The sequence below is a fragment of the Salminus brasiliensis genome, chromosome 2 (genome assembly GCF_030463535.1).
Source record: "Salminus brasiliensis chromosome 2, fSalBra1.hap2, whole genome shotgun sequence".
In the NCBI taxonomy this organism is placed as follows: Eukaryota; Metazoa; Chordata; class Actinopteri; order Characiformes; family Bryconidae; genus Salminus; species Salminus brasiliensis.
Genome location: NC_132879.1, coordinates 15,719,035 through 15,847,041, shown reverse-complemented (window position 1 = coordinate 15,847,041; position 128,007 = coordinate 15,719,035). Strand labels below are relative to the sequence as shown.

The 128,007-nt window shown below is 40.5% G+C and overlaps 4 protein-coding genes across 6 annotated transcripts in view; 1 reads left to right on the top strand and 3 right to left on the bottom strand.

Annotated features, from left to right (window-relative positions):
• Positions 1-14,083: 14,083 nt before the first annotated feature.
• fgf18a (fibroblast growth factor 18a) lies at positions 14,084-32,208 on the top strand. The gene is made up of 5 exons (XM_072673588.1): positions 14,084-14,140; positions 23,816-23,855; positions 24,039-24,216; positions 30,181-30,287; positions 30,462-32,208. Exons 2-5 carry the CDS (start codon positions 23,826-23,828, stop codon positions 30,729-30,731), a joined length of 585 nt encoding a protein of 194 aa, XP_072529689.1. The 5' UTR covers positions 14,084-14,140; positions 23,816-23,825; the 3' UTR covers positions 30,732-32,208.
• Positions 32,209-37,352: 5,144 nt separating this feature from the next.
• fbxw11a (F-box and WD repeat domain containing 11a) lies at positions 37,353-58,247 on the bottom strand. 3 transcript variants are annotated; one of them, XM_072668289.1, is made up of 14 exons: positions 58,150-58,247; positions 55,188-55,292; positions 49,945-50,013; positions 49,093-49,306; positions 47,252-47,438; positions 45,720-45,810; positions 45,423-45,560; positions 44,238-44,356; positions 43,085-43,334; positions 41,077-41,195; positions 40,811-40,921; positions 39,764-39,842; positions 39,246-39,410; positions 37,353-38,884 (listed from the first exon to the last, which is right to left on the bottom strand). In XM_072668289.1, the coding sequence occupies exons 1-13, from the start codon at positions 58,186-58,188 to the stop codon at positions 39,249-39,251; spliced, it is 1,683 nt and encodes a 560-aa protein (XP_072524390.1). In that variant the 5' UTR covers positions 58,189-58,247; the 3' UTR covers positions 37,353-38,884; positions 39,246-39,248. The 3 variants fall into 3 exon arrangements, with proteins under 3 accessions (XP_072524390.1, XP_072524391.1, XP_072524392.1); XM_072668290.1 differs by lacking the exon at positions 55,188-55,292; XM_072668291.1 differs by lacking the exons at positions 55,188-55,292; positions 58,150-58,247 and adding an exon at positions 55,072-55,175.
• A 1,447-nt stretch (positions 58,248-59,694) lies between these two features.
• On the bottom strand, positions 59,695-72,382 carry etf1a (eukaryotic translation termination factor 1a). The gene is made up of 11 exons (XM_072668288.1): positions 72,296-72,382; positions 71,677-71,793; positions 68,698-68,873; positions 68,070-68,209; positions 66,870-67,008; positions 66,089-66,279; positions 64,621-64,750; positions 64,305-64,478; positions 63,620-63,684; positions 63,237-63,384; positions 59,695-62,736 (listed from the first exon to the last, which is right to left on the bottom strand). Exons 2-11 carry the CDS (start codon positions 71,760-71,762, stop codon positions 62,654-62,656), a joined length of 1,332 nt encoding a protein of 443 aa, XP_072524389.1. The 5' UTR covers positions 71,763-71,793; positions 72,296-72,382; the 3' UTR covers positions 59,695-62,653.
• Positions 72,383-97,594: 25,212 nt separating this feature from the next.
• Positions 97,595-128,007, bottom strand: part of spock1 (SPARC (osteonectin), cwcv and kazal like domains proteoglycan 1) — a 303,961-nt gene continuing 273,548 nt past the window's right edge. The window contains exons 8-12 of the mRNA XM_072668287.1: positions 107,841-107,957; positions 107,497-107,718; positions 106,896-106,958; positions 103,456-103,593; positions 97,595-102,107 (exon numbers count right to left, since the gene is read on the bottom strand). Of these exons, the coding sequence (XP_072524388.1) occupies positions 101,902-102,107; positions 103,456-103,593; positions 106,896-106,958; positions 107,497-107,718; positions 107,841-107,957 (746 nt within the window). The 3' untranslated portion in view covers positions 97,595-101,901. The remainder of the gene's footprint in view (positions 102,108-103,455; positions 103,594-106,895; positions 106,959-107,496; positions 107,719-107,840; positions 107,958-128,007) is intronic.

Here is a 128,007-nt window from a genome sequence, read left to right as displayed (position 1 = left end):
AAACTTTGGACTTGGCAAGTTAAAATACATTTTGGAACCACTCAGAACCACTGTATTAAAAAGAGTATGTGTATATGTTTGACCATATATGTATTATCTTGACCCTGTGTCGATTTCAGAAGATGTTCTATTACATATGTATGTTGTACACTCATTCTGCCCCAAAAAATAACAGTTCAAAGAAATTACGGAAAGCCCATTTTTGCATGATATTTATATAATTGTTTGTATGTAACCATAACTGTGGTGGCTGTTTTGTTTTTAAGGACCTTATATCTATCTTATATCTTATATCTACCAAATATCTATTAAATATAATGATGTGATATGAATGTAATAAACCCTAAACTTTCATCTTAACTTCAACTCAAAACTCCATCTTAAAACTAACCCTAATCCAAATGTTGTAGATAATCAAATACATTTCACCAGATAGTTTTTGCATCAACAATTTGAGCATCTTTAGACACTCAGTAAGACACTCACAAGATAAAATGTATGAATGTTCTACTTTAAAGACTCTGTGTACTTTTTATAAAGCACTAAAGTACTGGTGATCTAATGCAGTGATGAGAAAAACAACACCGGTTTTGTTAAGAGTCATTCTCACAAACAGTGATGTGCTTAAACCATCTACTAGAAGCAATGCTACAGCCAAACCAACATATTCCAATACCATGGAGAACACTCAAAACTAACACCGCTGACTGTGGAGTGTGTGTATGTGTGTGAGCCTGTGTGTTGGGTGTGAATGGATTTTCACACTATTTCAGTCATCCGAGCAGGAAAATTATGGTCATAAACGACAAACGCCTTTGAAAAAACAGACAACTTCAGAGCAAGCCAAGGAACACTGGTAAAGTACTAAACACACAGACAACACACATACACACTGCTACTGAAGACAGCATAAGATGACAAAACAAACACATACACAGGGCACTTTTTCCACATAACGCTTAGCTAGATAGTTTGTGGAGAGTTTTAAAGAAATAACAAAAGTTCTGAATTGGTTTGTGCACCTGCTGCTGTTGCTTCATGGCCGAGATATTCGGTCTGACTGGTCAGTAGTGGTAGTTTGATCGTAGGTATAATGTAATGCAAAGATTTGGGCACCCCTGGAAATGACATGTTTTCATGATTGTCTAGGTAAAAAAAGCAAACAAATGTGGCATTATAGCATTATATTTGTATATAACTATATTTGTATTTTGTTTTTTCAAATATGTTATATTCCGCAAATAAACAGTAACTGTGTATTGAAATGCCTGCCTCCTGCCAATACCTTAAGTCCCTTCACATTCATCCCCATCCTCAGAAAGACAAACATGGTGAAATCCAGTGGTAAGAACCCAGCATCATTAGACATATCTGTAGTGGGCAAAAGCTCTTAAAAAAATGTGATGACAAAGGTCATTCTTGGAAACAAGAGTACATCTTGGGTAGATAGGGTAAAACATCTTGGTGTGTCATAGGCCTTGGAGTGCTAAGGGGTTATAAGCTACAATATACTGTCAAAAGTATGTAGATACATTGTGTTCAGGTGTTTCAGTCACACCCATTGGTAACTCATGCATGAAATCATGCACATAGGCAGCAGACATTGGCAGCAGAATGGATCACATTGAGGAGCTCAGAGACTTTAAACATGGTGCTGTCACAGGATGCCACTTTTGCCACAAGTCAATTGTGCCCTGCTAGATCCGCCCAAGACAACTGTAAGTAATATTATTGTGAAGTGAAAGCATTTAGGAGCAGAACTACAGTGACCTTACTAATAATTAAGAAGCAAACAACAGCAGCTGTGATGCATCTGCATAGAGGGTTATCTTGTCCCCATATGCAGTGAGGAGGATCACAGAGAGACAGAAATGTCAGAATAGTAGTAATTAACTGCTTCTGATGGCCATCTGAGCTCTGTTTCTTTCATGGATGCAGACTTAAATTTTATGAAATACTTAATCCAGACTTTGCTCTGTATCCACCCACCAAGTCTGCAGTTTTGTACATGATCATGTCATGTGTAAATGTTTGCAAACCTCCAAGGGGTGCAGAAGCACTTTAGGGATGGCACCACAAAATGATGTATAGTACAGTCTTCTGCTTGCAGAATAGCAGCCACCATAGACACAATCCATTGTTGCAATCTTCTCATCAAGTTTCTTCATGTCCAGGGAGTTCACAGTGGGCTGTAAACTTTTTGGCGTTGAACACAGTGGACACAGGAACTATCTGGAGTTAGCCTTGGGATTGTCCACAACTTTGGTTCCCACATCCTCCTAGATAATTCTATGCTCTTCTTTCTTTTCTTCATTCTCAGTGTGGTACACAGACACCTATAAATCTATTTCTGGAGTTCTATTTCTGTGTGGTATTATATTAGATTTGCCTTTTTTCTTATCTTTTTTGTGTTCCAATGCAAACAAAAGCAATAAACATGTGAATACCAAACATTTGTAACTGTAACAAATCGGTTGTTGCATCCTGCTAGCAAAGGTAGTGCATATTCTGAAAGCAGGGGGTCCAGGGGTGCCAATATTTTGGCCAAGACTGTATGCTAGCATGCTCTTTTGGGAGCTTCTGTTATGCTGCAGTTGCTGATTTCTTTCTCCAGGTCCAAGAGACTAAATTTCACCCATATATCCAGAGCCTGAAGCATTTGGCCTTTGCCTAACCCATTCTTTTAGAGTACAGTGCCTTTCTTCTGCTGCTGATGGGACTACGGTTGCTAGAGAGAGAAAGAGAGGGAGAGACTCCAAATTCACTAGCGATGAGGGACACCTCCCAGCAATACATTCCAATTCACACACATACAATGTACTACAGCATATGTTTGCTAACCCCTCACATACATTCTAACACACACACACACACACTCATTAGGAACTATCATCACCTCACTTATCAATGCTGTCAAGTCCACCAGCTGATAGAGAACTTCCACCCTCTTTCTCTAATTCTTTTCCTCTCTCCCTCTCTTTCTTTCTACAACATTCCAGAAGGCTGTCACTGCAGATTTTCCTCACATCCCATATCTTGGTGCAGTTCTGTGATTGTGTAGAATTCCGATGCCCCGTGGTACTCCAGAACTCTGTCACATTCCATATTTTTGTCACTTTCTAAAATTGCATCCTGTTCCAAAGGCTGTCGGCTTCCATATTTCTGTCACGTTCTATATTTCCGTGGCTTCTAATAACCAGGTCTGATGGCAGCTCGGTGCGTCTAAGCAGAAAAACACGCAGTGGCAGTGAAGAGGAGAGAGTGATGGAGGAGGTGTCATCGGATTCTCTTACTCTTTCTCTCATTTTTTCCTCATGCTTTCCCCCCACTTTTGTCCAGCTTTAAAAAAAAAAAAAAAAAAAAAGAAAAGAAAAAAAAGCTACAGTATGTGGCAGGTGGGGGGAGGGTAAGAAAAGCAGCCGTTGACAGAGGGGTCGTCGAGGAAAAAAGAGAGACAGAAAGAATTTGTAAGTAAAAATCACCTCTTTCGTTCTCTTGCTCTAGCTCTACTACAGGACAAAAGGTTGGGGCCTGGCAGTGTGGGTGTCAGGTGATGTGTGACGAGGTTAAATTAAAGATGACATAATGAAGGGGCCGCTGGTGGGGGTCCAAAGGAGTAGGGGGCCAGGCAGACTGGGCGACCGAGGCTGGGCCACAGCATGGTGGGCAGCAGGGAGCTCGCCCGCAGCCCCTCCAGATGGTACACGTTAGCGAGCCATGCTAATGAAACACAGACTGACGTCAGGCCCCACACCCTCCCATTGTTATGCTGCTTAATTTGTTATAATATTTGCCTTACAAACGAGGACTGTAGTGCCGAGAAGAAGGGAAAGGGGGCAGGGATGAGAGAGAGGAAGAGAGGAAGGTTTAGGTGTTTAGCTCCAGTGAACTCTACAGATCGTGAAGTGTGGAGTAAGCATTAGCAGTAAAGCTGGAGGCTGAGGAAAGGATTGAGGTGCTTCTACGTCCGTGAGTTTAATATACAGTGCAGGATCAGCAGACCGGAGTCCTGCTCCACACAGCCAAGCCCAACTAATCGAGAGCTCAGTCTAAATCCTGTCCAAGAATGCTGCTGCAAGCCTGGGGAGTCATAGATCGTGCAGTGTGAAAAGGGGTTTAGGAGAGTGCGAGGAAAGGATGGAAGGAAAATGCAATGCAAGGATGGAGCTGGAAGTAAAAGTTGGAGTGAAAGAAGAATGTCAGGGTTGACCAGTTTTGCATGTATGCGCACAGAGAGAGAGAGACACACACACACACACACACATAATTGTCTGTTCTTCAATGGCCCTGCCTATTCACCCCTAAACACATGCTCTCTCATTCTCTCTTCCTCTCAGCAACGGCTCCATTCATCCTCTTCCCTCCACACTCTCTCCTCTCCGAACCAAGCCAAAGAATGCACTTTTGTTTTTCCAAAGACAAATGTACTGTAGAATTTAGTACCACCTGCAAAGCTGGCAAGAGAAAAGGGGGGGGGCAGACAGGAAGAGAGAGCGGAAGAGGGAGGGTGGGGGCAAGGTGCTGTACACTAGGGAGGACAGTGAAGAAGAAAGGAAATAATGGCCCAAAAAGATGAGCAAACAAAGATCAGAGCAAGAATGTTGGAGAGAGCAGAGTTTGAATGAGAGATGGAAAATTGGAGAGCCTTTCTAACTCTCTCTCTCTCTGTTGGAGTGATTGTAAGGTGCTTTATTGGTGTGAGTAATGAGAGGAGGTGTTGCCAGAGTAATTACATAGCACATTAAAGGCTTTCATAAACATTAGCGTTCCTCCTCTACCCAGTGGGATGGCGTGCTCGCAAATGACTAAAAGAAGAAGGGAAATAAAAACACGCAGCAAGATGGATGGATGAGCAGAAAGAGAGACGTGTAAAAAGACAAAGAGTTAGGGAGGAAAGACAGCAGTTGGAGGAGGTAGAAGGGAGCTGTTGACTACTAGTCACAGTTTGATCATGAAGCAAAAAAGGTTAAGAAGATGAAGTTCAAGAAGAAGAAGAAGAAGAGGAGGAGGAGGAGAGGGAGGAAAAAAAACGACATCTAAGATTCGGAATCCAACACAAACCACATCTGGTTTCTTCATCAAGACTGATCCAGTCCATGGAATGCAGGACGCACGGCCCTGACCTCATATTCTAAATATACATAGTCATACCATACATCTTACAGCGACACATGCCCCGAGCCTCCCAGCCCACGCCAATCTACCACCTACTGCATGCATATATGCATTCAATTCACACACTCGCACACCCTCAGCACACTGAGAAAACACAGGCAAGCACCCACAGTGGAACTCCCAGTACACGGGATAGGAGATAACAGTAAGGAAGCGGGTCTATCACATCCGTAGTATCTGAGTAGATATGGGGTATTGTAGGTATGGGAAGGGAACAGAGAGCAGGAGAGCAGGGAGAGGAAATGAAGAAAAGGATAAGTCTTCTGGCTTCTGTCTCTGTCCAACCCCTGTGTGGTGCAGCCTGCACAGATGGGTATTACTGAGCAAAACAAGTTTGCTTTATTTTTCGTTACCCAGGTGCTGCAAAGGGCAAATTCCCCAGTGTTAAGCTGCTGCAGTGCAATGCAATGATGTCAGTTTGGTATTTCTCTCCATAACCCCTTTTTCTGAGCCAGACAGCTGTTCAAAAACAATACCTACTGCTAATTATGTCATTAGACATCCATTCTCCCAAACTAGTACAACTGTTTAGTCGCTGGACAGCGTACACTGGCTCAACCTTTGCCGCTCTAGCCTCTTCCACATCGACCTAAACCTTCCCAACAAATCCAAACGTTTTTTGGTTGGTGTGCCATACCTGTTAGTAATTCCTGGCAAGGTTCAACAATGTTCTCCTCCATTTAGACAAGTTCATTTGGCTTGTCAGTGTTTTTTTCTGAACATTTTTTGAAGCCAGCTGCAAACATTAGAGCTCTTTTTGCCGTGTGAGGAGCGAGGAACTACAGGTCAGCATGCCAGGGAGCTTTAGGGGTAAATTTACTCCCGCTTGAGCATATCTTAAGCATATGTTCAACTTGTTAGGACATACAAACCATCGGTCACATGGATGGTGCATCAAAAACAAGCTGGCCAGTTGGTGTCCCTTGCAGTAAAACATTTTGGCAGACAATTGGCTAAATGTAATTGGGCTGGGAAAACGCAGGCATGGTTGTGATTAAAACACTGAAATGAAACTCACATTTTCAGTGCAGTCACACTTGTCAAGAGACACAGTTCATTTAACGGATAACGAAGCAGCACTTCGGAACATGGCTTTCTCAGCAGCCGATTGGATGGAAGATGGCCTAACAGACTCAGTTTCAGTCAGTGAACTACAAGAAAGCAGACGTTACTGGCATTTCTTCTGCATCTGGGACTGAGCTGTTACCAGTGGCTTCTACTACAGGCCCAGGCTGTCATGCCTCAAGAATAGGCAGTTCCACACTAAACGTGGGGTTGGACATAGTTCCATTTTATAGCAGCCAGGTGGAGGGCCCACATCAACAAAAGCTAATTGAAAGACCAACACCAAATGGTACTGCTTAGTTTGAGTGCAGGCACATCACAGAAGAGAGAATACAAGCTGTTGCATGTTACTATTGGCTTTGCCAAATGCGCATGCTGGAGTTATCGCTTGAAACATTTCTGTTTCTTTTCTTTTTTTTTTTTTTTACAAAAACCGCACGGCACAACTGAGAAGAGTAAAGTTATCCCTCATCCTCTGCGTCCCTCGAGTCCTGGAGACAGCTGTGACGGATTCCAAACACGAAGCAGCGCTCGCTTGCTTTCCCGAGATTAATCTCAGAGCACGAGGGCCGGCACCCCGCCACCAACATCGTCGCTAATAAAAACAATATTTCATCTCTTTTTCTCTCTTTCTCTCCCTCTCTCTCTCTTTTTCCCCCTCTATCTACGAACTCCTTCATCTCTGCATGGCAAACACACACACACACCAGAACACGACAGTCGCTAATTAATTCCTGCCCCATTCACTGCACAGCTGTCCATGGTCTCGGTACAAGTGGCTAACAGGTTCTCATTTCAAAGAGCGGCGTTGAACGCATTCCGCTCGCCTCTTTCGCCAGGGCCCGTCATCAAAGACACTTAATAATGTGTCTCATACATTTACACATTGGGGAACGGTTTAAATTTGGGGCTTACTGATAAAAGGGATTTCATTGCAGATAACGACTTTATGATGAGATGTGACGCGCTTCAACAGCCATTCTATCAAGTGCCTTTCCTAATAAGAACCATAAGACTTTTGTTCAGAACTGTAATCACCAGAACTTCGGCCAACCAGGTCCACTTACACACATGTACAGGCGCACACACACGTACACATAGAGGTTACTACTGCATGCACAAAGTCTGCTGTGGCCCATATGTCCATCTAATGTCCATGTCGCCTTGTCTTACACTGTTGTTTCAAACAACATGTCCCTGTAGTGATAAATCAAGTAAACTACAGCAAATGTAACAATTCAAACACTACATGTCCTAAAGTTTGCAGACACCTGTTCACCCCTGAAATCTTCTGAAACCAAGGTTACAGCCTTTTCTCTTTTGGGAAATGCTTAAACACTGTTGTTAGGATTTGACTGTATTCAGAGCATTAGTGTAGTCAGGTACTGATGTTAACTATGTCGTTCAGAATAAAAATAAATAAATATTCCAGCTCATGCCACAGGTAATAGTGGAGCTTCACCACTCCGGAGAACACTGCTCCACAGGGAGCCTTATACCTGTCATGCCCATGCTTGGCACCAAGTCACAGTTTTTTGGAGGCCTTGCAAGGGGTCTCTGGACACATTTAGACAATTCAGTGTATGTCTTGTTTAGACTGGAAGCGAGTTCACAGCTTCAGGTGCCAGTTGTAGGTGCACTCAAGATGTTCTTGACCCTGTGCACAATAGTAAGCAAAGGTTTGGGCACTCTGTATGATCAGTGCTTAAACACCCTCTTTGGAATGTATCTCAGCTTGTAAACTCTTTTTGTGGCCAGCCAAGAGCCTCTCAATTCTTGTTTAGAGGATTTTCACCAATTATTTTGCTAAGTGCTTCTAGATCATTAACTGCTCCTTTGACGTCTATTCACAAATGTTTAATGATGTTTAGGTTTAGGGAGACTCTGAGGGTCATGACAAACCCTTAGCAGGAATTAGGAATTAGGTATTAGCAGGAATTTCATGTAGACATTGTGAAATAAGGCAAACATATCATACAGTCTGACTGGTTCCATCACAGATGTTATGCAGGGGCAACTGGAATATTACTATTACTTAACTACAACTGAGATAATGTGTAAGTGGTGCAGTTGATATGGAGATTATGAGTCATTACATATGGGCTCTTAGTGTTTAAGGGGTTAAAGGAAATCATAAATATTTTCTCTTTTGTCTTCTCAGCCTCTTCTTCAGTGAGCGCTGACAGCATGGCCTGGTAGTGGTGTGGAATAACACTTACTGCATGCACACGCCACCCACACGCACACAGGGCCAGTGCAGCACGTCTGCAGCTGCCGGCCTGCAGCCAGACTAAGGTCCTGTTAACACTGTGACCTTCTAAGCCTACAGCAGGCCTGACGTAACCACCGGCGTGGAAGCACAGCAGGGCTAGGCGGTGTGTGTGTGTGTATCTGTTTGTGTATGTGCATCGTATAGGTCCTGTCTGTGAAAAAGACAGCTTTGGAGCCTTGGACCTTGTTCACAGGCACACTTACACACACACACATCAGCCACCGAGGCAACTCTTGGGTCTTTGTCTGGCTGGACCCGTATTGACATGGGCTGATGGATGTTAATTGCGGGACAGAATGGCAGTATTGAACAGGCTTCAGAAAACGCCTGCAGAGCTGGACCTGGAGAAGGAGAGAGTGAGTGAGAGAGAGAGAGAGAGAGAGAGAGGGAGCAGGAGAAGAGAGATGGCCAAACACACTGCCAAGACAGACTCAACAACTGACACCTTTCACACCACTGCCCGTTGCAGAGCAAGCCATCTCAAACAAAGACAATACTGGCTGGAGTCATGATGGTGTGTGTGTGTGTGTGTGTGTATGTGATGAAGGGGATGGTGGGGGTGAAAGTGAAAGAAGGAGAAAGAGAGTAAGGGAAATGGGAGTGTGTGTATGTGTGTGTGTGTGTGTATAAAACGTCTCAGCCAAAGATCAATAGCCCGAAGCTGCAAAAGCAAAGACATGGGCAATCAATACTCTGGCCACAAGCAGTGTGAAAAGGCCAAAGGAGTGAGAGGGAAAAAAGACAGGAGGAGGAATTAAAGAGACAGAGCAGAAAGAAGGAAAGGAAGAATGAATGAGAAACAGAATGGGGTCAAATGAAACCGTTTGACTAAAACGTCTATTGGGAAGGCACAAGAAGTGCACCAGATGTGGGCTTGAACTTCTGAACTGAGTTATTCAATTTAGGCTCAAATAGGTTGTGAATTAGTTGGTGTCATGTTTTAATGCATTCATAAAGACCCTTCAGAGCTTACTAGTGGAAATGGGAGCATCATTTGACAGGTGCTTAAAGTCCTCAATGAAGTCCCTTTTAAAAGTCTAGGTCAGCCTCTCCAGAGGGCTCTAGAAGTATGTCTAGATTTAGACATTGTGGTCATAAAACAAGCTAGAATGGTTATAAATGCTAATCATTACTGTCACACAAAAAAACATAGATCTGTCAGTGTCTGTTAGCAGGTTATTTTGTTTACGGTTGAACCAAAAACAAGTGGCACAGTCCAGCTTTAAGGCCTTTGCTCTGTTTCTCTGTGCCACAACTGAACTAAACAAAGACAGCCATACCTAGGCTTTCATAAATTTCCATCCAAACATGCACTAAGATCTAAATGGATCCTGGCAAACTGAAGGGTATGTTCTTTTGAGTTGTGGTATGAGTTGTTGAGTTGTGTGATCCCACAATTTGTAATGTTTTTGTGTGTTTTTCATGATAATTCTGTTTTATCTATAATACAATCTTAGCTTACTGTTTGTATTAGCTTGAATGTTACAAAAGTGTACACAGCGAATACTATCACCTGAATTAACTTATTCCTTAAGTACTCTCTGATACAGTGTCTTAGGCTGCCTATACCTCTGCTGAGAGCATTTTCTCCTAAGCTGCTACTAAAATAGCTAACCTGCTGATTTATACACTATGGCAGCACGACCAGCGTTCACGTCTGCAGCCGCCACTTGCCGGAGAGCGACGTCTATAAGACTCCTTTGGGTCCATTCATGCTCAGAGGTGGTGCTGTACACTGCCATTTCTCTTGGAATAACTTTCAAAAGCCCAAGATTAGAGAATCTGTTTATACAAGAGCACCCACACGGCTTGGAACAGATGTTGACAGCCGGGATAAAGAGGATAACGTCTGTGAGGAAGTGAGCGTATCCCAGGCATCTGTCTCCGCCACCCCCTGGTAAGTTAATCCGTTCATAGTATTTCAACATAGCACTGAATAATATTAGTTTGTTTTATATTGGTGTTGGTATTGAAAGAGTTAGAATCGAGCCATCCTAACTGTATCTAAAGCAGAGCATTTTAAATGCAATGTTATGTTTTTAAAGAGACAGACTAACCGGGTGTGACTTTACCTCCTTAGTTGCTATTTTCTCTTAACACACATAGGTGTGTGAAAAGAGTCCATTTGGAGATACAAGTTTTTGTGTGACAGTGACATGATATAATGTTAAATCTATTAGTATTACATCACAAATCCTCACAGTAATAGCTATTCACACTTAAAGCTTTATTACTGTGCAGATCAGAAGTCACTGGCCATCTAATATGGCTCTGTGGATATAGAGCATGGTCAACCGTTTCTCCCATAGTGGTGCCCCCTAGTGGTGCCTTTAGGGCAGTAACGGAGCATAGTGGACACCTGGAGCTTGTGCTTGACGGATGCTGAAAGGATGGAGAGGCTCTGGTCTCTGAATGTCAGGTGGATTTATACTGGACCTTATTTGCCTCCTTTCTTTCTCTCTCTCTCTCTCTCTACTGTCCCTCCCTTCCTCTCTCTCTCTTGCTCTAATAAACAACTTTCCTTCCAACAGCACATTCTTCATAAGGTGGGGAGAGGTCAGACAAGGAGCAGCCAGGTCACAACGAGGAGAGCTAAACACCGACATATCGGAGAACAGCCCAGATCGTGTTAGTGTGTGTGTGTGTGTGGGTGGGTGGGAATACCAGAGAACTGACCTGTGAGTCCAATTCACAGACTAACTACTGTCCCTGATGGACCACTAATAATAACTCTCTTTCCGACACACACAAACACAGTAATCTCCCTGAGGCACACACACACACACACACACACACACGCGCGCGCGCGCAGTGACATTTTTCGGAAGACAGCTCCACTCTCTGAGATACACACAAACACAACCATCGTTCGTCTCTACGAGACAGACACACTGAAACGGAGTCGTGTGTGTGTGTGTGTGTGTGTGTGTGTGAGTGCATGTGAGTGTGAGAAAGACAGAAGGAAAGGGGGGTTTGGGGGAGAGAGAGGGAAAGAGGGAGAGTGTTGGCTTGGCTGACCGTCTGCGGTTCTGTCGCGGTAAGGGGGTGTGTGTCGGGGGGTGGGGGTTAAAGCGGGCGTAGCTGCCGAATTCCCTGAGAAATGTTCCTTTTGGATCAGACCCTATACTTACATACCTCCCTCTCTCACTTTCAAACGAGCCGTCTCCACTCTCCCTCCTAAACTTCTAACACTCGTGAACCGGCGAGCCCAAGCAGGGTCACTTCAGCAGTCCTGCAGTCCTCACATAGGAGGAAGACCTGCACCCAGAACGGGGGCTTTAGGGACAGTGGTGTGTGAGTGTGTGTGTGTGTGTGTGTGTGTGTGTGTGTGCCACCTTAAGAAAAGGCAAGGCTCCACCTGAGCCGTACAATGTCGCCCTGGTGCTGACTGCAGGGAGAGAAACAGAGGGGGTCCAGTGGGACAGAGAGAGGGAGAGAGAGAGAGAGAGAGAGAGAGAGAGACACACACACAGAGAGAGAGAGAGAGAGAGAGAGAGAGAGAGAGAGAGACACACACACAGAGAGAGAGAGAGAGAGAGAGAGAGAGACACACAGAGAGAGAGAGAGAGAGAGAGAGAGAGGACAGAGAGAGAGAGAGAGGGAGAGAGAGAGATAGACACAGAGAGAGAGACACACACAGAGAGAGAGAGAGAGAGAGAAGAGAGAGAGAGAGAGAGACACAGAGAGAGAGAGAGAGAGAGAGAGACAGAGAGAGAGAGGGGAGAGAGAGAGAGAGAGAGAGAAGAGACACAGAGAGAGAGAGAGAGAGAGAGAGACACACAGGAGAGAGAGAGAGAGAGAGAGAGAGACGTCCATGTCCAACTTGCTGAGTGATCGCGCTTGGATCCAATAAACGCGAGTGTGTTTAAGGTAGAGAGAGAGAGAGGGGGGGGGGGGGGGGGGGGGGGGGGGGGGGGGAGAGGGGTGGGTGGGTGGGTGAAGAAGGAGAGTGAATTGATCTGCTGCTGTTCTGTGTGTGTGTGTGTGTGTGTGTGTTTTCCTGAAGTAAGATTTGTGCTTTCGCCTCCTCATCAGCGCGCGCGCAGAGAGGCAGGGCTGCGGGGGAAGGCTCCATTCACAGTGCGCGCGGCGAGCGGAGGACGGTCTGATCTGCTCTCCTCTCCCATTTTCGTTCCCCGTCGTTTTGGCTTCTGCGCGTGCATGAAGGAGGAAGAACTAGGGGAAGCGGCTCGTCGTGGCGCTCAGGACGCACGGACGGGCACCTAAAGGCGTGCGCGCAACAGAACAAAAATAGAGTAAAGAGGAGAGAGAGAGAGAGAGAGAGAGAGAGAGAGAGAGAGAGGTTCCCTCTTTCGATCTGAAGCCCTGACGTTCTGCAGCTGCTCTCCACTTTAGCTCGGTGCTCGAGGAAGGAGGAAGTTGTAAACTTTCTCCATTAAAAAGCATAATAAGAATAAATCAAAAGCTCGGATTGCGTCTCCCCCTCCAAACGTTTTCGCGCTGATGTCATCGCGCTGGCGTTTTGACTGCAGGATAAGCGCAGTGAACGCCGGGAAATCAGGTGCAGGGAGCCGCGAGGTGGCCGGTGAATCGCCACTGCGTGTCACAGCTGCTCTCCTCCTCCTTCTCCTGTTTTTACCCCCCTCCCCTCATCAACTACAGCGCTTTCTGCCCTCCAAAGGACTCTTCCCTTTCTCACCCGCAGCCATGCGCGCCACCTCCGTCCTCTTCTTCTCCCTGGGGAACACGGGGAAAAGACAGCAACAGCAGCAGCCCTAACCTGGACCCCGGGTAACCTGGTTCCCATGGGGCAGCACTTGGAGGACGCACGGCTGTGAGCGCACAGCTCCAAGGCTGACATATATCTGTATCTGAACCAAACGCACAGAACTTGGAGTATACGTGGTTTTGTCCACCCTTTCCTCTCTGAGGAGCCTCAAACAGGGCCAGCAAACTTAACACGGGACATGAACAACAGTTGGAAGACGCACGGCTGGAACGCGCAGCTCGAAGCAGAGACTGACCACACCGTGCTCGGAGTTGGCTCGAAAGGAGTCGTTTTCTGGTCCGCAAAACTTCTGGCCAAACCTCTCACCAACTTGGCCGGAGGTGCGCGGAGCTGCTGGGTCTAATCGAGGCTCGAACTCCGCTTCACCTGTTCCCCACTCCCTGGAGAGCACAGCTGTTATGCCCTAAAGCCACCCCCCTTCACACCGCAACGACCCCCCCCCCCCCTCCCTCCCACTACCCCCCTCCTCTCCTCTTCCCACCCCTCCTCCTCTTCTTCCTCGCGCTCCTTCCCGCTGCCCCGCCCCCTACCCCGTTTACCGAGCGCAGCCGCCGTCCCCGTCGCTACCGGTGGCACACTGTGCCGCGCGCTCCTCGATTCCTCAACTCACCGGCATACAACACACACACCCTCCTCTTGCTTCAGAGGAGGCTATGCACGCCGCCGGCCGCTGGCGGGAGCCCTCCGCTGACCTCGTGACCTCGTGGCCGTCCATCCCATCCCATTCCATCTCGTCTAGCCGTCGGATCGGCACGTGAAGCCGTAATCTGGGGAAGCTGCGCTAAACCCTCCTTTTCCCCAAAAAAAAGGCGCACGGAGCGACCGGGACGCAGAGGCAGGGAGCGATGTGGTCCCTTTCTCTCCACGCTGGCTGTCTTGTAAGTCATTAACGCTGCGAGTCATTACCTAATGCTGAATGGCTGTAAATGCGTGTTAAACACGAATCGTTTCCTAAGCTGTAATAGTTTAAATATTTACTCTGTATGAGAGAGAGAGAGAGAGGGGAGAGAGAGAGAGAGAGAGGGAGAGAGAGAGAGGGGGGGAAAGAGGCAGCAGTTATGTGGAGTTGCCCGCTTGCTACACGCTTCACTTGACGTGACTAACTGTAACTCTTGCATACATAATGATGAGGTGACATCACCCCCTCTGGGTTACCATGGTCACACATGTCAATCAGACCCGTGGCTCAGGTAAGAAGTGCCCTCCAACCCAAACAAACTCCAGCAATATGTGCCCTGCCGTCCATTCCAGCAGTGCACTCGCCAGGTCTCTTTTTTTTTCCTTTCCTTTTTTGTCAAACCCCTTTCCTTCTGCATCCTGAGGTGCTCATCGTTCCTTCCTCTAACCTGTAGATGAGACAGAGGAGAAGGTGCTGTCAACCTGCTCCACCCATGACTTTTCATTACAGCCTTGGGTAGACAGGGAACAGCTGTCCAACCTTCTCTTGCTTCTCTCTCTCTCTCTCTGGAGCCCCCAATTATCTAATAGCGTTCAAGGATGTCTGAGCTAACAGGCATGGAACTGGCACCTTATCTGCTGTCTGGGTAAAAAGAGAGCCAGCGAGACACTGGCGAGAGCAGCAGACGTCTAGTGGAGCTCTCCAGCAGGAACGGCTGCCACATACAACACATCTCAGCTCAAACTGGCTTCTAGGATTTCAGGCAGTTGTACCGAATTAGCTGAGGGGTCAATCTTGCTAGATTAAAAGGGTTATGTTGGACAGGTTTTTTTTTTTTGCTCGTTCTTTTTTGCTTCAGCTCTTGCACAAAGTGCAGCGTTTGTGTTTCTTATTTAAACCAGTGTTCAAATCTTGGACCAGGAGGTATTCTACAAACAGGGGTTTGATAAGAAGATCCAGTAAGCTGAATAACTTTAGCCCAATGTGAAAACTGAGTTCTCCTCTTACTAGGCAGTGTTGTTTCGATTACGTTATCTGGCTAATTGCGAAATCATGCTTGTGATAATGTGATACACATTTGGTTCAGTTGTGGATTACCTGATGAATTGCATCAGGTGCTAAAGAGCATGGAAGAACCGACTCTAAACACACGCTTTTACAAAACAGGTTCTTCACACACGCTTTTACAAAACAATTCTTTGTGGAACCCAAAATGATTCTTCTGTGGCTTCACTCGAAGAACCCCTTTGTAGCACCTTTGTTTTTTGGAGATTGTTTAGGGCAGAGGACTTGGGATTGAAAATCACTGAGGCCTTGCCACATGTGTACCACCCAAACCCTACTATACACAGACTGAGAGAGGTGCAATAGGATCCATCTATTTCAATTTAACTCTTGTATTTCATCACTCGCAACTCGTGTGTGTGCAATCCAGAACTAGCTCCTTCCTTCAGGCCCTTGGCCTAGGCCTGCCTCGCAGATGTGAAAGGTGTTCTGTGTAATGTGGCAGTAACACTACATTGCAAGCTGATTAGCTGGCTTGCGGGGCTGCCATAGCGCTTCAACCGAGACAGTCAGTTGAAATTTGTGTGAGGAGGGGTGGAAGAGAATGAACTGTGCTTGAAGGGTGCACAGGGAAGAGCGTTAGGGGTGATTTGGGATAGAACTCCACCTCATTGAGCTTGACTCCACACACACAAACGCCTTTAGGACAAATCCTGTCTCAGGTCTGATGATGTCACACCGCCTTGCTTGTCTTGGCTCCTGACCACAGAACACTGTAGAGTAAGAGCTCCAAGCTACTCTTTCTCTCTCTTCTCTTCTCTTCTCTTCCCCCTTCTCTCCTCTTTTCCCTTTTCCCTCTCTCTCTCTTTGGCTGGCTACAGGCTCAATGTGGTTTGGGAGGAATAGGGAGAATCCGAAGTTGCAGCTGAAAGGGTTTTTTTCCCCCTTCTTCTTTTTCTTTTTCAGTGTTCTCCCTCTTTCAGCGTAACAGCGTTGTTTGAACAGCTGAGAATTCTTACCGAGCTTAAAGCCGTTTTCACCTGCACTGCCAGTGCTGGCAGGTACATGAAGCATATATACAACACAGCAGGCAGCCAGCGCTCATACTTCTGCAAGTAGTGTGCATAAATGTGGAGATAGAGCACGTGAATGCACAGACGATATGGATAACCCCCCCCCCCCCCCCCCCCCCCCCCCTTCATAGCGGCTAGCTTTTATTCAGTAGAAACACAGCATGTGCAAATAAATTTGTTTGTGGCGTATACCCTGTGCATTAATGCAGAGGTACCCTTTGAGTGTGCATGCACGAGAATGAAATGTACAGCCACATACGGAAGCGTCAGCAGATTTATGTATATGGATCCGTACAGGGATACAAGAGGTGAGCTTGTTAGTGAACACTGACGCATATAGAATCTGTACAGGAACAACAGCTAAACTCGCATGAAGGCAGTATTCCTGGACACCTGAAGGGTGCCTTTACACTTTGAGTCACATGCGGCCAACATGCTGTAGTTTAGCAGACAGTGTGCACATTTTGTACAACAAAATTCTTTTCTTGTGTAATGCATGCCAGCAGTAAGTAATAGCTGCCCAGACAGCATGAATCAATGCACAAGCAGTATGCAGACATGAGTAGGCAGCATCAATTGATTCATGACCTGTATGCACTGTACTGTTATTCCCCACAGGTGTAGAAATGGTCAGCACATGCAGGCTTGTGTCTTTAAGCACCTGGCCGACACACTTCACTAGCCGTGTTAGTCTGCACCTACAGGTGTAGAACGGGCACGCGCAGGTGTGCGCAAACTGCAGACACACAAGCAGTCTGTCAGCAAATGCAGCTGCTCGCTCCATATGCACTGAGCCCAAGCAAGCACATTCCCAGCATGCACACACATTGAACCAGTCTGCCCATATATAAACGATCTGTGCTCAGCTATATGGCCAGAAGGTGTTCTCTCTAGGCCAGTTTCCTGAGGGAAGACAGCCAGTGGGGAGCTACAGAGAAGACCACCCTCTAGCCAGGAAGATTTACAGACACATACAGCCAGTGTTGTTCAACTCCATTGGCAGCTTACAGATACACATGGCCAGTGAAGGTATTCCCAGAGGCATAGTCAGAGAGCAAACACACATTGAAGCAGTATGGGACTGTGTGAGGACAGGATGAATCAGCTAGGTTTGTTATGGAAAGAGACGAGGTCAGTTCATTCAGATGATTTTCCAGCAGCACCATTCAAACATCTGAAGCATCTGTCTCCTTCTCTCCCGCTCCCCCACTTTGATTTCCTTTTCCCTAATGTAGCTCTGCATCCAGATAGCTTTTAACAGTGAGAGAATGAAGGTGGGTAAGCAAGCAATAGAGAAAGCAAAACTAACTAGACAGAAATCAGTGTTCGTTTCAGTGAAGAAGTTTTAACGTTTGTTGAAAGGTCTGGCTATGGAGAGACTGACACACCACACACACATATGTATATGTGTTGTATATGAGTTAAAATGTGTGGTTTAAGTTGCCTATTTTGACAGTTGACTATGATTCAATAAGTAAATTCACACAACCACATTAATGGGTTGATACATTAGAGGTGTCATTAAGTCGACACCTCTAATGTGTCAGTAAAGTGCACCATTGACAAGACAGCAAAAGGTCAAATATAGGTCTAGTGGAAACCTGTGGAGATAAGCTGAAGTTGCTCAGAATTTGTCAAGGCACTACAGACAAAAAGAAAACTGCTGCAGAATAATAAGTGCTCCAAAACCAGGTAATGATGTAAAAAGAAGTTCCATATGGAATCATCTTCATTTTAGAAGTATTTATACAATTGTTCCAAAACCGTTTAGACCAATTAAGATTATGTTCTTTGTCAGATGGAACCATTTAAAGCTAAATTGAATAAATGGTCCATTTTTAAAATTACAGTGTATTAAAAGTGCTGCAGTTGCTACAGAAATGCTGAATATTCAAACTGGTTTACTCAGTAAGGAATATAATAAGGACGTTTGTACTGGTACATATATTCAGCTCAGTATGTGTTTAAGGATGAAGGACAGCCTCAGGCTAATGTGCTGGAAGAGTTGGGTGTCTTGTCTGTTAAAGTGTGATTGTATGTACTGTATTTGTGTGATGTAATTTATTTGCAATCAAAGCAAGTGTTCTTACAGAATATACACATTCACACCTGTTCTTTTAGAATTACTGGAAATTTCCTGCAGATTAATGTAAAGGACTATGGGTAGTCTATTGCTGCTGTCACACAAAAACTTGATACCTGCCATCAGCAGCTGAAGTCTGTGAGAGCACACCTTATTATGATGCTGGCCAACACATGCATAACCAGCCATCGCCTATTACTGCCAATGCAATGTCACCAGGCAATCAATGCGCTTAGAGGAAATGACTGGGTACTCAGATCTGATGCATCATCAGTTTGATAAGAGGCGGTGGTTGGTTACGCATGTTTGCATGTTATGCAGATTCATATTGTGTCTAAGTAAAAAATGACAAACTGAAGATGCAAGGTTTTTGTGTGACATCAATGGTATCTTGTATACTGTATTGGTTTATGTGCATAGAAACTGTGTGTGTTAGCATGTTGTGTTGCTTTATTAGGAAAGAGAGTGTCTGTGTTATCTGATGAAGCTGATATACCGTATATAAAAGGGTGTGTGTTGTATGTGTGAAAAGAAATGTTTGATGTGAAAATAAGTGATTAGTGTGTGTTTCTCATTGCAGATGTATAGAGGGGAGTACAAGTGTGTGCTGAGTATCTGTGTGTATGCTTTGCTTTGCTGACAGCTGCTGAGACACTTTCTCTCTCTCCCTTATTTTCCTTCTTGCTATGTTTCTCTCTCTCTCCCTCCATGTTTCTCTTTCTCTCTCATATCTCTGTGTGGCTGGGACAGTGTGGGGGAGTCTTCCCTTCCTCCAAACACCAGACAGGGAAACCAGAGAGAGGAAGGGAGAGAAAGAGAGAGGGATTAAAAAACGACAAGATGAGAAACACTCGTTCAATTCCTTTCATATCTCTTCTATTCTACTGTTTCCTGGAACGACTCCCTGTGTTTTCAAGTGCTCTCTGCGTCTCCATTGACCCTGTGGAAGTGATGTAATAATGAGGTGTGAATTTTTAGGATGTAAACAAGTAACTGGGTCCAGTTGAATCACTCCGAATAAATCACAGACTACCGGCTTATCGCAATCACAAAAATATCATTAATATTGCTCTGAAGCCACAGCCCAGCCACAATTCAAAGCAAATTACATCGTCATTCAGAGCGTAACAGACTAGGAATCTCCCAGTACTAGCTGTCTGGTGCCCTATTACGTCAGCGATCAGTGACTGAATGCCTGGATAGGAGTGTGAGAGAATGACTGGAGTTCCACTGATGCAGCACTGCTGGAATTGCAGGGCTTCTTAAGGACACCCAGCATGGACCTCTCTCTCTCACACACATACTCATAGATGCTCAGTCATAGAATGGTCAGGAGGTCGCTGGTAGGGAAGAAAAACGGAAATGACGAGAGTTCAGGGTTCCTTGCTTGTTTCTCTGTATCTTTATTTTTTCTTTACTGGTCCTGTCAGCTCACTCCCACTCCTACTGCTCTCTGTATCAGCGCTGACATCACCCTGACCACACCACCCAGAGAGACGGAGACACAAACAGAGACAGGAAGAGTAAGTGAGAGATGAAGCGAGACAATCAAATTCTATAATGTTCTCATTCTCTCATTTGCCAAATACTGGGAGTAGAAGGAGATAAAGAAAAGGGAAAAGAACGTATGACAAAGACCAGGGAAGAAACGGACAGGGGGGTGGAGGAGAGGGGGCTCTGATGACTTGTTTGTGTGTAGTCAGTTGCCAGGCGCAGGGCGATGGGATTATGGGATCAGACTCAGGTTTTCCTCTCTTAGAGGGTAGATCAGCCACTTCAACAAGGCAACACCCTGCAATACACTCACACACGTCTCACTACAGAACACGTGTATAATCACACATACACCCGCTCACTGTGTATGTAACGCACATCCCTAGAATGCCTCACACACACACACCACTGGCATTCACACTCTGATACACTTCATTAGAGAGCAAAACACACCTTTCTCATGTCTAACTGGAAAAGATATCTGCAGGATTGAGGTTTGAAAGCTGATCTGAGATCAGTTTATTCCTGATTTGGTCAGACAGACTGTGCCAAGAAAAACTATACTGCAAACATAGTCCATTAACTGAGGCCTGTTTTGTGTCCATTTGTTTCTTTAGTTTTAAGATTCAAACTTCAAGAGTTTTGCTTTTTTAATGCACTGTAAACAGGCAATTCCACTGTACAATGAATTTCTTACTTTGATAATCCTACACTAACATGCATGCTATTAAGACTTAAGTAAAGACTATACACATAATTAAAATGAAGACATAATTAAACTATTTTGCACTTTGGACATATTTTGCACTGGAGCTACCAGACTGTATCTACCCAGAATGTAGCTATCCAGTAATATAAGCACAAAACCCACCAATTAGCATCACACACTTGCTTCAGCATCATTGCTAACATCACACAGTTGCTTCAAACTGCGCAGAGTTGTGTTTCAGTTCTTTTCTTATTGCATGTGTAGTTTCCAATCTCATTTGACATAGTAGCAGGTTTGCCACACATTTATATGCATATTTTGGCATATTGAATGTCCAATAGAATTGTCGGTACAACATGCAATGTATTGCAAAGTACATATTCTGAATAGATACTAAATGCAAATATAAAAGTCTGATTGATCAACTGTTTCCATTTGTCGCTATAAAACATGACAGAAAGCAGCGAGTATCAATGGATTAAGAAAACATATTCATATTGTACTTCTTAAAGAAACATAAAAGTAAAAAACATGATATTCCTGCAATATATTTGCTGATGTGCTTTGCGTCTGAAGTCTATAAAATACGAATACAGCCATAAATTTAAACAAAGAAGCAAAGAGAAACTGCTCATTTAAGATTCTTTTCTAAACTAGTGTTGTTATGAAGGGAATTTGATACATAAAACTGATTTTTTCAGTTATTTGACACCTGGATGGAAATCTGATCACTGCTATCCTTGGGGGAAACAATAATCAAATACTGACAATGTAGCTAAGCAGTTTAAAGCCATCACTTTAGAAGTGTGCAAGCCACTGTCATGCTAATTATCATGCACATACCTCAGATTACAGGTTGTTTAAGTAAGTACGCATTTTACCTTAAAAAAACTTCAGAACCATCTCAATGGTGCATTGACATGTAATAGGGAGATTGGGGTTTCCACCATTGCCACTCCAGGTCAGAACGCTGCACTATGGGACTTTCTTGGGGAACCCTTGCGAGAACTGCGTAACCCTGCAATATTAGTCAACATGTTAATTTTACTTCTGATGTTGTCTTTGCTGGTTCTGTATCTCTGCATGCATACTCCACAAAAAAAGCTTCCCCGAACCCTCACACTACCACCATCATGCTTCACAGTTGGTATGAGGTTCTCGCTTGGAAAAGCAGTGTTAAGTTTTTTGCCATCTATAATAGGTCAACCAAAAACACTTTGTTGCAGATCTCAGGAGGAACATCAAGATATTTATTGGCAATTAGAAATGGTATCCACTGTGCATTTCTGTCAAAGATCCCATTCTTGCCCAGTGTATTTCTGACAGTTACACCTAAATTACACAATAGCACCTACATTATATTATCCCCTTGTATTCAGTGACTTTACTAATTAGTAGCTATAAGCAATATAACAGTGGGGAAAACAAGCCAGGAACTACCTGTAGTTCTGAGTAGCTTACAATATTGTGGTCGCTCAAAGGCCTGCAAATGTCTCTGAGCACTTTTGCAAGGAGTGGGCCAACTTTTTTTAACATTAACTTCAACCATGCGGTTGATCAGTCAAGTATACAAATATTGCTTCTTTAGTTTTGTAATGGAGCTAAAGGCTAACAAGTAAGCAAAACATATAGCCACCAATTACATTTATGCAACAGTGTATGATAAACTGCTATCTGTGCAGATAAAAATCTGGCTTCATAATGATTAAAACAACTTCTTCCCTGATTTTTCCATTTGTCGCTGTTCCTTTAAGGGATTGTTTGGGAAATGTTTCTGTTGTCAGGGATTTTAAAATACCAGACACTTTACTTACTTTACTTCTGGTCTGGTTTAACAGTATCTGCAAAATGCCTTCAACTTGCCTGCTTTCAGCTACGTATCTGAATCCACTTTAGAGAGCTGTTGGACTTAGGCCAAGGTTTCCTTCATAAGGCTTGTCACAACGTCTGACAATTCCAACAAAATCTACTCTGATCATACACCCTTAGGGCAACCTAAAAACACTGCTTGAGCATCACTGGGCCAGGCTGAAGGGCTCTTGGCTCCTCACTTCACCTTCACAGGCCTGCGCTGGTCTGCTGCCGTTCACTCTTAATAGCACAAACGGTTCTTGCACAAGCCACTCTCCAAGTTTCCATGCAAATGCAAGCTATGCTTCAAATGTCAGCTTTTTCCTCTCCCAAAGTGAGGAGATTAAAGATGGCAGACATAGAAGGAAAGAGAACAGGGCTCTGTCCAAAATCAGGGCACACTCCCTTCCCTCCCACCCCCTTCTGCTTAGTGGAGATGAATAGGGAGATTATCACACATTCAACATTCTGACAGAATCAACATCCTGCTCTCTGGGAGGTGGAAAAGCAGTCGTAAGCTTATTGTTTATAACTTTACAGCCCTCTTAAGATCCTGCCAAATTGTCTTGAGGGAATATGACTACGAGGGGTTTAGAGGCTGAAGATAATTCACAAACATCCCAAAAGCATTATTGTGCAAAGAACATAAATAAAGTAATTTTAGGAGTCATTGGGGTGTTCCCCTCAAAACATCCTAGCCATTGACCTCCATGGTAAACTATGATCATTACTCTGTTTGGGGAACAGGGTTCAGAGTGCCTGGGGATTGAAGAAAAAGAACATAAACTGGTAGCAAGGTGTGGTGCAAAAGGGAAAACATACAGTGATGCATTGTACAGTGATGCAGTTTTGGGATGGAGTACAGCGACTTAAGAAGTAGGTGAGGGAGAGCATCCTTGGTGCCTGTACTTGGGTTGTCATGATTACTTGATGACAATCAAGATTACTCCAAAATACTACCAAAACCAAGTCAAAAAACAATTACAATGTAGGTTCTTGATGTGATTTGATTTTAAATGAATTGATTATCAGGTATCAGCATTATTGGTTATTCTATTGGTATTTTTCAAATATAGCTAAAAATTTGTGAATTACTTTATTTGTTTAATTGATAGTACCAACCCTTGAATAAATGTTGTTTCCTTAGTCTTCCACTGGAGCTACAGTATCAATGTTGCTAACAAATGATGTGACTGCTGAGAGCGCTGAGTTATTGAGTTATTGAGGGTTTTGGGTTTGATAGCCGGGTAGGCTTAACCCTCTCTGCTTCATGGGAGCACTCCCTCTGCACTCCCTCTGACCCTGTCTTTCTAAGCTGGGATATGTGAAAAGAAGGCTAAAGGCACATTAATAGTATAAAATGGACTAATTATTCTGCCTTCAGAAGGAAGAAAATAAACTCTGCAGATCTTTATCATTCTATCTCATCTCTCCTCATAGGTGTATCCAGATGATGCTGGTGATGTGCAATCCTCTGCAGGTGAGTTTGTGTGTCTGTGCTCTTAATTATATTACTGCATCTCACTGTGAGCAACATGTACAGGAATTTACCTTGGTGAGAACAGAGTGTTAGAGATTTAGAGAAGGCTAGAAAAAGAGAGAAGAAAGATAATGGTGGGGTAGAGAGAGATAACACACCTGTGTGTATGATTCTTTCCTGCAGGTGTTCGGAGCTGACGGTGTAAACTTCAGCATGCATGTGGAGAATCAGACTCGCGCACGAGATGCCATGAGCCGAAGACAGCCCCGAGTCTACCAGCTCTACAGCCGTACCAGCTGCAAACATGTCCAGGTGCTGGGCCGCAGGATAAGCGCCCGCGGAGAAGACGGGGACAGATTCGGTAACAACACACACTCAAACACCCTTTGTCATCTCTGCCCTTCTTTTAGTCTCTTCACCTCTTCTCTCTGATCCAATGTCTGTCTCTCACTCTCATTCAAACGGTACAGAAAAGGGCAGAAAAATAATGAAATGGAGAGAAGAATGTATCTACCGGCAATATGTAGGCAATCAGACTAGAAGACAAATCCAAGTGTGCTTATTCTGTGGTACAAAAACATACACACACACACACTGAGAGGAAAGAGGTAGTGAGGAACTTGTGTGTGGAAAACAAAGACCTCAATGACTGCTGACACTGTGATTCACTGAGCGAGAGGGGAGGGAGAGTGAAAGAGAGAGGAAAAGGGAGTGAGAGATGAATAGAGCACAGTCAGCGCTGGGTGTTAGATAGACTGTTAGAAACTCACCTCCAAATCGATCTTTCCATTGATCCCGTATTTTGCCTGTGGTCTTTCCCTCGACGCTTTTAACCAACATGCTGACCATCTCCTCCCCCTCTCCTTCTCTTCCACCTTCAACTCATCCTTTCTGTCTTTCTCTTTATTCTTCTATCCATCTATTCATCCTCCCCCACTCTCTCTCGCTTTCTGATGCACTGCAAAGCCACACAATCAATGGCAGGGGAAATTGAAAGCAGATCCATAACCTTTGTGAGTTACAATAATACCAACAGCATTTACATCTAAATTATTTTAAAGTTGTGGCTTTGCACATCTGTGGCAGAATTACAAGTTTACAATCATAGCCCGTTAAGTCATGGCAGCAAATAAAGAGATGAGAAAGCCCAGAAGAGATGGGGAGAGTAAAAAAGGAAAGAACCAAGGGGAGGGGTTAAAGAGAGATCAGTGGAAGAGAAGAAGGGAGTAAGAGAATAAGCTTATTGATTTGTGATGACCCCTGCGCTCTTAAAGGTCATCTAGGAACCATTTTAGGGCTTTATCGTAAAACCCTGTGAAACACATGCTGCAGGAAAAAAACATGCACACCCGCTGACATAAAGACCTACTGAGCACTTGCTAAATGAAAGAAAATTAAATGCATTAAACAAATATCTCTTGGGAGGAAAAACTGTTACAGATCAAACCTAATACACCTATACAGGTCAAAAAAATCAAACGGTCACTGCAGGTCAACTGTGAAGTTGAATTGGAGTGACACAGGCAAACACGATTGTAATCAGTAACTGAGCAATCACAGTCATACTGGGGTTTAATCTGCTTAAAAGCACCAGGTTATCTCATCTCCTTTACCTAACAACTGCTCCTGACAGTGCTAATGCCAGTAGTGGAAATCAATCATTGGATTTATCACAGCCATCATTAAAAGGCAGTTGTTTGGTTTCTGTGTGACTCAGCCGGCCTCAAATGGCCTTGATCATACTAAGCTCCTTGTGCGATCCTGACAATTCCACATGAAATGAATGCAAAATGATAATTAATAACAATATATATTTGTTTTATCTTTTTCCTCATTTTAGCATGTAAACACATCTGGATTTTAATCTTAAAACAAATCACAGATTTACCATTATCACAAATCACAAGTTTACCATTAGGTTAAAGTCACTTTAAAGCACATGGTTCTTGGAGCACATACATGTTTGGGCTATTTGGGCTACATATTTGCTCCTGTACTGTAGTGTAAATAAATGAATCACTGCTGTCCAATAAAAATCATGTATCTCTGAGTATCTCTCAGATGATCTGTACACTGTGTAAATATTTTTTTTTAAATAAGACAATATGATTATGTGCATTTTAAGGTCTTGAGTTTGAACATCTGTACATCCTGCTTCAACCATGTTATGCCTGTCAACACTCGAAACATCTAGCACTGCTCCTGCAAAACCTAGTGTCACCCTTGTCCACACCCGCTTGCATCTGCCAGATCTAAAACACAGGCTGGTCCTTGTGCAGACTCGCCCACATCTTCACCCACCTTCTTTGATGTTCTCTTTCTCATGGGTATATCAGCCCTGCCCAGAACACTGAAGTAAAATAATTTATTTCAGCCTGACATGAAGTTTGTGCCACACATGATTGTGAGCATCCACTTTTCACTATTCTACAGATGTTCTAGACTGAAATAATTCTATGGCTGAACACTGCTGTTCTCCTTAACAGTAGGTAGTGCTATGGATCCACTTACAGGACCCATGACTACCTAAAAGAAGAGTGTCGATATAGCTGCATGTGAAATCACTATAACTGTGATGAAGAGCAGTGGAGAGCACTTTACTGTGAAAATGAGTAGCCAACAGGTGTTTGTGTTTATATAACCGGTCAGTCCAGTATTGGAAATGTTAGGTTGGCTTAAGTTAACATACTAAATTTTAGTAAACAGAATGCAGTAACCCACAGACTTCCTAGCCCCATGCACCCTTGAGATGATACTCTACTATTTATAAGAGCATGATGGAAAACATCTATTAAAAGTCACATGATTCGCAATTGAGACACTGTGCAACATAGTCACAAAAATCATGTTTAGCATTTGTAGATCTGGTTGTATCTGACTATGAAAAACAAAACAGGCCTACCTGCTAGCATGTGTCTGTATTTGTAAGACAAGCTGCATTTGCTTGTTAAGTGTGTTATATTAGAAAACAGCTCTGTGTTTGTTTGAAAGTCAAGTTTGAAAGTATTTGCAAAACACTAGGATATTGAATTTCGTTCATGGTTTCTATTTGTAAAGCACACCGTAGCCATGTCTCAAAGCCAAGGATGGAGCTGAGGAAAGCTGCATTTTTTAGCCCTTATGTCACTGAAGGCCTGTTTGTGGGATTTATCGAATGCATCTGAGAAATCTAGGCTTTGTCACTTTGAGAAATCAAAGAACTCAACTGGCTTTTGTAACAAACTTTTGTAATGAAACTTTTTTTAAAACATACATTTTGTGTTGCTTTATGCCAGTAAGCTGTGACATGTTGGTACAGTTTGCACAGGTCATCTAAAATGTGCATGACTAAGCACCAAAGTGAAGCCTTCATATTTCAGTGCCACAAAGATCTCTCCTACCTTGGCTGCTGCCTTTACTTTGACACACATCTCTGATATGTTTGACAGTTGCATTTTTGTATTTGTAAACCATGCAGAGTACGTTTGTAAATAGTATGGCATTTACAAAACACATTCTCTTTATTTGCAGTTTTTGCACTAAATCGCCTCCATATTGTGCACATAGCACAAACAACAGACTACAGGGAGAACATTTCACTGTTATAAGTTGAAAAGATAAAGAGGATGGATATCACTACTACAGAGCAAGCAGAAGCCTTCTTGGCGAACTCAGGCTAAACATTGTACAATACATTATAGAAATATAATTTATTATTATTGATAATGAATCAATAATCGAGAAAGCAGATACAAGGATGAAGATACAGATACAGTAAAAACAGAGCTGCGGGAAACAAACTGGTTTGCAAATCGGCAAACTAACAAGGATATCTTATATACTAGCTAGTTATTTTGAAAGTCTATGGTCAGAAGTTCTTTCAATGTAGTGATCATATATGTAATTTGCTCCAAAACTGTCATTGCTGTCATGACAGGCAACTTGTAGCAAAAGACCCCCCACTGTACTGAAATACCAGTACATGGATGTGCATTCACACAGACAATCAGAAAGCAACAGAAAAAAATCCTAATAATTGTGCCCACAGATATAAGCTACTTATATAAATGCTTTATGCGAAACAGTCAATACCTCATCAATGTGCAATTAAAGTGCAGTGGTTTTAAAGAAAGGTGCAACTGGTGTTTGTTAGATTTGTGTCTAAAGCAGAAAGCACCCAGAAGTGTTATTTTTATTACATTATTCATTGGCTTTGTTTTATTCTGTAATAAAGTTTTGCGTTATGCAGAGTATCCTCATTTTCAGCTAAATATTTAAATAAATATTTAGCTACAAATTTTTAAATAATTAAATTAATAATTTTAAAAATATTTAGCGATTTAGCTAAATATTAAAACTCTCTCGGCTCTTGACCGTTTTAAAATGAAGGACGCGCAGACGCTCTGTCCCGCCTCAAAACTCCTGCCAATGCAGCATCTATAGCTAACATCTACGGTTGAGTGTCTGTGGCTTTGTCCGTCTCCCTCTGTGGACACAGCCATCATGTCAACATCTCCGTCGTGGAGAAGCGTGTAAGACTGAGAGTAGCGCCAAGCCAGAGAGAGGCCTTAGCAGTTAAGATAGAGATTAAATACGGACGTTTGCCGCAGTCCTACACTTTCCCCTACAACGGAAAACCTCCATGTAGACCGCTAGTGCTAGCTAGCTAGCTAACGCTAAGTGACCCAGGACTAAGTTTAAAACGCGGTATGCTGGGGTTTCGCAAATTCGGTGATTTAGAAAAGGTAGCTAGCTAGTGCTACTAAAACTTGTCTGAATATTGTCTGAGGAGCTAGCGCTAGCATGTATAGCTAAGTTCCTTAATGAGTCTGAACTACTCTGACTGAAGAAACGGTCATGGACTTCGCTTGAATGAGTGTAGCGTTAATGCCACACTAATTAAATACACTTGTTTAAAATATATATTGTAATAAGTCTGTGATACTAATATGTCTTTTTATCGATAGTGATTTTTAAAACAACAAGATAGAGAGCTAACAGCTAGTTTTCCTCACCTGTAGAAGTTGAACAACCGTTGGTCTGAGGTTGCACTGATCCGTTAGATTTCCGTTGAAATTTGAATTTTAAATTAGAACGTTTGTGCGCGCGGGCTGCAGGAGCGTCCCCGCTATTACTACACTGGATAAAACACTATGGTGGATCCGTATGAACTCTGAATCTCAGGTTGAGCCAAACATCTTATTTTCATAAAGGTATAATGATGAATGAACATCTGGACGGATTTTTTTGTCTGCGTGGATAAGAAGCATTTCACTCAGTGCAGCTTCTGAAGATGATTGCAGAATTAATTCCTATGTGGCAGTTGCTATGCTGTTGCTAAGCAGTTCCGATGGTATTCCAGGTGATTGCTATGGTGTTTCTGGGCGGTAGCTTTGTTATCTCATGTGGTTGCTCTACAGTTGCTGTGTTGTTGCTAAGCAGTTACTCGGTTAGTTATGGTAACTCAGGTTGTTACTATGAACTTGTTGTTCTATTGTAAAGCAGTTCCTATGGTATAGGCATGTTCATGGTACTCGAGGTGGTTGCTTTACAGGTGCTATATGCCTGATATACTGTTGCTATGCAGTTGCTATGGGGTCCTAGTTAGTTGCTGTGCTGTTACAAAGAAGTTGTAATAGTGTACCAGTCGGTTCATATGTGATTGCTTTGCCCTTTTTCTGTTGTGTCCCAGGATGTTGATAGGCGGTTGTGATTCCCATTGTTGTGGGTGGCGTTGGGGTGCGCATCCATTTGACTGTAAATACATAACATCCAGGCTATACAAGATAGTGACTTTATAATGTTTTCACTGTCATGTAAAAACCTTGTATCTCAAAAAGGGCAAAGAAAAACACCTTAACATTCAGCGGACTTCCATGTAAAAAGCTTAAATTCCAAGTAATTTGTAGCACAATTTGGATCATTTGATCCATTTCATGTGATCCAAGGTGTTTGCATGACAACCACAATGTGCAACTTTATTTTTTAAGCTTTTTAGAGTAATTTACCTAAAGTAATAAACCTAAAAAGCAGAAGGGTTGCTTCAAGACGAACTTAATTCACTCAGCCTCTGCCTTCATCCCACAAGTAGGTTGTTAAACTGTTAAAAAAGATCTATTGTAATATAATAATAATAATAAATATTTCCGTTTCGTTAACAGTATTCCTGTTAGTAATAATATTTGTGTAGTGTCTTTTAAATTTGTCTAAATACTTGTCACTGTAAAGTGCCACTGTAGGATTTTCTTTTTATTTAAAGAAAGACGTGTGTTTCTAACCTTGTTTTATTTGGCATAATTATTTTGTAATGTCTGTCTGTCTTTGTATATGTTTGTCCCTTCACAAGCCCAGCTTGTAGTGGAGGCAGACACCTTTGGCAGCCAGGTGCGAATCAGGGGGAAGGAAACCAACCACTACTTGTGCATGAACCGCAGAGGGAAACTCGTAGGCAAGGTGACACATCTCTGTGTTAGCTTGAATGCTTTAATTTCATGCTTTGTATGGCCAATGCATGACCAATTAAGTTTGTGGCAAACTGACCGGTGTTTATTTTTTTTCTCCCTGTCTCTCCATTGTGTGTGTCTGTGTGTGTATGTGTTTTGTTTGTTGTTTTTTGATTGTTCCCAGAAGGCCAGCAATCGTAGTCAAGACTGCGTCTTCGTGGAGATGGTGCTAGAGAACAACTACACAGCACTAATGTCAGCACGCTACAACGGTTGGTATGTGGGCTTTACCAAAAGAGGACGCCCGCGTCGTGGCCCGCATACTCTTCTTAACCAGCAGGACGTTCACTTTATGAAGCGTTCCCCTCCGGGAGAGCAGCCAGACCACACACCCTTCCGCTTCACCACTGTCAGCAAGAGGAGCAAAAGAGTCCGTGCTGCGCGGCCACGTTAGCATACACTTAATTTCCACTGTCCCTCTGGGGGGACTCTGCAAAATATTGAAATCAGGGCCTACTAACAAAAGACACTCCTAGACTACAGCCCTGTGAATGGGACCGTGCTAATGCTAACTACAGGACCTGGTGTGGATGGAAAGTTGGAAAGTCAATCTACATTTGACTGACTAAAGGACAATGCTAAATGTGGATGGCTTTCTGTTTTGAAGGGTCAACTATGTTGTACTGTAGCATCCTCCAGTAAACAGGATCTAAACTGGACCTGCTAGCATACCAAAAATACTTGCTACTCCTCACCAGAGCCTTGACGTGGCCTGGTGTTGCCATACTAGACCAAGCCCAAACCGAGAAGATTGGTAGAACTTAATGCAATGACAAGCTCTAGCCATTTTTTATGGTGTAAAGAAGCAAAAACAGACAATGGTAAACTAACAGCCCCCAATGCAGCATGGGGGGACACTGACCCAGTAGCCTACTAACCCAGCTATCGCTTTCAGACGCTTCATGAAAGGGGTACTCTTTTCCACAGCGTAGGCTTTACTCAGGATTCCCAGAGCAAGAACTGGACTGGCATGGCTGGGAGAGAATAATGGATCTTCTGGATTCCTGTAGAGGGTTGTAAGAAAAGGGTTCTGGACTGAGTCATGGTATAGGACTCAGATGTGATAAAGAGGAGAGGCTACAACAGAAATCTCTCTTTTTCCTTCTGCCTGCAAGCTAGTGTGAATGTGTGTGTGAGTGTGTGTGCGCGCATGTGTGTATGTGTTTGAAAGAGTAGTGTTTCAAGTTGCACCAAAGACCACATTGGATGCTACCACAGATGACTTTGAAGAGTGTGTCTGTGTAGGTGGAAAACAAAGCCTACCTATGGCTGGAAGAACCTACTAAAACTGGAATGTAATGTTAAAAAAGAAGAAGAGGAAGAAACACAGAGAAACTCCTTTGAAAGCTGCACCAAAAATGACCTAACAACCAAAGACAACTGGAGACCAATGATGAACATGACAACCCCCACATCATAGATCCTCTGAAGCCGCCAGCCTGTCAGAGTAGAGTGCTCAACAGTGTGACCGAAGGGGCAGAGTTGCTATTGGAACGACACAAGGAGCAACATTCCCGTTTGGGTTCCAATCGGAATGCTGCTAGTGGAAAATTCAGTGGAGTACCAAAGTTACATTTTTATTAAAAGGGAAAACAAACATTACAATAAATAAAACTATATATATATAAATATATATATATATATATATATATATGAAAAGAGCAAAGCTAAATAAGCGATATTACTATGACTGCTACTATAATTGTTGTTACTATAAAGTTTATTTCACTTATTTATTTCATCTGTGTATGGCAATCTTTCTAAAGCCAGTAAACTCTACAGAAATTGTCTGTTTTAAAACATACCCACAGTGCCTGTCCGTCTCTCTATTGTCACTTTTGCTGTTTCCATCACCAAACTGTCAGACTTTCTTTGTCCAGGTTGTCCCTTAGAGTTTAACCTTTTAGAAGGGAATGAGGGGTCATCTAAGACCATGGTAGAATAATAATAATAATAATAATAATAATAATAAACAATTTTGAAAGAAAATCCACTACACTTTTAAGAGTATGTATATATTAGTTGCTGTCTGAGGGAAAAAATATTTTTTTTTAAATTGGCTCTTTAAAAAGTGTAGTGATGAATTATTGAATGGACCAATTCAAACAGTAATTAAAGTGAATTAATTAAGGTGAAAATAATAATCTTTTCACCTTGGCTTCTAATGACTTCTTCTTGTCATTTTGGGCACTCTTGGCCAAATAAAATTCTGTAACATTCTGTATTTTGTTATAAATGTAGTAAATATAGTATCTGTGGCTAATCAAAAATTAAAATGTTTAGTAACTTAGTAACACCTACTTTAGTTTGCAGTCACAGCTTGTAAACACTTTTTGTTGCCATTTTTACACACACCTATTTGCTTGTTTAAGGTCTTTTCATAATTCATGTGGTCTATGGTGGTTTTGAGGTATGTTTTGAATCACTGTCCTGTTGTAGAAGCTGTTCTGTTTTAGCTTCAGCTTTTTATAACAGATGGTTTGACATTTGCAGCCAGGATTTATCAGTATTTTGTGGAATTCCTTCCTACTTCCACTTGTGCAGTACTTCTAATGCCACTGACAGCAACAGATACCTAAAACATAATCGATATATCTCCATGCTTCACATTTGGTGTTCTTTTCATGAACATTTTATTTTTTCTTCTTTTCAAACAAATTATTGCTGATTGTGGCCTGAGGGTTTTATTTTGACCTTATCCAAAACTTATCTGGCTTTGCTAGATACTTGATACATTGAGTTTTGTAACCAGGTCACAGCTAAGGTTTTCTTCTTATGTCCTATGACTTTTCTGTTTGTGCAAGTAATGCTGCACAGTGGAATAGTGTAGCTCCCTCTTGATTTAGCTAATCATTCTTGCAGGTTCTTGGTAGTCATATTTTGAAATGCCGGTCTTACAGTTTGTGTGTAAATACACTCACTGAGCACTTTATTAGAAAGACTACCCCAATGCTGAGGGATTCCTTTTACTCGCTAAACAACCTCAGTTCTTCAATGCATGGATTCCACAGTACGTAGGAAAAAAATTCTTTAGGATCCTGGTCCATGTTGACATGATTGCAGAAATGCTTTAAATCGTACATTCTACCACATTCCAAAGGTGTCCTCATGGATTCAGATCTGGTGAATGGGAAGGTCACTGAAGAAGGCTGAACTTTTTGTCATGTTCATGAAACCAGTTTGTGATGACTTTTGCTTTGTGACATGGCGCATCATCATGCTGGAAGTAGCCTGAAAGAGTGTGTCATTATTGGCCATGAAGGGATGCACGTGTGGTAAACCTGTACCAACTGCGTCCTTGGATTTTTGTTCTGTTCTTGACTTACAGAAGTGGAACCTGACAGGATCTTCGGCTGTTGTAGCTCATCCGCCTCAAGGTTCACAAGTTGTGCATTCAAAGCCACAACACACAAAGCTCATCACAGTTCTACAGAGTGCTTATCTGGGTAACTGTTGCCTTTCTGTCAGCTTAAACAAATCTGACCATTCTGTTGACCTCTCTCATCTAGAAGTTTTTCAGAACTTCCACTCACTGGATGTTTTCACTTCACGTCAAAAGCCCAGGAGATCAGCAGTTCTAAAAATACTCAAACCAGCCTGTCTGACAGTAATCATGTCACTCTCAAAATCACTGAGATCACATTGTTTCCCTGTTACGATGGTTGATGTGAGCATTACCTGAGGCAGGTGGTCCAAATATGCAGGATTTTATGAATTGCACTGCTGCCACATGATTGGCCAATTAGATCAATGCATTAATGTATAGGTGTACAAGTGTTCCTAATAAGGGGGTTGGTGAGTGTGCGCAACTGATTGATTAATCTGGACAGTGGATATGTAAATAATAGGGATGAACTAAAAAGGTAGATGCCAATATCCAATATTTTCAATGTACATACATAATCACATTTTGTAATCTTGTTTTAAATAGTTCCAATATTACAACGCATCCCTAATTAATAAGCACTGAACATTCAATAACTACTCATCCATGTATCGATTAATCTGAAAAACAAACCAATATTAGTTGAGCTGCAAACAATGAAAAGATGATGACTAATCTAAACATTAAATACCTTAAATACCTCTTAAATCTGTTTTCTGGTTAATGATCATAATAACAAGGGAGCCTTAAACCCTCCAAACACCCATGGGCGTCCTGATATGTCATACAAGATTCCAGTAAATATACTCTCACATCCTTTTTAACACTGGTGGGAAATGTAGGCCTGTCTGTGAATCATTAAAGGACTTTCATGTGTAAGCGCGCACACACAGACACACACACACAGCCGTCACCTCCAACCTGTAATCCCGGCAATCCCAGTCGGCTGACTCAGCGGGAAAGTGGAGCATTCAGAGAAAGGGTGGGGGGGCAGAGAAACAGAAAGAGAGAAAGAGGGGTTTGGAAGCGGAATAGTGGAAAGATTCCACAGCCAAACCCAGAGGAAGGTGTATGGTAAGGCTGCAGCAGGAAGGAATGTTAGAAATGTGCGTGAGAACGGAGCAGTGACCTGGGACCTGCAGGAATTATGGGGGAGAAAAAAAAAACACAGGAAACACACACGCCCTTCATCATACATACACCACCAGTAGCACAGTCTGATCATATACAGATCATAGACATACACTGCAGAATGGGACCCGCTTGAGACAGGCGTAACATATAGGAGAAACTCACACATTGGTGAGACCCATTATATGCACACATAATATACACTACACTTCACTACACTACATTACGTAGTAATAATGTATAATGATGTTGTTGGACCAACACCTCATACGTCTAAAATGGCAACTTTATAAGTGCAGGGAAAAGTCAAGGTATAACGATTTTATTCCGAGTCATTTTGGAGCATTTCTATTGGTCTGGTCATGATGAAATTTGAGTACAATGTAAAGAACAACCTTCACTTTCACATTCCAAAATTCACATATTCACACATTCACATCCAAAATGTCAAAAATAGGAATACAAGGTTTTTGCATAACAACCACAATATATCTCGTATATACATACTGAGCTCCAACTGTTAAATCTCCACCTGTGACAATCCACAGGTGCACACTACACACATCTGTCACCGCTGTAGTGGCCTGTGCGCGCACACACACACATACTTACTTACATAGTCCCATAAACCCACAGCGTAGCCACTAATACCATAGTGCCGCTGTGTAAATGCGAAATATCACTCAGCACTGGGAACCACAAATGCATGACCACACACAAAATCACGGTACACCACAACTATACTGAAGCTCAGCAGCCAGACCCACAATGTCGAACAAGGATTAGACATGCACATTGAATGCCCTCACTCTCTCACACACCACAACAACCACTGACACACTTCTCTCTCTTTCACACACACACACTTCATCATGGTCCAACAGTACTCACTGCAGACTAAAGCGGTCTGAAGGCTGTTTTAGTTTTATCCAAATAATGGCTCATTCAAACTTTGGCGATGGGCTTTAGGATGTTAAAATGGGGGAGAAGGATGTTAAGTAAGAAGACCTAAAAGACTAAAAAGCTAAAGAAGAGCTTGACACACAAATCAAGGCCATTACTCAATTAAACTGGAGCCAAATTGGAAGTAGTGGTCTATCCAGGCCACTCCTGCACTTTTAAAGGAAAAGAAGAGTCGCTTCTGGTTTAGTAAAGAACCGTGTTAAACCGGATGTTGAGTTACGAAGCTTTAAAAGTTCCTTTTCACTGGTGAGACCCATTATATGCACACAATACACATCATATACACTACGCTATATTAGGTAGTACTAATGTATATCGACATTGTTGGACCTCGGTCGTCCAAAATGGCAACTTTACAAGAGCAGGGCAGAAAGTCAGTGTAGATAGATTTTATTCCAAGTCATTTTCAGTTTCACACTCACAGATCTGTTTTAACATGGTTCTGTATGGCACAAAAAGTAGTTCTATGGCACTTGCATGGCCACATATTGTGTGTAGTTTGAAGCAGCAGACAGCTGCAAAAAGCTCACTTTGTCACAATGCTCGTCTCAAATTATTAGCTAATTAACAATCCATTGGCGAGTTGGATTAAAGTGTATTAAAACTGGAAGACACCAAACCAGGGAACCATAGGCATTAGTGGTGGATAGTAAAGACTATTTGTTACCAACATGTTTCATGCACTGCAGTTCAACAGCAGGTGAGGTGATCACACTGCTTTGGCTGTGGCCTTCCAGAAAAGGCCCTGAACTAAGCTGTACTTGAAGAGGCACATTGTTGGAACTTGTCTAATGACATCCGAATACTACACCCATAAAATCATGTCTGGCGCAAAGGATCTCAAGATTAGGATGACGTTAAGAGCACCTCTACATTTCTGGGTAAAAGTTGAAAATATAAGAAGCATAAATGCAAACTCCCAAAGTTTTGAGGAGGAATGTCACCAATGAAGAATGAGAGGCCTTATCCCATGCCTTGCCTACAGGGCATTCAAAAGCTACTGATCCTCAGAAAACCTTAAACATGGCTGCAGGGGAATTTTTATTTATCCACTGTTTCTAATTATCTAATCACTCACACGCCTTTCACAGAAGGCACAGCAGGTAAGCCCAGGCTTGTTCTGAGCTGAATGAACTCGGATCTTTTCAATGGAGGTTAGCTGATGAGCCATTGGATTGCAGATGGTGGATCAATAGCACCACCTGTGGGCCGTGAGGAGAACTGTTTCTGCTGGGTTGTAGAACTCTCGTTATTCAGACATGTCTGCTGGTCATACCAGTGTGATTCTTTAACTCGCTCAGATTAACACTTTAGATTCAGAAGGGTCAAATGTCATTTGGTCACAGAATCAATTAGGATTTGCAGTGTTTTAAACATCTGTTCAAATTCACCCCCACCCCAAATCCGCCCTATTGATCCAGAAAACACGTACATATGTTGCCACACACACACACACACACACACACACACACACACACACACACACACACACACACACACCAGATCTGGATTACAGACAAAAACATTTGCAATACATTGTCAAAAAATTTCATAGTCTTGTACTTTATTCACAATAAATGTATTTTTTCTTTAAAAAACAAAACAAAAAACAATATACAACAATTTGTGACAAGACAGTTCTGTATACCACTAGAATCAGCCCTCATATAACAAGCAGGCAGAAAGAAACAAAGCGAGACTGTGAGAGAGAGAGAGAGAGAGAGAGAGCGAGAGAGCGAGAGAGAGAGCGAGAGAGAGAGCGAGAGAGAGAGCGAGAGAGAGAGAGAGAGAGAGAGACAGTCAGAGAGCGAGAGAGAGAGAAAGAAAGAGAGAAACAAATAACTCTACAATGTCTAACCCACAGTGGTCTCCAATCCTAGTCCTGGAGGCCTACTTCCCAGCACATACCGTGCTTTCCCTGCTCTCAGCACACCTGGCCTAACTTACTAACAAGTCCTTACTGAGTTAAAACAGGTGTGTCAAACATGTTCTAAGAGGAAACACAGAAATGTAAAGGGCAGTGGGCCTGCAGGACCAGGGTTAGGGACCACTGGCGTAGCGCAAGCACACAATGGTGGAGATGACAAGTTCAATTAAATAATAATAATAATAGAAAAAAAACACAAATTAAACCAGTATAAAAGAAAAAAAGGAGAAAGATCATCAGAAACAGGAGAAGCTGCATTGGTGGAGATTAGGACTCCACACTGTCTCACATGCACAACGCTGGTCTCAGCCATGAGACAAGAACGGGACAAGGCGAGACGACACAGAGATATCAAACTCAGTTCTGCCAGTTCAGAGCTGTCGTTCTCCATAGCATAAATACTGGAGAGTGTTTCCCTGGTCCTGAAGAGAACCCCGGAGTCAAGGGGAGGGGAGGGAAGGGGAAAAAAAAAGAAAGAAAAAAAAAAAAAAGTGGAGGACAGCGGGGGGGCACCCTTGTGCATTGCCACTCCTCCAGTCTGTCCATTTAGACCATTCACATCGGTGTCCTTTGCAGATTTGTCAAGAGTCTCTTTCTCCAATACTGCAGTAGATTCACCCTTGCTCATCAGCATGTGCACCCGGCACTTCCGGAATGGAGGCAGGAGAGTAAAACGTCTTTTGACAGAGTGTTTTGTGTGTACATAAGTTGTGGTTAGTGAAGAATTTGAGATTAAGGTTCTTCCTAATGTTACATTCTAAGAGATTCTGAGCAATACTGTGGCAATAGATACTGTTTCAAGCTTATAGACTTCATTCTGAGTGTGAATATAGAATTAATGCAATACTATTGAGCAAAACTGTGCTACTTTTGTGTGTGTGTGTGTGTGTGTGTGTGTGTGTGTGTGTGTGTGTGTATGAGAGAGAGAGCGACCGAGACTGCTTCTATTTTGGCTCAGAGTGTCGGTGTGTGCTGTGTGTATGTGCATGTTTTGAGGCAAAACTTGGAGTATTACTGGAGAAGATTTGCATCAGATTGGAGAGATGGAAAGAGGAGGTGCTTCCCTGGACATCTTTCTGTGACACACACAGCCAATCAGCTCTCAGCTTTCCCAGGACACACTGGCACACATAAGAGGCACCTGGAAGACAGAAGAGATAGGAGTTAAAACTGCTGGTGTGGGTGTTGCTTATCTAGAAATGCAGGGGTAGGGGTGTGTATGTGCATCTACCAGGCCAGACACGCTAGCTACTGCACCGCCTAAATTTGGAATAACATCTACGACTTCACTCATTCTTTGTTATTTGAACAAGACGTTTGCAGATATAGTTATGAACAGGCTTAAGGTGACGGGGTGCATAAAGCCATATTGGGTAATTTCTAGTGTAAGTTTAGGATTAAAGATATTTAGTTACACCAATATTTGGCCAACGTTATGGCACTTGCACGCTTAACGATACAAATACGTGTGTTTACATGCGAGTGCCCAAGTTAGACACTACCTGCTATCTGGAAATATATGTGTAGGTACGAGAGGGCGATCGTCCCTCCGGCTGCCCATTAGCTGAGACATTCAGGAAGTCCCATATAAGGATGGTGTCGTCATGGGAACTGCTGATGATCTGGAACTCATCAAACTGTAGACGGAACACACGCCCAGAATGCTCCTGCAAGAAGTAACCATAACAACACACACTTAACACACACAGAAAGAAACACGCACACTTCTCCATTGGAAGAACACTGAGAGTTCACAAATACCTACACTAGGTACAAGATGAATGAACTTAACTACTTAAAATTCTGACTGGAACACTCCGGCTTATTCAACCAAACAAGTACTTCCATCTGCCATTAGACAACTTATTCAGCTGGTGCCAGAGACATGACACAAGCACACACACACACACACACACACACACACACACACACACACACACACACACACACACACACACACACAAGCACACACAAGCACACACAAGCACACACACACACAAGCACACACACACACTCTCACCACTAGTGTGCGCAGGCAGAGTGTGCTGGCAGGAGCCCGAGGGTCCAAAGCAGCCTGCAGGTCCCAAACTTTAATCTTCCTGGAGAGAGAATGAGAGAAAACGAAGATGTAAGACACACTGAGGAGCAGGGTGGGTATGTATATATGTAAGGGTATGTAGGCCAGTTTGAGATCTGCATGTAATTAGCGCAACTTTGTCTAGTAAAAACTTCAGGATTATGAATAATAATACTAATATTAATATATTGACTGGGTGTGCATTCCGACAGGTCCATGTCGTTACTAGATTTTAAATTTCACCCCTCCAACACAACTTGCATTTCAATCGCCCAATGTTGGAGAGATTTCAAACTGCAACACAGTAAATTTTAACATTCAAATTTGTATGCATATAGAAAATCTTGAGATTTTACATGAGACGCAAATTTACTGTAGCATTTGACTGATGTTGTAGGGAAACCTTACCAATACTACATGGTTCTTTAATTTTTTATTTTACTGTTTTTATTAAACATAAGAAAACATATATACACATGCACCAGTTTAACACATTAAACCCTGTAGCCCACATTTCTTCATTACGGTCCTAATTAACGTCAGTTTCATAGGGCCTAAACTAGACCCAGTCTTCACAAGAAACTATTTCCAAAATAAAAAGTTTCTGCATAAAGATTATTAACTGAAAAATAAAAACATTAAGTATCACACTCGACAGTTTGTAAATAACACCTACTTTACATACACTAGGTAGTTATATACATATGTGTGAGATACATGTATGTGCCCATGTCCCTTTAAAAACTAGTGTGTGTGTGTGTGTGTGTGTGTGTGTGTGTGTGTGTGTGTGTGTGTGTGTGGTGTTGGAAGGAAGATGAACAACAGTTTCAAAACTCTTGACAGGATTAGGCATAAGCCATTACACAGAGCATGATTCTAACAACCTTCTCCTTTAAAGTGTGGCACACTCTGTCAGATACTTCGCTCTACTGAACAGCAGTATGTCAGCACTACAAGTTCTGGGTGTGTATAGTGTGTGTCTCGGGTTACCCATCGTATGCTCCACTGACGATCCTTTTGTTGTCAAAACGAATGCAGCGAACAAGCTCCTCATGGCCCTCCAAGACACGCAGACACGCACCACACTCAATATCCCACAACCTACACAACACAGAAACAAACACACACACACAGAAGTGTTAAAACATACTCTACATTACTAGTACAGTGTTTCTACATATGACACCATTTCTATTCCTAATGTATTGCATATACAGGCAGAAGAATCACTATGAAATGTGCTCACATGCACGCACCGTATTGTGTTGTCCGAGGAGCCGCTGACCACCAGACGGTCTCTGTACTGGAGGCAGGCGATACCTCGCTTGTGACCATTTAATGTCCGCACAAACTCACATGTACTGGTGCTCCAAACCTAAACACACACATAGACAAGCCATTAGAACAGCAAAAATGTCAATTTCTTGCCCAAACATGGGTAGCAAAGCATAACAGCTCAGTTATCTTGAACTAAATCCAAATATGAAACCTATCAAAACATATTTCAAATATGAGACCAGATCCTCACAATAACACACCACAATAACAAACATCATACAGCTGAAACAAACATTTACAACAGACCATAAACCAATGTAGCCATAGTCCTTGCCCTTGCGGTCATATCTGGCCTGGTCTGCAATAAATACTCAATGATAAAATAATGCAGTTTGAGTTTTACTTCAAAATGCTGTTTATCAGCACTGTCAGACAAAAATTTGGATCTCCATTTTTCAATTTGTGACAACATTTGAATCTGGCAGCTACATAGTGTTAAAATTTCATGGAATAAAATGTTTTTATACCGACTTCCACTAAATGTCAGAAAGGTAACTGTAAAGCTTCCATTTTGGAGATTTTAGAGAAGGCTTTGCCTTACAGCAAAGACATGCTAGAAGCAATTTATAAAGAATAACATCTGACGTATAATGTACACCTTATTAAACATTTCTCTTACTTAAATGAATGTGGTATATCATAATATTTAGTTGATCTGCCTTGCATGTGAAAAGCCCACTCCAAACAACGCAGTCAAGTCTGTCTGACCACCCCTTATACTTTTCCACACTATTATGTTACAGGCTTACTAGATAGAGTTTACAGAAAGTTCATTGTGCTCATTTATTAAAAAATCTAAATGTAAAACATATGTATACAAGTGTGCACACCTATGACACCCAAAAGTGAGCTGAGGTGCATTTTGTTTTCACTCAAACTGCAAAACAAAAAAATGTTGTTTCAACAACTTAACTGGAGTCCACCTGTGGTAAATTCAATTGACTGGGCATGATCGGGGATTGCAAACACCTGCCTATATTAGATCCCACAGTTGACCATGCAGGTCAGAGCAAACTTCAAGCCAGGGGGTTAAAGGAATTATCTGCAGACCTCAGAAACATGATTGTGTCAAGGCATAGCTTTAGAGAAGGGTATAGAAACAGCCACAGCTTTACAGGTCCTAAAAGGTATAGTAGCCACCATCATTCGTAAATGGAAGAAGTTTGGAACCACCAAGAATCCACCTAGACCTGACCGCCCGACCAAACTGAGCAACCAGAGGTGATGGATCTTGACCAGGGTGGTAATTAGGAACCCGAAGGTCTTGTTCTTGTGGAGATGGAAGTACGTTTTAGAAGATCAACCATCCAGGCAGCACTCCACAAATCACGCCTTTAAAGTGTCCAGAGGGAAGCCACTCCTTAGTAAAAGGCACGACAGCCTGCTTGGAGTTTGCCAAAAGGCACCTAAAGGACCCTCAAACTATTACAAATCAGATTCTTCTGCCTGGCGAAACCACAATTGAACTTTTTGGCTTCAATGCCAAGTGTCTGGACACCATTCTTAACCTAATGCTATTCTTACAGTCAAGCATGGCGGTGGCAGCATCAAGTTTTTCAGCAGCAGGACCGGAGCAACTAGTCCTGCTAGAGGAAAGGATGAAAACAGCCAAGAGCCCAGAGATCCTTGAAGAAAACCTGCTCCAGAGCACTCTGGACCTCAGACTGGGGCAAATGTGTACCTTCCAACATGACAATGACATATGTGCCAAGCTTGTGAAATTGTGCATTTTCTTAAAAATAAATAAATAAATAAATAAATAAATAAATAAGCGTTTTTGGGGCAAAAAGAACTGAATCTATTGTAAAATAAGTCTGTAATGTAATAACATTATTAATTTAAAAAGTTAGATTATGCTGTACTGCTAAAATTCATAACTTGGAATAGACTGACGAACTACAATTACAAAACATTTAGGCTCCTTACTTTTATAGTCCTGTCTCCTGATGCTGAGACGATATATTTGTCATCAAAGTCAACAACATTCACAGCGGCCCGGTGTCCGACGAGTACGCGGCGAAGGCTGATATCAGTGGCAGATGCCATGTCCCACACAGCAATAGAACGGTCCTTAGAACACGTCACCATCAGTCCATTACAGAAACGCAGGTGCAGAACTGCCTCGTTATGGTGGATCAGAGTATTCAAAACCTCACCAGAATTCGCATCCCACACCCTGAGAGAGGAGAGGAAGAAAGTCTTGAATTTGCTAAATAAAAATAAATGCATAAAAATGATATAAAATTATAATTATACACAAACAGCATTTACCGTCTTAATGAATGTTGATGCATAACAACAATGATGTTTAATTAGCAAGCATTAAACAGGTTTTGTTAATAACGTTCCTGACTGATATTAACCATCAAAGATCCTGCTGTTTCCCTTAGCTTTTCACAGTCTCATCTGGCATGGCTACAGCCAAGAATCTGCTTCCCAACTCCTCAAAGATGATTACATAATTATATATAATGTTTAACATGAGCTACAACAGTCACCCCTTGTCCCATTTCATTTATATGAGATGAGGTTTCTGCATGGGCACTCAAGCACTCAAGAGTTTGCGCTGCTTCTTATGCACATTAAGGGCAAGATAAACATGAACACAGCAGATTCTCTATGCGCAAATTGTCTTTACACAGTATTACATTACACAGCTGTTCATAATTCAGGCAGTGAAAAAATATTGGGGTTTCACTTTAAGCCAATGAAGCAAATTTGCTTTAAACTACTTCAAAATGTGGTTTAAAAAAACACTCCTGTACTAAAATACTGATCAGTGCTTAAAGCTGTATAATTGCAACAATGGAATGGTGACAGACAGAACTGCGAGAGAAGTGAAGTAATTCCGAGATTCCGAGTAAAATAGACAGTTTGTGTATCTGGGATCTGGAGAGTGAAAATGGGCTGACCAACTCCAGCCCAGGAATGTTATAAACCAGCACAGCGTGGTAATTAGCTGAGGAGTTCAATTCTGTGTTACAGCAAATTGATTATATCTGTGTGTTTTATCGATTCACATGGATCTACGCAGGTCGCACATAATGGTCACTATATAATCTTCTGTCTCTGTTCATACCTGACGGTGGAGTCCGAGGAGCCGGTCACGATAACTCTGTCATCATACTGCAGACACAGCACTGAACCAGTATGACCGGTCAGAATCTTCAAACATTCTAGAGTTTGCTTATCCCATATCTGTGTGTGGGATAGGGAAGAGGGGAGGGAGAAGGAGAGGAGGAGGAGAAGAAGAGTTTTAATTAAATGAAATTCAAAATAAACATGCATTGTTACTGCATGTTTACTTCAATATGTGTGTGTCCACTCCTATCAGTCAAGTAACTAACTTGGTGATTAGCATGCTGGCTAAACAGTAAAATAGGGTTATTCAGTCTCCTGATTGACTCCTGACACAGACTCCTGATGTGGAGCTTGTGGGGAAGAAATGGCCATGCTTTGACATGGATAACATGAGTGTCTCCTATATTTTGGGTTTTCAGAGCTGGGTCACTTCAGGTCAGTGCAACCAGAGCAGGCCCTATATTGGTAATGGATTTGAATTTGGCTGTTCAAGCTGACCAAACCTGCAAAGTCAGCAATGCAAATTACTTAGATACTTGACTGAGAGGAACTGACACACACACACACACATCAGCAACTTATATTCAGTGTCATGTTTTTTCCCCCCACTGTTTACCTGCTAATTGCTAAGTTAGCAAAATCACCCCAGGACTGTCATCCATGACAGTTCTACGTTTAGTTTTTGCTGTGACAGGATGTGCAGCACTGTGCTTTCACCAGTATGAAATTGTTGGATATAATAATGTGCTTTGTATTTGTAGTGTAAGTGCACTATAATGGAGGACCTTTTGGTGGCTAGCCTTCCCGTAGTCCCGCACATTTCATGAGGTGATGCAAACTGTAGGCCCAAACGCCTGTGACCATGGCTTCATACACTGACAGTTATTTAAAAGCCCTGAATATAAATATTTTACAAAGCACTGAAAAGGATTTGGTGATGAAGTTTCTGACTGAAGTTTCTTCATGGGTGCACACACAGTCAGAGGTTGCAGAGTTATTTTTTGAAGCACATCGAGGACAAGACTAATAAAACAGATTCTCAATGCTGGTTTGGCGATTGATTGATATTTTCATCATGACAGATAGAGAGACCGAGCAATACTGTTTTAGCACTGATAACTTGTCATTAAGTCACATTAGGCATTTTAAATGTCCACAGTAGCGCAGTAACAGACACACAGACCTTGATGGAGTTGTCTCGGAGACCACTGATTATCTTGTCGTCATCGTACTGTAGGCAGTAGACCCCCTTGCTGTTCTCTGATCTGCACTGGATTCTTTGCAAGTTGTGTCTGCCACAGCGCCAGTTTGCCTCAATTGTCTACACAGACAAGCGAGAACACAAGACAGAGGGAAGGATGTGGTTATAATTACTGAGCTGTGTGTAAATGATTATTACAACAGAAATCACCCTAAATGACAGCCTACATGACCCACAATCAGAGGTAAAAGCCAAGGTGGAAAAAGAGTGAATGCTCACCTCAATGTCTTGTATAATTTTGGGGTAGAGGGAGTGATAATATGAGTTGGGTGGGACTTCGTTTGTGCGGTTCTTGAATAAGTACTTCTCCCTGGACATGATCAGGAAACAAAGACAGGTATTTGCACTGTTAATATCCATTCAGATTAAACTGTTTTTTTACACTGACACTGTTTGTAAAGAAATTTCTTGGACTGTCAATCTGAATTATTACAATTAATGTGGGCTTCAGCCAAGGTGTCTTTGAGCAACGCTCTGTAAAGACATTTTGAGCATAATGACTCCATCGTTACCTCTAAGACATTCCTGAAACCCCATTTTCTTTCACATAAATAAAAGGATAAATAAGGTAAAATTAGTCTCATCTGAGTGACTACAGCAAAAGGTCACAATTACTTTTTGGTCTATTGCTCATGCTTTCAAATCTCATGAGACCACCCGTATGCCAAGCTAGCCAATCAAAAGTTAACTCAGTAAGTTAATATGAATGTGTTTGGAGCACAAGGACTAAATCAAACAACCATTATGACCTTTCCTACCTAATTTCAGCAACCAACAAGATCACTTTATTTTCATTCTTCAAGCATGAACTTCTCATGGAAGATTAGCTGCCGGCAAGGAGAAGCTCTCAGGTCTTGATTAAATATTTCATGATTAATTAATGACAGTAGATTATGTGCACACACAAAGAAGAGAGAATAAATCAATATGTTTCTCACGTCTTCTCACAGAGCCAAGGTAAAAGAGCTTAAGAAAATAAGACCGCTATTTGCTGTGGCCTTAAACCCTTTGAAAGGGAAAAAATAACCTTTTTTTTAATAATCAGTCCAAGTTCTTACTGCCCTCTGCTGGAAACAGTAGGGTATGCACTAGGATGTCCCTACATTAATTTAACACACAAGTGTTTATCCTGCTTTTGTCTTTTGTCCAGGGAAGGCATTCTACTAGATTTTGAAGCATTGCTGGAAGGATGTGATCACATTCAGCAAATGGTTAAGGTTAGGATGTTGGATAATCACCACCCCACCTCATCCCCAACTTCCCAGATCAACCTAAAGGTATTGGATGGAGCTCCATCATTCCAGAGAACACAGTTCCACTGCTCCACAGCTCAATCCTGGGGGGTTTTATACCCCTCTATCCCACAAAAGGCATTAGGCATGGTGCCAATAGGTTCATGTTTATCTGCCAGAAAGTCCCATTCTATAGCTATATATTCTCCAGTTCTACAGAGATTTGTGTTCCCTCTTCTAAAATTTTCAATTCAACTTAAAAAGGCCTTTCAGATTACCAGAGGTAGACAACTAGTCACCAACTCTTCTCCTGGTGTCTCATCTGGCCAACTCATCTGGCAGGTGTCGCCTCCAACCTAAACCAAACACATCTTCAGACTTCTGAAGATCATAACTAGGTGTGGTGGGTTAGAGTAAGAGCTGAATTGTGCAGTGTTGAAGATCTCAATGAGAAAGGTTGGTGACCACTCACTAACCTTTCCCTTAATGAATCCTCTGCAAGTGTGCGTTTGTGCTCACCACTGATGTCTCTCAGACAGTCCTTTCCACAGTGGATCAGTGCGCACCATCCTCTCTATGAGTTTCTTCCAGAGCATTCCCTCAGAGATCACCCTCTGCCACTCCCGACAGACCAGCTCTGCCGAGCACAGAGAGCGTGCGTCCAGGAACGACAGAATGTTCTCCGCTATGTGGTCCAGGCCCTGGGCTAGAAAGCAACACAGTCAAAAAACACACGGCAAAGTTATAGTGCACACTTTGATATAACATGAATGCATTTTAGTTAAACAAGCGGCAATTTCAGCACAGATCTTTTTAAGATACGCAGAGCAGCCTTGGCATTTCATGGGCTATCACTTTGCTGTCACATTCTGTGCCGAATAAGAAGTGCAACAATCACAGAGAGTGTAGCTACAGCATGGCAGAACTTGGACCAGAGAATCATCTCCAAAGAGGTGAAAAATCCCATCCTATTCGTCTTGGCAGCAGCAAAATAAAGAATATCAGCAGGATATCATGAATAAATGCATGTTTTCAATCTCAAGAAAGAGAAGTAAGATACATTTAAAAAATTACCAAAGGTATATTAAAGTCGTTTCTACACTAGCCCCCCCCCCCCCCCCCCCTAATAAAATACCATGGCCTCAGAAAGTGCTGTTCTTCAGTGCTGTTTATATTTCCATATATTCCATTTAGCAAAAAACTGCTCCAAAATATTATGTTCGAAATATTCACAATCAATCCACGGTTCTTCTTTGTTAGGGCAAGCCAGTGATAATGAGCCCTTTCTCCAAACAAGGAGGATGTGAACGCAGACCTCTATTCGGGACAAGTGTGAAAATTCCCTAAATACCTAACCCTACAACCTAAGAACCTGGATTTATTTAACAACTAGCTCAGCAGACAGCTAACAGGCTCATGCTGTACCATTCAGAGTCTGGCTTACAGATTACATGTTTCACTGAATTCAATGGAAAGATACAACACACAAGAAACATCTCCAAAATGGCAACTTTACATGAGAAGGAAAACACTGTTTAACTTTTAATGGAAGTCAATGTTACAAAAAAAATGTATTCCAAGTCCATCCATCATGAGAACAAATTATGTCAAACTATACAAATGAAGATACAAGGTTTTCGCGTAATAGCGACAATATGTTACTAGTTTGTTACAAGCTTCAAATGTCTGTGTGTAGGCTAGAGCTGTGCAGTAATAAACACTGTGTAGGAAGTTGAATTTACACCACTGTTAGCTTGGTGTTAACAAATGAAAAAAAAATAGGGCAATACTATATTTACATACACGTAGACTACTAATAATGATTCTTGATTTCATGATTTTAAAACAATCCAACAGTGTAAAAACAATCACTGGAATATTTTATGTTTTATTTCCTTGCCATGCAAAACTGCAAAACTACTTGCAGGTTAAAGAAAGTTCAGGTCCAGAAAGTAAAACAAAAAATCAGACTGAATTTTTACTCAGGATTTTTCCCACTCTAGTTGAGTCCTAACTGCAAATAGTCCTAGATGATTATTCTACCTACATTAAGCATCATTAAATGTTATTCTACATATTTAGCCACCAATTCAGTACTACTTGCCAAGTTCTGGACAATGCAGCATTCTAAATAGAGATTTTTTCAGTTGAAAGGAAATTTTAGTTTAACTAAGCTTATTCCAGATCAGGGAAAGCGACCCAACAGAAAATATTTATGTGGACACATACCTAGCATTGTGGTTATGAAGTGTGAAAAAAAGAAGTGTGTGTGTATGCATGTATGAATATACCTAGCAGTGCTGTCTTGTCTCTGTAGAATGGTTTTGAGGTAAGAAGTAGGAGTGTGTGTAAGAACGTACCTGGTAGTGCAGTTATGAAGTCTCTCTGTAGCATGGGTTTGAGGTAAGAGTTGATGTGGCCATGTTGGTAGTGGCACATGCGTGAAATTAGATGCTCCACAAATTCCACCTGGTCAGCTTCTGACCACTGTTCAAACATCTGGATACACATCTCCTTTTCCTTCTCAAAGCTCACCCGTGATGGACGTTTCCTCGACAGAGAACCATTACCAAGCTGAAGAGAAGAGAGCACATTTGAGTCAACAAGATGGCAGTCTTACTGATGCCCTACAGGCTTAAATATGAAAGTGCTTCAAAAGGTTCTTTGAGCAATGCCATTAAAGAACCACTTTTGGTTCCAATAAAAATCATGTTTTTAATAGAGATTGATGAGTGTTAAGTGCCTTCAAATTGGTAAAGAACCTTTACATCATTCTTCACACTTTTCACATCATCTCTTTTACAAATATGGTTCTTTATGGAACCAAAAGTGGCTATTCTGTGGAATTGCTCAAATGCAATTTTCACAGTAAAATTACTACTTTAGAAAATACCACAGTGCCACAGTGCTCAACACAATTACCAAAGTAGTTGCCAATTGATGAGAGGAGTTGAAATGTTCCATTGGGTTGCTCTCAATACTGGTATTAAGTAAACATACTCTGAAGTAGGTACACCACTGCAACTCTAGTTGAGAACGTGGCCAGTCATCAAAAAAAGTCTTGTTGGAAGTCATCCCTGTCTAGATTCTGACCACTGATAGCTGGGCTAGATGCTGGTTACCCTTTGGTCAATACACAACTTGTGCAAAAAAACAGACAGACTTTGTGAAAAAAGAGAAGTGTTACTGGTTTTAGAGACACTCACACACACCTTAAACACTGTAGTCTTCTTTGGCGAGAGGTCGTCAGTCAGATTCTGGGACTCCATAACGGTCAGGTTCTACAGAAAGAGAGTCAAGAAATCATATTAAAAACCATGTGGATGCGTCTGTGTGTGTGTATGCATTGTCTTGTGTAAACCAGAAGATCAAAGGGTTCAGCCTCAAGGGGAGTATGCAGAGTGTGGGAGAGGGTGAGGGAAGGGGGGGTGGTAAATATGAACATATAAAGCCCATAAAGAACAAATATAAACATAAAAAGCATGTCTGCATGGAGATAATTCTACCCCCCCTCTCCCTCGTATATATTTATATTTATTTATTTATATTTTAAAATTTCACACACACACACACACACACACACACACACACACACACACACACACACACACACACACACACACACACACTGATTTATAAATAACCTACAATGGAACACTTCTATAACTCCAATAACTGACACATGGTCAAGATACACAATACACTAATGCTGATACAGATTTGTTTAAAATGACTGCTTTACAGTGTGTTTAATACCCTATAACCTAGCCTGACTGACTCCCTGATCATTCAGCTCCCAGCTCCTTTAAAAACACTGAAGTCAAATAACTGACCTGGACTGATGTGTTCTTTACTGTCAAATACTGATGTGAAATAACTGTTTTGTAGTGTCATGAATGAACTGCATCTGGTTTCCAATAACCAATATTTCTATTCAGAGAAATCAAGGTATAATAGCCAAACAGACCAGAACATTATTCATTTATAAAAACAAAAAAAGTGCGTCTCCATCTCTCTATGCTGTGTAAATAATGGATAAATAGACCAACATCTCTAATGCTCTACATTACTTAGTTAGGAACATGTTTGCCTTTTCCTGTAAAGTCATCATTTTGGAGATACATGTTTTTTCATTTGACAGCAAGGCTATGCTTTGTGGTTTATAGGCTCTCTACAACTGCTCCAAATCAGTTAAAAATCTTATGATACACATCCCCCAAGCCTACCATAAATACTACAGACACCCATGAAATACTCTGAAAAGCATAACAGTGATGTAATCACTTTATTATGATGGCAATTACAGATTCAGCGATATGGGTCCAACGCTGTTTTTTTTTTTTCAGGTACGTAAATTTAACTGCATATATGATCTACGATCCATCATATACGATGTTATTCCAATATCATTGTGCTTCCCTACTGACGATATCACATTATCCTACTGGCCACTCGTAGATGTACTGTATACTTCTTGAATAATAGAACCTGCACAGGCAGGCAAACACGGGAGACTAGCTGAATTTGAAGAGCTTTCAAGGAGCAGTTAGTGCCTACACACTGAGTGGGTGAATGGTACACCGTGTGCTGTGCTGCTCACTGTTGCTCTGTGTGCAAGATAATTAGAGCTGCCCACTCCAAATGGATGCGCAGTCCAAACTCTTCGTCTAACCGTCAGCTAACAAATACACACTGTGCTCCAACACTTAAAGTGAACACAAAGCTAGCCTATCCTTGTGTACACACACAGACAAACACACACACACGCTTGGAAAGTCAACAGGCACAAGTATAGGCCAGCAGACACACACAGACACATAAAAACGTAGATTATACATATAGGCACAAGCATTCTGCATTAGATCGCTAGGGCTCAACAGCATCCATCCAACATACTAAAGTGTTGGCGATAGTATTTTTTGAACTTTGGTAAAAAAAAAATTTAAATGGTCAATACCAGCATTATACAGCAGGGGGGGGGATTTGAGCTTTGGGTTTCCTAGTGTTTCCTTTTATTACAGGGGTGTACATTTCTGATGGAATGTCAACTCAATTCTGTTTCAACTCTTTAGGAAATGATTCAATCCATCATCTTAAAATATTAAATCTCTTATACACTAATAATCTAATATGTACTACAAAAGAGTTCTTTGTAAAAATAAATGTGTGTGAAGAACCTTTTAGAGGTTTAAGGAAGTGGGTGTGAAGATTGTTCACCAGATTTCTCACGATTCAAATCACAGGTCTCTTTATAGATTTAAAAGTGGTTCTTTTAAGACGGGTGAGAAACCCGAAGGTCAGAGTCTAGCACAGTTTGCCGATTTCCCTGTTCTAATCCATCAACCGAACTTGGCAAATAACAGATGAGCTTAATGAGGTGTGTTTGGCCAGGAAAAGCACAAAACTGTGCAGGAATACGGTCTCCAGGACTAGAGCTCCCCTCGTCTGTTCTATGGAATCGCTGAAAGAACCCTTTATTTTTGATGAGAGTATGATTGGTAGATCATAGGTTTGATTCCCATTCCTCTGTGGCCAGGCCAAGCTATTTAGGACCTTATGTTTGAAAAGACTCCAAACACACTTAATTTATTTATTTATTTATGCATTTGTTTGTTTTTTGTTGAGATTTTGTTTGTTGTTTATTAATAAATAAATACAATTGCATTTGCCATTTCAGCCTGCAACCAAGCACGTTTGAAGGAGATAACTGACTGAGGGTCACCCAGAGAAAGCGATGCCAATCAGCTTCCGCTATACTAAGAGGGCATACTGTACTAAATGCAATTCCACGTGACTATAATTGATTCTCACATTCAACGTAGCTGACTCTACTCACCAAAGCATTTTTACACCCCCAATCACAATAAGTGGAATCTCTGCATACCCAAAGCAGTTGACACAGAAGGAAACAAAAGCCATAAAGGCCATACATTCTGACATGACTTTACACTCTCTAATTTAACTACTCCTAGGCCTGAGGGGGCTGGTGTTGAAGCTCCATCACATCCAGTGACATGCAGTGACCCAAAAACAAACAGGAGGCACACAAGCGTGCTGTTGTTTCTACTGTGCTGAGGGTCATTAAAACCACTGAACAGACAAGGCCAATTCCAATGATCACTTCACCCAAGTGTGTTTATGTCTGTTCTTCATACAGACACATGACAAAAGCAAAAAGAGGGAGGAAGGTAGAAAATAAGACACACACGCACACAGAAAAAGCTTGAGTGAGAACCGGACAACTGAACATACTAACCACTGAATCAGAGACATCACAGAACAGACTGGTGAATATACACTGTGGGCTACTTTCCAGGCCCAGATTAAACCTAAATCTAGACTAAATTAATTACTAATGAATGATTTCAATAAGTTTCGCAGAACTAAGCAAAGCCCATGTGCTGGAAATCAATCCTGTATGTCCATAAGCTTGACTGGTTCTGCAGGGTTTCTTCTAAAATCCAGGGAATTAATAGAGACTGTCTCGTTTGTTGCAGTAACATCCACTCAGCCTCTACTCTTCTGGGAAGGTTTTACACTAGATTGTGGAACATTAGTCTGATGTTGGTTGGTAGATCATAAACATCATACCAATTCATCCTGAAGCTCACTCCAGGAAACGCAGCCCACTGCTGGAGGGATTCGTATTCTTCCAGCGCTCATCACTGGGCATTGTGACCTTAGGCTCAGATTATAAATAATGTGTGTGACACCCAACACTTTTGTCATCAACGTATGCAAATCTACACACCACACACACCTGCATGCTGTGTAGAATTTATGTTGTATAACAACATAATTACTTTCTTGGAGAACATGGAACATGGAACTTGGAGAACATTGGAAACCATGTTACTCTACAGGCATTTAAAAAGCCGGTATATTCTTTAATAATTGTACATTTGTATTATTATATGATGTTTTTAATATAGATTTATTTTTTTCGTACCTGCTAATAAATGTGTGTCTTACTGCCTTGGTAAAGTGTCTGTGTTGGTTGGAGCTTAATCAGCCCTTAAGAACTGCAGCTGATGACGGCAACTGCGACTAATGGTGTGGAATCATAACACATCAGTCTACACTAATACATCAACACTGTCTACATCTATATTTCTATCCTATATTTCCTGTCCAATTCTAACCAAACTTCTGTATGATGGCCATTAGTAACCAATACAACACTCTACTAGTTCATTAAGAAATAAAAGGTACTAAAAGCACTGAACAGTTTGCTAAACTGCTTTATTAGAAAAGTACTGAATTTCTGATACTTTGTGCAGCTCTTACTGGCAGCTCTTACTGGCTTACTGGTGAACATAAACATGGCTAATGTTTACATAATTTACATATGTGATAATGTTTAAATGACAGATTTTCATATTTTAATACTGTAGAGCTATTGAGAACTATTGTGCACTACTACGTGAATTCGTACCAAACCTTTACTGGTTGGTGTTTGCAGTTTCACAGGGAACATGCAGTATGCAGTAAGACTGATTCTACCTTGAAACCTGATATATAGCCATATATAAGAGTCCTGAGAAGCCCTGATAATGTGCCTTATTGGAATATCAACAACACGGCAAAACATTACTGGGCACCCTCCACTTGCTTTTACACTTTCATATGCGCACACACACTGTAGCAGCAGTGAGTCTTAGAGCTGGCTCCGAGTGAACATGCTATTCAGAAACAGGCATGTCTTAGTTGTCATAGTGACGAATTCCTTTGGCAGAACAAATAACTGTGTTGATACATTAAGAGTGTACAAAAGCACCAGCTATCAAGGAAGTACGCGGTGACAACCCAAACTGCGTGGATGTATTACAATGTGAAACACCGCTGGCAGGACGAGTCGCTCTACTGCTTGATGCTGAGCCAGGAGGCAAGATCCAAGACTGTCACTGGAGACTTTGAATTCTCCAGCAATTGTTGTTCTGTTTTTTTGTTTGTTTGTTTGTTTGTTTTGTCAGGTACTCACTCTATCTCTACCCCATCTCCTCTAATGCTGCAACTCTCACAGACAACACGACACAACACAGAGCTCCGGGAGCGTTCGAGCAACTCTGACAATTACACAGATCACAGATCATCACATTCATGCAGAGTTTAGGGGAAATCTCTAAAGAACTTGAATCGGTGCTTGCCGATCTAGGTTACTCGAACAGACCCGGGTCAGGCCTCAAGCGGCCGTCCAAACCAGGCGGAGAGGAGTGGTTTTGGGTTGGCGGGGGGGGGTTGGGTTTGTGAAGTGTGTAGGAGGGGCAGGGGCACGACAGAGACATAAACAAAGGGCAGACGGCAGGAAAACGAGTGGGTAGGAGGAGAAGGAATAGAACCTTGCAGGCCAGACAGGTTGGAGAGTGGTAGCACAGAGAGGAGAAAAGAAAGAGGTGGTGGATGAGAAGAGGGGAAAAATCAAAAGGAGAAGGACTAATAAAGAGGAGAGCAGAACCTGGTTGTGGGCCCGGGAGGTGGGGAGGCTCTGCAGGCACCTGAGAGCACACAGGCTCTCTGCTACCGAGGAACAACCCAGCCAGAGAGAGCGAGGCAAAGAGCACTGTGTGAAAGAGAGAGAAAGAGAGATAGAGAGAAAGAAAGAAAAGGAGTGAGGGAGGAAATGAACCATGAAAGAGGAAGTGTTAGGGGAAAAGCAAAAGGGTAGTTAAAGATCGGAGGGGAAGAACGAGTCATAATGTGGGTGCAATTTATTTAAATGAGAAGATTAAGAAATGTCGAGCAAAAGAACGAGAGAGAGAGAGAGATGGAACGAAGTGAGAAAAGAGGGAAGTGAGAGAGTGAGGGGAGGAGAGTAAGTGGGGAAGTGAAGGAGGGGAAAAAACAGTATTAGAGCAACATACAGTGAGCAAATACAAAACACACATCCCACTCAACTGCAGACAGTGCTGGAAAAACACACACACACACACACACACACACACACACACACACACACACACACACACACACACAACATTAAAGCCCTAGGCCTGTTCATTATGGGTGGGGCGTGGGAGAGGGAGTGGTAAAAACCAAATGGTTGGAACTTGATAAGGACCACCCATTCCTCCTCCAGCATCAAAGAGTGTGAGGAAAAGTTAGTGCTAACATTAACGCAGCGCACACACACACACACACACACACACACACACACACACACACACACACACACACACACCAACCGAGGTCAAAACACACAGACCAACAATTAAGCAAAGTTGCCATCAGGCACAGATGTGTGTGTGTGCGCATGTGCACGCTTTTAAGTGGGTGGATTTGGGCAGGACAGTAGATCTGAAGAAGGGACTTAACACCTACTGTGAGTCTAAGAAGTAAAACAGGTTATCAGGACAGTTTGTTAGCATGCTAGTAATAACAGGAGTCTCCTTGTTGGATTAAACCAAACCCACATGTAACTGAAACTTAAAGAGCAACAGATGCAGGGTTATCCATGGCATCATTTGGTGTGGGGGGTTGGGGAGGTGTTAGGCCATATGTTGAGGTCAGTCTCTGTAGCAGGACTCGGGACACGAACGATGAAACAACAACAATAAAGTGACCCTAATATGTCCCTTCACAATGAACCCACATTAGCCAAACACAGCAGATACAACCAACCAAGATATCCTATGAGATACAGTACTCATCGTGCAATGAAGTTTTAGCTAGTCGAACAACAAGACATTAGTGGCAGAAATCACAAGAAGGATCAGAATTTAATTCACTTATAAGCGGGTAAAACACCCAAAAGGAACACAAAGCCACTGCACCATCACTAGTACTGGGTATGAAGACAATAAAAGACATTAGCAAAGCACATTTTACGACTAGAAGAGGGCAATTAGGCTTACAAGTGGGCAAATAGACCAATGCAACAGCAGTGGCAACTTTAAAATATATATAATTAGGCCTATATCATCGATGTCCAATGAAAATCAGGAATCTCCAAAACAGTGACTTTACAGGTAAAGGCAAAAATGTGCTTAACTTTGACTGAACATTAATATAAAATACGAGATTATTTTGAGTAAGTTAGAGCATTTCTATTGAATCACTTCTATTGAATCCAGTATTATTTACGCTGTGTACAGAGCTGCTACAGGGTTCAGACCACAGAGAAAACTAAACACAGACAAAAATGGAAAGACGTGGTTTTCATTGGACGTATTTTTATTTACGGTTGGTGTGATACATACTTTCCTTTACTAAAAGTACTACGAACAACATTTCATGTTCTGCACTACAATAAAACACTAAACTAAAGTATAAAGCCCCCAAAATATCACATAAGAAAAATTATTTAGAGACTTAAACATTCCCGAGATTTAATAAACCCTTCCCTCAATTTCTCAATTGTTTACATTTCAGACTTTTAGCACGACTTACAAAAGTGCTTCACTGTTTACTCAGAAAAACCCTGAGCTAGTTTGTACATGCTAGGATCCAAAAGACACCCCTACGTTTAGATACTACTGAACACAAAAGTCAGTACGGAGACCAGAAGTTGCACTAAAGCATTTCCTGGCGCTTAGACTGGGGGGCGATTTAGGTCTAGACTGGACATTTCGTGGCCTCTGTACTAATGAGATCATCTTTGACATAAAACGAGGGTTTAGCTTTTTGTCCCAAGTACTGACGATCCTCACCACACGCTCACGAACACGAGCCTATTGTGACGTAATGTATTGATCGCCATAACGACTAAATTTCGTCATAATGCCCACCTCTGTTTACACCGCACACTACACACCTATATTTCATCACCCAGGAGCCTCAGCTGGACTCCGAAAAAAAAAATCTTTAGCCGGATTCACTGGATGTCGCCTTCCTTTACGCAGCAGAGTGAAATCAACCCGAAAGTTTGAAACGACCTAAACATCTACCGTGACGTTAGCTAACGTTTACACACATCTGCCTAAACGTAACCTAACGTCTGTCTAGCCACCTACCAAACCGGCTAAAGAGGTGCATCTGTCGGACACTGCCGAACTCCAGGGGCAAATGGCGCAGCGACGCCGCAATGACTGGACGGTTCCCTCAATATTGACGTTTTGTGAACAACAACGACGACGACGACATCGACGGTGCCGTACGCAGCTCTTCTGCGACACGGCGTGTGTTTACAAACTGCTGTTTACTCCAGCCAGTCCTCCATCGTAACTCGAAAACTCGGTCGTTTAAAGGATTCCTTCAGCGGCAGTTTTACAAACAAAGCTAAACACACCACATCCATGCCAGGCCCCTGAAACCCTCAGCCACAGCTCGCTAGCTAAACATCCAGTGCCCCTAGCCCCCCAATTCGGAGTTTACTGACGAGCCAGGACTGCAGGCTCAATAAGCCGCAGAACTAAAGTCCTATCACCTCCCATATTTAGCTCACAGCAGTGTTTGTGCTGGTGTAGTCGCTGTCAACTCACCATTAACTCCAGCGTCTTGTCCTCCATCTCCGGCTCCATATTGTTGTTCCGTCCGCCTCTCGCTGCGAAAATGGAAACCACTCAAACAGCGAGCAGCAGCGTGAAGGCAGCGACCACGCAGCACTGCTCCAGAACCGCTGTCAAAATAGTACAACATTGTTTTTGTGTTTTATATATATATATATATATATATATATATATATATATATATATATATATATATATATATATACACACACACACACACCTTATGAACAAAATGTAGAGTAATAGCATGGATAATCTAAAAAGGTTAGCACAAACCATTATATATATATATATATAGTTTTATATTTTATTAATATATATGGCTTTTATTTCAGCTCAGTCTATTTAGTTTTTTTCCCTTATTGTCATAATACACCTCTTTCAAATAAATAAAGATTGTGCTTGCAAAATTGTGCTTAAATAAATTAAACAGACAATGGATTTCATGGTGTGTGCTAACTTTTTCAGATGGCTTTATTATCTATACTACTGCTATCAATATTTTCATTAGGTGAGCTTCTGAAAACCCCTGAAGTCTCTCTCAAGTCCTGAGGTTAATGGTCTAAGGCATTGTAGGTATTTGCAAAATCAGTCATCAAATTGGTAAATTGCCTTCTGGATCAATAAATTATCCAATCTATCATCATTAAGAGTGCGGAACCGTCTGTTGAATAATATATATCTGTGTAATATCTATGTAGTCTACAACCAGGACACTGGCCTAAAACAAGCCAAATATTAATCTTACCTGTCTAAGATCAGTAATAAGGTTTGGCTTTTCAATGGTTCAGGACAGATTTTTAGAATAGGGAATTGTGCCAGTCATTGATAGCTGTAAATAATTTTGATTTATTTCTGTCTGCTTTCCAACTTGCCAGTCAAAGTGACTTGACAGTTGACTCTAAACATCTCCAGATTTAGCCGACATAAATTACTATATCTTGCCAGTCACAGCGGAAACTGGCTGGTTTGTTGTACTGCTTTGCCGTGGGGGACTTTTATACTGAAAACCGTGGGCGTTAAAATTCAATTTCCTGTGTTTACAGTTCACCGTATAAGAACCTGGGCTGGGCGTGGCTAACGATGGCTCGTTGTAATGCAGCGATTCTGATTGGTCAGGCGGATGGAGGGGGTGGTTTGGAGAAAGCATGTTTCTTACTGATTGGCTTGCTGTGTTGTTGGGGCTTTTACTGGCGACGAAGGGAGAAAGGACATAAAAAATGAAATAAATAAAAATCACACACAGGGGAAGGCCAGTAGAGCACAACGACGACAGTCTAGCGCAAAGTATCTTAAACCCACTCTGTTGACAGCAGAAAAAGGAGGCAGCAAAAACATTGGTAAACAATATCAACTCTCCAAAACATGTGTCTGTCACGTAAAAACCTTTTATCTCCAAAATGACGATCTTACAGGAGAAAGAAACAAGCATCGCAACTTCAGTTCAAGTCGATAATAAATAATTTACTCCATGTAATTTTGGAGCATTGCTATTGCTCTACCCTTATTGAAACAGACACAGTATGAGGAACAAGAGCCAGATTTGCAGGTAAAGTATAAAATAAATAAAGTGCCCCTAAGAATTCCCTGTTAAATTCTTAGGAATCACCCCAGTGGACCTGCATTCATCCATCGTGCCTGCATTAGAAAAACACTGGCTTTGCAGTCTTGTGGTCGAATATGAAATTCTTAAGAGGCTAAAACCTGAAAGTCAAAAGTGTGAGCAACAGAAAAGCTGTTCAGATGCCACCAAACACAGACAATGTAATTTATATAAATATTATCACCGTTATGCAAAAACCTCGTCTCTCCAAAATGGCAACTTTACAGGAGAATAAAAAAAAAACTTAACATTATATGCAATTCAAAATAAAAACATTTATTCCAAGTAATTTTGGAGAATTTCTACTGGCACAACCACCAAAATGTAATCAACATGTAAAAACCTTCACTGGTGCTGGTTTTGTTGATAGCCCACAGTCCACAAGGACTGCTTTGTTGCTAACCACTAAGCTACACCCCTTTTATTTCATTGTCATTGCTATCAGAACAGAACACCACTCCATTCACTTACCTGCACATTGCTCAAATGCCAATAATGTAAACATGCATGACCAGACTGAACAGACTAAATTGCAGGCCTTTCTTCAGAAAGACGGGTAACTTGGTGTTTGAAACTTGCTGCCTACCTCCAACCTCATAATAAGAGTTAGGAAGATCTTACATTTATTGTAATGCACTCTTCCTATCCGAGCTTTCACAGAAGCAGCCTGTAGAACCTTTAGACATTTCTCCAGAGCTTTAGCAGCACAATATTAGAAAACCAATCATTACACACACCTTTTTTCCCCCCAAGGCACACAAAAATAAAAAATAAAATCTCCACCAGTTTTTGGATGGCCTTGTAATTTTGTGAACACAAACACATCAGACTCCTGCTGCTCTCCCTTTATAGTATGGTCTACAACATTACACAAGGTCAGCACAACTTCACTGAAAAAGAACTTTTGGCTGATCTTGACTTGCAGAGTTGCTCAATCCTTATATTTTAGAACCCAACACTGTAATCATGAAGTATATGCACAGCTCTAAATGACAGTGGTTTGCAAGCGTTCTTGCCATAACATTGTTTTTATCGCTAGACACACTTTCAATGCAAGTCAACGTCTAAGATTAAGCACACTTTACTGCCAGTGCACAGCAGTACAACAGAATTTAACCACTGCATTTAACCCATCTGTGGCAGTAAACACACATGATTTTGAAAACCTTCATGCTATGCCTGCCCCTAAAAAGCCTGGGTCAGAGTGAAAGGCAAAACTATGCTACGGCACCCCTATACTAATACAGATAAAGGGCCTTGCTCAGGTGCTCAACAGTGGGCATCACGCCCACAATGATGTGATCAATAAGTCATCATTAACAATTGATTAGCCACTGCACCACCAGTGCCTCACTAGTGTAAAACACAAGTGGCAGAAAAAGTATTTTACATTTTTTCACTCCAAAAATGCAGCAATATGTATTGACAAAATAGTAACAGAAAACAGTCATGTACCTTCTATTCTAATCATAAGTAATAATATACATTTTATACATTATTTACAGCCTCTTTTTAGACAAATTACTGAAACAAACAAACAAAATAATACAGAAGATTAATAATTCAGTGCTTTGCTACAAAATCTACACTTCAACACTATCTTTAATCATCACAAATAGGGGCTTCTAAAAAGACTAAATGACTGAAGAACTATCTAGCTAAAGTCACACATGAACACTTGCTATTGTGCCACTGCCTGCACTTGACCTTTTGTTTCCGAGTTAAAAACTTGGTAACCAAAACCATACATAATTTCTCCCAATAAAATGCAGCATTTTTGCACACATGCTATGTGTTCAAGTGTTTGTGGACAGCCCTTCTAATAAATGCATTCAGCTACTTAAAGTTGCACAGATAAGCAAACTTTACAGGGATATAACCCCCCACCCCATATTTTGTCTATTTAGCATAGTTCTGAATTTTCTGGAGACTATACTTTGGTAATCAGCTTTGATTTGTACTTTGTGTGATGCATGGGATTTATATCACTTGTTTGTCCACTATAGACCTTTAACCTAGTGAAAATTTGATATGTGGACCCATAAGATGCATATTTGAGAACTCCTGCTCTAGCACTTCCAGTGGCATTGCTGCTCCTGGTGCACTTGTTTAAGTAAACTCCCAAATACGTCTGATCAACAATGGTCAGAAACTGACCAATGAAGGTGAACAAAACAAAAATCTCCACATAGAAGAGGGACCCAAAGCAAATAAACAAAACAAACAAGACAGGTCAGATGAAGGAATATTGGTTTTAAGCAGTTCAAATTTAATACTTTTTGTCCCCCCCCCATTCGCTACAGAAACCCAGGTAAAAAAAAATCCCACACTGTCATAAAATACAGCAGCAGCAGTTGCCAGTAAAAAAAAAAAAAAAATAAAGAAAAGAAAAAAAAAGAAATGCAAAAAGGACCCAGAGAGACAGAGGTAGGGATGGGTTGATGGAGGACAAGAGAGAGGGAGGGAGGGATATAAAGAAAAATATATTTCTGTGTAAGAGGAGTGAGTCCAAAGACTTCTTCCTTGGACAGAGCAGAGTTACATCCTGGGCACGTGCTGTCGTTTTAATTCGATAGGGAAGGAGGAAAGGGGAATAAACAAAATGAGGCAAAGTCCTATCCAATCAGAGCGCTCTAAGGCAGGGGCATATTCATTAATTCATGAAGGTTCAGTCCTTCATTTGATTGACCGTTAACTCCTCCTTTTCAGCATCTGAAATTGTCTGCATGTGTGTACATGTGTTTACGTGTGGGTTTGTGGTTAATTAGGGTCCACACACTCTCTTGCTGCAAAAGAAAGACGCATTTCTTTCCATGTTTCTTCATTCATTCTCTCTCTTTTTTCGGTTTTCTTCCCATTTCAGTTCCCGACTACCTAGTAGTCATCCAAATCGAAAAACTCATCATCCTCTCCCTGATATTCCATCCCTTGGAAATCCACTCTGTACCGTAAGATACCTGAAGGAGAAACGAGAAAGCAAAATAATTTTAAAACAATTTTGTTAGGAGAAATATTTATTATTCAAATTTAAAATGTTCATGCACTCTCCATTCTACTTAGTACCTTGGCTACACCATGATATTACATTTAGCAGATTATAGTATCACAAAACAAACAGCACTTATATGCAGCTTATACCAGCGATTCCCAACCCTGCTCCTGGACGACCTTCTGTCTGGCACATTTTAGTGTTTATCCCGCTCCGAACACGCCTAATTCAGCTAATAAACAGGCCCTTCTTGAGTTGAAGAGCTATAGTTGGGAACCAGCAAGCTATATAATAGAAGCTTAGTGTATTAGCCTCTATTCTAGCTAGCATTAAGCGCACTGTGAAGTCATCACTAACATTAGCCTATTTTGTGCTAGCCTGTTTGTTTAAGAGCTACAAATAAACAAAACTTAAAAAACCAAATACACAATATTAAAAAAAAGCCTAGAAAATGGCTACTATTCTCACCCCCAATTCCTCCAAAGCCCTTGACAAACTGTGAACCCTCCTGACTCTTGTCTGTGACGATCTCCAGCGTGGCTCCGAATTTTTTGTAGCTATTAGCAAACCACTCCAACAGTGGCATACACTCGATAAGTTCATGCTCTTGTCCTGTCTGAGATACAAAAAACACAAGTTATGAGAGAGAAATCAAAGTTATGAGATCCAGAAATCCAAAGTGTAATATCCGTACACTGCTATAATGCAGGAAAACACTGGTCACTGTCTCCCTGCCACCAAGGAAAAAAGCTCATCTTGCTTATACATGTATGAACAGGTGCAGGCTTTAAAATCAAAATATGACCTTTTACATAGATCTGCTGAGCTCTGGAATGAATGTACACACACACCTCTTTGTCTGTGAAGTGAGACTTGTCCTTCTCTTGCTCAGGTGTCAAATAAATTGTCTTCTCATCTGAAACAGTCAAGAGTGAGTAACATTGTTCATTATATGTACATAACTTCACATTATGGTGAAACTGTACAAGGTTATTTTTTTTTAGGCAAAAACAGCACTTCCATTCTGAGCCATACTCTAGCACATACTTGTCCTCCATAGACATGTTCATTCATTAGATCTATAATAAGAACACCCTTTTTCTGTACATGGCCAGACATTTACCAAGGTCAGGGTCAGGAACACCAGAAAGACATAACTGAACAGACACACCTGACAGCTGGCTGATATGGTGCTTAAGCAACTGGCAACACATCATTGCACAATTACTGCTCTCCAGTGCATTATCCTTGTCTCAACTCAATTTCTTATGGTGGACGTGAAACATTTTCCGTTTACTATGAACAGATCTCACATCTTACAGCCCCTTCGTGTCTGTGGCGAACATTTTTAATGAAGCATTTATAAAGTCTTGCTTTGTGTACTTGCTTAGTGTGGGATAACGGTGTACCTTTCATACAGCATTCACCTGTAATCTTATGAGGCATAAGGTAGTATGTCAGTTCTGTTTTTGTTTGTTGTACCCACAGGATGAATGACTGTGTGGTCTTGGTATGTATACTCTATAGTGCATGTACCATTCTCTGCTCCATTTCCCTCGGCCCCATGTACTCGTAAGATGTATCTCATGGTGTCCAGGTTCTCATAAACAATGAGGATCTCCACTGCTCCCATCTCCAGCGCCTTTAGTGTGTCCTCCACACCAAAACAGTACTTTCCCGTGTCCTGGCTTATCTCATCAAAATAACGACCTGAGGGCCAGAGGAAGTACTTATTGAGCAGATAATCAATGGAGTCAGATTATTCCAGTCATTCAACACCAATACCTAAATCAAACTAAAAAGACTATTACTTTGTCATCAGTCCAGCCACCTGGATATAAGCCACACCTACCTATAAGCTTTTTCTCTTGAATGAATTTGACGTTGGAAAGCACCTCAGCCGATAGCTCAATGGCCTGATTGAAACCATTCTCTCCACCATAAGAGATGTCCACCAGCTTCAAAACCTTCGCCTGTAGCCTCTGTAACCAATTATTCACAGACAATTTAAACAGACATAAAAACAGTTGTTACTGTATCTAGCATCTCCATTTTTATAGGTAAAAATGTCATAGTGTAAAAAATCATGTTAAGTGTATTTGTCACATTTGCACTTAAAGAAATGCTACTGCTGTAAAAAAAAAAAAAAAAAAAAAAAAAAAAAAAAAACACCCCACATCACAAATGTGAACAGATGCCATGATGTATTTGGGATAACACCCTATATTTTGTCAACATAGCAGTGGTGTGACCTTTGAGCACTTGTATCTAGAAGGATAAGAATGTTGAGGACTAAAGACTCCACACCTAAATGACTGGGTGTTTATGAGCAAGAGTCGTCTGGATGAGGGCAGTGAGGTCAGGGCAGCGGCCAACGTTTCCAGCCCTAATGAGGGCATCAAACAGCAGCCTCATTAAAGAGAAACCAAACAACAGACTATATAATTGCTTCCATGAAAATGGCATATGAATGGGCAGCAGGAGAAATAGAGGTTCTTACAGACTTAACTTATATGGGGGCTCCTCAGACCCAAGCAATGTGAATCAGTCACTGAAAAACTTAATTAATAAAATTAAATTGTAAAGGGTTTCAGAATGAGTGCTCCCTGAAGACAGTAAACCTGCACTTAAGAGGACTGGGCAGATGTTATAGCATCACTACACATGTAAAAGTAAGATTTGTTGGCGTAAACTACAAGAGCGGTTTCCCTGAGAGACTCTTCTCCACAGACTGAAAAACGTGGCTGAACAAAAACTGAAAACAGAACATTATGATCAAACGAGACTGTCGGAAAGCCCAGCAGAACTAATTAGATCAGCTTCAAGCAGGGACGGGCAAAATGAACACAGACTAAATGAAGTAATTATCACAAAACCAAAAATGTTATGATTAGAGCAACAGTAAAATAGTGTGAATTGAATAAGATGGTCGCCAGCAGTAACAAATCTGACAAAAATGCAAGCCAATTAAAAAAATAAATAAATAAATAAATAAATTCTAAAACAAATCTAGTTAAGATGTTAGTGGCTAAAATTAAATTAGGTTGTCACATATAAGATGAATAAAAGGCACTGGGCAGGATTCTGGAGAACAACTGTTGATATTTGGACTCAACAGCAAAACAACCCTTCATTCAGTACTCACTCAGAAGCGCCGCAGCGTTGGAACAGGGCAGGTGGCTGGCATGCCAACATCACTACCACGCTCGTATACACATTTCAGTTATAGAAATGAGTTAATTAACTAAACTGCCTGCCAGTTTAATAAATAAAAAATAAAACAAAATCAGTGCACAAGACCAAATGGTTTATACTCTCACCGGATCAAACATGTCAGACTGGCTGAGCTCAGTTTTGAAGTCTGCGGATCCAGCCAGAACCATTCCAGCCACGTTGACCTTATCGTTGGACACAAAGAGCTGCACTGCCGTCTCGGCCACTTTACGCACATAGTTATGCCTCTTCTCCATTCTCAATCGCGCAAAACGCAACGCAGACTGCCCTCCTCGACCTGAGAGAGAAAATCTGTTTTATTATTTTGCTCCACAGGACTTTGCTGATTCAAGTAAAATGGCAAACATAGTGAAGAGGATGACTGACACTGCAGTGAGACAATTACTATTTGTTTAGCAGACCAACTATACATGTGTCTTAAAAACTGCAGACACCACTAATAATTAGAAAAAAATATATTGCTTTAAGGTGCATTCACTGCTGACATAAATGTTTAATGTTTTGCATACAAAGTATTTTCTGTTTTACGAGATATAGTCCATAGAATAGAATATTCTGGAGCAGCCACACAAACCGCTCAGTCACCATGCCCACTGACAACTGTCAGTGTCAAAAGGGGAATTGTGTTCTATGAAATTAAAGAGCTCTAGCCAATAACTTTGGGAGGCATTAGTGGTAAACTAATAATCTAATATCAGTACCTGACATCAGTAATCAGCTATTGTAGTTTAACACATTCAAATTCAGTGCAAGGCCTTTACAAAATACTAGACACTGTTGCTGCAGCAAATGGGTGGACAAACCTAGTAACCCTAATGAGCAAACATTTGTACATATAGTTTATCCAAATGTATGCATTTTCAGTACCGTGTTTTTTGGGAAGGTCCACTGTAAATTTGTGCAGCACTTCTCTGGTGTTGCCTTGTAAGGTCCCAAATAGCGCGCCACTTCCATCAATCACAATGAAGCCAAACTTACTGTCATCTGACAACAATGCTGTTAGAGCCTAGAGGGAAGAAGAAACAAATAGGGAGGTGAATGACTGTGTATAACTCAAACAGTAAAGTATACTACCAAAACACTCAAAATACAGGGTTACGCAGGGTGATGGGGGTTAAAAGGTCAGGTGAGATTCTGCATAAATATGTTCCCACATGACATTAAACAGCTGTTGAACACCATGCCAGACATGGCACTACACTCTTCAAGCAAACATTGGTCAAAGTGGAAGAAACTGCTTTTACACAGTTTTTTACAAGGTCAGCTTTGCACATGCACTTTTTGTGCATTATCAACTAGATCCTGTTAAGCCCTCTTGAGGCTTCTTTCTCTGGAGAAATCATTTTAATACATGCAAGTACTACTACTGCATGTTTGCATCTTGGACTGCTAGAAAGCACAAAAGCTGTCCCACCATAAGCATAGACTCCTGAGGGTTAACTTCAGCATGAGTGTTAGTAAACAGATAAAGAAGATAACAGCACATGGAAAACAAGGCAATGTCCTGCTAATATATTGTGGAGAGTTCTGCAGTTTAGGCTTTTACCAAAAACACCTCACACAAGGCCAAGACGTAAAATGTATATGACCTCTAAACTAACACTTGCTCATAGAATCAGTAAAGGGCATTGGTGGACAGTAAGGTCCACCTGTTTTATAGCATGTGTTGACTCTGGATTCTGTTACATTTATACTCTTGGGATTCTTACAGTTTCAGGATTCTTTGGTTTTTGTCTCTAACCAGTTATCTATGGTCATGTTTTGAGAAAGCAGCAGCAAAAGGTAAAAAGGAGGGAGAAAATGGGATTACCAGCAATGTTGTCACATCAAACTAGTTATATTCAAAGCTGTAGAATCACTGTTGAGAGGATATATGCCTATAGGAGGTTATGATCAAGCTATTTCCTTATTATATTTACACAACATGCACAAGTGACCAGATTTAGAGGTCACTAGTTTGCATCTGTGGATTAACAACTCTTTCCTATTCAGTTCATACATGTGAGTAAAATTACTCTATCACATTTTGTTGAGTTCCCTCAAACACACATCTACTGTATTACTTACCTCAGTATGAAATTTGTTGTCACAGAGATAGAGCGAGGTATTGATGGGTTTAAAAGGCTCAAAGTCAATGTTGACTTTCTTCTCTTTGCCCTCTTCCGTCACAATGGTGCCACAGTACACTACGAGACCATTAGGCGGCACTGCAAGAAAAAAGGGCAAAAAGTACAATGTTACACTTATAAGAACTGAACAGTGAAAAGGCTAAATAAGAAGTGACATTAAAATAAATACATTTGCAGCAAATGGACGGACAGACACCCTGACTTTCAAACTGTTAAAGCATTTATTTATTAGATGTTCATTTTTCTCCATAAACCTATAGCGCATAAACCTATTTGAGCAATGACTTTCACTTACACATTTGCTCTCTCTTTTAGCTCATAATGGCAATGTGATTCTAGTAAGATAGGAGAGTGTATAGTAGAGTAAAACGTAAAGTTTTAAAAATACAGGACTAGCTATGCATTGTTCCAGCAACCATCTAACAACTACAAACAGTAGTATACAAAAATATTTGACAAAAAGAAAAAAACTACAATGAAATAAGAATGTTACCAAAGTTACAATTAACTACTGAATATTTATAAAACATTCCCACTACCAATTACCACAAAGTCACATGGCCCACCTTTGTTGTAGAGTTTTAGTCTCTGCTGTACTGAAGTGATGGCTCCCAGCACAGACAGTCTGTTGACTCTGCTTTTGATGTTTGAGGCTGTGCCAAACTCATCAGCCAGCATCTTGGCCACTCTGGAGATCTGATCCTTAGGAGGGATGATCAACGAAATCATACTGGTCCCATTACTAAAATAGAGAAACAGAAAGAAAGCTCATGTCTCAGGGCAGGCAGCAATTTACAACACTGCCCAACGCTGGCTAAATCTGCAGCAGCATCTCCACGGTCACGAAAACAGCTGAAGCTGGCTAAAACTCTAGTAAAACTTAGCAGGAGTACAGTCACTATTCCAAAACCTGTTTAAAACAAAAATGTGCAGTGAAAAATGTTTTCACTAACTTGTTACTTAGAACAACAAAAACTAAACTGTAAATAAAACAGCCATTAGATAGTATTTACATTGCTCTATTAAAAATAATTATATAGTGTTCACTTTGACTGAAATTATTAAGCTAGTAATATGACATTCCTTTAATGAAAAACAAAATGAGACTGACAGAATTTCTCTTGTCAAACAGAATGTAATTATATGGACAACATGCCACACTGCAATTCTGTATTGCAAGAATTGTAACATAGCTTAAAATATTTTAAACATCACATTGTTGAACAGTTGAGACCTGACTAAAGACTGCTCTGTAATGTAACTTTTTTGTTTGTGAATGTCTTGGTTCATCCCACACAATACCCACACAAACACTAATCTGGAAGGTCTGAGAGTGGTCAGTATGATCAGTATGAAATGTGGAAAGCCTTATTTGTTATAGAATTTACACACGACATTCTTCTAAGATGTAAGCACAGCAAAGGCAAATCCTGTAATAAGAGCGTCTACATTACATTTTGTGCAGCCGTGTTTAGTCACAACACACTGGACTCACATAGGGGGTAAGTAGCAAAGCATCTTTTTACTAGCACCATGTGACAATCTGGAGTGTAGCATTTCAACAGGTGAGATGCAGGCAGTGAGCGGTCTTGTCATAATCAGCAATCCAATGATTTAGAACTATAGCAATACCCAAAATGTCTCACACAGGTGAGTAATAACTAGAGAAAGTGATAACCAAAACCTGCACACCATGACACACAAGAAAGGAGAAAACTAGCCTAACTACCTGTTGCTGAAATAGAACTAGAAATATTCCCCAGTTGGCATTACCACTACACACACCAGCCACATATGTGCTCATTAACAAATTAACCCAGTGACCAACACTGTTATAGATATGCAATAACAGCTAAAAGCTAACACACAACTTACTTAAGCAGACTTTCAAAACAAGTCAAAAATTTCAGGGGTCAACTAGACATAGATCAATGCAAATTGTCAGAGCATCGTTTATGGCCCAAGCAACATCAACAACTCATGGGCAATGTTTTGCATCTACAGGTCTTTAAGGATTTATTATATGCAAAGTAAGGTTCATGAAAGACGCATGGGGGGAAAAAATGTACATGCAGTGCTAGGTAGTGTGTGTATACACACACACACACAAAACTAAGCCTTTCAAGATTTTATTTACGGTGATGGCTAGTATACTTAACCACACAGATCTGTACCAACAAACACCATTTCCCATCTTCCGCAGCCACAAAAGGCTGTCAGACTTAATTACACCCTCAAATGCATGTGATTGACTGTAGAATTCCAAAAACAGAGGCATTAAGACTCAAATCTAACATATCACATTACCTACTCTGAAAGAACACACACACACACAGGCTGTCCTTGAATGAAGGACTAAACTGTTGTGACACACTGTGTCCTCAGCCATAACTACCTGTCAAGAGGGTAAGGGAGAAAAAGAAATGGGCCATGCAAGCGGTCACGCTGACGTTGCATTTACACACATGGTGTGTGGGGGTGTGTGTGTATGTGTGAGGGAGAGAGGGAGGGGAGCTTGTTCAACAGTCCATGAACTGATGCCCTCATCAACCATCATCACAAATGACACCTTTGACTGTAAACACAGCTTGGACACAAATTACAAATGCAATGCTAAGTATATGGGGGGGGGAAACAAACTGAACACAAACAAGTACAAGCAGCAAGGTCTATCGCCTACACATCTCATCATGTTGTTGTCCAGGGTAGTGGTTCCTAAAACTGGTCCTGAAGGGACCCCCCCCCTCCCAACACACATCCCTGGCGTGCACATTTTAGTGATCCCCCTCCCCTGCTCAACACACCTGATCCAGCTAATCAGCAGATTAGTGAACCCTTCCTGGCTGAAGGTGAAAACCAGTACAATGTGTGGGGCACAGAGTCCTCTAGGACCAGGGCTGGGAATCACTGGTCTAGTGGAAAGCCATCCAACATGAAGGCCTCTTTCTATCAATTGACGTTAATGCCGGTTAGTTCTAGTTGCACAGAGACGATTCAGCTACAAAAATGAACAGTGTGAAAAGACACTGAAGCTCACTGTCCACCATGGGCAGAGAGCAAAACCGTGACTTGGTATGCCGGCGCAGTCGTGTGAACCCATTTCTGTGAGGGGAAAAGCATTGCGTGGCCTCTTATCAGTTAGTTTAGGAAGCTGGATGGCGGAGGTAGCTAGTGCTAGCGTTTAGCTGGCTAACTAGCTAGTGCTAGCTACGTTCTCCAAGCCGACAGGTCTGTCGGGCTTTAGCTAGCTAGGTCTCTTCCATCCAGTCTCTCGCTAGCTTAACGCGTTATAAAGGACGTAGCTAGCTACTAAAAACAATATCTTCGCAAACTGAATAACTATCCACAGCTCGGCTCTCAAAGACCCTTCGCCTCGTTTACCGGCTTCTGTGAACGTTAGCTACTCCTCCCAAGGCCCGGCTAACCAGTGTAGCCACTCAGCTAGCGCTAGCACACTGGACATCTATTGTCAGACCACCAGCCTGGGTACTTTGGGTTCATTCTGGCCTGTACACACTTTACTAAAAGGTGAAACATCTCCATACCCTCTGGCCGCCTCCAAACTCTTGATCAGCTTCTTAATTTTCCAGATCTCCACGTTCCTGTCCGCGGCGCTCGGGTCGTCCGCCATCTTCCCTGCTGTAAGTTAATCGCTTCGGCACCTGAGAGGAAAAAAGAAAGGTAAGAGAGACGAAACAGGGCTGTTTTAACGCTACATCACATCAGCGTTCAAAAATAAAGTCTTTAAAACGGTGAGCATGATTAACACGATCCCGCCGCTAATCGAGCAGTAGTCCAGAAAAGCGGGGCTCGAGCGGCTGACCGTTTATTTTCGAACAGCGCAGCTAGTCGAGTTAGCTCGCGCTCACCTGACGTAGCGAGTGAATAACACGAGCCAGACAGAAAAAGCCCCTCGGCCGGGGATGTAGGAACGAAGTACCGAGAAAACTTAAGACCCCTCACTACTTATTTCCCCCTCTTCTTCTCGTTCCCAGGCCCCAGAGTCCACCCAACTCCCTTACAGCTGCCTAGCTAGCTGCCCTTGCAAACAACGGAAAGTCCCCGGCTTCCAGTCGAACGTAGCGAACGCGCCCAAGCGACTAGTGCACGCTGAGCTATAGATGAGGGGCTTAAAATATATATAGCGATGAGCGACCGCCCTACCTGCCACAGACTCCGCCGCTCCTCTTCGTTGTTTTCGCCGGACCGCGGTGTGACGTTGCCTCCCAGCCGGTTCCGTCCCTACCGACGGCGCGTGGTGCAAAAAGAGGGGACTCACATGTGGGAGGAGGGGTTACAGATTTCCTCTCTTTCACTTCCTAGAAACGCGCGTAGAAACTGCGACCTATCGTGCTCTGGTTGGTCGAAACGCGCGTCCGTCAAGCGCGAAAGAGGACGTGCGTGGAACTCGGATGCCGCGGGAGAGCTGGGAAATGTAGTCTGCTTGAACGTCAGCCATGTTTTTTATGATACAAAGCTACAAAGCAAAGAGTTTCAGTCTCATCACTAATGTTTCACACCACGTCGGCAGAGTTTAGTCCGCGATAAACACTTTACACTTTAAACTGTTGGATTAACTTTTGATCTCAATCTGAACTGTTTTTGTTTACATCTCACTCCACTTCCTCCATGGCTAGTATCATTGCATCCCTAGGCCGAGAAATTGTTTAATGTAGAGAAGGTGAAGCAGCCGGACTGTAATAATGCACTTAGCTAATCCACTGAGGTAAAGTTAGTCTCATGTCTGACATTCATGAGAGATTCAGAATAACGCTTTTCCTCACCATTGATCAAAATGTAGAATAATTAATATTTTTTGTTAAAACGATGAAAATCAATAAACCACAATCACAATCTTTTATGATTAGATTGAAAGATCAAGCCGCCCACAACACACCCAATCTCTCTGCCTCCTCCCCTCAGCTGAAGTGCTGTATGTAGTGAAGTATGACCTCATGATGTCAAACCAAGGGTAAAATATAGAGATATACATTCCTCGTATAATTAGTAAATGTTTAGTTTTTTTGTATTATTATTCATAAATGTATTAAACTCTGTGACAATTAGACATCATGGTCTCAAACTAATGTTGACATATATTGATAAGGCTTGTTTTTTTAAACAAGAACATAAATTAGTTATCTCGTGCCAACACAATTGAAAAAATGAGAAAGCAAATTTTTAAAAACGTCAGCACAAATAATAAATCGTCCTCAAATTAATATTTATTTTTACCCGGTGCCCCTTCCGGGCTCCATAGGAACCCTCTATAGTTTGGTCCCAGGCAACCAGTGCTGCCCAGGTCCACACTGCAACAAGCTCTTGCCCAGATTTCCCCGACCTCTCTATAAAGTACTTTCAGGGAGTTTCAAAGGACGTCCGTGCTTTCATGTCCGAGATAACCGTGCCACTAGGAAGTGTGAACCCCTTTACAGTTTCTGTATTAATGGAGTCTGAAATGTGAGAAGATCTGTTTGTACTTTTGAGTACTAAAATATATATAGAGAACTCAATTAATCAACAGATTAATTTATTAGATCACATTCATTTATTAAACAACATTATCCAGCATTAAACATGTCAGGAACTGCCCCCCTTTGGCAAACCACACTGTCAGCAAAATGTATTCGGTAACTGGTGATCAAACCTGCACAACAGGTTGGAGGGCTTTTGGCTCATTCTTCCATAAAAAACTCTAACTCTGTGACTATAGTGGGCTTTGTTGCATGAACTTCTATTACTTCTATTACACTTCTAACACTTCTATTAAGGTTAAGGGCTGAACTCTGACTCTAGCCATTCCAAAATGTTGAATTTCTTTTGCTTTAACCATTTTATGTAGACGTATGGGTGTGTTTACAGTTGTTATCTTGCTGCAGGTCCTACCTGTGGTCAAGATTCAAGTCACAGATATTCTCTTGGGGTGTAGTGTTTGAGTTCCACCAAACAAAACACATTTGATTTTGGATTTATCTGTCCACAGAGCATGCCATATTATGTCACTCATTGTGAGTTTTGTGCAACCACTCCTTCGGAATCTAAAAGCAGATAATATATAAATCATTTTTTATGATTTATCTTTTTAACTGCAAATCAATATATAATACTATGCTTAAATACAACACTCCAATAAACTCTATTATAAGGCTATTAGATAATATAATTAGTCACCTTGCAGCCAGGCTGCTGGATGTATGATTCATATATATTAGTAGTATAATATACTAATAGTATTAGTATATTATATGAAAAAAACCAATAACCAGACCAATGCTGCTCTATATTCTTTCTCCATATAATGCTATACTACAGTAGTATTTTTTCTGTGTGTAAGATGCAATACCAACATAAAGAATGAAGGCACCATTGCAAACTGAAGCATCTTTGCTATCTCTTCCTGCCTTTTTCTAATGTCAAAGCACAACACAATCTCCTCCACTGTGCTCACTGCTTGTTTCCAGCAAGGCATTTTCATGCCATTAAACTTGGGGACTGGAGCTGATTATTTTTCAGGTCAGATTTGTACAGAAATACAAAAATGTAAAGAGTTTACAAGCTTTTTAAATGACCACTAACACAACAAGATTTTGGCCCACCCCTCCTCGCAAATTCAGTGATCTTTGTAAGTCCTCAAGCTCAAACTGTATGTTTCAAGTCTTGCCACTTTGACAAGGCCATTCCAAATGTTTATTGTTTTAACCACTGTGAGGTAGCGTAACTTGTGTGTTTTGGATCATTGCCTTGTTGCAAACTCAACTGCCCTTTAGTTTCAATTTACAGACAAATGGCCTGACATTGTTTTTAAAAGAATTTAGAGCAGAATCCATAATTTGCTTTAGATATAGCAAGACCTCCATACTACCACCACCATGTTTCACAGTTAGTATGAAGTTCTTATTTAAAAAATGTTTGTATTTTGAAAAGTGTTAAGCCTCCCCCAAACAGAACAGAGCCCATGTCTGGCAAAAAGCACCACTTTAGATTAATCTGTAATATATTATAATATATTGTTCCAGATCTCTGGAGAACAACCTAGTTGTGTCTTTGTATATATGGGACAAGCATTTAAAATGTTAAAAATGGTTTCTGCTGTGCTGTTTTGCTATAGATCCCATTCTTACCTAGTGTTTTTTCTTGCTTGAGTTAACACTTAACACTGACCCTAGCTGAGACAAGAGAGATCCTGTAGATCCTTAATCAGAGGTCACTAATAGACAGCCTGCAGCTCCGCCCTAAACCAATATGAATTCCTACAGTTCAGAATAATAACTATACAATAAATATTTTATAAGAAATAAACTAAATTGTACTTGTACTTTGATTTGACACTGAATTATTGACTAGTTAGACATTATGATGTTCTGGACCTTAACTGGAGGACATTTTCTCTAACTGGACTTTATTTAATATTAATTAAATAACCCTTTCCTTGATTAATTAAATGGCTTGCTCTGAGAGACATTTTGTGACAGGGTGCACTCCTGGGAAGACAACTGTTCTCCTTTTGTCCAGTTTAGCTAAAAATTTGCGAAATTTAAAAAAATAAATAAATAAAATGGCAAGAAATTGCCCTGAAAAATGCATTGTAAATAGGTTCAGTTACTACCTTAGTAAGGCTTTTTCAACATATTAAAACATTATAAATGAATGATAATGTTTCCACAGTCTTACTGAGATCTCACTCTTAGCCAGTGTTTTTTCAATTCTGTCATATCCCTACAATGAACAGTTTAGTGTTTTCTCTGTTTAAGCGCAACCATTTTTGATTCATGAAGAGCTTGTGTGTGGAATAAAGAAAACTAAAATGTGTGTATGTGTTTCTTTTTTTTCAACCAAGCTTTCAATCTACAGCACAGAAAGTAAGGAATGAGGATTTCTTGACTGCTTTGAGGCCTTTGAAGCTTAAAGCACAACATTGTAGTGTCTAAGCTATTTTCAGTCCACCTTTTAAGAAAATCATTATAATTAAATAAAAAAACTAATTGATTGCATTAGAGTCTATACGGTATCAAAGAAATCTTGAAAAGGAGTTTAAAACAGTAGCGCAGACGTCAGCATGATTATATACGTCATCTCCAAATATAGCTATATATTTGCATATATATTTGCATTTGTGAAACATGACGGACTCATTGAAAGCACTGTGCACTGTAAACACTGAAAAGCACAGTGGAACTGTTTGGCTAAGAAAGCCTGGTTTGTAAAAACTTCTGTAACACAGTGTCATCGAAATCATAACAAAACCTTCAATGTGAGAACATGAGGTAAGACAGTTGGTTTTATTTAAACACTATTTTAACATTTGTGTAACTATGTAACTATGACATGTGAACAAGCTAAATAAAGTAACACCTACAACTGAAACAGAATTGTGTTTTTATACAGTATTAGCAACAAAAACCCCAAAAACTCAAAATAAGTGCCTAATACATCTGGGGTAAGAACTAAACTGTGTACATTTTGGTAAACCATTACTAAGCTACTATCTTACAGAGATTTGTGTTGGTAATATGTATATATATCGTCACTGTCCAATACAAAACATGCATCTCCAAAATGATGACTTTACAGGAGAAGGCAAAGGTGATCTTAACTTTGAATGAAAGTCAATATAAAATAAGTAGTTTAGAGCATTTATATTGGTCTATTAATCTAGAATTATTTACACAGTGTACAGTTCAGCTACAGGGTTCAAACCATGGAGAAAACTAAAACCAGGCAAAAATAGAGATATACATACATTTATACAGTATGTGATACATGTGAGCATTATATCTGCTGTCATTGTTTACTTCTTTAAAACAATTCCTATGTTATGAAGTTCACATAGTTTTAGGGTTATTATATTAGTATATGTACACATACATGGTGAACCTACAAAGTAAGGGGTTTCATCAAGTCATGTAGTTAAGATATTTGAAAAAAATGTTTATATATATATATATATATATATATATATATATATATATATATACACATGTATATTTTATATTTTTTCGTTAGTTTGTTTTGCATTTGATATTTTGTGCTGGAGTACAGTGACGTTAACCACATTATTTGCAAAGAAGAATGCATGCATTGAAAGTGATGTGCTTGCGTAATGGTGGGCCATTAAAATGACGCAGTTGGGAAGGGAACACAGTAAGAGGTTTTTTTTAACATGCCTCTGTTGCAAACAGTAGCAATCATATCATGCTCAGCTTGATAAGACAATACATGATTATAGAAAGCACAGATGCAATCAAAGTTATTTAACCCTCATTGCAAATTAGGTTTATTAGCAAAACATACAACATTTCAGCTCAACACAACCTAACAAGTGTTTCTCCAAATCCAACACAAAATGTCACTTTAATAATGACTGCAATCTCAGAATTATTAAACCGTTTCATGACAAGCATCTTTAGTACTTAGCTGAAGCTTCACCAGACACCAGCTTCTGGTAGCGCTCCTGAGAATCTTAGCCCATTCTTCATGGGCAGCAGCCTCTAGTTTACTAATACTCTTTGGTTCCCTCCAAAGATTTTCAATGGGGTTTAAGTCAGGCGACTGTGAAGACCACCCCAGAATCTTCCTGTACTTCTTCTGAAACCAAGCCTGGGTGGACTTTGAGGTATACTTTAGATCATTGTCCTGTTGGAAGGACCACTGACACCCAAGCTTTAACTTCCTCAGAGAAGCATGATGTTTTCTCTGAGTATGATGTTTTCTCCTAGTATTTCCTGACACTTAATTGAATCCAGTTTTGTTTCATTGCTCCGCAGAAAAAGATCCCAAAGCATCCCAATGTGACTTATTTACATAGTTGAGATGATTGGAACCTACACTTCTTGTGCTTTTGGGTCAGTAGAGGTGTTCAGGCACGGAGACCTGCTGTCACCAATTCTTGTTGCCTTTTGCATTCACGTGAGGGCTTTTGACCACACACCTCCTCAGGAATCTGGTGGCAGCTGGTGATAATTTTCTCTTTCTGCCAGGTCCAGTTAAGGTAGCCAATGTCCTTTAAACTTTGAATTTGGAGTAAACACTTGTTATATTAGTTGTGAGCAATGCTTACATTAAGGTGTGTTATTCTATTATTATTATTATTATTATTATTATTATAACTACAGGGGCTTCTGTACAAACTGGTGGGCCTTATGTTTACAATAACACTTTCAGTGTGCCAGCAGACCATAGACTGTTTAAGGGCTTAAATTGATCTTGATTGTTTGGTTTATTGCAAAACTACATTCATTACTACATTTCAGTTGAAAGTCTATATTGTCGCTGTCACACAAAAACCTTATTTTATCATATCAGAATATTATTTTATTGTTTCAGCACAATGGAACAGAGAAAATAAATAAATAAAAAAACAGTAGGAATGCAAAAACAAGTATTTTTTGTATGACCGAGATAATATGCAATAATAATCTCTATATTTCTTGTCTGTCTCTAAAAATTATCTTTGTGCTTTTAGTGATCAGCAGCAGCCCTCCCTCTTAGTGTCCAGGCCTCTGGATATGAACACAGCACAAGCAGGGTAATTGAAAAAAAGCACAGTCTCATTTCGGTGTCATTTCTGTTCCTCATGAAATTGTCTTACAATGTAAATGGTACAAAAAAAGAATAAAAAAAAATACATTTAGTTTGAAGACATTTACATTTACATTTACATTTAAGGCATTTAGCAGACGTTCTTATCCAGAGCGACTTACAAAAGTACTTTGCTATTTACTTCAGAATAACCTCAGCTAGCTTGAATAGGCTAAAATTCAAAGATACATCTAAGCTTTAGACATTACTAAACACAAGTCAATAAGGTGACCATAGTACTCTGCTATTCGCCCAAGTACTCTCTGAAGAGGTGGATCTTCAGTCTGTGTTTGAAGACAGCGAGCGACTCTGCCGTTCGTCCGAACGGTAGACCCAGGGGAAGCTCGTTCCACCACTTTGGTGCCAGAACAGAAGAAAGTCTGGAAGCTTGTTTTCCGTGGGTTTTAAGGGATGGCGGGTTGAGCCGAGCCGTACTTGAAGCTCGAAGGGTTCTTGGTGCGGATCGGCTTTTGACCATTGCCATCAGGTATGGAGGGGCTGGTCCGTTCTTGGCTTTGTAGGCCAGTGTCAGGGTTTTGAATCTGATGCAGGAAGCAGCTACAGGAAGCCAGTGAAGAGAATGCAGCAGTGGAGTGACATGGCTGAATTTAGGGACATTGAAGACGACCCATGCCGCTGTGTTCTGGATAAGTTGCAGGGGTCTGGTGGTGCGTAGAGGAAGACCAGCCAGAAGAGTTGCAGTAGTCAAGTCTGGAAGTGAAGTGGTGGAACGAACCTTCTCTGGGTGTCTGAATGGCAGAGTCTTCTACTGTCTTCAAACACAGATTACAGACCCTCCTCTTCCAAGAGTATTTGGGCGAAGTGTAGTGTTGAGTATTGTAGTCTCCATACTGATGGATTTAGTAGTATATAAGCTTTGAGGTATATTTTAGATCCTCGCCAATACAAACTAGCTATGGATATTTTCTGAGAACAATGAAGCACTTTTGTAAGTCGCTCTGAATAAGAGCATCTGCTAAATGCCATACATTTAAATGTAAATGTAGTACACACATGACAGAAAGAGAGAGCGATCAAAGGAGGTTGCTCCGAGAAGGAGAGCCTAATTATCAGGAATATTTATTTAAATTCATACAAGTAACTATTACTGTGAACGTTTACAGTCATCTCTGCTCAGTCTGTGTTTACTGGGAACCTGCATTCTGAGTATTTCTTGCATGGTGACACAAGCTTATATTGCATTCTGTTATCGTTCAGACTTCTGGGACTAAAATCACAACAGGCTTCCTGCTCTAATAGAAAACATTGATGAATGTCAAAATGTCAGAAACTGTATATGTGGGTTTTAAGAAGAAATTTGTTCTCAAGTACTTTTAGGCTGAATGTTCATAAATGCAGTTCTCCAAAAATCTAACTGTATATATATATTAGTGTTTTTATTACATTTTTAAATGTTTACATATTGTTTATATTAGTATGTTTATATGTTTTAGTAAGTTTATTAATGTTTTTTCAGTATGATTCAGTATGTGTTTTTATTAGTAAATGTTTTTGTCAGTATGCGTCGGTATGTGTTTTTGCCAGTATGTCAGAACTGAGGTATGTGACACCTGAGTAAGGTGTCGGGAATGTCTAGAGAAACCAAGAAAACAAAAGTAAATTGATTCACTTTTGACACACAACCTTAAGCTATGTAACAAATAGCGTATTTGCTTTTCACTAGAGCTAGAAGGCTAATGTAGCCACCAGGTAATGGATAATTCAGTTCAACATAACTGCAAATGCCTGGTTGGTGTGATGGTTTATTTGCACAATGCTAATCTGTTGGCTAAACCTTACTTTAGGCTACTTGTTCGTTACATTAGCATTATAGTTTTAGTGTATAGCTGAAGCATCAAATGTGTCCTCTTACTGCAAATGCAACCTATTGGCACCATGTGAATATAAAAGAAACATTGTGCTTAACCTAAATACAGAATTGTCATAGCCTGTGTACTCTTTTTGCCAACAAGATGCTAATAAGCTAACAATAGCAGTCAGATTTTGCCACCTCTGTCCAAATACTTGGAGTTTAAGGTGTCTATACAAAAAAATATGCTATGACTCCTAAATGGTTCATCTGAAAGTGTTTGCATCTGTGGTAACCTTGTGTTGTATTGAGCATTTGAATGGATTTGAGTCAGCTTTTCTTTTTCTTTCTGTTTTCTGATGTAAGGTACTCCTGTACATCTTCACTCGGCTTGACAGTACATACTTTACTGTTCATTAAACGAAAATCCTTGGAAAACCCCATCAACTTTAAAGACCCTTCTGCAGAAGCTTTCAGGTGAAACAAGTCGATGATACTGTTGTGTGTTTTTCCAGTGCAGATAAAGTCACCACATTCTCATACACATGCTGTTCTTAGCTGCACATCTCTATCTCTGTGTTCTACATTTTAACATGAAATATGAACCATAATTTGATAATAGTTTTACACAATATGTTGAAAGTGTTAAAAACGCACTGTTTTTATTACACTACTTTATATCAGGGCTCTTCAGTTTCAACCAAACAACACAAACTGCATGATGTCCTTATCTAGACATATATCTGTCTTCCATAAAGGACAATACACTTTGTGTTGCCTCTCAAAACACTTGAGAGTATTTGCTGATGGTGTTGTGTTTGTATCCCCAAAGTGGACGGATGTCCAGTTCCAGGCAACGCATTCTGTGAAGACATACAGCTGTGGATCTTGGGTGAATCAGTCCATTGGCAACACAATGGCTTGTCCTCTAACACAATGGCTTGATGTGTGTATGTATGTATTTGGAGGATGTCTGTACTTTACAGTGATGGATACAAAGGCATTCCATATAACTTAACCCTGTGTAATGTAAAACTGTGTATACTATGTATACATACTATATTAAAAAAGATGACTCCAAGGCAGATCTTAACTTTGACCAGGGTAAAAGATTTAATTCATAAGTAACATATGTTTGTTAATAATCAGACCTCTTGATTTCATTGACTTTGTATTTATACTACAAAGTCAGTTCAAGACATCTGTCCAACCAAACATGGATTCTGGCTTCATTAGTCTTAAAATGGACCTATAGCTTGGCTTTTTACTTTTTCTCTAATATTAGTTAGGCCAGACTCACCCAAAGATGAATGTTTACAGACATCTCTGGTCAGTATGTGCGTACTGGAACCTGCATTCTGGGTATTTCTTACATTGCTGATACTGCATTGATATTGCATTCCGTTATTGTTCAACCCTCTGGGGCTAGAATCACAAAAGGCTTCCCAAGAAAAAAAGCTTACAAGGAATCTTCACACACACACACAAAAAATCTTAAAGTTATTGATGAAAATAAGTGACATGTCCTAAAAAAGAAAGTCTTAATTGTTTTAGTAAGATTTTCATAAGACTTTTTCATAGACATTTTGTATCTTGGATTTTACAGCTTATCATAAATGACACAATACATGTATTTTTCATCATTTGGCAAAATGGAGGAAAGCCGAATCAACTAAACTCAAACTAAACACTTTACAAGTAAATAAACAACTAGAAGTTACTGTGGAGGAAACAAATCCTCCTTTGAAAATACGATAACTTTAGCGTGATGTCGGAAAGCCATTATTATATTATATCTCTGCAGTAGTAATTTTAGTAATTCCACTTTTTAAACTGAGGTTCACCTTCTGAAATCTAGCTTATTGTCTAGTGTGAGGCTACTGTAAGGTCTTTAAGAACAGCAGCTCTAAAAAGAATGTCTTTCTTAAGACACTTTTGTGAATTCGTTGGTCAAGCCAATACTGTGTAAGTAGTTTTCAAGGGTCATTTGTTTTTAGCTATATTACCAAACCAATGTGTAGCACTTTTGTAAATGTGTACATTTCTGATTAGGCTGCTGTATTTTATATTGCATGGAATGGGTTGAGCTGCATTTGCCTTGCTGCTCTACTTGTGGTTTACCTTCTGAATTCAGACTGCAACCATTTCCTTTTTATAATAATAATAATAATAAAAACTTCTGCAGTGTCTCTTTCTGCCAGCAGATGTCATTATTGTCACACTCTGAACATTAGCGCTTAATGTTATTGCTGTGTGGGGTCCTGGAGGATAGCACAATGTGGTGCAGGTCCACTCCAGTCTTTCACTCTGTAATCCCACCCCCCTGCTGAGCAAGGCTCAGGTCTACGCTGGTGAATGCCTTACCCCCTATATATGAATATTATAGAGTAACAGTCACACATACATATTTCCACAGTTCAAGAGAGCTTTAGAAACCAAGAGACCAAAGGTACCTGATGATAATATTTATGATTAATAGCAGTTATTAAGCTTGCTGTGCAAAATACATCATGAGGTTCAGGCGGATATGAGGCGCCTGCTGGGCTGCAGGGGCCTGACCTGTGTTTAGAACGGCGCCGGGTTTAAGAGCCACCTACCAATTTTATTGTCTTAGATTTCACTTCAACTGTATATAATTACAACGATCTACTGGCTTTATAGCAGGCACTATTTCATTTTCAGCAGTAGTCTGGTGACAGAATAAATAAAATGGAGCTCTGGTTCTCTCCAGACTCACATCAACCTAATTTATATCAGGTGTCTTCAGTTTCAGCCATTGCAGTGCTACACAGTGTAGCACATTCACTGCTGTACGTTCAGCTTATGAGCTAAAATCTTTCAGTAGGTGAAGTAGGGATTAGTCCACTGCCTCTGTCCAAAACTATGCGGTGTTACGGTGTTCCACAACTGCCCTAAATCGTGTCCGGTGATTGTCAATGATTTGAATAAAGCCTAGACGGCTGCTTGCTCTGCTGACTTTCTTTCTCATTCTTTCTCATTTCACCCTCAATTGCAGATGTATATGGTAAACTTAGCACACTGTCCTCAGAGCTTTAAAATGTTCTGTAGTGCTCAACTCTGAATACACTGCTGGATTGTTGCAAAGAAGGCATGTTCTGAAAGGTTCTTTGGGCTAAAGACTGGAACACCACTACCAAAAGGCTAAATGCTGGAACACACTCTGATTACCCAGTAATAAGCATACCTAATTGAGGATGTTTCCTGGTTTCCTTTTTCATTTGAGCTCTCTCTATCTCTCTGACTTGTTGTCACCTTGGCAAACCTTGCGTTGTTGCCTCTGCAAAGCTGGCTATTCCATTAGTACTCCTAAAGTAAGCTTGATCTTCTTTTCCATACTGGAGAATGCTGCAAAAGGTAAAGAACTGGAGTGTTCTGCAACATCCAAATCAGTCCCTTGACCTTAACCCAATCTAGTGTGCATTTCATTTCCTGAAGGTAAGTCTGAAGGTGTAACAGCCAAAAACAAGCAGTAACTGAAGACAGCTGCGCATAAGACTTAGTAGAGCATCACCAGCCAAGAAACCCAGCACCTAGTGATGTCCACAGGTTCTAGACAGCAGGCAACCATTGACTGAAAACGTTTGTCCGAGTACTTTGACTAAGCCTCTAGAATGAGGGGCTATGTATGAAATGTCTTGTAATTTCTATACCACTCACCTGATTTGAATTAAAATTCTACCTCTACATGTAATAACTCATTTTCTCTCTTACTCCTCTCTCCATCACTAGAACACACACACTTACTCTTCTGCACAGTAAACATTGTTACCATGACAACAATGCTACATGCATATAGGCATTTCCAACTCAACACTATGACATTATGACTCAACACTATCTATCTATCTATCTATCTATGCACTATAGCAACATTAGCAGAACTAACAGAATACATGCACAAGTGGCTTGACTTTATTAGCTCATTCAATTCTGAATATTTATCAGTTAAGTGAGTGCAGTAATAAGCCAAAGGTAACAGTGGCAAGGAAAAACTCCTAGAAAGAAGAAATCTTAGGAGGAACCAAGACTTACAAGGGACCCATCCTACTCTGTTTGGAACTGTTTATAAATTATTGCTAAATTCACCATATCCCACTAAAGACTGCTCTTCTGCTCAGGTGTGCTGATTATATTATAATATAACTAATATAATCATAGTAGAGATGGTAAGACAAATGAGAGTAATGATGGTTAATAGAGGTAATAATAATAGTGGCAGATAGTTTTAATAAGGACCCTGGTTGCAGCATTTTGAACTAGTTGAAGTTGATGTTGCAATGGTTTTGCCTTGAGATAATGCATGTACTATTTTTTCTGCATCATGCATGGATAAGGCAGCTTGGCAATGCTCAAAAAAAACTGTGCTAGTAGTTATTAGCTATACGTTAGTCAAATGATAGATCTGAATCATAAAGGCAAGTTTTAGTTGCTGAACCAGGAATAGCAGAGAAATCAGACAGATTTAACATTAAGTCTATTTTATTTATTTATTTATTTATTGTGGCTTTTGTCAATGTTTAAAAGGAGGAAGTTATGTAACATCCAGCACTTCACATCTTTTACACAGTCCTCGACGTTCTAAAATATAGCATGTGGAATTCCACATCTCACTTTTGTGTAATTTGAAGATACATCCTTAATCTTTACGAACTGATAGCATTTAGTTAAATACATCATTATATTGTATCAAAATCTGCACTGAGATTGAGTAGAAGAATAAGAAGAATACACAGCCTTGATCAGAGGCAAGCAAAATATTGTTTGTTATCTCAGTCTCAGTCTCAGTGTTATGATAGGGTGTCCAGATCCAGGAATTTCTCAAACATGTGGTTCTTATGCAGGTATGAGCAGAGCTGTTGGGCCACAGCTTTTTCTTGGCTATAAATGATATAAGTCTGCTAAGGGACTAGTTTACAATTGTTAAAAGAGGTCTTCTTTTAGATGTTTTGAAGGAATTGCATCAATTGTGCAGGTGGTTCAATTTGCAAAGGAGATAATATTTACTCTATTCTGCAACTATGTTTTGCTCTATAACAGCTAAAGGTGACATACATATTAAATGGGGGTTGGATTTGCTGTCTAATATTTTCTGTTTTATTATTAAAGTCCATAAAAACTTTGCTGGTTAAACTAGCTGAATACCAGCCTGATTTTTAGTTTTGAAAGTTTTTAAATTATTCTCGATCAGCAAGGTCAAATATGCTGAGCGAATGCCTTTCTATACTTAATAAGGCTGTCCTTCCAGGCAGAGTGGAACACCTCAAGCTTGGTCAGCCGTCATTTTCGCTCTCATTTCTGTATTGTTTGTTTTAAGGTTTTGTCTTGTCATTTTACATTTAAGCGATGCCACATTGTCTAAGGTAGGTTAAAGGTATTTTCTAGACAGTTAGTTTATCTATTAAGCTTCATTGGGTCTGATAGAGAGTAGGCTGAGGTTGATAAGTCTGGAACTTTAGGGCTGTCAATGGTGTTATTGAATGCTTTAGACAATAGTGAGGGGACGTACTAACATGGCTAAGATGTAACTCATAAGAAACTAGGTAATGATCTTGATCTGAGACTTTTGAACATTTAGGTTATCAATGCTAGCACCCAGGGTCAAAACTAAATCCAGGGTATGATCACAGTTACACGTAGGCCCGGTTACATGTTGGGCAATGCCAGCAGAATCTAAGATTGATGTAAATTCCTTCGTTAATGGATTGTCAGGCTTTTCAAAATTATTGTTAAAATCTCCTACAATTATTGCTTTATCACTGTGCTAAGGCCATTCTAAGTAGGCTTTTAAATATTAATGAATGAGAATGCATTCTTATTCATGACTGGATTAGATATGTTGATGGAAAGACTCTTAAAAGAAGTGAAGGTGTTACAGTTCAATCAGATCAATATCATGATTTAACGATCTAATTATTGAGTTAACTGAACTTTGTCTGAGGTGGTACTGTTACAATTTAACACTGAATAAATTATTAAGATGCTCTGTTCGAGATATTCTATATTTAGGTTTAATTCAGGGGACAGACACAGTCTCATTACTGTTGAACCTAGGTGACACCTCAAGGCAGCAAACACTTCACCAATTGTCTATAAAGGCCAATTGATTTTCTGAGCACCACTTGGACATTCAGCAGTTCAGTACTGAGAGTCTGCTGTAAGCCTCAGCGGGCCTTGTTGCCTCATTGGGATGGAGCCAGAGCATATTACGGTATCGGACATCGTCTGGGCAAGTTTAATCACCTCTCAAACAGTACCCTTAGTCACTTCATTTTGTCGCAGATGAATATCATTGGGTCCTAAATGAATGACTATCCTCAAATATCTGGCTAGCAGCTTAAGGTTGCCACTAATGTCCAGTGCTCTGCCTATGACCAGAGTACTTTCAACAGGCTTCTCAGCATAAGCTTCGCTGAGAAGGGCAAACCTGTTTGAGATGCAAATCGGGGGGAAAAGTGGTGTTCTGGTGGGCTAGCTTTGGCCTTAGCATTAGCAATAGTTTGTTTTGCTGAGGCACTCAGGGCTGCTATCAGTCAATGTTGCTTGAATCATTTTGCTGATTATTTAATTAATAATTAATAGCATAGCTATTAGGTGAGTATTTGATGAATATTTTATTTTTACCTTTACTTTGTGTTACACTTGCACTGTGATAACATAGTTCACCCACAAATCAGTGAAACAGGGGGTTTTAACATCCTCTATACACTTTCTAGTCCTTCAGCATTCATTTTTTTGACCCTGCTTTATTACTGTCCAAACAGCCTGAAGGGGTCCTGTGCCTTTTTCACACAAAGCAAACTCTAATTGTATTGGTCAACTCTGAAGCCAGCTCACATCATTGTCTCCCAAGCTGACCAATCAGTGACTACGAGCTATCTTGTTTGATCAATGACATTTGATCAATGACAATATATTGTGCATAATGATATGATTCAGCAGTTTGTTTATTTATTTATTAAGTGGCCTGCCTGCCGTGGACGAAGATTTGGTGCAACTGGCACTGCAATCCATCACAGCGTTTGCATTATTGGCTGTCCTCTGCTGTCAGTCAGAGTCGTGTCCGGAGCTTCATCACTCTGCTAAAGCTACATTAGCAGTTCACACAGGGCCTCCTGTCTGCTATCACATTGACTATCTGACACCTGCTGTCCAAACAGTCGTGATAACAAATAGGCTACTGACTGTACACAAAAGGTTCTTTGATGCCACACACAGCGCCAGCAAATCCACACATTAAAGTTATTTTTATTGTTACTCAGAACTTCCTTGTTTAGACTATGCTCATAATGTATTACAGGCTGTAGTGCTCACAGAGATTCACTCCAAACATGTACTGCAACACCCGATCTTGCTGATTAGTTCCCTTGTTGGTAGAGAGGAGAGGTCATTATTCAAATCGGGTGATGTTTTAAGCCTACATGGATGGCACAAATAACTGGATAGCCTGTGGCTGTACGATGTCTAATGCAGCTCAGCAGGTGTTAGTTTGTTAATTTATGATCCAGCTTCTAATCCATTTCTAATTGGTTTAAAATGTATTACACCAACTGTAAAAAACCTGGTGTGTGTGGGAGTAGGAATGACGAGTTTCCTTTAATGGAAACAAGGTGTCACTTTTCAACTGGGCCTTAACTTACTTAAAATCATAAACGTGATTCTCTGTCCTTTGCTTCAGTTTCACTATTACAGTTAGTTCTGCTTCACTTTAATGGCCTTGTGTCCTCTGCTTCAAAATCATGGACTAGCATCCTCTGCTTCTGAATCCCAGTCTAGTGTTTAGTTTTAGTTCAGTTTCACTTTTACAGTTGGTCCTTTGATTCCTCTGATGTGTCCTCTGTTTCAGAATCATGGTCTAGTGTCCTTTGATTCCTCTGATGTGTCCTCTGTTTCAGAATCATGGTCTAGTGTCCTTTGAGTCCTATTTTGTGTTTGATCACTAGTGTGTATGTGTGTGTTCACTGCACAAATGGGTTAAAGGCGGAGGCCAAATTTCATCTGTGTCCAACATTAATGGTGATGGTCTTAATGACAAATGTCTCAAGACACTGTGACAGCCAATCCAGAATCTTCCATGACTTTTTCTGAAATCAAGCCTTGATGGGTATGGTGAAGTATACTTGGAATCAATGTCCTGATGGAAGGTCCACTGATGCCCAAGCTTCAGTTTCCTTACAGAAGGCAAGGTTCCAGTGCTAAGGAAGCAAAGCAGAGCATCATCGAGCCACTGCCATGCTTTACCATAGGCAGGGGATTCTTTTTAGTGTATGCGTCCTTCTTCTTTCTCCAGACATACAGACATAATCAAGGGTCTTTGACCAACTGCCTCCTCAGGAACCTCTGGTGGCAGTCAGTGATAGGTTCTTTCTGTTGTTGTTATGTGCTATTTTGAGCCTAAGTTAAGGATGCCTGACAGTTTTAAGTAAGGTAAATCTTGTGGCTATACATCTTCATCCAGTTTAGCATATAAGAAAAAGACCACACAACAAGAACCTCTCCTTTTTTAATCTTTGACTGCACAGCCAATGAGGCAGCACCACTCCTCAGGTGAGGTTAAGATTTTCAGTACTGATACTGATACAGATAACTTCCTTATCTCCACGTCATAAACAAGTTAGACCAAAGAGAATTTGCAGAGAATGTGATGTTGAGAGTATGTATTGAAAACAATTATGTGGTAAATGTAGCCAGATGCTATAAATAATATGTTTGCCTTTGTTAAACAGTGACATAGCCTTCTTTTGCTCTGTGGGAATTATTTTTGTATGAGGAGATTTTCAAAGCATTTACAGGTAGGCGTATTCTCAGTTACAGTAATTAAGAAATGGCAGTCAACAGGAACAGTGAAGATCAAGTTATGGTCTAGAAAAGCAAGATAACTTTCCTATAAAGATAATTGCCTGTAGGGTTTGCTAGGAAGGCAAATAAAAAGCCCTGCTTTATGCCAAAGATTCTGGAGTGATGGTGCACTGTTCTACTGTGCAACAACACTTGCACAAATATGACCTTATATGAACTCTTCTGCATCCTCACCACAAAATTCAGCCCAAGAGGATTTCAAAGGAACATCTAAACAAGGCTGATGCATTCTTTTCACATCCTGTAGATTGATGAAGTTGAAATAATAAAGTAAAGTTTTTGGTGTCATTTCTCCTTTTTGTTATTCTGGAACTGTAAAGGATATAATTAAACAATTTACATTGCTTAAAGCATTAAAGAACTGTGTATCCTAAACTTTAGATAATCTTTTACTTGTTGTTTAGCATGCAGTATAGAGGTATAACATCATATACCATCATGACTGAAGACTGTCATGTTTGGGTAGGTATTAGTGTTGCATTTGGGTAAGCATTAGCATCAGATTACCTGCGTTCAATGTTGTGAATACAAGAAAAGAGTGTATTGGAGTAAACAGAGAGATCACCTTGGCCAAGCAGGAGGGTGTCAATACTAACACACACACACACACACACACACACACACACACACACACACACACACACATACACACACAAATAAGTGCCATCAGGTCCCCTCTGCTTCATTCTCCATCTGTGGCCATCTGCTGAGTAGACTGAAGGGGAAAGGGACAGTGGGAGTGAATGAGACTCTGTGTAAGTGTGTGTACATGGTTGTTGAAGGGCAGATCTCCTCTACTACCTATTAACCAGATGTGCAAAAATATGTATGGGTAACACATTGTCTACATGAAATATTAATTTTCCCATATCTTCTCTTCTCTTTTTTTCCCAGAGAGACATTTCTTCTCTTCATTACTCTGTCTCTCTTACACACACTCACAACACTTTGAGAGTTCAGGCAGTCCTGGTTAAGCTCTCTGACTCCAGCTGTTGCTAAGAGAAATGGGTGGATCATCACATGTCTCCCACAGCAAATATATCAAATTGTCACCACAAACGAGAATGGGGGCCTATATGCAAACATAACATGATATTGTCCTGGTAATAATATTGTTTGTGTATATATTTTAATAGTGATATGATTGTCAAACTGTGCAAAGCATTACATATTATGGCAGCATGACTGTATGAGGTAAACATACTTTATTCTCTCGGTTTTACATTGGTATTAGCCTTTCAACACTGCCCCCCCTCACATATCCAAATTGTAAATCAGAATTCTGTTTAACTCTTGTAGTGTGATCAGCTGGATCAAGGGGTTAGGGGAAACAACTGGGAATTTCTCAGATATTTAGTTCAAATGTATGTTAAAGGTATGTTATCTACAGAGCGCCTGAAGTGGACTATTTAAATAAAGTGTTACCAACTTTTTTGGTGAGTTGGGATTCAACATATTATGGCTCTATATTTAGGTTTAGGCAGAATTGTGTTGGAGTGTAGTTAGGTTTAGACAGAATATGATGGGTCTACAGTCAGGTTTAGACAAAAATATGTGGGCCTACAGTCAGGTTTAGAAGGAATATTGCTGGTCAGGTTAGATGAAATTTTGTGAGTTTGCAGTCAGGTTTATACAGATGTTTGTTGGTCTACAGTCAGGTTTAGACAGAATATGCTGGGTCTACAGTCAGGTTTAGACAAAAGTTTGTGGGTCTACAGTCAGGTTTAGACCAACATTTGTGGATCTTCAGTCAGGTTTAGAATGAATTTTGTTGGTATGCAGTCCGGTTTAAACAAAATGTTGTGAGTCTGTAGTCAGGATTAGACAGAATTTTGTTGGTCTGCTGTCATGGTTAGAGGTTTGTTTATCTACAGGCAGGGTTAGACAGAATTTTGTGGGTCTACAGTCAGGATTAGACAGAATTTTGTGGGTCTATAGTGAAGGTTACAGAGACTTCTATTGGTCTACATTCAGGGTTAGACAGACTAGACTAGATAGACTATATGGACAGATGTATTGGGACACCTGCCCATCAGTTGTTTCTTCTGATGTCAGGTGTATTTATAAAGAGTTTTATCCTGCTTTTGTTGGAGTGGAAAGAACATTGCTGCCTTGTGCTCCATGATTTCGGGTAGTTTCCAGACCCACCATGACCCTGACCAGGCAGAAGTAAATAAGAAGATGAATGAATGGATGGCTACAGTCAGACTATGACTGAATTTTGTCAGGCCATAATCAGTCGTGGGCTGAAGCAGGCTTAGAATGAATATTGTAGTCTGTTTTGGATCCAGGGTGGAGTTGGACTTGAGCAGAATGCTCTCAGGCTCCATTCAGGTGTGCATCAAAATTTGAAGCTCCATTAAAGCTCTAGTTCAGTCATATTCTAAAAGGTAACTGGTGGTGTCAATTTTAATACTAATGACATACAAATACACACTGCGAGTGTAAGCGAGTGAGTGAGCATGAGCGTTGACGAGATAGCATGCTCCCCAATGCGGACAATTTCCTTATTCCCAGCGGCCTCTCTGGGTGCGTACCTGCATTTGTCACTGCCTCTCCATGCACTGCTTTAGTTTGTCACTCACTTATTCTTTTTTTCTCTCCCTCGTTCATTCTTCACTCTAATCTTCACAGTAGCATTCTCGTCACATCGCTCTCTCCTCTCCTCTCCTCCCTGAGAGAGATGGAGCGAGGCTTTATACTCCCGCTCTGAAATATTAAGTGGATTAATGAAGAATTTAAGAGCCGCAAAGTCATAAATATAACACTGCGCTTTAGAGACGGACGAGGGGGCCGAGGCACAGCGCTGATGGCTCTGAGTCACCCAATCAGACTAACACTGCTCCATTTAAAGAGGTGGAATTCCCTGTGTGTTTAGGTTTGTGTGTGTTTTGTGCAGGTCAGACACAATGGGATGCTGATCTCAATACACATTTTTGGCCTTTTGCCCCATTTAGGAATGTTAGGTCGAATGAGTCAAGCATGTTACACAGATAACAGCTAAATGTCAAATAAGGTTGAGTATATTGGAACGTCAAGACGAGAAAAAGATCTCCTTTGAGAACTCACTGGTCACTCCATCTACAAAAGCTGGAAGCCTTGGTGTAGCCATGGATGATCAGTTATCAGTTATCGGTTAACGTTCTCAGGTCATGTTGCAAACGTAACTCAGTCATGCAGATTTCTCCTGTACAACATCTGGAGAAATCGACCCTTCCTCGCTAGAGAGGCCACCCAGGTGCTCGTTCAGTCTTATGTCACTTCAAGACTTGACTACTGCAACTGTCTTCTGGCTGGTCTCCCTTTGCGCACCATTAAGCCCCTGCAACTCATCCAGAATGCCGCGGCACGGGTCGTCTTCAGCATTTCAGTTCAGCCATGTCACTCCACTGCTGCATTCTGTCCAGTGGCTTCCTGTAGCTGCCCACATCAGATTCAAAAGGGGAAATTCCTGAAATTTGGCTACAAAACCAAAAATGGACCAGCCCCTCTATACTTGATGGCAATGACCAAAAGTTGATCAGTACCAAGAGCCCTTCGAGCTCCTCTGAGTACGACTCAGCTTGACCAGCCATCCCTTAAGATCCACGGAAGACAAGTATCCAGACTTTTTTCTGTCCTGGCACCAAAGTGGTGAATCAAACCTCCCTGGGTGTTCGAAAGGTAGAGTCGCTTGCTGTCTTCAAACGCAGACTCTTTCAAGAGTACTTGGGTGAAGTGTTGACATTTATATTTAGTAGCATCTAAGCTTAAAGGGTATGTTTTGGATCCTAGGGGTTTAATAGATCCTAGGGTATTTTCTGAGTAAACAGTGCAGCACTTTTGTAAGTTGCTCTGGATAAGAGCGTCTGCTAAGTGCCTTAAATGTAAATGTAAATGTTATACTGTGTACTGATGTATCACTTCTACTATCTATAAAAGAACCAACTCATTTGTTGTCTCTGTCCGATCCCTTATTTCCCAACACCAGTCATAAGATAACTTCTACTAATAGCGCAAAATATTACTAAATGTATTGCCCTATTCAGAAATGTGGGGTTGAATAAGCCAATGATGTTACACACCTGTTAAACAGGTGCATGTATGAAAATGCTTTGCTAATATTCACCCCTACAGCGGATAAGCCAACGGCAGAGATTAAACTAAAGACAACATTAAAGTTTGTCTTTGTGTTAGAATCAGTGTGATGATTTATCAACACTATCACAGCATAAAAATCATCTTCTCGTCCCTTCTGAGATAATAACAGCACCCCGTGTTACTGAACATGTATGCAACAGTTTTTCAAGCAAGACGTCATCCGTATTTAGAAGTAGCATGTTGAATAGGTCAGTAATAATAATAAAAAAAATTTAATATATAAATTTATTTTATTTTAATTTTAATCAAAGTTATTTTAATAGGAGTGAAGAATGGAAGCCTGGACCCTCCAGCAGGCCCTGTGTGTGAGTGTTTATGTGGTGTCCTCTAACACCTGTGAAAGCAGTGTCGTATTTAGCTGGTTTAAACATCTGGACAAGACTAAAGAAAGACACATTATGAGGCCATTTGTCTTTGTGTTAAAAACTGCCTGATAAAGTGTGGCATCAATCACTGCTTTAACAGAACCAGGCCTAATTACTTTCCCTCTGTAGTATCCTTTCTTTCCCTCAGCCAGTCATAAGATAATTGCTAATAATAGCTAAATAAAGCAGACTGATAGTAATTGCTGTGTCTTTCTCTGGAGAAAAACACAAGTGCTGGCATATGCCACATCTATCCACCGCGCACACACAGGAATGTTTTAAACGTCTCTTTATTTTCTGACAGGGTCTGAAAGCTAGGGAAAGTGACATGCTGAAAACAGGCATTTTAAACGCTCCAGATGGTAGGAATCCCCCAGCCACTGCATTCCAAAAAAACACAAGACTCCAGCATTGCTTTCTACACTCGGCTGCTTTGCTGGGAGGTGAGATAGCCATGAAGCGACAGAGGACTGTAGAGAATCCCAGATCAATAAACAGCTCTGGAATGGAGAGCGTTCTGGAACACCCATGGCAACAATACCTGTTAGAGCTTTCTAAGTGGTGTGAAAGGGAAAGACGAAGAAATACAGCAATGTGTGAGAGAGAGTGTGTGTGAGAGATACAGATGAGGGGAGAGATAGACCGAGAGGGTGAGAGAGGGTTTGAGAGAATGGCAAAAGAGAGAAGAGAGGGAGAGATAAAGAGTGGTAGTGGGCTTGAGAGAAGAAAGGAGGAGAAATACGAAATAATTGATTTTACCACCAGCCTCATGAATCAAAGCCCATAAAGCCAGTCTTCTGAATCAATGGATGAATAAAGCTTATCAAATGAAGAGAAAAGATTGGGCGGTGTGTGTCTGGTTTGAGAGCATTAGCTATGACTGATCTTTAAGCTCGAGCCAATGGAAAACAATAATAACACATTACAATGAAAGAGGAGGCAGAACGCCAGATCACTCTTCTGGAAGCGTGAAAAGCCATGAAGAAATGATAGACATCAGATGTGTGTTACTTTCACAAAAGATCAATGTGCGAGCGCATGCCGTTCATTGTTGATATTTGTGATGAAGGGGTATGATGGAAGACTTGGCGTTGGTGTTTCATGTGTTTCACGTGTTAAATGGCCCCTCTTGTCCCTGAAGCTCACTTATAAGATTTGCCTGGTTTTAGCCGACCCTTAGAACTGTTCATATGTGATTCATATTTCGCAACTTCCTGCAGCATTGCCCTTATAACATATATATATTATATATTTGTGTTATATATAGCTATAACAGTTCGTGGAGCAGGTGTCTGGCTGGATAGTTACTGTTAGCTAATCTACACTGAACCACCCTTCTGCCTAACAGGACACTACTGTCACATTCAAATGCGTGCATGCTCGGCACAAATATGGCAGGGGACATATATGGCAGAGAATTGGGTAGCAACAGAGTCAGTCTAGTGGTTTTATCATATCTGACTCAAACATAAATATATGTAAAATATGTAAAAGTGACATGTCTTGTGGAGGACGCAGAGTAAAGACTTTTAACTCCACTAACCAGGTACACACTCAGCCCAGTACAGTGAATATTAGCACAGCTAGCAAACATCGCAAACGACACTTTGAGCTCTGCAGTGCGGTTCTGCATGGGAAGTTGCAGCTCAGCTAGGGCTTGGAGTTTGACAGTGCAGAACATTACAGAAGCCCTCATCAAGTTTGCCTGGAACGATAAGTGTGCCAACCAACCCTGCCCTCGATCCAATGCACTGATTGGTCCATCTCTAATTTAAAGTATTCTGTCGCAGTCATGCAGAAATCTTGTATCATGGAAGTGAATGTAAAAAAAAAAAGATTCCAAGTCATTTTGGAGCATCATCATGAACGGTCCAATCTTGATGGCAATGGTCAAAAGCCGATCCGCACCAAGAACCCTTTGAGCTTCAAGTACGGCTTGGCTCGACCCGCCATCCCTCAAAATCCAGCTCTTTTCTGTTCTGGCACCAAAGTGGTGGAACGAGCTTCCCCTGGGTGTCTGAACGGCAGAGTCGCTCGTTGTCTTCAAACGCAGACTGAAGATCCACCCTTTTCCGAGAATACTTGGGCAAATAGTAGAGTGGTCACCTTATGGACTTGTGTTTAGTAATGTCTAAACTTAGAGGTATCTTTGAATTATTAGTCTTTTCAAACTAGCTGAGGTTTTTCTTGGGTAAATAGCAAAACACTTTTGTAAGTTGCTCTGGATAAGAGCGTCTGCTAAATGCCTTAAATGTAAATGTAAATCATGAAAATGATAGAAAATCTGTAAAAATGGAGATACAAGGTTTTTGCATGACAGTGACAATTGATTTTAGTTGTATCACTCACATGTCAACTCATGAAGTCTTCTGTGGACTGTGCTAATTTATAAATCCACATCTGCTTCCTGAGGTGTTTCTGATCTGCTGGACAGGTGTTTGAGGATTTGTTTTTATGGGGAGAAATCTTCTGTCATTTGCTGTGGAAGAGCTACCGGTACCTTTATGCTTACGAAGCTCACCAGGTCTCCATGTTTCATGTTCCAGCTCAGTTTGGAAAGTCTAAGGTTTTACCAATGTCTATGACTGTTTTATTCTAAATTCTCTGCCTCGGCTTTCATTAAAACAGCTGTGGTCAACTCAACCAAAAACAGACTCAAAAGACCTCTCTTATGCCTGTAAAAATGAAGCAAAAGACAACCACACTGAGTAGTCACAAAGCGTGCAAACAAGATGGTACATTGAAATGGTGGGCTATGTATAAAAAGTGCTGTAATTTCTATATGCTAAAACTAAAATGTCTTTGTTAACATGTAAGAATAAACACTTTAAACTAGGGTGGTCAAAGTTAACACGATAATAATGTATTAACGTATTCTCAATTTGACATGAGTTAAAAAAAATAGTGCCATTAATACAAATTCTATCAGGCCCTGTGAGTCATCTGTAGTTGATGTTGAGACTTCACCGCACGCGTCATGTCTTATTAAGACTAGAGGAGTAAGTGAGTGATGGAGAAAGGTCTGTTAAACATGCAGTTATTGTCAGGCTGAGTTTAGCTGTCATCAACATGATTCACAAGCTATATGAAAATGAAAGCAAAATTTGGATTGCACAGCCACGTACGGGTGATTATTGGACATCACTAGGTAATGACAGCTATCTTGGAGTTACAGCTCATTATATAGATGAACAGCGGCAACTTTCATTCACTTGCTTTAACTCTAATGAAAACAGAGGAGAGGCATTGTGCTGTGGAACATTTTATGGATGTGGCAAAGCAGTGGAACATCTAAAGTAAAGTGAGCAAAGTTTTTAACATCAGTACATTTAGCATTAAATCTGTTCACCATTTAATTGTAACATTTCACTTAAAAATCCTTATTTTCTATAATATTCACACAGATTAAAAAATGTGATTAATCTTAGAATTTCATATAGTTAATTAATGACGATGAATATTTTTTTTTATCTGTGTATGTTTAATTGTTCGACAGCACTACTTTCAACCTCAACTCCTCATGCAGTAATTACTCAAATGCGATTTGTCCTACACTCTTCACGCTCTTACCAAGCAAATCCACCATCCACTCATTATTGACTGCTTATGAAAAGCCATTATGGAAAAGTATTGCCAGCCTAATCTGTTCTGAAAGGTAAGGGGAAGAAGAAAAAAGACGAGGTGGAGAAGAAGTGGACAAGGACAGACTCCAGATTTATTCAGACAAACATTTTCCCATGGAACCGTTTTACAGATAAAATTCTAAGAAAGAAAGAAAAACAGAAGAAAAAGAAAATGACAGAAAGAAAAAAAAGAAATCAAACCAAAACAACAAACAGAAAGACCAGAAAACAATTTAGGCCAGAACATCAACATTCCAGTGGGACTCGATCAGGGGAGGGGGGAAAAAGAAGACAGGCATAAAACTGAGAACACTAGAACATAGAGTGAGAGCAAGAGACAAAGAGAGAGAGAGAGAGAGAGAGAGAGAGAGAGAGAGAGAGAGAGAAATAGAAAAAGGGGGTAGATAGAGAGGGATCTACACTACAATTAGGACTACAGGGGACTTGTACACTCAATCTCTGCAATGCAAATGGACAAAGCCACACTACCATATTATATTACATCATCATCTTAGTACTCTTAATTCTTTTGTTTTCCTCTGTTTTCATTATTTTCATCTTTACAAAGTAAAAAATATAGATAATTAACAAAGGAGACTCTTGCAAATATGGCCATTGACTGCACTCTTTGTATCAGTGGTATCTGTAGTAGTGTTAGCAGTACTGTCGTCTGTGTGTGTGTGTGTTTCAGTGTGTTTTAAGGAGGTGATTACTGAGCCTTTTTACATTAGCAAACCAAAACAAGCTTTATACAAGAGCAGGCCAGGCATTGAACACCATAAGCACTGGGGGAGGGGGTCAAAGAGGGGAGAAAAGTCACTGTTTCCATCCGGAAAGGGTCATAGATCCAGCAAAAATGTCCATAATATCCATCATAGTTACTCATATTTCATTATAGATAATAGACAGGGCAAACTGAGGACTGAGGGACCATGTGTGCAGTTGTGCGTGTGTAGGTGTATGCGCGTATGTGTACGTGTCTGTGCATGAGTGTAACAACCATTCATTGATAAGTCAGTATTGGTGGTTTATGTTGTTAAAGATGGACAATGGAAGATCATTATGTGGTCCAGTAGGAGTGAGTGACTGACAGCTTGTCAAAAGCCATATAGATCATATAGAGAGATATTTTGAATGTATGTATCTGACATTTTTTAGTATTCTGGTGCAATAAATGAGATCCAGATGGAGAAAAAGAAAGAGAGAGAGAGGACTAGTGGGCAAGAGTGAGAAAAAGACTTCGGCCTGGCTTTCTTTCATGGTGCCTAAGAGCCTTCATTACCCATCATCCCACAATCCCTGTGATCTTGGGCCACATCACCACCATAATCAGCATCATCATCATCATCATTTACTACCCTTCTCTTTCTCTCTTCCTTTCCGCACACATCTATTCACACATGCGGCTAACTGTCTCAGGGGCATCAGTCTGACCAAACAACACACAGATGACAGGAGTTGACACATCAACGAGATAAAAACCTGTGTGTGCACGAGACGGAGAGAGAGAGTATGTGAGAGAGAGAGAGAGAGAGGGGAAAAGATAGAAGGAGAGAGACGGAGAGAGACAGAGAGAGACAGCCTGAACCGAACTAAACTGATATAATCAGACAGTCAGGGCTGCTATCAGTAATGAAGTGTGCTGTAATCTGTCCCTTCACTGATCACAGGCCAGAGAGGGGAACATGATTAAGCTCATGTGTTTCTGACAAGTCTAATCTGCTTTATTAAAGCCTGTGCTCCCTCATGTCTGTTTCATACGGCCCGCGTTTAACGGCCTTTCGGCTCCACCCCATCCCCTTAAATCAGAGAAGACTGCTTAATGACTGACTTTCCACCAGGCCTAATGCTGCATATCCATTTGCCACCACCATAGACAGTAGTACACATGAATGGCTGTAATGTGGCTTATTAAAGCATGATGGAGTGGATGAAAGAGGGGCAAAAATCAAAGAAGGAAAGAAAGAAAAAAAGAAGAAAGGAAGAAACAGAAAATCACAATCGTACAATCAACTTAACTGCTGCGCTTATTACTGCATAATAGAGTAGAAGAAAGGGGATGGAAAATGAAAGAAAGCATGAAACAAAAAGCAAAGAAAACGACAAAGAACTACTTAATAACTGACCTGCCACCACACCGAAGAAATGGCCCTTTGAATCGACATGACTGACATGTGATAAGTGGTTGTAATGCATGAATGTAATGCGTCACATCAACACATTTCTTGCCAAAACTAGTGAACTTAAAGAAAACCGCTGTGTTGATGTGACCCATTCTGTTCATTAAATCATGTCGATTCACATATCACATATCCATCCGCCATCTGGAGTAGGTCTTCACCTCCTAGAACTGAAAACATATTGTCCAGAACCTCCTGTAGGTAAAAAGATGGTAACACCCAGATGGTCTATTCTAGATGCTCACCTGACATGCAACATCTGTTAAAAGCAACTGAACTCTAAGTTTAATGGAAATAATGACAGTCTATTGAATGTAACCCTATACCTGACCTTTAGGGTTAAAATTTCAAGTTTGGGTTAAGGTTAGGATTAGGATTTACGGTTGATTTAAGGGTAAGGTTAAAGTTAGGGTTAGTGTTAGGTGCAGGGTTACATTCAATAGACAACCATTTACATTCAACTTGTTGAGTTCAGTTGTATTTAACACGCTGAATATCAGGTGAGCATCTATGAGGCATCTAATGGATTATCCAAGTATGTATACCAAAAAGGTTTCTTCAAGGCATCTTCCAGTACATTCTGTTCCATAGATATTCTGTTCTAGGAGGTGCAAAATAACTCCAGTGAGCATTCAAGGGTCTATCACTCAATGATAAGTCTTCAGTGGTGGCGGGTGGATATGTAGATACAGGATGGATACACAGAAAGAAACGAGAAGAACGATCCTCTTCAAAACAATGCAGCTTTATGTTCTGCCCACACAGTTGTTACACTGCAGGTCCGTGAAGAGAAAAATACACTTGCAGTTTCCATTTTCCTCAAGCGACTGTCAGAATAAAATGGTGGCTGCTTCCACTTTGATAAGCGTGATTTCTCCAACAAAAGCGTTGCGGCCAGGTTAACAAAAGGACACACCATGACATTGAGGGAAAAGAAAAAGAGTTTTTCTGTTCTGTTTGTGAGCGAGAGAGCTTTTAGTGGAACTGTGAAAAAAGCAGACGGAATGACCTGATGGTCTGACCTGGACTCCACGAAATAGTGCACATACGCACCTGGAGGGAAGTGGTCACAACCTCGCTTTAACACACAGATGATAATAAATCTTAGTGCAAAGACATTTTTAAAATCGCTGTTGCCATGGATGACGTTAGAGCGAGAATATCTTTATGCTTGGTCTTTAAATTGTGAAGACTTTGATCACTTTTGGATGTGTCTGGGGCTCAGAAGGGTTTCTGAAGGACACGTACACACATGCACACACACTCTTGGTAGCATTGTGGCAACCATCCAGCGACAGAACCAAGCAGAGCGGCAGCGGACAACAGCGTTATCACAAAATAAAATGCTTCTTATGCTCGTTGGCTTTTCATCAGCTATCAACCAAGCCAGAAAACCTTCTCGCCTCTGCAGTGGGGAACATGCATAGGCCCACTGAGAATCTCACTAGACCTTCCAGAATGCTCCAGAACCCTCTGGAGTTCTTTCACTTTTTCTAAAATAGAATATCTATCCGATGGAATCTCCCTGAATAGTCAACACCCCTTGAAGAAACCTTCTAAACCATTCAGGAACCTTCTTGAAGGCCTGGGTGGGAGACTCTGGGACGGAGGGAGACGAAGGAGAAAAGAACATGGTACCTCATCTGTCAGAAGAGAAAGAGAAATATTTACAGCCATGGCTCTCAGCCGGCTTCAGATTTTCACACTAGAAGCTCGACAGAGAACAAGAAGAGGGCTACAGATTCCTGTATAACAAACCAGTGGAAATAAGAGAGAACGAGGGAGAGACAGGGTGAGAGAGAGAGAGAAAGGTTGGAGCATATGATTAGAAGTGGTCATCATTTCCAAACGGTTCAAAGAGGGACACTGCTTTAGTAGAAGAGTGAGAGAGAACAGTTGGTTGATAACATAGCTGATTACATTGTGAGTCTCTGCTGATTTCAACTGTTTGTTCAAAGAAACAGGAAGATGCTGAGAGAGGGAACGAAACAACAGAGATCAGACAAGGACAGAAGAAAAGGAAAAGGAAATGCAAGTAAGATGATGGAGGCCATAAAATGGGCTCTAGTGTGGGTCATGTTTGGAGGCGGAGTTTGTAATCGGAGGGGCAGGTCCAGGTTTGTGGAGTTGGAATGGCTTCAGAACTTTGCATTTCAATGGGGGTCCCTGGTTGGCCAGCAGAAGACGGGGGGCAGAGCTACCAGACATAGCCCATTTCATCCTCTTTGTCATCTTCTTCGTCTTCGTCATCCTCAATGGCCCCACGGGGGCGGAGCCGGCCACGTTTCTCCTTCTGTCTACGCCGGCCATGCTGCGGAGGCTCTGCCTCCTCTTCCTCTTGGTCATCGAGGAGAATCACTGCTCCTCCACTGCCAAAATCCCCTGAAGTCTCCTGATCCTCTTCTGCAAAACCAGACAAACACAAAGGCGGTCATACATGCATACATGCACACACTCACTGAGCCGCAAGCAATTACAGTACACCTTACACATGCATGCATGCCTGGTCTGATGAATCTTGATCTCTGCTAGAACACACAGGTGGTAGGGTCAGAATTTGCTGCTAACAGCATGAATTCACAAACCCAATCGGACTTTTGTCACCAGTCCAGGATGGTGGAGGTGGTATAATGATGCCCACATCATTATATGCTTGAATGCTTTCTTAGCTCACTTTTAGCACACTGGGCCTGTTAATACCAGTCAATCACTGCTTGATGACTTGAGTATTATTGCTGACCATGTGCATCCCTTCATGGCCATAATTTACTCATCTGCTAATAGCTACTCCCAGCATGATGATGCACCACGTCACAAAGTAAAAGTCATGTCACACTGGTTTCATGAACTTGACAATGAGTTCAGTGTTCTTCAGTGATCTTCCCAGTTAATAGAACACATTTGGGATGTATTAGAATTGGATATTCAGAGCATGGACAGACCAAAACCTTAAAGGAATGGAATTCTAATATTTTGTAGATTTCATGCCATGAAGTATTGAGGCTGCTAAGAGAACACAGGGAGGCCCTAGGCGGAATCAGTATAGTGTTCCTAATAAAGTGCTCAGTCAGTGTATGTCCCATATGTACGGTATGTAGGTATATATTCTGTAAGTGGGTAAGTGAACATATGCAACAATAATATATTTTAATGTAAGTGTATGTATATGTAATATGTCACTATATGTGTTATATAGAGGCCTATATGATGCTGTTCATTGGTCCTCACATTGCAGATTATCCCTCTTCATTTGTTTTATTCTACAAAGTCAGAACCTTTTCGTCTTGACAACAAACATACACAATCACGCACACAGAGACAGGGGTGATGAAATAAGTCGATGCAGGAGGAACAGCTGTTAGATAGCTATGAGATGGGGTTGAGGGAGATGAATGGATAGCCAGTAGAGCAAGAAAAGAGAACAGCATTATTTATCTATTATAGTCTTTTACTGTGATGGGACAGCGCAGAACAGCACGGTTTTGACGTATGGGCCTTCAGATATCTCATAAAACAAGCACACTACATTTTCTGCATGCACACACACACAGGTTCATGTGCTTGTATATCCCTATATATTCTCTAAGACAAGCTATATCCCATAATGTCATTGGGTGTCTCAAAGGGCAGTGCCTACAGCATTCTACACATGATGTTATGGGCTGTGAGTGTATGGCTTTGTGTGGTTTAATGGAGCAATTGCAATTTAATCACTAGAGTGTGTTACTGGGGGTATGGGGATGTAACCTACCGCAGATGGGGTTGCCTTGTTTTCTGGACCCTGCAATCTCATTGCCATATTTGTCAACACACCAGCACTGCCCTGTACTGCCATGACACTGTGTAGCCTTGAAGTAGCCGTCTTCTGTACAGCGGGGAATGTACGACCCTTGATAGAGAGAGAAGAAGAAAAATAGACTGATCAGCCCAGATGAAATAAAACACAAGTTTATCCTAATTATTTTTCCTTTCCCTCCATCTTCTCTGTAAAACTGACCTCTTAGAAATACACAGTTGCTGCTTCTTTTCGCTGGACTACCTTAGTTTGATTATGTTTATGAATTAAATAATGCAGTAAATGATTAATTACATTCACAAATCCCCTGACATTCTCCATCAACGAGTTTCTACACGCATGTCTGACCTGTTATGCATTTGTTTGGATGCCCTAAGAGGTATAATGTATTCAGTGCCATAATACAGCATCAGTCACTCAACCAGTCTTTTTCACTCAGAAATACATTGAGGTTGGCTCTCGTGCAATGTAGCTTTGCAGTGTATTGCGATTGAAAGAAAACCAAAAATGGAATTTAATCAACTTTAAATAACTCCAACAGTGCTTAATCAACGCATTTAGAAAAACAATCAAGAGAAATAAATAGGAAACGTAAAAAAATAACAATTTAAGATTTTTTATCAGAAATTGATAAAAAAATAAATAGAACATAGTTAAACAACTATTAGAACAAATGGAAAATATTTTAAACAACTAAATTAAAGAGTTACAGATTGTCTGGAGATTAAAAGTTTAAACTGGTGTCCTGAAGTAATTTTCAGCTCTGGAACTAAAAGCACATTTCCCCAGCCCACTAAAAACTGCTGGCACCTGACTCTTGGCACTGGCAAGTATGATAATCACTATTATGTGTAGTAATCATAGGTGAAATATAGCTGGCATATGGCCAGAAAGTGTTTCATAAATAACAATAAGCCAGTGAGTTTCCCATCATGCTGCTAATGAGGCCCAATCATCTCTTCATGCAGTTTTCAGAGATGAGTGTTGAAAGTTTTGGCAGTAAGGAATCTCAGTGCAGAGTGATAGACTGAATCTGGAGGTCTGAGAGAGCTGGAAGTGCTGTTTTTAAATGACATCACCATAGTCAAGAGTAGATAGAAGGGTTGCCTACACGATTCTTTTTCTAGCATCTACAAGCACAAGCACATCTACAATAAACAGGATTTATTTCAGTACAGAAAACTGAGCTTCTGTCTACTGTTATTGACTACTTTGTTAATGTGAGGTTTAAAAGTGAGCTTTTCATCCAGCCATATGCCCAGATATTTATACTCCATGACTCTCTTTATTCTGAATCCTATCAAGGCACTGATATTCACTGTATGAAAATCTATATTTGTAGATCTGGAGGACAGCATGATTTCTTGGTATTTAACACTAGTTTGGTCTCTCTTATTTAAAGCAGACTGGTGTTAAAGAAGAACTGCACAGTGCTTTTGTTTGCTGTTTGGAAAGAATCACCATAACAGCACAGTGAACTTTACAGTCTAAAGCAGTGGTGTGATGATTGTTAATATATATCGCCGCTGTCATACAAAAGCCTTTTATCTTCATTTTTGCTCCTTTTGCTTTTGACATGATGTGAATTTGGGAGTTGTTCTTTATATCTTTTTACATTGACTTCCACTGAAAGTTACGTTTTTCTTTTCTCCTGTAAAGTTACCATTTTGGAGATACATTTTTTTCTGTGACAGCAACAATATATTAAATAACACTGGACCCATAGGTTAGCGGTATCAAGTCCCATTTGCAATTACCCAGTATTTTGCTTTGTAAATTTGGCTCCATTGTTTGGCATTTTTATTACAACTGATAATTTGTAAATTCCTTAGAAGCAGAGTATGGTCAAAAGCGATGAAAACTTTTCTCAAATCAAGAAAAACAGCAGCACAAGTTTTTTTTCCAGTCAATGCCCATGTAGAGATCATTTAAAAGTAGTGTGATAGCAGAGATGGTGCTATGTCTGCTCAAGTCAGAATGTTAAACAGGACACGTGTTATATAAAGATTTTGTTGAGTTTGGTATTCATTAAGGATTCTAAACTTTTAATGCATTGTAATGTGCTTTTCTCCAAGTACTGAGAATTCTGCAGGCTAAAATAGAGAGATTAAAATCTATATTTAATACACTGTGAAAAAAGGCGGATGTTGCAAGACGCAGATAATAAATGTACAGGTCTTTCTCATCTGTGATGAGTAAGCCATTAGTCACTACGTATGGTGAGAAAGGCTGTAGAGTGGAAAGACCATGGCTCTTGGTAGCAGTAGAGATGATGTCAGACTGAATCATTTCTTTTTTTTTTGGAAGATGCAACTAAATGCAACCAACAGAAAAATTTACTTTCTGACAAGAGATCAACTCTTCATTCATCATAGGATTTTTGTAGAAATAGGTTCATAATTGTTTAGAGAGAAGTTATTGCTTTACAGATGTTTAAACTGTTGGAGAAGTGAGCAAGCTAATATTATTCTTATACCTTTAAATCATAACAGAGCAACACATTTAGCTGTTTTATTTTCTTTTTCTTAATGGAAACTTCACCACCAGTTTTGTCAAGGTTGTGAGATGGTGTTCAGTTATGAATAACTAATGCTGATTAGCCAATGTGTTACTATGATACTACTCGCTGTTAACATTGCATCTGGCAGTGCATTTTATGATTATTGAGTCTAGTGAATAGGGCACAGTTTCAGACACAGCTTTTGTGAGTTTTTGAGACTGAAATAAATAGAAATGATACATAATTAACTAACTGTGAAGATTCATAATGTAATTACTGTACTTATGTATAAATAAAATAAATAAATATATGTATAGCTCCTGCTGCCCTCCACTACTACAGACAATAAAGAAGAACAGGTAGAGGAAGGTTTTTGCTTTTCTTCAGTATCTGCCTGAGTGGGACAGCTGCAGCACATCACAGGCCTTAGGGACTGGATATAAGAAACACTGATTGGATTCCACCTTCGGAAATGCGACTCCCACACACCCGCACACTCGCTCACACAAGCTCGCTCGCTCGCACTCACTCACACGCACAGGTCGTTGTTTTTCATGCTGTGTTATGGGCTGAGTTATGAAACACTTATGATTGTGCTGGATTATTGATGCCCATTGGGCTGCACAGGCCCGGGGGCGGGAGCTCTGGGCGAAAGTGTCAGTGAGAGCTAGCGTTATTGATCACAGAGGAAAATATCAAGTGCGGATGCACATAAATCACACTGAGAGCCATTAGAATTCAAATCAATTATAACTACTCTTCTGCAAGGCTTCTGCAGTAAGCCTCTCTCTCTCACACACACAACCTGTTCTAATGGATGCTAGAAATTAAAACCTGTTCTTTAAAATTGGGAGAAATAAATCTCAGGCTTAATGACTGACAAGTGTAAACCCACCTATGAGAGCCTTCCGCCGGCCTTGAGCATGAATCCTGTTCATTTCATTCTGACAAGGCAGACCTGGGGAAATGAGAAAGCACACACACACACACACACACACACACACACACACACACATTAACAAACTCATTCAGATACAGATCTCTGTCTGTCTCTGCTCTCACTCATCTCCCCCCTCTGTTTCACCCTGCTTTCTCCTTCTACTCGGTCTCTCTGTCTAACGCAATCCCTCTCCCTGTCTCTCTCTAGCTTCCTCTCTATAAACTATTTTCTTACCCCACTTTCTCTCTTTCTTATTTCTCCATCTTTCTCCTTTCATGCCTAATAATCCTCTCTTGCTCTTCTCTTTTCAGTCTCTGTTACTCTCTTGCTTTCTTCCCTCACTGCCCCTTTTTTCTTATCTTTCTTTCATTTACTCACCTGTTCTTTCTCTCTGCCCCCTCTATCTACTCTCTTTCTCTCTCTTTCTCTCTGTCTCTCTCTCTCTCTCTCTCTCTCTCTCTCTCTCTCTCTCTCTCTCTCTCTCTCACTCTCTCTTTGTTATATCTCTCTCTTTCTCCCTCTCTCTCTTTCAATACTCATTGTCAATCCCTCTCACCCTCTGGTTTCTGGAAACAGTAGCACCACTCATTGTTGGAGAGTTTTCCATCTTTAAAAGAATCGCAGGAGTTGAAGAGCGGCCGCATGCACAGCTCATATTTGTCCAGGTAGATGGCGCTGAGCTCCGACTGGTCGAGCAAGAGGTCATAGTTCATGTCCAGTTTGTTAAACATCCAACCAAGGGAGTCTTTACAGATGGGCAGAATGCTGGTGTCAAAACCTACCAGAGAGAGAGAGAAGAGTGTACAGAGCTTCAGAGCTTCATCCCACACAGCCCCCAAAAACATGTAAATGTAAATCACACACACACACACTACAAAAATAAACAAAAACAGTGCTTACGTCCTTGAGCATTGTCATTGATAGAAGTCTTCAGATCTCTGTTGGCATCTAGGTGCAGCACACCAAACCAGTCTTTCAGTCTGGAGGCCAAACTCCTTAAATCAGCATCACTGCAGGCTAGACATAAAGACACACACAGAAACACCAAACACACACATTAGTTGTGTAAAAATGAATCACAGCAGGTTCATCTGAAGGCACTGAGTCAACTGCATTTTCTCTAAAATGTTAAAACATATTATACTCAAAACATACTATATGTCCAAATGTTTATGGACATCCTTTCTAATGAATGCATTCAGCTCCTTCATGTTGCAGCTATTGCTGACACAGATGTACAAACATACACACACAGCTTGTCTAGTGCTTTTAGAGAAGTACTGCCAATAGAATAGGTATCTCTGTAGTGAGGTATAGGGGTATAAAGCCCCCCCAGCACTTCAACTACTTCAGTGTACAGAAAAAGGCACTGAGGTGGGGAGTGGAGCTGGAGAAGAGGGGCGGTGGTGATCATCCAGCAACCTCTCAGCACTAATGTATTTGTCACATTGTTCCAAAATCTAGCAGAAACTCTTCCACTGATAGTAGGGACAGTTAAAAGCAGGTTATGAATCTTTTTTATACCCTTGATTTTGGAGGTATTCCATAAAGCCTGATTTCTCAGTTAGCCAGACAATGAAGACCAAATGGTTTCCTATTGGAAAGACTTTACTTTAACTTATCTGTCTAAACTGAGAACTGATTGGTGGTGTATTGTTTTAGCTACATTCCACTACCGAGTAAACAGTTCCTCTAGCTACACTGGAATATTTTGAATAATTCTGAATCATACCAAATAAGATGAATTGAATTGTGAAATTTGAATTTTACACTGAATTGAATCATAATCAAATCATATCACATATAAGAGATGTACAGCACTAACACAAATCACTGGGCAGCCAACAAAAACAATAAATAATGCCACTGTATATTCAGAAACAGACACCTGCTGAATATGCATTTGTTTTTTAAATGAATGCCGAAGCTGCTTCCTGAGTGTATGGGTAAGTAATGACTCAAGACAGCGATTCAGTCTAGACATACAGATCTTTCAGTCTTTATTGGAAATAAATGCAGAAAAACAGCTCGAGTTCACCAACAGAGAGCAACCTGGCTGCTAACGGAGAAGAAAAAAAGAAGCCTGGGAGAGCTACCTGGCAGCAATCAAAGCTGTGAAGTAGTGCCGGAGGACAATAAGGCCAAACATCATTAAATGAGGCTCCGCCAACATGTCTTCCATTACATTCCACCTGTCTGCTTTTACCTTTCATCAGCCTACACACCTCAGGTTTGAGGTCCTGGAATTGTATTGGCTGTTTGGAACAAGCAAGTTGGAATTCCTTCTAGGGCGGTTGTCAGTTAGAGGTAAAATAATAAAAGAAGATAGATGAGCAATAGGGCTGTGGTTCGAACTACAGCTAACAGAATTCAACCCAGCTGCAATACAGGAAAGATGTACGGGACTAAGTAAGTAAGTAGCAGCTTAAAACACATAACATCTAACAGCTAGTGGGAAAAGAAAAGACAGACTAGCACGAAAAATTGATCATACTCATTAAAAGCTCCCTGTAACTTGATCAAGGGCCTGAACTAAACAGACATTCAGTAGCCATAGCATAACCACCAATGACAATATATAGTATGCTGCACAATGAAGGTAGTTTTGATTTTACATTTACATTTTATTTTATTTACATTTGTAGATATGTCAGTTTCAGTATCTTACATAATAAAAAATAATACAATATCTACAGATTTGTACAGCTGCAGCATTTATTTTTGACCTAATTTTTTTTTTTCCTCACTGGAAAGTAAGGGTTAAAGCATTAACCCTTACTGGACCTACCAGCATTACTTACTCCTTTAAGTTAAGAATATCTCAGATAGTTTATATTGCTTTCCATGTAGTTATGTTATGTTATGTTATGAACCACATGATGTAAAAAGTCAAATAAATCATTCATAAGCCCAAATCGTATTAATGAATACAGTGATATAATATGGTTATAATACTGCGGTTGATACAGTGCAGTGAGTAACACTGTTAACCTCCACATGGGAGAGGTTTGATCACATGTAACACAGCTGGACAAGATCACTACATTATACCAGTAAAGGAATCTTTTACTGGAATCAAGACTAACAACAATACATGACACCCAGTGAATGTGAAGCACCATTCAATTGTAGCACCCAACTGTAGAGAATCTTTAGCCTGCAAAACACAAATAAGTGAGTATGTGAGTGTGTGAGTAAGTCACAAGCATCATCTATGAGATACAAATTATGTACTGCAATAAAAAAGACAAAACTGACCTTTAATATAGTCATCGTGTTACTATGTTCAGCTCTGAAAAGTTGCGCTATCGGACATCTACCTGCACCATTCAAAAGAATGCTCACCGGTTTTAAGCCTCCCTCAAAAATCTTCAACAAAACCAACAGGAGGGCAGTTAACATATCTGGAAGCCGGCAGGTTTAATTCTTCCCACTCATTGTGTGCAAACATAATATTATAATATAATATAATATAATAATAATAATAATATTGTTAGCAAGTGTAGCATTTTTAATTGCAAACTTGAGTAAACCTGTCCCACCATTCAAACCTGAGTTCCCTTCTGTTGCCTTGTTACAAATAACACATGAGCGGAGCTTTTCAGCTGGAGTTGAACAATTTTTTCACTTGGTAAAGTGAAAACTGGCAAGCGTGTTTGGTTGAATTATTGGTGTATTTAGAAGGGGGTTGTAGCCTCATCCACTGTTTACAACATGACCGGAAGCTGTTTAATGCTACTATGTGGCATGTGGAAGTGTGAGAATGGTCTATTGTGTATTAAAAAGTGCAGAACTGGGTTCTCTGTAGAGGATGTGCTCTTATTTTTACTTTAAAAAATGAATGTAATTTCACCGTGGGTGCAGAAACTTTTGTATACGAGTGAAGTTTTAGTATTCATTTCATTTTAGTATAACAAACCCTGCAGTGTTCAGAGAACCCTTACCTACAGAGATAAAAAAGAGCAAAATCTACGTCAGACTTCTACCTGTCACTGTGGCGTGCCTCGACCTTGTACTGTGTGGTATACAACCTACATGTCTTTGAGTGTGTGCATGTGTGTATCTCTGAGAGAGAGGAAGAGAGAGAGAGAGAGATGGAGAGAGGATTTGATGTGTGTTTCTCATTCTGTGCCCGTTCAAAGCTCACACCTGCTGTCTCATACATAAATACCTGCAGGCCAAGTGTGCGCTCATGTTGTGAAACCTGTATGCGGAATTTTTCTTTTCATCCTTCTCAATTCTGACCTCTCTTTAGGCCTCTCACTCTGAATTCCATCCTTTCCTCTATTCTTTCCTTTAGGGTTTTCAGGGTTTTCACAATGTGCTTTTGAGGGATATCCATGGACACAAACTGAGTTCACCCAAACATAGACAGTCATGTATTTTATCTTCATTTTTCCTTTGTGACTTTTTGACATGTAAATTTAAATCTGGCAGTTGTCTTTTACATTTAAACACAGTTTCATGATCAATGGACCAATAGAAATGCTCCAAAATGACTTAAATAATACAAATAATATTAAATAAAATATATTTACATTTTCATTTGTCTATGTAAAATATGTGTACATTATTTCTACAATTTTTTTAATTATAATTGTACTTTATATTATATAATGCACATCATTACAATTGAACTTAAAGGTCTGGATCACTGCAAAATCAAATTGACACAATTTTTCCTCAACCGAAACAATCAACCAAGACATGCCTCATCAATACAGTATGAAACAAACACTCAAAAACACCCTGTTGATATTGAGCTGCAATAAGGGTCTCTATTGTATTTCTGCTTGACTTTGCTCATACTGATCCACTGTCCTGCAGCTAATCAAAATCTCCAGAGCATCTGAACTTCAGAGCCAGGTGAGTTGGATTAGAGCTAGAACAAAACTCAGCAGAGCCATGCTTTTCCCCAATAGACTACAACATTAGACTACAATAGGCATTCAACATTTAGGATCTATTGTACACTCCTATTTGCATACAGAGAAAAGTTTGTATTTGCATATACAATAAAGCTTCCCTGCCTTAGTGAATATAATAATTTAATGAAATTCTAAATGTATTTATATACTGTTTTTTACAACAAATGTCACAAAGCAGCTTTACAGAGATGCAGGTCTGAGCCTCTTTTGAGCGAGACGGATCAGGCAGAGTAAACAATATAGGCATCGCTATTCAAAAAAGATATTCAAAGATATCAAAGTGCTTCCAGATCACAGTTTTCACTGTCTAAAATGGCATTAGGAAACAGAAATAGAACTGTGCATATGCTGGTAGGAAAGGCAAGTAATGTAAACTTCAGATTATACTCTAGGATTTAAAATGCACATCAAAACCCACCAAGAACTACTATAAATATATGAGCTGAAGCTTTTGAAACGGCACACACAGTCTCCTGACTTCAACACAATTGAAAATCTGTGGGTAGATCTTAAACATGCTGTGCTTGTGAGATGTCTAAAGAATATCACAGAACTAGAAGCGAGTCATGAGTGGGAGAGAATTCCTAAAATAAGAATACAAGCTGACTCTTAGCTGGCTATAAAAAAGTGCCAGCTATCTATTCTAAGTACAAACTTAGTAAGGTGTCAAACACATTAAACAGAAAGTAACTGTTCATTCGTACTTGCATAAAAATTATATATTAAAAACATAAAAATTTTAATTGCTTTAAATGTTTAAATTTAAAAATGTTAAGTTTTCTGCAAAGGCTGTGTTTATGTTTTGCAAAACACAGGAGTGCACAAACCTTCTATATCTAACTAATATATATATATATATATATATATATATATATATATATATATATTCTTCAAACGTATAACACATTCAGAGCCACTAGATGCTTTGCATACCTTATGCAGCACGGCAACTTGGCATGTGTTTGTGTGGGGTTGTTTAGGTGTGTCTGGGTGGCCACAGATTTGTTTGTGTCTGTGTGTCTGAGAATGCTGCGCGTTATTCAGTACGTCTTTATCTGAAATTGAGTTGTGGATTTGGGAAGGCAATTTTTGTCAGTAACCTATATGAATCCTGACCAACGGATAGAGTGCAGAAAAAAAAACTGAAAGAAAACAAGATAGCGAATGTAATCCCATCCATTCTACTGGTGGAACGAGTGAGATATCAGTGTGGCATTGTATATGTCATTTCCTTCTGTGCGTACATGTGTATGTGTGTGTGTGTGTTTTACACTCCAATCTCTAGCACACAGTTTCACACGGCATGCAGCTTGGTATAGCAGTGAAGTACTTCGTTTTCCTCAATGACCAATATTATAGAGGGTGAAATATAAAAAAATACATAAATAAACAAACAAACAAACAAACAAATGAATAAATTAAAAAAGAGAAGGGAAAAAAAATCATGGAAGCCCAAACAAACCCAGACACTACTTTTAAAAGAAAGATTTAGCTGCTACTGAGCTCAAACTGAATGAGAAGACCGGAACTTCAATAACGACACAAAAGTTGAACTAAGTTATTAAACGCAGACAAATACATGATCAGAAAACTGACGCTCAAGCCTGAAGAAGCCTACGTAGCTGCCATATGCTGCTTTCTAAGGCAAGAGCCGTGAATAATGGAACAGAATGGCTTTGAAAGAGTGTTTTATTTTGTAGTGTAATTTTTATCTGGACTGTATGGCTGATCATCTCAGACAACAGGTTTGACGCAGTTCTCTTGTTTGATTTTTAAACCTGAAAACCCTTATAACATTTTTTGTGGTGGGAGGAAGGCGGAGTCATTTCGCTTGCCATTTTGTGCTAGAAGCCCATTGCCTGATTACAGACAGCTGCAGCTTGTTATGAAGGCGTTCTCAGCAGCTTTAAAAGCACAGCTCTCGCCAGGACGGGAAGAGGGCGAGGTAGAGGGCGCTAGCCCCCCGACTAAGTAACGAGAGCCAGTAGAGAGGAAGTTAGCCTCCTGGCTAAGCGGTGAAATGCAGTAGAGCGCACACTAGCCTCCCAGCCACAGAGCAAGAGCTACTGCAGAGACTCATACTACCTAATTCCTTACTACTTAGAGAGGTAGTGTTCTGGGTATAATCTGTGCACAAAACATGTTTTTCATACCCAGAAAGATATAGAAATCAAAACATTCCACATCAAATTCAGACCAAAGCGAAATATAAGCTGAAACATTTTGAGCTAGTTTTTTACCCACCATTAGAAAGTTGTTGAAGGAGGAGATCCAAATGTGAGAAGAGACACCTGACGTAAACACGTTCACGTTTCTGTAATCTTATGTTAGTTCTGTTTGGCCCATGAAAATTAAATACTATTTGTTGGATGTAGGCTGCTGTGCCTTGGTTTGGAAGAGAAGGGATTCTTTCTCAGAAGGAGAGCAGAAGGAGCCCCCCAGCTCATTCCCAAAATAAAAAACTCATCAACAGCATGTTTTTCCAATTTAATGCCATATTCATCATTTAAAATAGCAAATGTCGCCAAAAGGTAATGAGTTTGCATGTATGCAAAGACCTTCTAGGATCTTTTACTGATGATTTTGAAAGAGCCCTATGCTACTAAAATGTTTTACAGATGTTTTGACTAATGAAAAAGGAGGTTATTTCAACACCAGAATTAAGCACTTTTCAGATCAGTCTCTGCCTTTCCTGCAAAAAAGACTGCAGTAAAGCAGCAGAAGTGCAGTAAAAGAGGTGAGTCCTGCAGTAAAGCGGTGTAAATTGCTGTAAAGCCCATAGAAGCTTGCTCGACTGATGGTCAGTCAGTGTAGGGCTGCGATCATAGATAAGCACTTTGTCTCTTTTATCCCCACAGACTCTTTAATGCCTCTGTAATTAGCCAACTGAAAGGCCAGCAGCGCTTATCGGAAGGGAATGGCATACAGCTGGCAGAAGGCAGAGAGCAACTGAAGGAGAGAGAGGTTACCACTGAGAGAGGTTATCATTTAGAGAGAGAGAGAGAGGGGGGGGTATTATCAGGGAGGAAGGATTCAAGAAAAAGGCTATGATTGAAAAACTAGATGAAATTATAACAGATGTAGAAATTTTAATGAGAAGAGAGATTATGATGCTGAGAACAGTTCTGACTGAATGAAAGGTTATAATGCAGAGAACAGTTCTGACTGAATGAAAGGTTATAATGCAGAGAACAGTTCTGACTGAATGAAAGGTTATAATGCTGAGAACAGTTCTGACTGAATGAAAGGTTATAATGCTGAGATCAGTTCTGACTGAATGAAAGGTTATAATGCTGAGATCAGTTCTGACTGAATGAAAGGTTATGATGCCAATAACAGGCATGACTGAATGAAAGGTTATAATGCTGAGAACAGTTATGACTGAATGAAAGGTTATAATGCTGAGAACAGTTCTGACTGAATGAAAGGTTATAATGCTGAGAGAGAGCAGTTCTGACTGAATGAAAGGTTATAATGCTGAGATCAGTTCTGACTGAATGAAAGGTTATAATGCTGAGATCAGTTCTGACTGAATGAAAGGTTATAATGCAGAGAACAGTTCTGACTGAATGAAAGGTTATAATGATGAGAACAGTTCTGACTAAATGAAAGGTTATAATGCAGAGAACAGTTCTGACTGAATGAAAGGTTATAATGCTGAGATCAGTTCTGACTGAATGAAAGGTTATAATGCTGAGAACAGTTCTGACTGAATGAAAGGTTATAATGCTGAGAAAGAGCAGTCCTGACTGAATGAAAGGTTATAATGCCAATAACAGTTATGATTGAATGAAAGGATTGTCAAAAAACCCTACCCATACACCCTGCAATTTTAAAATGAGGACTTTAATGTCTTTTGTTTGTTGTCTGGATAAGAATGGTTCTGGTGAGTTTGTGTTATAATCAGTAGTTATAATTAGTAGATGAGTACTACTGTGTATACGTACTACTACGTTCTACCTCTATGATAAAACATAGTAGTAAAATGGTTTGTGTGGATGGCTTTGTCTCTGTCTCATGCTGATTGTCTACATGTCTATGTTTAAGTTTGTTTTTTCTTGTTGCATTTTGTTTCTTTTTAGTAAAGCTTCAACTCATGCCTACATAATGCCTCAATGTCTGCCAGGATAGACAGGTTTGATCATAACTATTTAATACACATTTAACACAGGGATGTGTGTACACGGGACACATGGACTACAGAAACACAATACTCTATAATATAATGTGCATATGCTGATACGTACAGAGTGCTTTGGTTAGCAGACATCTGAAAATCAGCTAGTGTGTGTGTGTTCATGTTGAAAGAGTAAAGCTAAGAGTCAGCAGCAGAAAGCCAGGCTTAGTCACTCAGCTTAAAGATGCATGCACAAGTAAAACCTTATGATTTTGCTTCCAGCTAGCTCATTAAAAATATTTTCCCCAATGATATCCAGTCTAAATGTCAAGCTTGTTTTGTGCCAAATAAATAACGTTCAGGTTGCTCGTTATGAACTCTAAAGGTTCATTTTGCCATCCAGTCGCTGTTAAAATGAATCCCGTCAATAGGCATTTGCATTTGCGTTTCTTGATTATGAAGCTGGCATGATGGCAGATTCCACTGGCTGTTCATTACACTTTTGATGAATAAGAGCTTAAGGGTGATTGCACCATTAGGGTTCCATCTGTGTTCCACTGATTTAACTTTTACATATATGTGTTAGTTTAACAAAGAACCCCAAAAAGCCCTTAACAACCTATGTACATGTTTCATGTACATGATAAATAACTTCATAAATCATAGGCTTGCTCATAAAACATATCTACAACATTACAAGACAGGATACAACTTACTGTAACTGTCCTTTACCTTAAAATAAATGTATTAAAATTATTACTAAATGTCATTTATATGTTATTGTGAATCTAGCCAACATCTCCTGCTAAAAACATCCTTTTTACCTAGTCACCCATTATATGTTCTGAAAAATGCTAAAAAAAAACAGCTCTAGTAAAGTCGATTTCATGAGTAAGAGTATGAACTAAAATCTCTTACTGGCCCTGAAAAAAACAGTCACCGACAGATGATCAGCATTATATTAGTACCATGGCATGACAGGTAAATTGAAAAAACAAACAGACAAACAAACAAACAAAAAACAACCCACTGATTATCTTTATCTACAGTGGCGTCTGTCAATGATCAGATCTCAGATCTGGAAAATAATGTTTATATCCAGCTGTCAGATGCCTAGGCTACACTCTAAAAAATAAAGGTGCAAAAGAAGAACCACTTTTGGTTCCACGAAGAAATGGTTCCACACATAGAAATGTGTGACTGTGAAGAATGTTTAAGAGACCTACAAATCTTTCACTTGATGCAAATGACTTTATTCATTTAAAGGTCACATCTTTATTATAAAGATGTTTTTTTATGGAACCAAAAGTGGTTCTTCTTTGGCATCACTCAAAAAACCTATTTTTTAGAGTGTAGGATTCCGCTATGTGTTGAGGGAAACTCCAAAGTACTTCTGTGAGCTCATAAAGTGGTTTTGTTAATTAAATATTTTTATGGAAAATGTTGGATTACCTACTGTTTTCTTCTACTACATTTAACAGCTATCATTATTGAACAGCTGTGCTGAATCATACAATGTAAAGCACTTGTGGATAGTGCATGACTATATTTTGCCTTGGAGTCTGGGTTGGTTTTCCTGTGCTCCCCCCTTGCTGTGGGAAAAAGGTAGAAGAAGGGGTGAAGGTGGGTGCGACATTTGTTTGACATAGAGTTGGATGGAAAAGCAGAGTTATATAGAGAGCTTGAGGGCCAGGAGGAGGAGTTCGGAGTGTGGTCCTTCTCCCAAAATTCAGTTGTCTCATTACTCCACTATGTAAATCTGTAAATGTGTAAATTCTGCCCTGAGTTTTATTCAGGATGTGTTTAGTAGAGGACAGGTTCAGAATTGTTTTGAATTGGATACGAACTGTGATGCTGTGGGTCAGGTTGGGTCAGATAGAAGTTTAATGGGCGGACTTCGGGTTTGGTCTAAAATATCTCAAACACGCTGGCCATTTTGAACCCTGTGTCTATCCATGTAAGCCTTTGGTCAGCTGTGAAGATGAATGTGGACGTTTATTATTAAGCTGCTGGGCAGCACATGGACTGGGTAGTACATGAAAACATCCAACCCCAGCCCCCTTCCCCTCCAGACACCCATGCACACTTTTGCAACAGATCCCTGTGACTGAGGCTGCCTTCTGGGCTGGGTGTGATTTGCTTGGAATCACTTCTAACACACACACACAGGCCCAGTAATCCAACAAAGAGTGTAAGATACAGCCAAGAACTACAGAATCACATAAACACACATACGTACACACAAACACACACAGACACACACACACATACACAGTTGACCAGGTGCGGTATCTCTAGAGCAGGTGGCTTAATGTAGATCCATTTGGCCCGAAGCAACTCAGTATCTGCCAATGTCCGCTCACGGCCAACAGCATATCCACAACACATACACACATACACTCACGCACATCATAGCCATGCACTGTGAAATACACATTCACACATACACACATTCACTATCTTAAGCTCCATAAAAATCATTCACACTCTCTCTTTCAGCTCTCTAGTTTCAAAATAGAAAATGTCTACCACCTAAAATACAACATTTCCACATCGTGCTGATTCTTAACATGATTTTGTTTGCGTAAACTTTATTGCATATAAACCTTTACTCTTGCAGAAGCCTGCAGAGCCCAGGGGAAAAGTTTTGTGCTTCTGCTGTTTACTCAGAATCAGTGATGCTGTAAACAGAACAATAAAAGCCTCAACGCCTCTTTTATCAGGATGCTGAATATTGCTTATTTTGTCCAGAGATGTGTCTGTGAATTCGAATGTGTCAACACACGGCTTCACAGCGACATGAAGTGGTGCAAAGTGTTCTACTTCAACTCTTTGCAATTTTAAAAATGTTCTGCTGGAATGAACATGTCCCCCTCCTCACCCAAAAACAACTTCCATTCAAAAATACACAGACCCCTTCCCCTACCAGCTGCAGGGAAATGGACATTGACAGTATATGGACATGGACAGTAAATGTGGCAGACAACAACAGTGCCTAGAAGTACTGTTTAGCGAGTTCTGCTGTTAAAATATACAATCCGTGGCCCTTTTCTACTTTTCATTTTACTTTGAGGATTTTATTTCATAGATAAACCTCATGGGCTCCCATATATTTTACACTTAGCCATGAATTATAATCCACAGTTGTTGACATTAGCATTAGGTACAGCTGTGTAGAGTAGTCCCACCACTAAGTGTTCACCGACCAAGATACTGAAGTAGTAGAACACTTGATGCAGTTCAGATTTCAGTGCCCAATGACCTGCTCTCACCATGTAGCACCCTGAAACTAACTTTATTACACAAATCATCTAAAAGTTTGCATCTCCAAAATAATAAATTTACAGTAGAAAGAATCAACTTTAAATCCATCTTAACTTTAAAGGGGCCTTTTTAAACATTTATCTGAACATTTATCTACATTATACTACATTACACCATAGTTACACATATAGTTATATAGCACTGATGTTTACATGTTTTAGTAGGTCATGTTCTTATGACTTGCTTACATTACTACTGCAATTCTGCACAATATCCCCTGTAAATATTTCTCAGCTGCTAAATACATACATTTAACCTTATATTTAAATACATATTGTCATATTTATTACCTACATTGTTTATAAGGCCAGTGCTATTCAGTAATTCCAGAAATGCATATTTTTTTCACTGCAATATCACAATATTTGTTTTTTTATTTATATATTTCACTCAGCTGCTTTACGTATTCTATATTCTAAAATTTAAATAATATATTAAATTATATCAGAATGTGTCAGAATTACTTCATAATTGTGTTGTAATGTGCAATAAAAAAAAAGGATTCTATTATCATGAAATGTTTGCACAATGTAAAGAGCAACTAACGATGATGATGAACTGTAAAACTGCAAGCTAAGCTTCTTTAGGACTTCATATATGAAAGTGCTTTTCCAAATACGATCCTTTATACAGGACTGCAGTGTTACTGGGATTAATGTTCTTATTGATAACCACAAGACTGATCATTGAGAAAGGTCTGTGCAGAAATAAAATAAATACATATTTAAATAAGCAGCGAATTCAGAGTGGCTGATTTATTATGTTATTAACAAAACACTTGACACATGGAACTGTATGAGTTCTGTCCAGAACGCACTGGAAAAGTGATGCATTACAGTTGCTTCATTTAAAATGTGTGCATTTTCAGCACTTGGTTTCTCAGCTTATTTACTTTTGGCAGTAACTGTATGAAGTAGAATATAATGTTCATGTAGGAATTATGTACACATTAGACTGAAGGCTTCATTCCAGGCTTTCTGTCTATTACACGGTGTGAGCAGAACTGGGCAGTATGACAATATTTATCCTCATGATAAATTGCATCACAATATGCTTTTCTGTTTTTTAGTACGTTTAGAACACTGACCACCTGCATGTTTCATTACAAAGAGAGCTTAATTAGTGCTGGTTAATTGGATTTTGTACTGCGATGCTGTGTTGAATTAAAACCATCTGTGCTCATTGCTGTTGATAGTATATTTAAATGTGCCATCTCTCTTTTGTTTCGTCCATGGCAATTTATCCAATGGCAGAAAAAAATTGATTTTGAATACTGTGCAATATGTATTGTTGCAAAAAAGTATCGTGATATTATATACATACATCACCCACCCCTCATTGTGCACTTATTCAGTTGCTGGCTTATTATGAGCTGGCTGATGAACTAGTTCAGATTACCATTAACCACAAGTGTGAGACTTTGCCAATTTCCCAGTGTTAAATGCTTTCCAGATACCATCAGATACATTTTTATAACAACAGGTTGCACTTCATGCCTGAATACTTCAAGATGTATTGAATCTACTGCTATTCAATACACATAAGCCTAGTTGCCCAACTAGGATCACATATACCTAATAAAGAACTAAAACATGTCATCTGCCTGTTTACTACCTACTGCTATGTCTTGCTAATGATGGAAACATACTGGCATGCGATTATAGTTGTAAACTGCATGAAAATTGCAGAAATTATGCTAAAATCTTTGCTGCCTACATAATAAAGAGATCTAAATTCAGAGAATCAATGACCCTGTTCACTTCAAGTGACTAGTATCTGGATTGTATCCTACTAAAATTCTAGTCACATGCATTTATACTGGATAGTCAAATGCATCTCTGGTTAGTCAGACTGAAATCTTATCACTGAATCAGAATATGCATATTTGCTTGTTGCACAGCAATTATTATCAGTGTTTTGATTGTGCTGGGAGTTTTGGTTGTGGAGTGCATCTTGGAGAGACTGATGTGTTTACACTGCTAAGATGTGGCTCATATGTATCTTAGATCACCTCTTGAAGTGGTTTGAGTGATTTGTTTCTGTTTAAAAAAAGGCATCTTGGGTGTGTTTATACTTGCATTTTTGTGAGACCAAGTGTAAATGGGGTTAATGACCATTGCAGTAGGTAGCACACCACACAGTTGGGACTCAATCCCACGTCCAGGCCATGATAAACGTTTTATAGTGCACCCTAAGAAATGTACTGATGCTGCTTTACCATAAAAATCAGACCTAGTGCAAAGTATTCATTAAATAAAAAATCTAACTATATAAACTATAAACTCAATTTTGAACTCCCTGACACACACGCACACACACACACACACACACACACACACACACGGTCATTCAGTCGAATGTCACATTACAGCAGTGACTGAATGACCCTCTCAGCTGAGAGATGCTGATAACATTTACTGCATTATTCACAACTCTCTCTGAGTGAGTGTGTATTTGTGTGTGTGTGTGTGTGAGAGAGAGAGAGGCTGAATGTTCACAAAGAAAAAAACTGTGTGTGTGTGTGGAAGTGACAGAAATGATGGTGAAGAAAAATCTGCGAGCAGGTACGTAATCCATCTATGACCCTCAGATATCAGCCATCTTCACACTAGCAATGCTGCATCCTGCTCCAGTGATGCAATCTCAGTACCGCACCAAATATCATCCACTGTCATCACTGCAGGCCATTCTCTCTCTCTCTCTGCTTTTATTTCTTTCTATTACCTTTTCAACACACATAACAGACAGGAGTTTATGCTGCTGCTTGCAAAAGTCATGGTGTTACACTCAAAGGGAGGTCCTCCTCTGATCACACACTGCTGCAGCAGGGATGGGAAGGATGTTGGCCTCCAAACCCCATGTACATCAGAGAGGGAGAGGCAGAAAGGATGCCTTAAAAAAGGCTTTTAAGCCATATATGCTTTTGGTGGTCTTTAGATGTGATGTCAGTGAAGATCAGTAAAAGTAAAACCCTTGTGGGTATGTCCACTGACCGGGAGCCGACTGAGGCTCAGCAGACTTGGACTTGGTTTAGTTCAGTTTTTTCCATTTAAAAAAGAAACAGAATTCCTGTTGACCCATTTGACTTATATTTGGGGTGGTGAGCTCCAAAATCCTCAGGAGGTGAGGCCATGGAGAGTTTGGCGTCCTGCTCTCTCAGGGAGCATCAGAGCTAGGTTGGTGCAGTCCAGCACTGACTTCTACTGCTACTTCTTCCCCAAGGATGAGGATGAGCGTGAGCTTCCAGCTGCAGCTGAGCTTAAACCATTCAGCTCCATGCCTGCCTGAGCCTGTCATGGCCTGTATGGTCACTTCTCGAGCAAAAGAGTTCATGTCCCTCCGTTAGCCCTTGGCCACATTCCCTCACTCCCACTGGTTGAAGGGGAACCTGGCACGGTGTTCCAGTAGCTCCCACCCCTTTCCACCCTGTCGTGGTCTCTCCCTCTCCCTCACCTTGTTGCACTCTGCTGGACAAGCCTGCTCTGCCAGTTTCATATGCCTACCTCATCTCTGGCCCACACCTGATTTTGAGCCCAGTCACTTCTCTCCTGGACATGAGCCAGGTTTGCAGGAGTTGGGAGGGTAGCCAGGGAAGCCTGTGCCTTTGGTGGAGGATGCAGATTTCCCCTGGCCAGAACTCTCACAGCGGATAGCCACTGCTCATGTTCATAACATTGCCGGGTGTCCCGGAGAGCAGCAGCAGGCTAGTGCTGAGATAAGGCTGCATGTTCCTCAGAAGAGCCCCCCGGAAGCATCCCATGCCCTCAATAAACTTCTCAAAGCAACACTGTCTCCCTCACTCTGCATTGGTCCCAGCACCAGGTCAAACCTTGCCCTTGACCTACGGGCTGGTCACTTAGGGGAGGGGACTGAGGCGGGGTAGAGGAAGAATTACTGTGTTTAATGTTGGCATAATTAATCAAACACACTCATACATTACATATTTATTTGTGTTTACTGCCTAGATAAATAACATTAGATCTGATTACATACTGAAGAGTTTTGCACAGTACTATGTACAATCATGTGAAAAACGAAGTACAGCAACTCTGAATCCTATAGTTTAAAGTTTCAGGACATTAAAAAAAAACAAAACAAACAAACAAAAAAAACGTAGGAGAACTTAGAAGGTTCTTAGAAGGTCTTACAATAAAAAAGAATAGAACCTCAGATGAACAAAAATACATGATAGAGTCACCATGTCATTATTTATTTAACACAAATAAATTTAAGAGGGTAAGTAGCAGGTGCTGCTAATCAAATGCCCTTAATTAGGTAAACATTAGCAAGTGTAACCACCTCTACTATAAAAGCAGAGGTTTGGGCAGTTTGCTTGACTGGAGCATTGAGGTGAGGAAATACATCAGCAATTGTTGCTGTCCATCAATCTCTGAAGGGTTATAAGTTCATCATTCTAAAGTGAGAAAGCTTATTGACACGTGGAAAACATTTATACCAATTACAAAACTTCCCAGGAGTGGACATCCCAAGAAATTCAGCCTGATATCAGACCATGCAGTGCTCAGAGAAACTGCAAAAATCCAAAAGATACATCTCAAGACTCTACAGGCCTCAGTTTGCATGGTAAATGTTCAAGTTCATGACAGTACAATTAGAAAAAAGATTGAACAAGTATGGCTTGTTTGGAAGGGTTGCCAGGAGAAAGCCTCTTCTTTCTAAAAAAGAACATGGCAGCACCGCTTAAGTTTGCAAACATGCATCTGAACACACCACAAGACATCTGGAACAATGTCATTTGGACAAACAAGACCAAAGTGGATAAACTTGGTCGTTCAGCACAGTGCATGCAAAATCAAACCCAGCATACCAGCACAAACACCTTATACCAACTGTCAAAGCATGGTGGCAGAGGGGTGTTGATTTATTTTGTTTTTTTGCAGGTGCAGGACCTAGGCATCTTCCAGTCAAAGTCAAAGTAAACTTTATTGTCATTTAGACTTTGCAGCAGGAGTGCCTAGCTAAACGTTATTGCGTTTCTCCAGGCTCCAATGTGCAAACATTTATATTTACATTTATGGCATTTAGCTGACGCTCTTATCCAGAGCAACTTACAAGGTTACTCAGTATTACAGAGGTGGGCCAACGTAGTGTTAGGAGTCTTGCCCAAGGACTCTTATTGGTGTAGCGCAGCAGTCACTCAGACCGGGAATCGAACCCCAGTCTCCCACATGGTGTGGCAGCTCAGTGGCAGGTAGTGGTGTTATCTGTTGCGCCACACCAACCAAACATAACACTGAGTCTACCATGAACTCCTCTGTATACCAACAGATTCTAGAGTCAAATGTGAGGCCATTTATCCAACAGCTACAGTAAAATTGGGTCATGCCACAGGACAATGATCCCAAGCACATCAGCAAATCTACAACAAAACGGATGACAAAGATCAAGATCAAGGTGATGCAACGGCCCAGTCAAAGTCCAGACCTCAACTCAATTGAAATGTTGTGGCAGGACCTTAAAACAGCTGTGCAAACACAAATGCCCACAAACCTCAATGAACAATTGAAGCAACATTGAAAAGAAGGATGGGCTAAAAGAAAGTGGGAGACTAATATAGTCAAATGTGGTTCTACAAGCTATTGAATCATGAGGCCTACTTCACACAGGCCTTTTACATTTGATTCAATGTGTTGTTCATCTGATGTTGTATTTACCTAACTTTAAGACTACTAAAGACTAGATGTTTTTTTAATATGTCCTGATGCAGGAAACCATAAATTTGTTTTTGTTTTTCACATGACTGCATGTAAGTGTCTATATGTGATAAGGATTTTCTAAACTTATCTAAAAACAAAAAAAAAAACTTTTTTTATTTTTTTTTTATGAAAGACGGAGCTTTTGTAGTGACTGTAGTTCAGAAAGTCAGGGTAATTTTTCTGTATGTTAGCAAAGGCTGGAAAACAAATTGTGAGCACATATATGCACTCACACGCACACAAACATACATTTCAGTCAAAACACAAAATGGCAAAGTGCACCACCATTACTCCAAGAAGAGCACTGCTCTATGAGCAAAAAGCAGAAAATGGAGTTTTAACTACCAGTTTGTTTCTTTTCTTTAGGTACGAGTGAAAGAAATCATACCTTTCAGAAAGACACAGTAATGACACAGACACAGAGATTGTTGTACATCTACTTTCTGTTCTTGCTTTAGAAACAAACACAATCCCAGTTTATCACAAGTGACAGTAGAGTATGATTTCCCAGTATTTTCCCTCTGACTGGTTCTGAAGTCTGCTTGTGTGCACAAACAGGATGTATTAAGCAAATTGAACAGAAGTCAGGGAGAAAGAGCATGGCAACAAAGGGAAGGGAAAGAAAAGGTCAGAAAGGAAAAGATAGATACATATCGCTGCTGCCAGAACAAAACATTATGTCTCCAAAATCACAGCAAAAAGTGGAACAGAACAGAGGCTGTAAAATAAAAAATATGTGGTAAATAATTACAAACATATCCAAAAAGATCACTTTCTATTTGCAATATAACTCTCATTCCATCCTAAATAAAACAGGGTAAAAGATGGGTTATTGAGCTATTGAAACAAGTGAAAATGACAGTTTATTTATTTTAAGGAACTTCCACTACAGTCACACGGATCTGCCAACACATCTAAGACCAATAAAAATGAGGATGCTCCATCATCATGTTGCTTTGCTCCCTGATTCGATCTGAATACTGTGGTTAAAACAAAGACTCAGAGCTGGATTAAACTAGGTTCAAAACAGATGATACACAATGCCTGAATGGGTCGCGATCTTGATCCACTGAATCGGATCATGATATCCCTGATAAAAATACAATGAACTGAAAGTAAATGATAAGATCAGTTCATTTTTCTGAGCCTGTAATCTTCATCTTCATCATTTCTCTGTAAATCAACTAAAATTTACTAAATTCATTGTACAGCGTACAAATCCGAAGTACTTTACTAACCACATCAAGCAGCAAATCATGGGATTTTTTACTTTCTGGAACTGGATTTCCCAGCTCAATGTGAAAGTACATATTTGCTTAATGTGCATTTTGAACAGGATTGAATTCATAAAATAAATCTGTAGGGGTGTTTTTCATTCTTTTTTTATACATAGGAGGAAGTTCCTGGTTGCAAAACCCCAGGTTTACAGTATGTTCTGCAATAAAGATGACCTATTTTCTTTGAGTTTCATTTTAGCTCAATTTACCTCCATTATACCTCGACTAAATGTCTCACAAGGTGAAAATTCTCATATTCCCAAAGTAAGATTAAGATCATAATCAACAAAGGTCTTCTTTTCCCTTTTCTGCACATATTTGCCAATATCTCTGAAGGGTACTGGTAGCTGTTTCCACTGAAATCAAAATGGAAATGGAAACAGCGTGAGTGACTGTGAGCTGTATCTGCTGGTATTAAGTGCATTTATGCACAAGAAGAAGAACACCCGCAACAACTTGCCAAAACAACGTAAAACGTAACTGAAAATAGACCATGCTGCTCTCTGTTTTTATTCAGCAACACTCAGCAGCTTACACACATAAATACACACACACAGACACACACAAACAAACAAATCCATGCAAACACACGCACAGGGCCTTAAACCAAAATCTATAAACCCCATTGATTTAAATGAAACCATGTGTACATGGATGATTGCTTTCTCGCTCTCTCACTTACGCTCACTCTTTCTCTGATGCGATGTGAGTGGTACCATCAAGGCAGTGAGCAGCATGTGGAAATGTGTTAAAGGCAAACATCCAAATCTCTGAATTAGCTGTAGAAAAGCAGTTGTTGTAGTCTGAATATCTGATGTGAATCACAGGGGTATTCAGCTTCAGTCCTGACCAAGAAAAGCACTGAACTGTGCTGGACTCTGAGACTCCAGGTCGAGAACTCAATATTCTTGCTGAATTGAATTCTTGCAAAAATATTAAAATAATTACAGCTTAACGAAGCATTATGTAGCATTTCAGCTTTAAAATAACTGTTTCAAGATCATGCTGATACTCCTCTGACCAGTATTAGGGAAAATAACTTAAAAAAATAACTTAATAATCCTAGATACTCAAGGCTCAGCAAGGCGGTTACGGCACTACGTAACGTTTGTAAAGCGGGCAAAGAATTACAAAGAATTTTGTAATGCTGCATAACCTCATATTTGAGTATTTTTTTGTGTAAAATACGGTAACATTACTCTACCACCTCAGTTTATGTGCTTCTTTTACTTTTAGTGATGGTTCTAACATCTCAGAACTTGTCTAAAATGCTTGTGTAAAGCATGTATTCTGGTGATGGCTCAAAGCCCAAATTTTACTTCCTGACTATAAAGGGGAGCCAAGCGAGTGATGTAAAATTTCCATTATGCTGCTGTAATTAGCATTTTTATTAAACAATACTTTGGATTAAATTAAATGTTTTGACATTTATGAACTGAACTGAATCCCTAAGTCTAATAGACATTGAATACTGGAATTGTTTGAATTGTTTACCATGTAGTGATTTTCTATCTTTCTTGCTTTCTCTTGCTTACACACGTACACATGGCACAGGTGCAGTACCTCATTACATTACTATTACTATTTTCCACTTGGATCCAAAAAAGGACTGGAGGTTAAACGAGGTCAACAAGCACCTCTGTCTGGAGAACCATAACAGAAATGGTCTTACACACGCATACAAACACACTTACTAGAACCAGC

Bases quoted from the DNA above. Each gene is read 5' to 3' on its own strand.
- fgf18a (XM_072673588.1), top strand. From the start codon at position 23,826: ATGATGCTGGTGATGTGCAATCCTCTGCAG. The intron at 23,856-24,038 runs GTGAGTTTGTGT...TCTTTCCTGCAG, and splicing joins TGATGTGCAATCCTCTGCAG to GTGTTCGGAGCTGACGGTGT. The intron at 24,217-30,180 runs GTAACAACACAC...TCCCTTCACAAG, and splicing joins AGAAGACGGGGACAGATTCG to CCCAGCTTGTAGTGGAGGCA.
- fbxw11a (XM_072668289.1), bottom strand. From the start codon at position 58,188: ATGGAGCCGGAGATGGAGGACAAGACGCTGGAGTTAATG. The intron at 50,014-55,187 runs GTTCTGCTCTCC...CTCTTTCTGTAG, and splicing joins CCTCCCGGGCCCACAACCAG to AACCTGACCGTTATGGAGTC. The intron at 44,357-45,422 runs GTCTGTGTGTCT...TCCCACACACAG, and splicing joins TCCGAGACAACTCCATCAAG to ATATGGGATAAGCAAACTCT.
- etf1a (XM_072668288.1), bottom strand. From the start codon at position 71,762: ATGGCGGACGACCCGAGCGCCGCGGACAGGAACGTGGAGATCTGGAAA. The intron at 64,751-66,088 runs GTGAGAGTATAA...AATTGGTTACAG, and splicing joins AGTCTGACATGTTTGATCCG to AGGCTACAGGCGAAGGTTTT. The intron at 63,385-63,619 runs GTGTGTGTGTAC...TTTGTATCTCAG, and splicing joins CTCACTTCACAGACAAAGAG to ACAGGACAAGAGCATGAACT.